The sequence below is a fragment of the Lepisosteus oculatus genome, chromosome 20 (assembly GCF_040954835.1).
Source record: "Lepisosteus oculatus isolate fLepOcu1 chromosome 20, fLepOcu1.hap2, whole genome shotgun sequence".
In the NCBI taxonomy this organism is placed as follows: Eukaryota; Metazoa; Chordata; class Actinopteri; order Semionotiformes; family Lepisosteidae; genus Lepisosteus; species Lepisosteus oculatus.
Genome location: NC_090715.1, coordinates 10,821,156 through 10,947,516, shown reverse-complemented (window position 1 = coordinate 10,947,516; position 126,361 = coordinate 10,821,156). Strand labels below are relative to the sequence as shown.

Here is a 126,361-nt window from a genome sequence, read left to right as displayed (position 1 = left end):
GGCAAATCATAGGCAAATTACATTTTTCTAAACAGCAACACGACTGTCTACAGGTGCAGTTATAATTTATAATGCTGAAAACATACATGACTCAGATTCAGCTGATTTTCTTTACTATTTTTTTTATTTCTATATTTTATTTATAAATATAATACAGAGTTTAAATGTATGAGGTGTCTAAATGTTACAAACTGGAATATGTTTGTAACATTCTCAGAAAATTGAAAAAAAATGGTTAAAATAGTTATTGAGAGAGCAAGAAAGTAAATTTCCTGCTTTTATGGTTATGGATGCATGGAGAGTATAAGAGCTCTGCAAAATGAATAATTAAAATCTTTAGCTCAAATATGATTGGTCCAAGCATGTTGACTATGAGAAACACATCTCATCATTACAGTAATGAGTTCTTAACCCCAAATAATAGACCCCTAAATGACTATGACCTCTTCTTAACGAATTGTCTATGTCTATGAATCAGCAAATACTTAGAGTATTGTTGCTTCCTTGCAAAAGAGAAGCATTAATATGTAGCGGAAAAAAAAGAGTCATTTCTGAAATGCCCTTTAAACATAAGAGATTAAGGATTTCTGTTACAGTAATGATACTGTGCTGATAATGTTTTCCTGGCTTGAATAAATATGTTCCCAGGGACAAATTAATTTTTCAAAATACTCTTGAATGTTGTTTGTTTCTTTTATCCCATGTGGCAGTGAAAATCCGCTCAGTAAATGATTAGATTATATTGTCTTGTTGGCATTTCATATGCATTATGTGCGCCTGTGAAGACAGTTCAAAGGCACTGAAAGTCAAAAATCAATGAGGAATGTCTTGTAATTCTATCTTTGGAATATTACAGCTCCAGAATTAAGAAGTGAAGCTGTAGGAAGTGTTAAAAATCAAACACATAACACAAAATTTGAAGATTTTTGTGTATGCACATTTAAAGACAGTCTTTTTAAAATTAAAAGAGATTGAAGATATTTAAAGGCAGAAAATAGTTCTTACATTTATGCAAAGATAATTAGTTAATTACTTGTCTATTAATTAGAGCAATGGCAGTTGTATTAGGCCAGCTGTGGATGTGACAGTAGGCATAAACCCAGTTCAGTAAATATGGTTATAGTGTAAGAAAGTGTATGGTACTATAGGGTAGGCTTCTACATGGATTGCTAGCTGTCAGTTTTAATTTTTTAACCATGAGTCAAATAGAAGTTCTTTTAATCAGAGACTCTGAGCTCTTCAAGAAGAAGACCAAAGTTACAAGGGACCCATGGGAGATATACTGCATCTGTTCTGGTATCGTGGTTCAAAGTGCTTCTGATTTATTCTCTCTTAATTGTGATTTATCTCACCGTCAAAAACATTTCTGTCATAGTCTACCTTCATTTGTTTTGTCGAAGCCATTACCATCATTTACCACAGTCCTCTTGATAATTTTCACAGTATTTATGGATCGTCATATTACATTCTTCCTTTCCTTGTGTTGCTGGAGGATAATGTTTCCATGTGTCCCCCGTAACTCTTCTGGAATCCTGTACACAATGTGCCCCCACACTTCTTCACTTACCCCCTGTGGCAACGGCTTCAAACGAAACAGTTGCCAAATCTGTGAAGAGGCTGCTAATTATTGGGGGGGAAAAGATGACATTTCAAATAGATTAATTTAAACTAAAATAAAAAAATCCTTTAAAAATGTACCCTCTGGGTAAACTCGTTAAAACTGTACATAAATTAAGTTTAAGAAGCTTTTTTCCTGCTATCAGCAAAAAAAAAGTAGTGAATAGTCAAAACCCTCAACTTCTTCATACGACATCTTGCACTCGAAAGATTATGGAATTGTATAATTTTGAAGCTTCACATGTAATTGTGAGAAAGAAACAAAGACCTCCTGTATTTAATTTCTTCTAATAAATACGTGATTTATTTAGAGGTGTTTTTGCCTGAAGAAGAACATAATGATTCCAAATTTAAGGAGGACATTTATGGCTATCAAGCCTTTTCTTAGTAAGAATATAAGAATCTCACCCAGCTCTTTTTTTAAAAAACGCCAGTTTTAAGTTGGGACAACATGGCTGGATAGGTTTTTCCATAATCCCACCATCAATACGCCCTAACAACGGAACATCTACATTATTAAAATAAAACTAGTGAGTGGCACTGGATGAAAAATAAATAACATGGTCATATTCTTTTTTTACAAATAAAGAAAGAAAGTTTCATTCCTTACATACAGTAGATCTTGTTTCAGAGGTTACCAACGAACAAACATACACTCATTGAAAACCCAATTCAAAGCAATAAATATTACTAGGACAAAGCATTTGTCATATGCAGTAAAGGGCTTGTAAGCAAGGTATTAATATACTTCTTCCAAACACATGTGACTCTCTTTTTGAAATCTGGAATGACAGGGTGCTGACTACAATGAAAGCCAGTGTTTGCAGTGCCAAAAATAATGAGTTAAGAAGTTTTGAGAAAGGCAATAAGATCAAATCTACATTTACACAGACTCAACCAGAAATTGCATCTCTTATCAATATCTGTGAAATATAAAATAGAGAATTTTAATTACAGCTTAAAATAATAAAAAAACATAATACTTTGTAAAGCTGCCTGATAGTGCATAAAATCCTTAAGTAACAAATAAAAAAATAAATGGACAGAGTTTAATTAAGACCTTTGGGTGCAATGTAAAACTCAGCCTAATTAACAGCAAGCATAACTGAAAATGTATTCCAGGAGACAAACGGTTTATATCAATTTTCAAGCCATTGAAGCTCCTGACAGATGCTGGTTAAATAGTAGGGGCAATTAGCAGGTTTGGTTTATCAATGAGAGAGTAATTATTCCAGTTACAATTAACAGAGGTTTCTGAATGAAAGAATTCTAAGCAGCATAAAATAAAGCAATACTTACGACAATACATAGAACATTTTAGCATTAAATACTTTAATTCACAGTTGAGGTGTGATTTTATATGTTATGGCTAAAGAGGGATCATAAAATGAAGGAATCATTAATTTTTTTTTTTAATTCAGATGGTGCTATATCAAAATAGAAGGGAGAGGGATCCCTTTTAACCAGACCAGATAATACCTCGCTAAATACTGAAGTGAACATACCTGATCTTATTTATTTATAATCACAACCAGCCTTCTCCTTCTATAGAACCAAGGTAATGCTGACTGTATCTCACCCAATGTGAAGAAGGTCTGGTATCTGTGGTGCATGTTAAACAGGCACAATTTAAATGTAACTCTATGAATACAATAGTTTATCTAATCTGAAGTATAGTCAAAGATGAAAGTTTTATACATTGTGAGTCATTTGCTCAAATTGCTTGGAAATGTTTAAGGAATAGAAACTTTAAACTACTGTAAATGCCATTGCTAAAAATTAAGCACGTTAAATAGAATGTAGATGTTGCTGTGTTCTGATACAAAAAAAGATATTTGGCGATCATTATAGCCTTTGTTTTAACGTGCATTTTCTGTTGTTAATATTTTACCAGGCTATATAACAGGGCAAGCACAGAAAATAAATGTCAGCTGAATCAATTCAGGTTTGGCAATAGTTCATTTTCAATTTAAATGGAGCATACAGGTTGGTAGGATGATAAAGCATTTCTGTAATCTGGCCATTAGTCAGAATATCACTGCCAGCCTACCTGCCTGCTTTTACCTTCCTCCCACTCTGTCCTCTTATTTTCTCACAGTGACGTCTGTGATCTCAAATGCAGCTACAAAGCATTAATTTAAATTAAAAAAGCATCACACATACTGTAGACACTGGTCAGGAACCAGGAACAGCAGGAACTCTGTTCTAATACCCTCTTGTTCTTCAGTTTTGATCATCTGGGAATTAGAAACCGAGAATGGTATTTACAGTGTCAGCCTTTATGTCATTTCTATAATAAGATAGAAAATTAGTGGCCATACCTGCCCAAGTGAAAGATAACCTAAAAGTGAAGGAAAGGCATGGAGGGAATAAAATAACTTTATTTTCACTCATTTTACATGTTGTAAAATAAACTTCTGTTGTTCTGTAAATACAGAAAACATAAAAAATAAGCAAAATACAGTACATCCACTCAAATCATGCTGCTATCCTGTTTAATATTTATACTCAGATAAGCCAATTAAGAACAAGTTTTTATTTATGATAACAACGTGAAGATCCCTGTATACAGACAGGAATTTAGCAGAAGAATTTAAATAAAATACCTTGCCCAAGGGTACAACAGCAGCATCCCACCTAGGATTTGAACCCACAACCCTTTGATAGGGAGGCAAGCACCCAGATGACTAGTTAATGTGGTTGCTTTCAGCGATGTGTTCACTATTGCTTTTTTTTTCTTGTCTGCCGAATGAGACATCTGCCAGCCTCAGGGAATAACGGTGCTGCAGAAAAAGCTTTTCTTCTGAAACCTAATGAGCGTAATAACACGTTGCATCACGCCTCAGTAGTGTTTTCTTTTTAGCCAGATTGTTGTTCCAGGCTTGACAGTTTCTTCTCCGGACGGTGACGAGGCAGCACTGCCCTCTGAGAAAATGGTATTGAGTAGTCAGTGCTCCTTATGAAAGTCATGAAAGTGACAAGCATTTAAGAGCAGGCAGCAGTGTGGAAGATGGTTTTGATACAGGATGACAAAGGCATGTGTTAAATTTATCAGCTTCAAATGTCATTCTTTCTTTCCCTCTGAAACCCTTTTCAAAGCATGCCTACCCCCACAAACTCTCAAACCTCCACCAGTTGTGTTCTATTAATATATGCATTATATAGTTACAGACAGAAATTTCCATATCCCCACATAAGCTACTCAAAATAAAAAAGTGCAGTGTTGACATAGAGGATCTGAATAAAGCAATATCAACATTTGTATGGACAGGAAAAAACAAACACAAATCAAATATAAGACTTTGCAGTTCCCCAGGGATGACGGCGGATGCCGAATCTGAAATACTATACCTGGGCAATACAAGCAAGAATCCTCCAGCAGCGGATTCATGCACCACCAGACTCCACCTGGGTGGATATGGAGGCTGAACTCAGTAAACCAGCTTCTCTTGTAAACCTCTTAGCTAAAAAGAACCCTTTAATAATAAATGTACAGAGAACATGGATCAAGATAACGAAATTCTTAAGTTATCATCCCTCTCTTTATATGCTATCTTCACTTGTGGGCAACCTGGACCTACCTGAAAAGACAGGCTCCCACTTTACTAATTGGCAAAAGCAGGTATACATAGAATTTTCTTCTTATTAGAAGGAGGGTATTTAAATCATTTGAGCGTCTTCGAGCACAATATCATATACCAACAAAAGACTTCTTTAAATATCTCCAGGTCAGGCATTGTGTGGGTACCAGGAATGGTGGTCCTGATTTGTTCAGCAGCTCGCACACACTAGAAAAAATCTGTCTAAATTTCTATCCAAGCTTTACACTTTCTTGTCTAGGCATGAGGTAGACTCCCAAAAATGTTTGCAGACAACCTGGAGCCAGGAACTGAGATGCTGTATAGATGATAAGACTTGGAAAACTATTCTTTCATTGCCTTCAACAATCTCCGTCTGTAAAGAAATAAAAAATAGAAATGCATACAGTTTGTTACATAGAGCATATATATCTCCACAGATCTATAGCACATTTAGCACAGACACATAACCTTACTGCCCTAACCTTATCCCTGTGATAGCAGGACCACAGCTACTGGGCTGTGGAGAGATCTCTCTTTAGCTCACGGGGCTAGGTCGCTGCAGAGAGACGCGGAAGTCCCGGGTTCGAGCCACCTATACTTTGGGCCGACCAGATGCGGCAAGGGCGCCCGCCTGAGCCCCCGTTGCGTTACATTGGTGTCAGAGCGGGATGGGATAGCCCTTCGCCGGGGACGGCGATTTAAGCGGGGGAGAGTGTAACGCTTACGGCCGACAAGCACTGTGTGTAAGAGCCGGCGTACCAGAGCGGGTGACGTCACCGCCCTTCCCTGTGATAGCAGGACCACAGCTACTGGGCTGTGGAGAGATCTCTCTTTAGCTCACGGGGCTAGGTCGCTGCAGAGAGACGCGGAAGTCCCGGGTTCGAGCCACTACTGGGCTGTGGAGAGATCTCTCTTTAGCTCACGGGGCTAGGTCGCTGCAGAGAGACGCGGAAGTCCCGGGTTCGAGCCACCTATACTTTGGGCCGACCAGATGCGGCAAGGGCGCCCGCCTGAGCCCCCGTTGCGTTACAGTATGTTTAGATTTTCAGAAATCATTTGGTAAATGTTACGCATTCCGCACGCTTTCCTAAACGGTCTCACATACCCACGCGCACGGTGTTAAACGCTCACGCTAAAATTAATTATCCTGTCGCAGTTCACTCCCTTCATTATATCTGTTCCCCTCTTTCTTCACTTCTCTGCTCACTATTGCAGATTCTTTTCTCGAGCTCCTTAGTGCGCGGTCTTTTCTTCAGTTTGTTCGCAGGTTTACGATTTTTGCCCTTGTGTTTCAGATTGGTGACTCACGGTTTAATCGCCCTTCTTGTCTAGCCTTTATTTTATTTTTTTACGGATCCACCTGAGGCTTTCTTTTTGAACCCTGCACAGGGCCTATATTCTCCTCACGGCTGATACTTTACAATAATAATATATAAGATTAATTTTTAAAATGCAGGCAACAGATTCATTGTTAACAGAAAGTGTAAGAGGTGAGTGCTCAGATTGGGGATATTAGTGGAGTACCACATGTTTGTGTTGGAACCGGTGTTCTTCCTAATTATGATCAATGTTCAGGATTTGGGAATAGCTATAAACTTTATCAGTTATATCTGTCTCTCATACAATGTAGACAGAACTCAGGAATGGACAAACACTTGGTAGGTGATATTCAATGTAGACAAGCACATGGCTGTGCGTGAATGGCAAAAACCTACATTCTTAATAGGACATGGACATAGAGCATTAGGCACTACTTCTTACCATCACCTACACAATATGAGGAAGCAATAAGCAGGGAAATGTGAGAATCTAGTATGTAACTTAGTATAACTCTATACAAACATAGAATTTGGCATTGAGGTGTATTATGGTAAAATGTTAAATGCATTAGTAAGATCTTTTTTTGTAGATCTTTTGGACAATTTTTATTTGAAAAGATTCAGTTATGGCTGCTCTTGAATCAGTCAAGAAGGTATCAGTGCTATAATCAGAGCTATAAGATATCTTTCAGTACTTGAGTGGATGTTCTGTTCTTAGATTTATCTACAAGAACTGAATTATTAGTTTAATATGAAAAGGAAGGACTACTAGGGGACCTGTTTCAAGTATTTAAAATTCTCAGGGGCACTGTCAAAGTGTACTGATTGCACCTCTCCAGAATCAACACTTAAACACCATCGAGGGGACATAAGTGGAAACTAAAGGAAAGTGCCTTTAAAACAGGGATGAGGTGTTTTCTGCAGAAATGGATGTGGGAGTCTGGAACATCTTGCTCTGATATTAATGGAGGTAACACCTGAAAGCTGACATTTTTCAAAAAGCGGAGAGCTCATTGGGTCAGTTCGCTACAAGCAACCAAATTAGTGAGAAGGGTTGAATGCCCACCTCTTGTTTGTATTTTATATTCTTTACTCTCTGAGGATTAACATTCAGTTTAAAATGGTGGCTAAGCTGTTAGTAGAAGATCTCCATGGGATTGTGTAAATGCAAGAAAAGAGTAAATCAATGAAAGGCTTCTGCATGGAACAGGTGTATTACCCATCATGCATGACGTTATTTGGAAGTGAAGTTCATGTGTATAGATACAAACGCATTGAGGAATATACTTTAATGGAAAATACATGGAAAAAGTGGAAATATGATGTGAGTTCTGCATTTGATTAATACCTTTTGCATCAAACTTAAATATTGCCTATATATAGTATAATACTACATTACAATTACTGCTACATTGGGCAGCCCCTCAGAAATTGCCACACCACCTCAAGCCCTACATGCGTACAGTCACTGACATTATTGTAGATACTGAAATATGTGATAAACACCGTGACTCCTGGGAAGGAAGTCCTCCAGTAAGCAACACGCTTTTCCCAGATGGAGTGCAGTGGAGGGAATCCCGACGCAGGTGGAGATCTGTGGGTAGAAAGCAGTCAGGCAGGGTTTTGCAGCAAAGCACCACCCAAGCCCATATTCGCAACAAAAACAAGGCTGAAGGTGAGAAGTGCCAACGTTTGGTTGCTGAGGCACCAAAAGGAAATCCAGAGACTAAGTAAGGAAGCAGGCAGGGTTTGAAATGCAGGCGATTGTAACCAAGAAAAGTGGTAATCTGAGGGCAAAGTCAGAGAAAAAGCAAAAAAAAAAATGGAGATGTAAAAAAAACAAGGAAATGGGACACTGAAACTCCTGACAAACACTAAGACTGACTGGATGGGTATTAAATACTGGGATGGTAACAGGTCCAGTAAGTGAGTAAGGAAGATTTAATTATGGACAGGTGGCACTGACTTCTGTCCTGACCTGGTTGTTATGGCAACTGCTTTCCCAGATGGATGAGAAAGGGCTCTGTCAGTTTTGGTGGTGTTTGAAACAGCATGGTCCCTGCTGAGGATGGTTTGGCAGTGGTAAACTGATGTTTTTCAAAACAGTCTTCTGCTCCACCTTGAAAAGGTGTTAACGTATTTTGTTTTTACGTAAAGCTCTGAATGTATAGTGCATTTATGTGCTATACCCATTATTTTTTCCATAATTATTTCTAAAACTGCATTGATCCCACCTTCTTGTCTGATGTTGTCAGATCTCATGAGCTAAGCAAAACTGGACCTGGTCAGGACTGGAATGGGAGGTTGCCATTCTAAGGACGTGACTTGGTCATTGAAAAGTTTATGGCATTGTTTGTAAAAATAAGTATGTTAACCTTCGTTTCCTAGCTAAATTGCACAATCTGTACTCTAAACTTCCCTCTTAATCTGAGTGGCAAGTCAATGTCTCACTTAACCACCTGATGTGTTGTGGAGTTGGCTTGCTGGTACACAAGTGCTGCTGTGCATTTCACAGGTGGAGGCTACATTCCAGTTGTGGATAAACTGTGCCCAATCCTGTGTGCTAAGTGCTTTAGGATGAAAAGTGAAATGTAAAAACAATTCATTATTAACAAACAGGTGGGGGTTAGTTTCATGCTGAAAGGTAGAAAGAAAAAAACGTTTTGACTGTTGAACCTCCTTTTGGTTTATATATTACATTTTTGTGTCTATACTTGTACAATATACTACAAAACAAAATGGACATTATGCAATGAACAAATATTCACACACTCTAAGTTAGCACTTTTGCCTTTGTCTTTTTATACAGTCTGGCATTTGTTCTTTAATATTTGTTTTTCCACAACTACACCTGGGACATTGAGATTGGTCGTCTTTTTGGCTCACGTGGAATCCATTAGATCCTATCAAACATTTTCATGCTGAATTTAGGACAGGGGATTGCTACCATCTGATCCCTTTCTGATAGAAGCTCTGTTGTTCATTTGGTTGCTATGTTGTGCTGAAACGTTTCACTGTGTTAGAGAGATCTAAGATCACTAGATATGCTTTTAATCACAGTCATATCTTTACCATTTTCCTCTGTTAATATTTCCTTCAATTGCAGATAGATTTCCAATTGAGAGCTACCTACAGTATAACATAGTCATCTGTAAGAGTTACAGAAAGTTCATTCTTATTATTGAATGAGCTTTCCCTTCTTTATAACCTTTCTTATGTGATCTTTGTATATCTATTCTTTCTCACATTATTGTCGTTAGTTCTAACATTGGAAGCAGTGCAATTTGTGACTCATCAGACCATAGTATGTTATGAAAAAAGTGATACATTTGTGTACATTTTTTTCAACCTTGGTTTTTACTTATTGGCTTCAATAATTCAACACACTGTATGTCGGGGAGTACTAAATGTTTTTGCCATCTTGTACATACTGTAAACATTTATACATGATCTGTCTCTATACCTTCGGCATTCTCTGTGCGTTTTGGATTAATTTATAGTTTTTTACCCAATTCTTAAAGCAATTAGAAGGCAGTTTAAATAAACTATTAATCGAAAACAGCCCGATAGTTTGTTTGTTTAAATTATTGCCCTGCATCACTGATTGCTTTCTGTTTATATATCCATTAGACCTAATTAGTTAATTACACTTTTTATTTTTTATTGCGCATTGTGTACGCTGGGCATGTGTTCTGTCTTTGACTGCAATCACATGCTATTAGCATTTGCAGTTAAACAGATATGTTTCCTTTTTTCCCTGCAGTTCAGGGCCGTCGGCGTCTTCATAAAGCGGTTGTCTACCGCGCCTGACAGTTCCCCGGCCGCTGCCTGCGCCTTGCAGAATCTCCGGCAGCTGGGAGTAACGTAGTTGTGTCTCCCTCAAGAGGCCGCTAATGGGATAGCAAATCGGCAAGCTGCTCCATACTCTTCTCTCTCTCTCTCCATCTCCCTCCCCCCGGCTCTTCGGCTCTCTCCCTCCCAGTCTTCTGTCCTGAGTTTCTGAAAACTAGGAGGTGGCGGAAGGACGGGTTTATACAACAAGTGCGAGTTCTAGGGAATGCAGCAGGTAAGGACCGCTTTGAACAATGAAAGACCAGAACAGTGAAATAGGGAAACAGGGAGAATGGATGCTATTTCTAGTTAGAATTTAGTCTAATATTAGTCAGTTTTCGCTTTGTTCAGTAGTACAAAATATGTTGCCACTTCATTATATCCTTCATTGTAAAATATCGGGAGTACATATTAATCATGGCTATATTGTTAGAGGGATTATTTTCATGCCTAGTCAAATAGATAAAGGGTATCATCTTATGTGCGAAAAGATGTTAAGTGATTTGCATTAATTTAATTGTGTGGAATCCCAAATTTGAGTTTATTGGCAGTTCATGCCAGCTGTATTGCGTTTGTACTGGCGCGTGATTTGGTTTTGCATATTGAGTCTTAATTGACTCTGATTAAAGTTTCATTTCCAGCTAAATTGGAATGTGTAGCTTGATTAGCTCGTCTCATTGTACCAGTCATGCCTGTTTACACTTCGTACATTCTTCGTGAGAACTAGGGTCATTGGAGAATAATCTAGCATAAAAAAGACTATCAACTTCACCTTAACCATACTTTTAAACAGAGCTCCTGCTGCTATTTTGACCGTGTTAGCTAATGAATATCGCACCAAAGTTCCAATTTAGTTTAAACTGTTCACTTTTACGGGTTTTACAACGTTACAAACATCCATGTCACGCCGTCGTGCGTATTTGTCGTTTTAGTCACAATTTTACTTTAGTTAGTAATGTCGTTTTAATGTTGATTGCGTGACGTATTGAAAGCAACATACAGTATGGCACTCCCAGGCTTGTTGTTTGTTATAATTAAATGTTTCAGTTTTTGTTACTAGCACTCTAATGGTGTTCGTGCGCTCCTGTGCCTTTAATGTTCATATTAGGTGAAATGGGCTGTTGTTGGCGATAGACTTGTATTTCAGGGCGATAGAAAACCGTTTTAGGTATTATGTATCATTAGGCGTACTAAATAGCATTTAAAGTTCTTATACTAAAGAAACGCTGAACTTTCATATCGCTTCACTCTGGCTCGCTCTATCAATAGACATGGAAAATTCGCAAAACCAACCCCAAGGACTTAATTAAAAGGCCATGAAGTAAAGAGATTGTGTGTATGAAACATCCCCAGACAAGGTAGGAACTTCAAAACCAGAAGAAGCAAGATCTGCATAATATCGAAACAAAAAACGTCGATCATCTGAAGCATGAAAGTGAATTTGATACTTTACTTATAAGCTTAATCATCAACCTGTTTTTATTGATTGATTAATTAGAATTGTGAATTTAACCGATAGTACGTTCACGTGGCTGTTTAGTCTCTGGCATATTTACATGATTCCCCAAACTCCTTAGTGTACCCGCAGATTTTTCGCGGCGGAAATTCAGATGCGAATGGTACTATCAAAGTTGGAAATATTTATGAGTTCTATATAAAGAGAAAAAAATAAATTACAGATATTTTTCTATCCTGGGTTTACGGCACTATCGAGAGCTGTCCTTAAAGTGCTTGGTGCTGAAATTAAATTCTGCATGGACGCTTTGCAACATTAACATACTGTATACCAAATCACTTTTCTTATAAAGAAAGGTATTGTCGTTCAATCTGAGTTTAATCGAGAAATGGCTATTTATTTTTAGACTTTAACCTATTTAGATTAAAATATAGCTACATTTAGATCCGTCTATCTACTGTTTTACACATGTACAATGGCTTGCCCTTTAGTTGTGGAAAACAATCAGAAAATGGACATCATAATATTTAAGTTTTATGCTATTTAAATAGTTGACAACAGCCAGATTATTAATTATTCAACTTGTTAAATATAAAGTGTCCAGTGATAAGCCAAAACTCTGAGGTTTGACAGAGTACTAAAATATTGGCAAATATTTGGGTCCACACCGAACAATTACAAAACAGGTTTTGTAAATATTGCATCAGGGACAATAATAATCACGTCTCCAGCTGGAATATAATACTTCTATTTTCATAGATAGCAAGCATGGTAATACCATCCATGGATTATTATATGATGGAATTGGCCTTTCTACTGTAAAACAAAATGAAATACTGGTAACAACAGATGGAGATCTCAGAATGCACAAATATATATGTATACATGATCACATTAACCAAGCCTTTACCTTGGGGATTTCTGTTCTAGCTTCGGTTAATTCTGTTAATACTAAGTGATCTATGTAAAGCTCAGCACAAGGGTATAAACATCTGGAACAAAAAAGATCCGATTGGGGTTCATGTGGCTTAATATATTTTCATAATTTGTGTGGCTGAGCTTTTGCTGTTTCAGTCTGCTCTCCTTCTCCCTCTGGTACTGTGATATATCGTTGTGTTCATTATGCTTATTTGCACTCGAAACCATATGGTATATACTGTTTCACCATAATCTAAAAATGTGCCTCCTTTGCTTTAATGTGCATGCCAGTTATTCCAAAAAAGGCTTTAATAAACAAATGACATAGGCAAATACAAAAATACTGTTTAACACCTACCACAAATATGGAAACTCACATGTTTTATTTTTGCTGTCGTACTAGTTTAAACCTTAGTCTCTCTCCAATCATGGGCCTAAATAATGTAACTCCTTCCAAATCATTTCATACCAGTTGTCAGTTTTTGGAATCTAAAAAGATTTCACCAGCTGTGGATCTTGAGAGCTGATCCTTCACTTGAATTAAAAAAAAGCGTAAATTGGAAAAATACAGGATAATGAAATGGTTTAATACGGTGAGCAAAGCTCATTTCCCTGCATGTTGTTGAAATGCTTCATGCCTGAGTGTATGATGTGTGGGAACAGTGAATGTGAATGAGTAAGGCTTTGTCTTTTGTTTGATTATATTTATATTGAACAGCCCCTTCTTATGAATATTCACATGCAAGTAAGATGTACAGTATATCCAAAGATTTACATTAGTGAATAGAAGATGCATCTATAATTGTTCAGGAATGTCTTTTAAACATGACCAGGATGTGTCAATCTTTGTTCTTTTTTTTCCTGGTTCAGGTTCTTTTCATGTGCAGCTCAGGAAGAAGTCATCTTTAAATCCTGTCTTGGACACGTTCCCTTTTTAAGTTTCTTCATATTCAGGAGCAACATTTTTCTTGGCACGGATTGTACTTCACAGGAGCCTGGAACATCACTAAGGCTCCCTGTTTTACTGATGAGCACAACATAATATCTTGACCACCCTTTTAACTATTTCCTGAATCTGGACACTTTTCTCTCAATTGTCTTCAGTAGAGCTGGTCACTGTTTGAATGGTGATATTTTTCTTTTCTCCTCTATGTAAACCAGTCAGTGAGATGATTTGGTCTTTACTATTTGAAATGACCTGTAAGCTCTGTGCTGCCATTCTTTTGGGCAAAACACCTATATTTTAGGCCAAGGAAAAACTGCCGTACATCACTGATGTTCTTTTCAGAATCTGGATTCTGAAGCCGGTTTCCTTTTTCAAAGGAGCTTGTTCTAATACTAATTTGAGAAACTGAGCATTCCATTCAGAGAGAGCATCAGCTTTGTTTTCTTATGATCCAAACTGAAGACGTTCCAGGGCCAGCGAGTACAGCAGAGTCCAGGTGCAGCAAGCATACCGATCGTCCCCTGACACTCTGGACCTCATCAGCAGGTTTTGCCATCAGTGGTAACCTAGCCTGCTCACACTGAAGACCATGATGATGAATGAGATCCAGGAGCTGTCTTCGCCAGCAGCAGCTCTTAGCGTGGTACCCACGGCTTGTGTCTCTAAAGTAGAGCTACGGGTGTCATGCAAGTCTCTTCTAGACCGGGATACCTTGAATAAGTCTGACCCTAGTGTCATCCTAATGGTGCAAGCACAGGGGCAATGGACTGAGGTGAGTATTCCCATCAAAAGTAATAGGAGTTCTTGCTCACTCTCCATAATAACCGTGTGCTCAAAAATTCATTGTACAGTAGGTGAGCTGGAGTAATACCCAATAAGATCAAGAAGGATACCTTCCTCCTTTCTCGTATTAAACAGAATTGTATTTTTTCGAAGAATTATCTTGAGCCACAGTGGTGGCTTTGAGACAGGGCTGAGATTTAGCAAATGAGCCGTTTTGTGTTAAAACGTCAGATTGAAGGATGAAATTTTAATCCTGCCTTCATTATCCGAACAGCTGTGCCGTGCTGAAGATGAGAAGGGAAGAAAAAAAGACGCCTAGTTTTAGATCTCGCAGAATGAAAATATTTGCCACACAATTTGATTTTTTTTTGTAGCTGTTTTTATGTTGTGGTTTTTATGTACTGTATTTTACGGTCTTAAAATATTGAACCCCAAAATATGAAATTAATTTTATAATAGGAAAGGCATTTAAGATACTATGTTACATTCATAGCTTTGTATTGTTATTCTTCTGTCCATATACCGTATATTAATTAACTGTAGCTGCTGGTAGGAAACGTAGGTATATAGAGATTTTATTAACTGTACGGTTCATTAACTTCCGAAGACTGCTTGAAGAGCAGTGTTCCAGAAAATTCCAAAATTTCACTTAATACTCCCTTTGTCCTGTTCGTTTAAATTCAAGGCTTCCTTAGACAGGCAGGGATTGCAATGCGTGGACATTGTTAGCAGTATTACATTCCAATTGATTTGTCCAAAAGTCCATGTAGGTGCAAAAACCATTAATGGGCATTGTAACAGATCTAGGACACTGTTGGAGAGAGAAGCTGAAACATAAGCTGTAGGTTCTGGTCAAATCTGTGTGGAATTCTTCAAAGACTGTCTCAAATAATGGTTGAATTTTTATTTTTTTTTGCTTTTCTCCACTAAAAACTAGTGTAGTATAGAACAAGTATATTTGCTTGTTTTTGTCGTATATGAACTAAGTCAGTGCCATTTGGCTAGAAATATGCTGTCTCATTGGATTCAAAACACAGTATAGAGTATATCAGACTTTGCATGCCATATAAATATTGCTGATAACATTTATTTAGAATAAGAAGCATTTGTTTGTGTTTAATTGCCTGCTTTCAGTTAAGAATGAAGCCCAGGTATGTTACTAAAGCTAAAGAGCAGTTTGTTTTAATGAGTATGATTATTGAAGTGATAAATGGTTCAGCTACAGTAGTGCTGTGGTTTGTTTTCAGGCCATGGGAACTTCATACTATTTCTGGTCAATACAGTCAAAAATAACCTGGGTTGTTTTCTAGAGAGAGAAGTGGATGCAGCACCACAGAATTAAATCCAACTCTCAGCAGCTGGATCCATTTCATGTTTTGTGAGCTACATGTTGTCATGCAGGACAGCGCCAGGTACTGCCTGTTGGAAGTTCAAAGGATTAAAGTAATATACAGTATTTTCCTCTTTTTGGCTTTGGCAGTATAATTTGCTCAAATTCAAACAGATCTGCGGCAGATCAAATTGCCTCATCTTGGGTGACTTCTCTTTTCCTTAAAACATTCATTCCCTCTCTTTGGTCTTCTCTATTAAGTGTGCAAATGAAGGCTATAAAATTGAAAAAGACACATTCAAGCTGCCTGTAGGGGATCTACAAATAAGCACTTTGAAATATTTATGTGACCCTTTACAATTTTGTTTTTGTTGTGGGGGATCATTGGAGCATAACTTGATGGTTAACAGCTGAGGTGTAGTATATAGCCTTAGAACTAAATTACATTTATTTAATGCTCTATTGTAGCTTCTCTTCTGGTTTTTGTAAAGGGTAAAAAATGTAATGAAATGGTTATTTCTCCTGTAGGAGACTAGATGAGTGAGCATATTCAAATTGTATGTTTTTAATTGCATACTTCATAGTGAAAACATGGGTATTTCTTTTTCCTCCAGAAACCCAGTTTCTAAACACTGGGTGAGAATAACTGTATCCCTTGTTGGTAAAATATTCTGCTGGTGCAATGTTTTGTGAAAGTTTCAACGGTACAATCTACAAGAAATTAAGCATTAAATATATTCAGAGTGTAGTACAGTCAGTCCAAGAGTGTGTGCCAAAGGTTTTTTTTTTTACTTTTTTCTCTTCAGTGTAAAGTGAATTACTTTTTAAAGGATGAGGTAGTAAAGAGGATGAAATTGTCGAGTTTACCCTTCTCTCATCCGGTGTTAAAGCTTTGAAAATCTTTTAAAATAAGGTCCATGAGTTTGACACAGCAGCTCTGTATTCCAGCTGGAACTCTGAAAAAATCTGAAAGCGGCATCTTTGAGAGAGACCAAAGCCTCAAGCCCTGAAATAGTATTTGCACCGCTTTGTCAGAATGAGGAGAGCTGCCATTGGCTTGGCTAATGGTTATGTCAGATTGTGAATGGAAGGAGGGATCGTGACAAACTTTCCAGGTCAGCAATTGACTCCTTGTTTCTGTAAAGCTGTCACACTGAGGAATAATAAGATTGTGTTTTTAGCTGTCATTGTTGATGTGAAAGTGCTAGTCTGCTTGAATTTTACGGTTTGACAGGTTGCCCCCTCGCTGTCCTTGCTTATAAAGCCCTACTTTGGCATAAACAGCATTTGGCTTAAGGGAATAATTGTGCGTTTTTATATTTTATGTTCAAGTTCTATTGATTAAAACGTTTTGCAGCCAAACACTTCACAGTTTGAATGCCCTCTCAAACGCGCCAAAATGAAATTGAATTGTTTATTTGCTTTTGCTTCCCAGAAAGAGGAACACTCTTTCTAATACACACTTGACCCTTTTCTCTCTGAGCTTCCATTTACATGGACTAAAGTGATTTAGTGAAATCTATCCAAAACATCCTATACAGTATATGGCATAGAAACTTATAACTTGGATGGATTAGCCCTATGATCATTTCATTTCCCATCCCAAGAAGAGCAATAGTGTCTTTCAGTTAAAACATTTTCCTCACTCTGCATTTTTGAAATTGTATGCTGTGGTAACTAACCTCACATGTGCAGTGAGAGAGTGTATACTGTGAATTAGTAGTAGTAGTAGTATTTGTACAATTAATAGTATATAATCAAATACAGTAAGTAAGGTCACAAATTGAAAGTGACCATTGGTCCCATTTTGATAATTTCTTGCTAGTAGCATGTTGATCAGAGGATCTAATCCAGCTGCTTTTTTAAGCAAAACAGAAGGAGAGGCTATAACATTATTACAGGATTAATGTACTGATTTATAGCAGCAACAATAGGCTTATCTGTTGATATCAATTCGTATTTCGATTCATTGCTCCTTCAAAGTGATCCTGTAAATGTTCCTGCAATGCGGTTTTATCTGCCCTCAGTTGCCAATGGCATCCTCTCAGTTTCAGGCTCTCCATGCATGCTTGTGCAAGAGGTGTCAGCCTAACACGTCGCTTAATGGACACAGGGCAACATAAAAGCTGAAAGAGGCCATTGTGAGTGTGAAACTACTGTGAGTTTTCAATGTGAGAGTCTTATCAGGTAGGTCTTGACAGACAAATTATGCCATAAAGGATTAGATAGTTATTCTGTCCTTTTTTTTTCCTCCGGGGTCTGAATCAGCATCTGTGAATTTGAGGTTTGCTCTGGTCTCTATGCTGAGTTTGCGGTTGTGCTCAGAGTTAGGTGGCTTTGTCAGCTTTAATTAAACCTCAGTGACAATCAGCCTTGCTTCATAAAGTCACTGGTTCTTTAATTTTCTTCTGCTTCAGTTCTTTGTCTCCCCGCGTGTGCCGGTGAGTGTAACGCTTACAAACAGATATGGAGATGCTGTAACATCATTCAAATAATTTTTATCTCATTGTAGTGTCTGTATCAGTGCTTTGTACCTGATAGCATTTCCAGAATGCCAATGGAAACACTAGTAAGTCCTGGCTTCTGTTTGTTAGGCTTAAAAGATTACAGTCCTCCTGTGATACAGTTGAGAAAGAACAATCAAAGCAGAAATTCAGTATGAACCCAGTTGCATACCTTAGGTCTTAAACATTAGAGTGGAATTTTTCTGTGGTTACAATGCCTACCTGTATTGCACATTTTGAATTGGTGGAATTGTAATGGGGAGAAAATCTATGCAAACTTAAAAATGATTACCTTTTTCTTACTCCATTGTGCTAGATGGTTGTACATATTCTATGAAGTGAAAGCAGTGTCATTGCAGGGTCCTGATGTAGGGGTTCTTGTGTTATGCTTTGTTTGCTGATTCAAGGATGCCTTCAAAGGTCATATGTCCATACATGCTTACATAACATTTTCAAATTTGGAAAATGAAATGAAATCAAAACACACTTTTTTTGGCTTTCGATTGCTAAAATGAATCGATGTTATAACAATTGGGTTATAAATGATTGTGGTATGCCTGCATCCCAGCAAAAGGAAAAACATCTTTTCTAATGTGATATACAAAACATGAGAAGCATCGGTTGGAGCTGCCATAATGCATTAAAGAAGGTGGCAACATTGGAAGAGTTATGAGAAATCTCTTTTGTTCCTCTACCAGGTTACTTACGTTGGTGATTCCATGTCAGTCTTCACATTGGTTAAGCCAGACTGCCTTGCATTTTTACTGGCTAGCTTGCGGATTGTGTGAACATGCTAGTCAGTCAATAGCTTGGAAACCGGCCTCAGTTCAAGTAGTGTGATGATAGCTGGGACACTCATGAAAGGCATTGTATCCAGGAGAACTTGCCATTATTACCATTATTATAAATCTGACAACTTTTCTGAGTGGAAACACAGCAGTTGGGAAAAGTATGTCAAAATCACCAAGTATCGCACAATGGAGCTGGTCAGTTAACCGTTACCAATGTGGCTTAAAACGAATGTAAAGATGATAGATGCGTAGATGTCTCACAGGTGTTTCACTGTGTTTAATTTTATGTTTGAGTCATAGCATGTGAAATCAATCACCAGTTGACCTCACCCCATTCGATTTTGTATTTCCCGTGAATCCTTTATTCAAGTGTGAGTTGTCTTAACCACTGTTGGGTACAACACAAAAACCTCAGGAGATAAAAGCAAGGGTCTAACCATTGGCATGTAAAGTGATGAGTTTTGAGGTTGAGGTACAAAAATGGTCTGATTAAATGATTCAATAACTTCTAGCACATTCTAAATGACCACAAATGATGAAATAATGTCATCCATGTTGTTGTCTTAACTGACTTTTTAGAACTATAGTCTATATATTACATTATAGATTTCCGTGACTGTGAATCCTAGGCCATTTTTTCTTTAGCGTGTGTTTGGCGCAGGATTTTAGATTGAGTAGACCTCCAAATAATGTCAGTTCAATTAGTAACCACCTTCTATACCGCCGTCAATTTTTTTGTACCCTTTTCCAAAACTTGTTTATCATGTGCCTTCACTGTGAAGATTGCTGTGAAAACATTTTTACACGTTATCGTTATACAGTACATCAGTTTGCAAATGAATGATGGCAATGTTAGTCCATCTGAGTATGGAGGTCACAGGAAAATGAGAAGGCATGGAAGCTAGGATCTTCTCTCCCAGTTGCCAGGTCACTTATATTAGAAGGGCTATATAAATATATAAAGGCTAAATGTTGCCGTCTAACAGGACTGGGGCCTGCTGTCAAGGGCCTGAAACCAACATGACCAATGCTATGTGTTTTCAAAGTGCCCTCAGATCTGCAGACATTTATTTGAGTCTTTTGCTCTCAGTTTTCCATCACTTCACTCCCCCCAGGGTGCCATATGAGGCTCTCTGAGCCCTGGAAAAAAGCTTGTCTGCTGATAAGGTGCTGTGCGCTGGATCTGTGGCGCTGTGCTGGCAGATCTCTCTGTCACAGCGTCGGCAGTGGGAGTGCCACTCCCGTGTCCTTTAATGCTTCGCAATGGGAAGTGACATTGTCATGTAAAACACTTTCCTAACCAGGGCTCAGGAGGCACAGAGCGAAGATCCCACATAGCTGTCGCCGGTCTGCCTTGACTCTCCGATGAAGCATGATGTCAGGGAAGGGCGAGGAACCCATGTTGATGCTCCAGCTCTCGGACTGCTGCACGAACTGACACTGAAAAACAGATGCTTGCAGAGACATTTGGCCTCTGGCATTTTCTCCTACACTGGCAAGCAAGTGAAGTGTTGTACTTTAGAAATGGGAAGGCGGTGGCGTCTGTTGTGCAGACATAAACGCACATGAATAGCCGTGTCCCTTTTTTAAGAGTTACAGTGCCAGGTGTGGGTAAAGCCATCGGCTACATTTTGCTTATATTCATTAAAAGGAAGACAATGGAAAACACTTGAATTACTTGAATACCGATTTCCCTGATGAACCTTTATGACAACAATAGTTTGTATTATGCTGGTTTAAAGATGACTATATTGGCAAGTGGGAATGTGAATGATAAACAGCCTGGACAAAAACCTAGCGACTATAATAATGTACAGTCTGTAGAAGATCTAATCTAAAAGTTGTCATTTCTTTTTAATTCTTCATTTCTAATTAGCTGTGGGATGCTTGTTTGAGTTGTGTTTTCAAAGTATTTTTTTTAGATTAGATGAAAAGCGTCCTACGCCAGTAAGATAAAAGGGTCATAGTTTCAAAATAACAACAACAAAAAATCTCCCCTAGGGATTAAGATACTCCAGTTTGGGGCTGACGCAACCAGGAAGCCGCTTTTCTGAGCAGAAGTTGAGTTCCATAATAAGGGGTTTGAGTTGTGACCAGGGTTCCCCAGGTGCTGGTGTATACCCAGCTGAGCACCTCCAAGGCTAGCACTCTCTCGTCTCTTGGAGACGTGGTGACCCTGCAGCCCCTGGGGTGCTTGTGGGGTTTGCGATGCTGCTGGTGGGGGACATGCTCAGTTGGCACTGAACCTGCAGTACGGGGGCTGTGTTGTCTGTGATGTGTTGAAACACAAGTAGCTTGCACGTAGGCAGGTGGGAGGAATTGTCCCACACTTCCTCGTTTTGCCCTGTGTGTGGTCTCGGGGTTCCTCACTGTGAGCCAAGATGTGGAAAAACGCAAGGCTGACTGTTCCAAATAGGGTGGGTATAAAAAAAAGAATTGTTGATTCTGAATTTATGCCAAAAAGATACACTAGCTTCATTGAGTAAACACATCTGTGCCAGAGTCATATTGGAGCCTGATGCTAATATTGTATACACCTGCTTAAGTAGTCGGGGAAAAAAAAACATTTGGCTTTGATTATTTTACGAATCTTGAGTCTAGTATTTTCTCAGTCTTATTTCATAGATCATTTATAATGGTTCTTCAATACAAAGAGATTTTGGGTGCCTTGTTAATGGTTGCATTATAAAAAGCAAACTGATACACCTCATGAATGAGTGTGTAACAGCAGAGCTCTTAAAGAACTGTTTCGCACTACACCATCACCGAAGGGACTTTAGAAGTCTTCTTTTTCAATAGGAGTCATTCCTCTGACAGTTTTTGAATGCTCCTCAGATTAACAGAGACGCAGCTCAGTTTGCTTTCACACTGAGCTGCTTTCATCACTGAAATAAACAAGTGACTGTTTGCACAACTGGCACAGCAGATGGCAGATCACAAAGATAATTAAATTATATTGTGCCTTTGCTGTTTTCATTAGGTACAGATGTGTCGCGTTGGACACAGCAAAGAAAGTTCGTCTGTCGATTTGGGTCAGTCATCCAATCAAAATCTGCATATAAATAACTCGCCCATCATCCATCGATCTGGAAGAAGGGCCCATTCTTGGCTCGTCTTCCAGATTGTCTACAATATTGTGACTCTTAATTGCATTATCCTTTTCCCAATTTCATATTTAGAGAGATCATATTTCCTGTGCTTTAAGAGCAATGAGTGGAGGGGGTTGAGGGGTGGAGGTAGAATTATGGTTAGCAGTGGAAAGAAGAGCTCTGGAAGCACAGTAGGATTATGAGAGGCTGAGATAGGTTTTGTTTCATTTTGTGGTGACTAGTGCAGCTACAAATATAGCAACAATAAAACCCTCAAGAAAAACATTTTGAAAATTCTGCAAATGTCTACTTCTTCTCTGCAAGTCCTGCTTTAAAGGCAGTAGTGGGTGTTCTGATGTATGCATTGACTTTGGTGCGTTTTGTCTTGGTTGCTGCTCTGTTCAGCATTGAACATGGCTTTATTATTAAAGTGAATAGAAATCACACCACTTAGCCATTACTACGGATGATGGGGGGTATATTTTCTCAGAAATCTAGCATGAAAACAACCTTGGAGCCTTGGAACTGGTGCAATGCTTACAGTGTCCTTGAGTCCAGATGTTGGACTGGGGAGAAAAGGTAAGAATCCCTGGTGTGGAATTGAACCCAGGCCCCCTGCACTGCAAGGCAGCTATAACAACTAGTGTGCCATCATGCCATCCCTTTTATTGTCAGAGATTTTACACTGGATATCTTAACATACCTGAAGTGTAAAACAATTTCTCCTATAACAGCATGGTGAGCACTGTCTGGCTTCTCATTTTGAACTCCTTGCCCAGATGAGTACTACATTTTTGTGGACTTTCTGATTACAGATATATTGTAGGATAGATTTTCTCTTAAATTATCAGTGTACAGCAGCTAGCAATGAAATGTGCTTAAACATAGGCAGAGCAGGATTAGTCGTGCATCCTGTAACCATGCAGTACGTAAACCAAGTTTCGCTTTAACTGCATTTTAGGCTGTGCATGGTCACTTTCATCTAAGTTCAAGAGGAGGAATGACCAGAATGGTCAGGTTACAGGACATATTTGTATGTGCCTGAAACAGTCAATATAGTTCCTGTGAAATGGAGAAACATATTGTAAGAGAACAATAAATTATTTTAAGAGACGCATGAGCAGCCAGTGTCAAGTAACGGTCAAGTTCCTGTTTTTTTTTATAGGGGTTTTTGACTCCTATCAATGAGGTACCTTCTTCTTAATAAATATGAAGACATCCATCAGTGGCTCTGACACCATCTCATTTGGGTGATTTCCCTGGCCACTTCATGTGTATGGTTTGTAGGTCATACTTCTTGGCAGTTCTAAATTGAGACATTTTCAGCAATGCAAGGAGAAAATCAAACCTCGGTGAGAACTGACAGTTTTCAAGAGTTTTTTTTTTCCACCAGCATAACATTAGCCTTTACCCTCAGGCAGATGGTCCTGTATGGGTCTTGAAATGAAGCTCAGGCCAAAATAAGTAACAGTTAACAGTTTTTCATCAGCCACAGTTCTTCATTGTCAGGCTCTGAATGTCAACTAGCTCTTGAATGAAGTTGGAGTGAATTATTCTACGTTTTAGACCAGGAAATGCAGTACATTCCCACAAATTGTATCTACGATTACAGCTGTAGCCTGTATTTCCATTTTACTTTTAATAATGACTGCATTTAAAATAATACATTTAAGAAAATGTTTCTGTTGGGCAGAGCAGTTTACATTTTATTATTATCCTGTGTTCTTGTTTTGTTTTCAAATTGAAGATGACTTTGAAGGTTGGAGGGGTGCATGATCACCACAGACAGAGAAAGTACTGTACCACAGCTGTGTGAGTGTTCGGCCATGAGCATTCTAGCATCTATTGCACCTGCCATTTCTGGCCAGCTGCTGCAGATATTTAATTTATCTTTCAGAACTTCTCCTGGGAGATCAAACAAATAAGTAAAACTGTGGAAGAGCATTTGGGATTTTGCTAAATGCCAGTGGCGTTACTTATCATAAAATACTTATTACAGTCCTATAGGATCTGATCTTCAGAAGATACAGAAAGCATAATCTTTCATAAGGAAATGTTCTGATTGCTTTTTGGTTAGTTCATCAGTGAATCCAAATCCCATGTGTTAGAGTCTGAATATGCAAGCTATTTTTGGTATGTGATATATGAAAGGTTATGTGCTTCAAAATCTGTATCTTCCATTGCAAAACCTCATAATATGCAACAGCCAACATAAACCACACTAGGCACAATACTCAGAAATTCTTCACCTCTGTCTTCCTTGGAAACCTTTCGCCCCTCGAGGATGTGTACCTGCAGTGTAAACCGTGGTCTGTTTCTGTTTCCTTGCTGTAGATCGACAGGACCGAGGTCATTAAGAGTAATCTGAACCCGGTGTTCTCTAAAGTCTTCACTCTGGACTATTACTTTGAGGAAGTTCAAAAACTGCGCTTCGAAGTGTACGACATCCATGGCCACTGCAGTATCGGAACTCGCGATGACGACTTCCTTGGGGGCATCGAGTGCACCCTGGGGCAGGTAGGTCAGTGCTGCCTTTCACTGGCAAGCAGGAGTACCTGACTTTCCATTCCCTGTTGATCCTAAATCGAATCACTCCTCTAATACTTCCTGGTGTTTCTGATAGTGGTGTGTCATGACGTGAAATGATTGTCGAACTTTTGTTCCCACTGTGCTGTCCATACCTGACCAGTGCTGGAGACATCTAGTCTGTGACGCGTTGTAGAGCATTATTGAATGTCGCAGCATAGATGCCTCAGGAGACCTACAGGACCAGCTGATTCTATTCTGGAATCATCAGCAGATTCTATTCTTAAATCATCCATCACTACAGGTGAACACAGGTGTTACTGGCTATTACTGAGGCGTGTATGTTCCTGTGCAACCCATTTTTGTAGGTTATTTGTAAATACTACTACTTCAGAATGTTTATTAACCATTTGTTTTTCACTTGGAGGTTGTGTGTTACAATGTGTAAAAAATGCTCAAATAAATTGATTTAATGTGTCTTAAATTTAAGACTGTAAGGCAACAAAATGTTACTGTGGAACAGGTGTGTAGCTTTTCTATAGGCACTGTAATGCACTGTAATGCTAGTTTGTCTTTGGTAGAAGGTATTCTCATTGGCACTTTTGCAAGACTCAGAAAAGTCCAGGTTTTTAGAAATTCGTGCTTTACCTTTCAAAAAAACTCAATTCAGTTTTTTTTTTAAATGAGTAGGTGTCTGCTTTGTTACAGTACTTAAAGTGCATCATGTGGTCTGAAGTGCTTATTGGAGCTAACAAAATCCATTGATTTTCCTTTTTCCCTTTGAGAATCTTATTTGAGCAGAATTCTTCAGGGTAATTTAGCAATCTTTCAGAATGAGGTACTTCAGGGTACCCACATCTTAAAAACACAAGAGCAGTAATGAAAGCTTTGTTTCAGACAAGGACTATTTTAGCAGCTGAAATTTTAAAAAATGGTGTGGAGGCGTTGGGAATTTGATGGAAGTGAAGTCCAAAGTTTAAGCAAGTTGTTTCTGAGATATGATATAACATTCTATCAGGAGCTTCAGTTGAATGGCTAAAGGATAAAGGACAACTTTGATTTGACATATCAAATATATACGAGTTCATTGGTTTTATTCTGAATGTAACCAGTATATAACAACAGACTGAACTTTCAGAACATAAATCACTCTGTCTATATTCTATACTACACACCATTCCCCAAAAAATCTGAGATAATAAAAGACAATGCACTACTAAATCATTACTGCCTGTCTGTGAAACCTAGAAGACTGAGCTGTCCAGTACTATCCTAACTTGTGACAGTGATGGAGTATGTATTCTTAAAAGCAGTAGTGCAGCTGGAATACAAAACTGTCCATAAATGCGGGTGGGACAACAGATTGAATAATGGTACTTGTGGATGCAGTTTTATCACATCGGCTTGGTTATATTGTCTGTGATAAATGTATAAAATATCACACATTGAGAAAATTAAAGTTTTTGCTGAAGGCCAATATCAAATGAAAATACAACAAAAAAGATCAGGTTGTGCTCTTCGGAAGGATTCACAAGTACAAACAACAAGTTTGTGCCTTCTTGACTTGAAACAGTAACAGCTTGTATTATACCAGTGGAAAGAAGTGCATTCCTTCTGGTTTGTCATCACTTAATGATCAGTAGCTGGCTGTCCAGGGAGAAAGCTGATAAAAACATCTAAATGTATACTACCAGAATATCAAATGTCTCAACATGCTCATCAAGCACCTTCTTGCTGTTCCTTCAGTACACTGTAGGGCAGTAGGGATTATTCATTTAGAAATATAACTACATTAAGGTTGACATAGGCCTGTTAGTATTCATTTGTGTTGGTTACCGAAAGTGACTGCAGAAAAAAGGATCAAATTCATGCATAAAACTAGGGAGAGCAAGGGGAAAAGTGTATGGGGAAGTAATTCTGTTGCAGAAATATGCAGATTTTCTCCATACATGCTTTTAGTTTCTGTTGGGGACTGCAAGTCAGTTGATCATAATTAAGACAGAAGTCTGGACCTGAGTCATCCGAGCACACATAGAGAAGCCTTTTAATTGAGCCTTGAAGATAAAGGTGAGAAAAAACGTCGGCCTACAGTGGCAGTACTCATGCTGTTTTGTCATTAATATCTTATTCAGAACACCGTGATATTCAAAAACTGACACAAAATGTGAATGCGTCTGCACAGTTACTATCATAGTGGGAATCTGTCACCTTTCAGAAGCTCTGTATGAACGACCAGCTAACAGTGTAGAGCCTTAATTAAAAGTGTGTATGTGAGTGTTTGAAGGGAGGGATGTGCAGGGTACAAGTTTAAAGATCATCAGCTTTCAGTCAGTGTAGAGCTCATGGCGCAGTCAAGTATAGTAGGATACATTTTCTTCTGTTTCTGCCTTTGAACATATTTAAAATTAGGTCACTAGTTTTTCTTCTTTTTAAAGTATTCCGTTAACAATAAGGTAATTCATAAACAGCACAACAGGTTTCTTATGTATGCAACATTTATCTAGTGAAAGACTGGTACCCATGTATATCAGCATAGACCACTGTTACAACTCTTGCAATGTAACACTGTTGGATTAAAGAATAAAAGATAAATTGGATTAAAGAATAAATAACATGAAATCTGAAAGTGACTTCACTGAACAAACATTAGTTTTTACAGATCTAATGCGGGTTTGGGTAACTGTAGTTCACTACTGTATCTGAAGATATTGCTCTTCAGAGCATTATTCCATTAGGTTTGAGATCTTCATGCAATACAAAGTGGTACATTAGGATATAAACCAGTCAGCTGCAAAAAATGCTGAATAACCTGTGGCTCTTTCAGTGCTGATTATACGAAATGTTTGAGTGTTCTGACACCAATCACTAAAAGGATATTTCAAGGTTGGTGTGAGACAGGTCAAAATGTCACTGCACAAATGAGGTCTTGAGATTTTAAATCCAGGGTTTGAGAGAGAAATGTTGAATTGATATACAGTAGAGTTCAAGAACATTTTAATTTGTCTTTTACCTTGAATTTGATTGTGACATTTTGTCAGGGCAGTGCACACTTAACACATAACTATAACCATGTAGAAATCATTCTCAAATTGCAACTGATTAATGAAGGGGTGGAGAGGACATATTTTAAAAGGTAGATATCTATAATATTCCATAAGTGAAGTGGGCGAAATGATATTTATTGATCTTACACCAGTACACAACAAATATCTACACTCTTAAGTGTTCTCTAAGAATCTACACATCAAAGGCCAAGTCTAGAGGATCAGACTGATGATGAGAACTGACTGCTGTGTTACACAGTTAGGTATCTTTAGTTAGGTTTTATCTTTAGCTCTAGGGTGGAGAGGAATCTGCTAGATCCAGAAGCTAACAGCTGAGGTTTGGTGCGTTCTTTCTTTCTGTCTTTGCACTCCTTGTTGTGTTATCTTCTATAAACTAATGAGTGATATTAAAGACTTCCATCACTGTGATGAGTCTCCTGCTTCCAACAGATTGTGGCCCAGAAGAAAATGACAAAGCCTCTCTTCTTGAAATATGGAAAATATGCTGGGAAGTCCACCATAACAGTAAGTCTTATTATTTTATTTTTTATTAAGTTAAAAATAATACATCTAGTGCAGGAATTGTATAGAAGCTCTTGCTATCAAATTGCAGATGTTTCTTTGAAAGTGGATAGAAAATCAGTTTAATGAAAACCATGATATCAAATTCTACATAGCTGGACATAAGTGTGAGTAATGATGGTTAAATGGTGTAATGGTTGTAATTAAAACCTAAGAAATGAGAATATACAGTATATATAACAGTACATTATATGTAGATTGCATAATGTTTACATTAGTTTGTCTAGAGATAGAAACCTAAAGATGTACTGCATTCAAACCTACAAATTACTGGTATCATTAAAATGAAGTGAATATTTCTTTAAATTTGTATGTAAATGTCACTTAAGCGAACAATTTAGAAAAGTAAGGTACTCCACTTCAGAAAAGTCAATGAAAATGAGGCACTTGAAAACAGTCTGTCATCCTACAGCAAAGATGAGTCATCTACATCCTACTGGTGTTTTGTGATAATTAAGAGCAGTGCTGTCTTGTTTAACACACCAATAGAATTAAAATTCAAAGAATGACAAAAAAAAATACAGAACAACATTCTGGACTTTTACGATTCAAATATAACACAACAGTGAAGTTATACTGCTCCGGGTAATTGTCAGGAAAGTACAAGGCCTATTACTGGCATTTCACTGCTCTCCGGAAGGAGTGTGAAATGGGAATAGGTGAACAAAGAGGGGCTGAGATCAGATGAGAGCAGTTATCTTGTCTAAGTGGGGTTTGTGCCTCAAATGAGATTATAACAGGATGGACCCTAGATGGACTACATGCATGAGCAGGATTGAAAGTAAGTGTGTTCAAGTAATTTCTTAGAACATGGTTCATTTCAAAGATACCTAAAGCAGACGTTCACTGCTGACATGCACATTCCTGGTGGTAATGATGAGGTATTGGTGGTAAGGGTTCAGACTCCAGACACATGCCTTCAGAGTGATTTGGATTTCGTCAGCAACTGTGCAACCTTTGCAGATTATGAAACATGAATTTTGCATTCTTCTAAAGAGCTGAATGAAATGGATTCAATGTAAAAAGCATGCACTTGCAGTCCATTAGCATTACCATACACATATTGCTAGTAAAGAGGGTGAACATTAGGCTAATGTACAGTATGTATGGGACTTTGCAGTTGAAGTATTAGTCTACTAATGTTCCAAGATTTTTTTTTTGTAAAGAAAAACTTTAAACATTTAAATCTTTTAAGTGTCAAGTCACCTAAGATGTAACTGAAATATCACAGATATTTCTCCCTCGAATTATGATATAATCCCTTGGATGATGTCTTTAAAGAAGTTGCCTTATTTTTGTTAGGCAGTGTGCAATGGGCAGTAAACTTTGTAAATGACAATCTAGCATCAAAGACCGTTCATAGAATGAGAGTTCCGGAAGATAAAAATAGTTTAAGGAATCATGATAGATTGAACTATTTGTCAGATGTGTTTGTTAGATTTTAGAGTAGTGTTTTTGAGAGATCTTGTGGAATTCGAATGATTAAGACACATCTTCTAAATTCTTTATTTTAGTGTTTGGCAACACTGCTGTGTCAATTGGGGGTGATGGGATGATTATAAATAGGGTGACAGTAGGAGAACGACATTGAACAGATACAGAATCGTTAGATCTTTCTCTGGATTTTGCACTGTGAGAGGGGGTAGTTACTGCCTTTCATCCAAATGTGTTTTATGTCCTCCTAAAAAGACATAAAAAGGAAGGATCAAGAAAAGCAGTGTGGGTTTGGGTTTTTGGCATGGAGGAGGGTGTATTTTGAGAGAAGGTGGAGTCTAATCCTAGGTTTGGCAGGTGGGATGGAGTTCGCTTCTGGGGCTACAGCAGAGAAAGGAGGAGGTGAACTAAGCTGGTGACACTGGCTCAGCAGTGACTGGGTGCTTGTCAGAATGAGTTTTGATGGGTGTGCAAAGCGTCTTGGCTGGAATCCTCATATAGTTCAATGCTAATATTTTCCAGGGGATTTGTAATAACCTTTCTGGGAGAAAATACTTGAAGTCAGTTTTATTAATATGGTAATAATGAGCCTGAATCCAATTTGGTATGCAGCTGCACATGAGCCACTCTGTGAATTTGGCAGGTTGCTCAAGGAGGCTTAAGCTAATTTGGAAGAGAACAATACTTAAAGCCCAGTAGCGTTGTGTGTGCAAAATATTGTGACAAGAACAGATTCCTGTCTCATGCGCAGTATATTAATAACACTACAAATTCCAGATTCAATCATGGTAAACCACATTCTTTGTTTTGGCTAGTCTTTCTCAGACATGATCTCCAATTTTCCGTGTAGTGAAAAGACCAAATTCTGTTAAGATCCCTGGAATCATTTCTGAGCTGAATCCAGGAGAGGTTCCAGTCGTGGTTTTACTCTAAAAACCTTCCAGTTGGTGTGCTGGCTATAATCCAGTATATTATGGTCTATACAGTTGCAAATGTATATTAATTCCCTTTTTTGCTTTATGAAAATAGTTGTGAAGTGCTGGCCCTCATTTATTATTGAACGGTAGAAGTAGAAGAGTAATCAAATTATGTGATGCTGTGTTCATTTTATACAATTAATTACACTGACTAGTGACCGTCCTGCATATATTTTCCACATCATTTATTCTTGGGCAAGGAAACAATTTCCTTTTCTTTCTTTGTAAAAATCTGGAACTATCAGTTCTTTTTCAATGATATATCCATCCAATCTGGAGCTGCTGGTTGTTTAAGGCAGCTCCAGTTCCATTGCTACACAAGGACATGTGAGGATCTGCTGATCAAATCAGCCATCAGAGCCATTCATTTCTGAACACACTTCCAGCATTGCAGGGCCTTACAGGACAGTTGGCACAGACTGGAGTGTCCCTGCAGCTTTGCAGGTGCCCAACACTTTACAGGAGTTGTTGTTTCAGTGAAAGCCAGGAAACGAAAGAAACTGCCGTTGCCTAGTGACATGGCCGAGGTTAGAGTCTAGGCTCATCTTGCACTCCAAGTTAGCATCTTCCAAGCCGAACCATAGAGGATCCCCTCTGAAACCCTCTCCTTGTGTGTTGTACTGTACAGGTGTTAGTTTCTGAAGTGAACAGTGGCACAGTTGGAGAGATCGGCTCAGTGCCCAGTGTTGTCTTTTCAGCTGCGTCAGTCAGTAGAGTCTCATGTACTTCTCATGTTGTACATCAGAGGAAGTGCGAAGACAATGTGAGCGCTAAAATAGCAGAGTGAGAAATCGCTGTCATAAATAATGCACTGGAAGTATTTCTGCTGCTGGCACAACGATTAGGAGGATGAAGGATTCCAAGCTGTCCTTCATCTCCCTCTGACCATAAATAAAAAAGCACACTTCACGTTTTTCACATTGGCTTTGTTTCTAGGTGAAGAGAATGGACAAAGAAAGAGTATCTAAACTAGTCCAATGACGCTTTCAGATTTTAAAATGACAACTAAAATGCTGTTCTGAATTACAACAGAAACAGATAGTCCCACAAGTTTGAATTTCAAAAATATTTTTCCTGGTTCTATAAATTGGAGACAATAGAACAAACGGATTGTCAAAAGCTTTCTTCAAGGGGAATGGATGACATGCATTCCCTACCTGAATCCAGTCTGGTCAGCACTGCAAGGATACCAGTTTGTCACCTGCTGATACATGCAGTATTTCAAATGCTTTCAAGCAGTAAGAAGGATTCAACTTTTGAATGCCAGGCTTGGAATTTATCGTTTGTGATGGTCATGCTAAATGAACAGTGAACATTCACATTTCTTCTCTGACTTTACATAAAAACTATGATATCAAATTGTTAAAGGAAAAAAAAATCTCTGGGGCATTGTTGTAGTAATCACACCTTCTGAACCGGTAAATAGAAATGATCTCCTCAGGTATAAATGTGCAAAATATTTAAGGAAAAGGAGTATTACTATCACAAAAAAACACTGATACTGTGCTTCTAGATAATCAGATATAATGATGCTGCTTGCTGAATGCTGCTGGGTAATAGTTATCTGAGCACTCAAAAATTCCTGAGGGGAATCCGAGAGTTTTTTCTTGCTAACATAATATGAGTGAAAAAGTCATAAAATAACTTGTTTTATTATTCTTCTGAGGTTATTGCTGAAGAGATTTCTGGAAACAATGGTTATGTGGAACTTTCCTTCTGTGCCAAGAAATTGGATGATAAGGTATGTTTTTGTATTTTTCTCTTGAAAACAAGAAGAATATAATAAACTTGGAAGTTATGAGTGTCTGCTCAACAACAAATGAATTATTTTGGGAATTTATTTTGTAAGCCTGGTTCGCAACATTTCTCATTTCCAAAAGACAAATGTTACTTTACCCTTTAGAACCATTTTTTGGGTTTATTGAACCAGATTATTATTGATTATCCGTGAGTATGATAAAACTAACGTTTTAAGGTCATTAGGTTTCAATTCTATATTTCCAGTGCAATCTGAATTTCAGATTAATGTTTCTTGCAGTATTATCCCCTACAATATCTTGAGTGTCCTTCTGCAAGTAACTGCTAAACATTTGAAGCAAATGTTTTGAATTTATTTTTTACATATCCCAATTCTATACCACTTTGCCCTTAACATTTGGAGTAAATTTAACATTTGTAGTCTGAGTAGTGAACTGAACTGCAGTGTATTATGGTAAACCTACAAGATCAATTGCTCAATACACTTTAACATTGTGACTGTTTCAAGAATCATGATCGTATACAAATAAAAATCCATTACTTTAAATGTTCCTCATAAAATAGACATTAGGGAAACGAAAGAAACTGCTGACATTTCAGAATTGTATTGTATTTTTCCCTGTATAAAAAGCCAATACAGCTCCATGGCAGGTTTTGCTTAGTTGCCAGCTTTAGTGGGAGTTAAGGGGTTAAAAATCATGCTGCTGTTTCCTGTCAAGCGGTTTTCATTGTTGCTGCAGCAGAGTTCCATCTGTCTGCTGTTTGTGATGACACAAGGACACCAAGCTTCTCCCTGCACAATACATACAGACAAACACGGCCTCCCACACAGGCGGGCACAGCGGAGAGACAGAGAAATGTACGACTGCCCCAGAGCACGTCAAGTTGCCGTTTTGTGCACCAGCTTGCAAGCACTCTCCGATGCACTGTACACAAACACCTACACAGCTCTCCACCCACACTCCCTTCCTGAGCGCGCTGCGGATGAGTGGCACACCGAGAGCTGCACTTTGCAGGTTATCAGGCTCCATTTCCACTCTGCCTTTGACAAAATTCTGCCTTGTTCTCTTGGCAAATTACCCTCTGCTGCTGTGTTATCTGCCAAATATATATGTATACGCATTTGAGAATAACCCTGAGTTTATGGGTTTCTAATTGTTCATTTCAGAAAGAAATTAACTTAATTTGCATGAGACTTTAACCTCATGGCTGAGTCAACCTTGAGTCTTGGCCCCATGGCTGAGATGCAGAACTTCAGTAATGCTTGAAAGTGATTGCTGAAAAATGGATGCACTGAAGGCTGCAGTAAGCATGGCAATAAAAAGCACACAGTGTTAAGAACACACGGAGAGGATACCCCTTAGGCTTGTACCATAAAACTCTTAGCCTCTGGTTTGTGCACATTAGTTCAGTGTCTAAACAGATGCCCGTCTGCCACTTCAAAATCTAGCTAGAGCAAGTAAAATCGATAAAAATGATACTCTGTTACTTTGCAGAGATGAATAATTAAACTAATGCACAATTATTTCAAAGAAACCACTTAATTCTCTCAGGAATGGCACTTTTAACAATTGTATGTATATACAGTGTGCATTGTTTTTTTTTAAAACCCAGTAACTGGTAATAGCAATCATATAGTAGCTACAATAGTAAGACTGCCCTTAGGAGCTATTTATTGCCCTTGTTAAAAACAACCTTTATGTATTCATTATTCAGATATTGACCAGTTATGAATTAAGACGGAAACAGTCATGTTGTAATACATTCATTTTGCTTGAAACTCATGGTGCCTGGCCAATAATAAACTGGTCAAAATTAAGTAGCTGGAATATGTAACATAACTAACTTTAAAACAAATGTATTTACAAAATAAAATATGATGCATGTTTCACTCTTTATGAAATGCACTTTAAATCACAAAGCACTATTCACATGACTTTCTGTATTTCCCAAGCTTCAGGTTGTGAACAGCCTTTTACTGTAAAGTGTGACCAATCTTATTAGAGAAAAAGGAAAGTTTGCATAGGGCAGAAGAGGAAAATACATCTGAAATGGTAACATTCCTGGAAGAACATTCTTAATCACATTCCAAGAAGGTGGCTAATGATGTTGACTTGTGCTAGTTTATGATGTACAGTACGTCCTTTATTGAAATTATTTTAAGAGAACTTGTCCTTGCTAATAGCTAGGCATAATGAAAAACAGAATATGCTGTTGATATACCTGTAGCTTGTTGATTATTCTTAATTAAGGTCCTGCCCTGTGACACAATGACAACTTTGTAATATTTGAACTTGGTCTTATAAAGTACTTTTCCCTTGAAAGTTGGTATTACTTTAATAAACAGGCACTGGATATGTCCCATTCCACTGACTGCTGAAAGTGTTCGAGTCACCTAATATTTGCAATATAATACAGCGTGTGTGAAAACATGTTGAGTCTCAGCTACCGATGAATAACATTTTTAGTTCTGTTAGTACCGCATAATGCAAACTCACATGAAGATCAGCTATGAACATTATTTTTTTTCAACAGGGGAAAATCAAGCTATCAAGAAAAACAATGAAAAAAAGAAGTGCTTTAAATTAGTTCAAATGCAGTGCACATATGCTTCGAAGGTCAGATTGTACTCAACTTTGTAACTGGCCAAAGAGTTTTAGCAGTTACTGTTTGGCTTTATGACATAAACCCAGGTATTAGTATGTGAGCGTGAAAGAGCCTTCCCTTGAGCTACAGTAACAAATAAGTTATACTAGGATGTAAGTAAGTCATGCAAAGGCTCCCATGTGTTCTGAAAGAAAACACTTTTGTGAAAGGCCAAAGTTATTCCCTCCAGTGGTAAAAGATCCAAATCTTCTGTATATGAAGCCAGTGTATGGATACCTCCATATTCCAAATGTGGGATAGGGAATAAACTGACATTTTGGGGTCTGACAAAGGGGGAAAGTCTACCTCAAGACTGGTCACAGGGCACAAATGTTATTTCAGTGGGATGTACTTATGTACCATTATGTTTGATTTCATTCCTAATCATGACTCAGAATCAGATTACTTTAGGGCATGCCCACATACTGTAAGATATGTGTGCCAAATTTAATACAGCAGCTGGGGAGATTTCGGGATCACGCTTATTTTGAGCTGGGTGTCCCACTGTGACTTGTGAGCAATCTTGGGCTGTACCCCTTTGGCCATGGTGAAGTTAACACTCCAGCTTTATTTTCCCAAGTCATGTCCATCATCTGCTTGTTATTCTTGCATAGCCATAAAAGGGGGTGAGAAATGTGTGAAACCACTTTGTTTGAAAAACTTTCCTTCAGTTTACAGTGCCTTGCACAAATATACAGATAGTTCCTATGGCGTCCCATTTTTGTGAAATTACAAAAAATGGCAAACTGTAACGTGCACATTTTATTAAACTTTGTTTTATGGCAAAACATGAATGCTCAAACTCAGGATTTCTAAGGATGAGATAGGTTAGAATAAATGTCATTGAAACCTAGAGAGAGAAAAAACCCTATTCAGATTACATAAGTATGGAGGATTTTGAACTCGATATTTGTTGGAAGCACTATGGCAGTAATTGCAGCCACAAATCTTTCAGTTCTTTCAGAAGTCAGTTCTCGAGCCTTTCCACAGATTCTCAATAGCATTCATGTCAGGACTGAGCCACTCAAGAACATTCACGTTCTTATTCTTATGATGCTCTAGTGTAGGTTAGGCCTAGTGCTTTGGATTATTGTTCTGCTGGAAGGTGAATTTTCATCCTATTTTATGGCCCTTTAGGGAAATTTTGTACATCTTAAAGGGTATGAATGTGTATGAAATCAGGGCTTTTCAGTTTTTCTTTTGTATAGTTTCCTTATTTGTTTTTTTGCTTGTGTTGTGTATAGTAGATGTATAGATGTACAGTATATGTAACAAACACTAATTGCTATTTCAAATTAGGGTAGCATAATATGACATTTGTGTAAGGAACTGAATATTTTCGCAACACACTCTTACCTCTGTTGGGCTGTATGTTTTGTAAGGTTTGAGGAATCAAAATTTAATCGTAAAACATAATTTGGAATATCAAGTTTTTGATATCGCTGGAGTTCAAATTGTATCATTAAATGCTATGTTGAAGTCTGTAAGCTCTCTGTCATACTAATCTATTGTAATATCATGGTTAGGAAGTAAAACAATCAGGATCATATACATCTGGGGGCAAACAGGAGTAGTGTCTCTCTAATCTAAAGTTTTTTATTTTTTCTCATTCTCAAGGAAGGTATTAAATAAAACTTATGTTCAGTGGGAGTGCATTCCATTGTTATTTTAACGCAACCACCCTATTCATTCCTCAACTATAGTATGCTGAGATCACTCACTCCTTGCCAGATCCATTCAGAAACATATCTGAGTTGTGTGGTTCAGTGATAACAAGTGAGGTACTGCTAATCCACCTTTTTAACAGGGAACAGAGCTGAAATCTCCATTTGCACTCTATCTGAATGTACCCTAGCAAACAAAATAAAACTATTGTGAAAATTCTTTAAATGAGAATTTGTTTTTAAGGTTCTTAATTGTGATGAGTAGTGATATACTGTCTGCATACAGTGACATTTTGTGTTCCTTGTTATTGATTTGAAAACAAGCTGCATCATTGTTAGCCTTGACAGACGCTGCTAGGACTTCAGTAAAATAGGTCAAATAAAAAGTGAAAAGGAATATGCCTATTACTCCTGTCTAATTAAAAGAGGAAAGAAGAATACAAATTGTTTACAACAGATGTGGAATGTGACTTGGGAAAAATCTAATCCATTCTGCTAACGGATGACCCATTTAAAACCTCTTATAAAAGCCTCCACAGTACATTCAATTAAAAAAACACACTGTGGGCAAACATTCTTTCAGCTTCTAAGGATTGCATTGTGATGTGTGGAAATCTGTGATGTTAAGTAAGCAGCAGATATCTGCAGGATCATCTCTGACATGTGTGAGCATGTGTGGTCTGATTTGATAATAGTAAGTAGAATAATATCTGTCAGCCAGTATTTTTGCAAGGATTCTTACAACTAAATTCAGTAATAATGAGGTCCTCTGGGTCTGTGTTATTCTTCTCAATGAGCGATGCCCTAGCTTTATACATTGAGCTCAGTTGACTCCTGCTCTCCTCAGAGCAATAGATACTCTATATCTAAGGAAGAGTCAGGCTAATTTTCAGATTCATTAAAACTCCAGCTCCATCATGTACCCATCTAGTCCAGATTATTTAAAAAGAACACATTTTTATGGGTTCCCCTACCTTAGTAAATACTTAAGTGTAAGATTAATTCACCGTCTTCTCAACAAAACTTTAATAGCAGTAAACTTCTGAGTTTAATATGTTTTTGAGCAATGAATGAAAACAATGTTTTGTTTCTGGGGAAAAAAAAGAATTGCTCTTATGAACTCTTTTTGCCTCTTGTTATTATAGTTTTTGTTGATATTGAACAACAATTTTTCTAAAGCTGAAATTTAAATATGCCTTAGGTGTTTCCCATAGGGTAGATGTGTTGGTTTTAATGTCCTTATTTATTTGAAGAAATGTGTAAAGTTGTCCAGGTAGACAGCAGAATGGCCTGGCTTGTAGAGAGAGCTAATGCTGATGGTCTCTGCCAGACCAGTGTTCCAGCAGGGATGAACAAAATTAACCATTAGGAGCAAGAAGGGAAAAGAAAAGGAGCAAGTATAACTAACAACTACTTGTTTTTATTCATTTTTAATACGTACTAAACGTATGAGTACATTTTTCAACATGCAGTCTTCCTATGAAAATTTCAAAGAAATTCCTTTTAGCAAAGACATTTCCTTTTAGAAGAAACGACTATATAATACTGTCTAAATAAAATCTTTAAAAAATATGCAAAATTGCGCTCATAGTCAATGTGAGACTTTAACAACATGATTAATTTAAAAAATCCCTTTGACACTGGTGGAGAGATTAAGTGCTGACAATCGCACATCTAAATCAGGCTGCTGTGATGTCACTGGCAAGTCGTTGCCGTGACAACAAGATAGGGACTACCTGCTCTTCCATCGTCTGAGCCCCTGTGGAGATGCATCACACTAATGCTCTGAGAAATGTAGACATTAAAAGGTTTTTTTTCCCTGAGACTGGGGGGTTATAATAACCTCTGCTATCCCCTGCAGAATTAGTTTAGCCCTTGAGTAACTGAATAACAGGGATGGATATCCAAGTTGATATTCAATGTGAGCAATTACAAAGAACCATCTTCTTATTTTTGGTTATGTCAAACATGTAATTGCTAGAGAGCAAACTGCGTCAGAGGTGAGAGTCTATTTCTTTACCACAGTGTGCAGAATAATCAAAATAGTGATATTATTGGGAAGGGGTACTACAGTGGATGGTCGGACCAATTTGTCTGTTTTATTAAGATAAGGGATTTCTAGATTCCCATATTCTTATTGGGTTCTTTTGCAGAATATTCTGGCCTATTTTATTAATTTAATTTACAGCCCCTAAAACACCTTGATTACCATGTTCAATCTTAAAGTCCCTGCCCAGGCTATTAAAATGCAATTCACATTAAAGAGTCAAGACTTTGTATTTGTCCCATGTATTATTTCCATGACTTAACAGGGTACTTGTTAAGCAGGCCTATTGCAGCTATGACCCTCAGTATCCAAAACGTTAACCTGGTGTCATTTATAACAAATCTGCTGAGATTCCTATTGAGATGTTAGGTTGAAGGGCACATTGCTTGTTAATGTCCCAGATATCTAAAGTTGTGTCATGGTTGGAAGGCTGCTGAAGCAAGCCAAGAATGTACCGACGATGCAGTGACTCTGGGTACAAACATTCAGCTCAGATCAAGGGATTTGTTTCATCAGTTGAAGAGGACATGGAAGATGCTCATTGAACAAGTGGACAAAGAAATCCAATTGTTTTTCTACAGCACTTAAAAATCCAGGACGTATTAAGAACTTCTAAATGTGAAACTTTTATCTAAATTGAGTACCATGTTATGTTAATACAGTCACTTCTTCAAATACTTTTACAGGATCTCTTCAGTAAATCGGACCCCTTTTTGGAGATCTACAGAATCAACGATGACGAAAGTGAGCAGCTTGTTTATAGAACTGAGGTGAGGGGTGTGTGTGTAATGTTTTTGAGCTATACTGTATGTTATGGCACAAGGAAGGAATCTGGATAGTGTAGGGTTAATATAAGCATACCATTCCTGTCTGCCAAATCATGACTGACTCAAAGATAGAGCCATTTCTTGTTGTCACCAATGTAAATGTAAAGTATGTTTTGGAATGCCTTTATTCAAAAGAGTAAATTGTAATTATGTAATAATACTCATCATAATTAGTGCCTATTTATTTCTTGTGCTGCCTAATTTCTTGTGGCCCTTCTTTTGGGAAATATTTAATGTTGCAGGGATTGTTTGTCATACAAAAGAATAATCCCTCACCAGTAGAGCAGAATGATTCTGGATGAATCCATTAACATTTGAGTAGTTCATCCAGAGGATTCTCAAATACTTTGTAGGCAGACTGCAGCAAACCACAGGAAGACAGATGCTTCTGATGTGACACTTACCAGCCTTTCTGTATCGGCTCGACTTTGAGGATGTAAAAGGATGTGATAGTAAAGAAAACAAACAGGACTAAATCTTTGCTTTCTTCTGAGAAATGCACTGTAATAGTGGTTAGAACACGTGCTGAGAATGTGAATTTAGTAGGGATACTGACAGCCTACCAGTCCTGCCCACTGCTATAGAAAGGGCATACACTGCATGTCTCTTATATTAATGTTGATTGTGCTTTTTTCTGCATGTTTTTTGTCACTTGTCATCTTTATTCTTAAAACTTGCATGTATGCAGAAATCACTCGAACGGCGATATCAAGAATAACCCAGCTCCTGGGTTTCCACCATGTATGATCTTCATTAAGAAAGGAGAGGTGGCAGAAAGGGCCGAGCAGTCAGGTGCTTCAGTTCCCTTGTTGCTGCTTTCCATTTGCAGGTTGTCAAGAACAACCTGAACCCTGTCTGGGAGGCCTTCAAAGTCTCGCTGAGCTCCTTGTGCAGCTGCGACGAGAGCAGGAAGCTGAAGGTAGGAAGCCTGCAGCAGGTGCTGCAGACTGCTCACAGCAGAATTCATAACCTCATACTCCAGAATTAGTCACCAAGAAGATGGGAAGCATTTCTCCCAGCGGTCTGTTCTTCCAGTATTCCTCCGTCTCTACTACTATATGTGCCTTTCCCTCATTGAGGATACAAGAGAACCTGTTTGATTGGTATAAAACCAAGGGTCTCACAATACTAACATATATAGAGGTCTTTAACATTTTAACATTCAGTTTCTACTTTTGCAATATTTTAATTTTGTAATATGTACTGTATACATACAGCACATACAGTATGCATAGGTTATAAATTGTGCCTTGGCTTAACAAGTGAGAAAATGAATATCCTTGAGTGGCCCAGTCAAAGTCCTACCTTGAAACCAATGGAAGATCTGTGACATGACTTGAAAATGCTGTCTGGTGTACATAGTTGGCAGAGACCTATCCAAAATGACTCCCTGCTGTAAGTGCTGTTAAAGTTGCATCCACCAAGTATTGACTCATGGGTTGAATATTGATGCAGTCAACAGATTTGAGTTCTATGGGACTATTTGTCCCGTGAAGGTGTTCAGTTTGAGCTTTCAAGCTTTGATTAAAAATATTAATTGAAATTTGTATTCACCTTCATTTGTAATTAATCAAATGGAACATCATTGGAAGGGGATGAATTATTCCCTATTCATTTTTTTTAAGTTATATTAAAAATGTATTGCAAAAGCATTCTTGATGCATAGTATTTTGGATTGTTGCCCAAGTCTATCTACCTCATGCTGGATAACATCAGTCCTAACAGGTTTTGTAGGTGCCATCAGTGATAGTGAGATCTCATGTTCACCTTTGAATATTTAAGACAACAGTATTGGCAGTTTAGTCATTAAGAGTTGGGCTGGTGTTAACACAAGAAGTAATTTAGTGACCCAGGAATGCGGATGGTCCAGATAGAACAGAGCACTCTAATGCTCTTGCCAGGGAGCCACCCTCAGTAAGAAAATTCACTTCTAACTGAGACATCTGTCTGCACTTTGCTGACTAGCATATTGCTCTGAAATGCTGAATGAATTGCTCATGATTCTGATATGACTGTGCACGAAGAAGATGACCTAATCAACATACGAAGTTTCTTTTGGTTTTCTGTTAGACTGATAGAAATGTACTTCAGTGTGGATTTACTATGGCTGCTACAAAGCAAATACTGATGCATTAACTGAGAAAAGAAAAACTACAAAACATAATAGGAAGCTATGAAAAATCAATAGTGTACTACAGATAGTGTATTACGTGCTCCACGATATCACTCTACTTATTGCATTATGTAACTTTGTTACAGTGCCCTGTGAAATTGAACTTAAGTATGATTATTATTTTACATAAATCACTTTGAATAATGCTGCCAGCTAAATAAATAATAAAATTGGCTAAATACCAAAGTATTATTAATGTCAAGTTTATACTCATGATCTCAGAATAAAGCCAAATGTTACCTCATTTCACCTAAGAGTCCTCTTTAAGGTTAATTCTTCAGATTAATTCTTCTTACTGACACATTTTGAAAAGTGTTAAAAGAGCCAGAATTTCAAGTAAGAAATGAAGTTAAAATATTTAGAAGAACACCTTTTTTACAAATGTAATTTTCAACACAAAACCTCGACGAGTTGGGAGAACAATTTGCACTTTTTGGTAGTAGGTGCACTGACATTTTGTTGAACAGACAGGGGAAAGATACATTCATTATGCTGATTAACATTTGTCACTTACAGGGTTGATGAGCAGGGAGTCTACCATGAAAGTCACAGGCTAGTGGTGTGTGTGTGGCCACCTCTGGAAGCCGCTGCACATGATGACTAGTGGAATGCTGTCCCACTTTTCTCATAGAGCCTATTCAAACACGTTCCAGTTCACTGGTCTTTTGAGCCATAGATGCCAAATATTCTCCCCAGCTCATCCTACCAATGTAGAAGTATGACATAACATAGCTATGACATTCTCATTTTACAGTGGCAGGATATTGCTGGAGTGTTGCCACAGGAGCTGCAAGTGAGGTCCCAGGACTTGAGCAGTGTAGAGCCATTCAGTCAGATTGACATCAGTCCCTAGATCTGGAGTCTGTAGCAACTAGACATACAGTACCTTCTCAGTCCATAACACTTGGACCTCCTCATCAATGGTGGCAAAGCATCCTGGCTCATGGTTAGCAAGCACCATGGATGTACCATGTTTGATTGCAACATCTTGCCTTGCTTATTAAATGTAAGCAGGAAATTGTTGGCTGTTAATGCCACAGACAGAATGCGGCACAGTTTAGCCTCTGGTACAGGAAAAGGCACTGTTCTCTTGATTAAAACTGCATTTTGTATTTTTCCTTCTTGATTTTGATCAGTCTTGACATTCAAAGTGATAAATCATTTCGTTCCTAGGTGTGCAGTCCGCTATGTCACTAATGAGATTAATTACTACTTATGCAACAGTCATAATCCCTGGAGTGCATTAGTCAGTCATGAAGAATCAGTTGTCAAAATCAGATGTGAAAACTTCTAATCATTAGTCAGAAGACAGATACTTTTATTTTAAAAGAAATATGATATATTGCATGTATAATAAAGTGATATTTCTTTTGATAATCCATATAAAGATAAAATTATCGTTGTGATCAATTCATTAAATGAATGGGTGCATCTTTTTCACTCAGTGTCTGGTCTGGGATTATGACTCCAGGGGGAAACACGATTTTATCGGGGAGTTTTATGCTACCTTTGGAGAGATGCAAAAAGTCATGGGAGGAAATAAGGTGAGTTAAATCTAAACGCTTCTTAAGTAACTATATTCAATGAGTCAAACCCCTTCCTTATTTTGTTTTTAAATTCCTTAATAAAGTCTCCATGCTGTGTTTGCATAGATAAGATCATGAACTTGTCCTGTTTGCTTTTCGTATTCGAAGGTCAGTTGGGATTGTGTAAATCCCAAATACAAAATGAAGAAGAGGAACTACAAGAATTCTGGTGTCGTCATCCTCAGTGATCTCAAGGTAAGGTGGCACAACAGCATCTACATACAGATCAGGTGAATAAATAGAACTCATTTCCACATTCAGATATATAATGTATGCGGTTTGCAACAGCTTAGACCCAGGGCTAAAGAATGAAATTCGGCTTCCCATGGAGCACAGCATGAAAAAAGGTATATGTGAGTTTAAGCAACAATGAAATCCAGGAAGTTATCTGTAGGGTGACCTGTGAGAAGATGGACAAGACTTAATAGGATCTTTCTTCTCTCTAATTCTTCTTATGTAAGCTTACTTTGAGGCAAAGCCAAAAATATCATCTGTCAGAGAGTCCAGAAGAATCTAGGAAACCATTAAGGAGCTCCCAAGAGCAATATTAAGGTTTAGCCATGACAGTATAGAAATAATTTGGCATTGTGATATTTCCTCTGTGCTGATGCTAAACATAATTGTCAAGGAATCTTGTAAAAGCTGTGACAGCACTGGAATATTGAATCTTGAGCCAGGTGAACCTGTGGAGATAACCAAGTTTCCTTGAGCACCTTATTATGTTATAGGACTGTTTTCAGATGTTTTTTGAAAAAACAGAGAAACTAGTCTGATTATTACTTCATGACAACTGTGGGTGGGTGTCAATTAATTTTCCCAGACAGGAGCAATGTATTCAAGCTATTTTAATATCCTCACCCCTACATTTTGAATAGTCTGAGTATGAGTGTTCAGTGAGGTTGAATTTTCTTGATGGTGTTTCATTAGTTCTTGTTGTAATAAATTGCCCTAGTTCTTTTTGTACACGTCATCCAACCCTTCTAAGATGAGCTGTCTATCTCTTAAGTGATGTCCTGAATTAGAACCCAATTATCATAGTATTGGGTGGCGTTATGGCACAGTAGTTAGCACTGCTGTCTCAGCACTGGGGCTAGGGGTTCGGTTTTGGACCTGGGGTGCTGTTTATGTGGAGTTTGTATGTGTCTGTGCTTGTGTCTGCATGCCCAGTGACAGACTGGTGTCCTGTCCACAGTGTACCCTGCCTTGCGCTCGTTGCTTGCCAGGATATACTCCAGCTCTTCCACGACCCTGAATTGGAAGAAGCGGGTGGTCATATCACTAACAATCACATTGACCTTTTTTGAATTTGTAGCTTTCTGCTAGGTGGGATAAACAGCTATGTTTTCTGTTCTTTCTCCTGCAGCTTCACAGAGTGTATTCCTTCTTGGACTACATCATGGGAGGATGCCAGATACACTTTACTGTAAGTTGAATACTTAGTATGTCAACCACACTTATCAACAGAGCTCTCAGACCACACTGCATTGTTTTTTAGGATAAGGATTAACTCCTGAATAAAACATGGAATACAGGAATGTACATTCTTGGTGGCCTAGTTTAATTTGTCACTTTAAGATGAACTACTTTGCATGTTTGGGTGTTTCTAGCTGTATAGATGTATTTAAACTGATAAGTGTAGTGTTGAAAATCGGAAAGGTTGTATTTAAGGAGGGATAATGGTTATAAGATGGACTTTGGTTGTACTGCCCATTTGTTAAAACAATGAATGTAGTCCTGGTCTCAAGCGCTTTGAGTAGCCACCTTTAAAGGCACTATATAAAAAAGTTTATTATATTATTATTATTATATCTTGTTTGTTTAATGAAAAATGTTTTTCCTTGATGTATACTCCCTTTGTTTTGCAGGCAAGTAAAAGACATAACACATTACATTTAACACAACATAAACCCATTACCACTTAAGAAACGTATGCATAAGATGAGAAAAATAAAATAGCAGCTTCAAGTAATCCTCGCAATTAAAAAGACAAATACGAATTTAGACCAAAAGTGCATTAGATACATAAATAAGATACATGAATGATAAATATCAAGGATAGCTTAGTCCTGTTGCACTTCAATTTAGGTCCTTAAATTAAATCAGCACCTGATGGAAGGAGCTCAGATTCACTGTGCAAGAGATGGCCATGACAGTCATTATTATAATATATAATAAAATATTGTATAATATGTTATTAGTCCATGCTATTTCACAGCTGCTGATATACAGTACACTGCCAAACCCAATTGCAATGCAGATCATGGATTTGCCGGAAGCAACAGTTCTAAATCAATTTAAATTCATTTTAAAGTCTACAATTTACTAGATAAACCCTAGAGGATTCCTCACTCCCTAACTAAATTGCGGAAGCAATACCGTATGCTGATCATAAGGGGTGATGTATTAGATCATGTTTTTCTGCCCTTTACAAGTTAAAAATCTGAGAACAAGTCCTTGAAGGCAGCTTGTGGCATGACATGGTGGATCAATAAGTAGGGATAAAGCAATTATTTAAATCTCACAACACAGGTGGTCTTCAAGGCACACCGTCTCTTTATTATCAGTTAAAAATGCAGCTTTGGGGAGTGTCTGAATGTGGAGTTCAACAGGAAGTTATGTCCACTTAGAGTACATGTTAGCACTGGGCTAAATCACTGGGACATCGGACAATTGACCAAATTCTTCCATGACTGGAATGGATTCAAAGGGAGTCGTTTTCCCATCTTCTATTAGACCTTAGTGTATTATCACTGAGAGGTGCATCAGTCCTGCTGCCATCACTGTGGACGCAGGTTGTGGAAAGCAGGGGGTGGTCTGAAAGTACATGTTTCTGAGAATGCACGCATGTTGTCTTCTTCTCTAGTGTGCTGGTGCAAGTATTATTACAGTGAGTTCACTAGCAGTTGGCAACTCCCAAATTTGGATACCTTAAAAACAGATATGGACTGTAGATATAGATATCTTTTTTGTTTTTATTAAAAAAATATTTTGGAAGAACTGGTTGACAAGGTAAAGGGATGCCTCCAACTCTCTGTGAAACATGAAAGTGTTTTCTGTGACTGAGGATTAGTCAGATTCTTTCAAAGCTCTCATGGTCTCATATGCATGCGCTCTGTGACAAGATGAGCTAATAGATGCTAATAGATTGTGTTCTCCCAGTTTCATCTCCCAGGGAGAAGGGCAGACTGTGACATAGCAAACTGAGAGCCTTGCACCTCTGTCAATCTGTCACTGTATTTCAGGTAGCCATTGACTTCACTGCTTCCAATGGGGATCCCCGAAACAGCTGCTCATTGCACTACATCAACCCCTACCAGCCCAATGAGTATCTAAAGGCCTTGATAGCTGTGGGGGAGATCTGCCAGGACTATGACAGGTATGTACTGTTCTCACAGTATGCTGTATGCTTCTTAATCATGCACTTGGCTGTGCTTGAAGGGATATTAAGTGTCTTTGATTTTTTTTTTTTAGATTCTTCTCACCTTCTTTGTCATTTTACAACTCTATTCCTGAGCTGTTTTGAAAACTCCCTGGTCTTTGTTGACTGTTTTATTGAGTTTCACTACCTAACCTTACAGAGACGGGTGCCTTTTTTCTGTAATCATCTGAAATAACGACGATTGCATTCGTATGGAGGCCTTTCAACTAGTTTTGTGACTTGTCAAAGTAATTTTGTGCTCCTGAACTACTTTAGTTTTGCCAAAATGTGATGAATGCTTTTGCAATCAACATTTTGGTTCCTGGATTGTCTTTAAAGTTTTTGCTGGCAGTTTTGATTAAGAATATTCAGTTTAAATGTGTACATTATTTGTGATACAGCCAGATGGGGTGTCATTGCGGGGGGTACAGTACAGTAGATGGCAGGATATTTACTTTACAGGATTTTGTTCTTTTTTATCCTATGACTTCCCTTAAAATTGTATTATTTTTTCCAAGTCTGTTCCAGTCAAACCACACTCTGTTTACCAAAAAAAGGCCAGAGCTGCATTAAATGTAATATCCCTAAGACTGTTTAGCTTTCTCAGTCCCTCGAGTACAGTTTACAGGTGATGCATATTCCAGAGCCCAGTTACCTTTCAGTTTTGCAGCATACCAACTAATATATATACAGTATGCATATGGCTTCACATTTATTTTTGCCAGTTGCTAAATGAGACATCGCAAAAGTTATTTCAATAGAACGGATATGTATGCAGTGTACATGAATCATAACTACTTTATAATGTCTAACATAAATCTTGTTAATAATAAAACATCCTATATCCAGAAGTCAGGTGAACACGCAATATATGCTATTTGCCTTTAAAAGGGAGGTATAACATAGAACAAATATGGAAAATGCAAATGACAACTCCATCGTGTCTATAATTAACACTAATATTTTCACAAGTATGCTGTACCAGAAAAGCATTTTGCAAAACATAAAGTTCTTCTGAAGCAAACTACTTACCCTATGCAATTGAGTGTGGTCTTGGCTGTCCGCTTTTATTTGAGCCTGGTGTGAAGATGGATATAGAGACCTTAGCATCTGCTGGGTGTTTTTGCTGCTTTGGGAAGAACTTACTCGGGTGGAACAGTAAGTGAGTCTGCTACAAATATGTTATCAGGAGTCACATATGCTTTCCGTTTCTGCCTTGTTACATTTAAAGCCTTGTTGCATTGAAAGCAAATATGGTCATATTAGCACATGGAGTGGAAAGTGATTAGTAGGCCCGCAGGAAGTGTCCAGTGGAACCAAGAAGGTTTGAGCCTGGATGAGCTCAACTGTTATGAAGCAAGAGTCGGTTCTTGTTACAGTAATAGGCTGAAAGAGCAAAGATGAGACACTGAGGAAGCCTGTGTATCTATACCTGGCAAGAATCTGCTTCTCTTCTCACGTGCAGCAACCCTATAATATATTCTCCCCCTCTCAGCCTGGCGAAGAAAGCATCAAGCTGATACCCCTGTATCTGGCAAGGCTTCTGTCGGTGGTGCCAATATAGCACTGGGTGGAAATTCAGCTCAGTGCTGCATCCAGACTGGCACTACATTTCAGCTTTTAACTTGCATTTACCCAGGAGTTGAAACTAACTCTGAAGATGATTTTTTAAAATTATGATTGCAGTGTATTTTCTTTTTCCACAGAGTGGCTGGTTGAATGACTGAGATTCCTGTGCTTTCCCAAGTGCTGCTTTACCTTCCTCCATGCGGGAGTTTCTCATTATTGCCCCCTATCACCTCAGTCATATCAAGACTCCTGGTGTGTTCTTGTGTTGAGTGAGTGTGTATGTTGTGTCCTTATTTTTACACATTTAAGAACTCTGGATTTTCAGGAAGATTGCTAGATGGCTGTTTACATGTCGTCTGTCTTACTGAGCTGTGTAAAGGCAGTGTGTTGTACTTGTAGACTTTTTTCTTTTGTAATTATTACAGTTTTCTTAGTTTAACCATTATTGTTCTGTATTAGAATTTAGTTTTTTGGGATACTTCAGGCAAAAGGAATGGATGTGGTGATTTCCCGACTAATTATTTTATTTTAATATTTTTAAAGAAATCTCCTTTCTGAAGGCAACCTTGCTTGGCTCTTGTACAACATGAGGTTGGGGGCTTCCACATGCAGTCTGGTCACATGGGCTTTTGTCCATTAAATACACAGCAAATGCATTTTGCCTTCATTAAATATGCATGAGACAAGATAACGATTATGGAATTGTAGATTCTCAACCCTCTAGTCAATCTGATTAATAACAGTTCACAATCATTTATTAATATTTTATTTTTTGAGGCCAGTAATCTCTACTGGGAGGGCAGGAACAAATACTGTAGAAACAGAGAATAACACTTTGATTAATCAAATTTGATTTTTTGCAGTTCTATGTATACAGCATATGTATTTTAATACAGTTTTGGCACAATTAGACATGCAAGATATGATTGTTCATCCAGTTGAAGGCTACCTTGGAAAGTCCCAGCCCATTGGCTAGGCATGGTGTTGTCACTTACCCAACCAAGGGAAGTCAGACCCAGTCCCTAGGAGGATATTTACCAGAAGCAGTGACCCAGCTGATGTGAATGTATGAAGCTGCAGGGTTATTTTGGAGCCCCTGTGGTGCTCGGAGTAACAGAACCATCTGTTCACCCAGTCGCAGGAAGTGAGAAGCAGAAAGCTGCCAATGTCTCCAAAGCCTATCTTGGCTCTTTCATTGACTGTTCCTGCATTAACAATTCTAAGAACACTGACATCGCTGGGGAGGGCATCCAGAAATTCACACGTTTGCGTTTTCCCATTTTTGCACGTCTGTGACTAAAAATAAATTGGCAGACCCAAAAGAGTGACAAAGGACTCTCTTCTGAGGAAGGAAAAATAACCAAATAAAGAGATGAATAATTTCCATCTGGGCAGTGCAGGAAAGTACATGATTTGTATTAGAAGCAGATAAAAAATTAAGTTCATAATCCACTTTCCTTATAGTGACTAAAATAATTATTTAATATGAATATGACAAGTAGATATATTTATATGAGAGATAATATAATATACTCAGCTCATATAATTAGAGATATATGGCATATTTCTTCCTTAAATGTTTTTTCTAATGCTAAGTAATATGCAAAAAGAGAATGAAAATCTTGCAATTAACACTGTTGAATGGTATTAAGCATATGAATATACATCTCATACACACATGCAATTTGGGAGTCGAAGTTAATGTTCTGCGATTTAACACAAACTTCTCTACCCCTCCTTTAATATGTTTAGGAATTGAAACAGGGTTAAGAGAACTAGATGCAAGCTTTGTTTTATGTAGGTAAAAAATTTAATGAAACTACAAGATATCCATAAAGACATAAAGAAAATATTCTAGTACTGCATATTCTTGTTTTTATTCTGTTTTTCTGTTGGTGTCAAGTAATTGGTTTGCTATATTTATCCTTTCCAGTGCAGAAAACAACAATATGGTAAATGTTAACAGTGGATCTTATTGATCTTGATATTTTCCTTTTTATGTGTCCTGCAGACTTGGAATTGTAAACAGAAAGCTTTTTGCAAAATTTGCTCTGATTTTTGCTTCAACACTGTCTCTTACTAGATTTCCTCTGATACATTTTACATTTACTCTCAAATGGAACATTCCACATCACAAGAACATATATAATTACTATTTTATTTTACATTCTGGATATGGTTTTTTTTTTAAATATTTACAATTTAAACACCTTTTTCTTTAAACTTAAAATTGATATAATAAGTCCTTCCGTGCAAAAAATACGTCTGTTTCACAAAATATATATATAAAGTAGCACATTGGATTTCTACATTAAGAGGCTGATGTAAACCTTGGTCCTTTCAAAAAGAGCAAATGTGAAATGACATGTGCCAGTTTACATTTATGTGCTGTATGAAATTGCCATATGGAATATAAGAGTTTAGAAAATGACCAGAGCCTATTCTGACAAGCAGAAGGCACCAAGGGTACACAGAGACACAAAACTACACGCATTCACACCTAAGAAGTCAATTTACATACCAGTATGTTTTTGGACTGTCGGAGGAAACTGGAACACCTGGACCAAATCCACATGAACATGGGAGAACATACTGTACTGTACAAACTCCACACAGATAGCACCCTGGGAACTGAACCTATGGCCCCAGCCCGGGAAGGCATCAGTGCTAACAACTGTGCCACCTATTTCTATTATCTCTCTGTATGTTTGCAAAAAGATTGTACGGTGTAGAATTTGTCAAATTTGGCTACTAAAAAACAGATTAAACATTTTTATTCATTTTCATTTCACACATTTAATTCTGGGGGAAATACTTTTTTTTTTAATCTGTGAGTTTATTACTATTGAACGTTGCATTTTCGATGGGAATATTTAATGGTGTTGTGCTAACTGTAGATAGCAATTTTCTTAGATGGCAAATACTGTATAATAACACTTGCTGATATAAATCTGTGGCATAAGAAAATTGTTTGTAAAACTGTCAGGTACAAACGGGCATTGTCAAAAATTGACGTTTCCCCACTCTAGGGTATTATTTGAATCATCACCAGTTAACATCTTTAATTTAGAAGCTTCTAGTAATGGGGTTAGAAAATGTCAGCAGTTTTCTCTAATGGAGTGTTTGTTCAGTGAAAACTGATCTTGTATTAATAAGGGTGGGGAGTTGCATGGTAAAATGGAAATGAGTTTGTAATGTGCTTCCTATTAACTTAAGTTACTATTAATAAAAATCATCCTATCAGACACTCTGTTTACATTGGTCACAGAGATACATGTGAGTGTACCCAGGAGAGTATTTCAGGTGTTTCTAGTTATTAGTACTTAAATCCCTGCTAGATCACATAAATCATAAAGCTGATTGGAAAAATCAACAAGTCACATATCAGGGATGTGGTTAAGACGTTTACTGAGATCTCTATGGCAGTGCAGTTGGTGTGCTATGGTCATCAACAAAAGCTGCTCCTGACTGAAAAGAACAGCTAATGTGCCAGGTAAGACTTGTCGTGATGGTAGATACTTTACAACAGATACATTGCTGTCCGGAAAATGGAGACAATCCTGGCACACTTCTTTCACAGCCAAACCAATGAATCTAAAGAGAAAAAAAGGCTGGGTGCCACAGTGCTGTAGTGGTTGATATTGCTGCCTTTTAGTGCTGGGGCCCTGGGTTCAAAATCCTGGGATGCTATCTGCAGGGAGTTTACATTTTCGAATGGATTTCCTCCAGGCGCTCTGGGTTCCCCCCCACAGTCCAAAGACATACTGGAATGTCCATTTGGCTTCTGGAAAACTGGCCCTGGTGTGGATGCGTGTGTGTCTGTCTGTCTGTGCCCTGCAATGTACTAACACCCCTTCCAAAGGGGATCCTGCCTTGTGCCCGTTGATTGCTGGGATAGGCTCTGGCTCCCCTGTGACCCTGTACTGGATAAAGCAGTATGAGAATGAAAGGACAAATAAAAGGCTGTACTAATTACTCTGTTCATCTTTAATTATTTACTGCTTTGCTGCTTCTTCATCAGCACTATGAACATTATTAAAAGCTTATTTATGTGGTTACATATTTGCTTAATTTCAGATCAATTTAAAATTGAGTTTCTGTCCTGCTATCAAGTGGACGGACACATAACCCGTCAGCCACGAGAATGCCTTGTTTACCTCGGCTCATCCTGTTTTAAATGAGAACAGATGAGGCGACCAGACACACATCGCTTTATCTCTTGATTTGATCATCGTGTAGTTTCAGCCGCTCTTTCCCCACGTCTCAGAGCTCTTTCAAATCCCATTAGTGGTACAATTTTCCTGTACTGTCAGCTACCTTGAGTGCGATTTTTTTTTTTATCTTCTCATGCTGTATCTCCTCCATCACTCTACTCAGAGATGAAGTCCCTGCTGGAATCCCAGCTTCCCATTGACAAACTTTTCTTGCTCTAAGTTGTTTGTTGCTAGTGCTGGTCTTTGTGTGCCTGTGCCTCAGGATTTAGTTTTAATTTGTCCAAGTAAGAACATACAGATTTAGAAGAATATACTTTCATTTTTAGGCATATAGATACTACAGCCTATGGTTAATGTTTACAGAAGAGATTACAATCTGCTAAAGAAGGGTAACTGAATCAACCTGACTTGAGTTGGAAAGGAAGACAAACTTGTCCTGACCTCTTGTCCAGCATTGCTCCTTGTAATGTGATTGTAATGTCAAATTGAATATTAAACATGGAAGATTTGCCTTCCTTTTGTTTATTAAATTCTGAATGACCTTTATTAAAAAAAATAGGGATTTTAGGGAAGTTAGAAAGGTCAACACTTTTGCTGCAGTGCAACTTCATTTTATTTGGTATAGCGCCCTTTGCAGCATTTTGCCAAAGAGTGCTTAAGAGATTTCTATAGCATTTAAGAATATAACGGTATGTCACAACAGTTAAACACTAGATACAGTGGAGAGGAAAACACATTCCCAAAGGGAGAAAATAAAATTCTGGGGGTCCCAGCCCAACTGTTGCCCCCAACTACAGCAAATGCGTTTCTGAAGCTGCCTAGACTCTTGCCTAGAGAGTATCTTGCAATGTAGAGTTGGAAGGATATATCTGCAGCAGTGGAATGGGTAACGGTTATTACATTCATTGTGCCATGCATTCATGTAAAAAATAAATGCAATACAAAGTGTTATGTTCAGAGATTTTGCTTTGTGTGGTAATGGTATGTAAATGCAGGATACTCTATGCAATCTTCAAGAAAAGAATAAGAAAATGTGAGAAATCCATATTAGTAGTCAAATTACAAAAAATAGCTCTTCAATTTACAAAAGCTCTGTAAACTCTTGAACACTGAAACCAAAAGCGGAAAGTTGTGTATGTGCTAAGCTTTCTTAGTCTGTTTAATCTTTTCAAGTTTTCTTTTCTGGTTCTTCCTGGAGTAGCTTTTTTCCCCCACTCGTTTCAATATTATTCCTTATTTGTCTCATTTTAGTGACAAAAGGTTCTCTGCTTTGGGCTTTGGTGCACGGATTCCTCCAAATTATGAGGTAAGCAAAATAGATCATTATTTTATTTTTCCAAGTGTCTTCCAGAAGGATTACATTTGGAATAATTCAAGGTTCTCACAGTTTCCCAATGTTTTTTGTCTATTATTCTTCATCAGTTGCTTTCTGTGACTTTTCTATTGTAGTTTTTAGGTTGGTAGTCTAGCTATCTTTCTTGATCCTTGAGCTATTTAAACTATCTTTTCTATTTGCCCACCACTAACCCATTCAATTGAGTATTTTATATTATTTATTTTAATTGATTCCACCCTGACCAGAAGAATGAGTTTTCATGTGAAGTTTAAGCAAATAGGGCCTGGGCGGAAAGTATGAGTATTATAACATGATCCTTAAGTGCAGGTCCACACCTTACTCAGGTAAATCCAGCACAAAGAGGCCTCAGTCTTTGTCCCATTTATTTGAATGGGTCCTTGTGATGGATCAAGACAGGGTTTTTACATAGAGAGCAGAAGTTTTTGTGTTTAGGTCCTATATAAATATGTAAATGCAGCTAAAAATATTTTTTTCTATTCATATCAAAATAAATGTATTACTTTCTATGTTGTGAAAATGAGCTGATATGATTGTATGCACATCAGTCTTTTTGCTAAAAATAAACCTTTTCGCAAAAGGTGACACTCCATTTCCTACAGCCAAAATGTTTAGGAGCGAAGAACTACAGCTGCTTAAAGTACTGGTGCAGCAGGCATGGACTAGTATAGATTCTTAAAACCTGAAAGCAGTAAGTCCTCTAAAATCCCCATCTCCAGTCGATGAATTAGTTTCTCATGAGTAGCTCAACTGGTATTGGACGAAGTGGTTAGAAAGTAGATGGATGGTTGGGAAGCTGCATGTGCAAGCAGAGATGCGAGAGTTGTACGAGTCTCCATGTGTGACAGAAGTCATTTGTCTGCTGGCAGGGAGACCTACAGTTTTCCTGTAATTGTTTTTGATTGCTTCTCATCCAGGTTTCTCATGACTTTGCCATTAATTTCAACCCAGACGATGATGAATGTGAGGGTAAGAGCACAGTTTTTTTGTTTTCAGTGGTGGTGGTGATGGGAGGTGGGTAATTCAGCTTGAGCAAGAACCTTCTGGCTTGAAAAAAAGACAAATATCCCCCAGCTCCTTACATCACCAGTGTTAAATTCTAGTTCCCTGAATTACACTCTTAGACTTTACGCAGAAGTGATTTTTTTAAACTATGCTTGGATTTGAGCTTTGCAGGATTCTAATCTCGGTCTTATTTCCCATGTAAAGGTATCCAGGGGGTAGTGGAGGCTTACCAGAACTGCCTTCCCAAAATCCAGCTGTATGGCCCAACGAACGTAGCCCCTATCATCACCAGGGTGGCCAAGCTAGCTGCTGGGGAGGAAAAGTCCAAAGACGCTTCAGTGAGTCTCACCCCCAATACTAGAAATAGGCTTTCCACTGGTGGAAAAGTATATTGACCAAGCGAGCCATAATAAGTCATTTAATGAACTAATCTACACCCAGAGAGAAGGATGACTGATGAAAAAGTAAAACCCCTAGAGTATATAAAAGTATTTTCGAGCACATTTGCTATTTCTTGATGTACAAGGTCTTACCATGTGTTAAAGAGAAATGAGAATGATAAATTAGCCCAATGAGCCTTTGAATGATCCTAATGTATTATTAGACTTCTATATTTGTGCAGTCTCAAAGGCTTGTGTTGGTTGTCAGAATAGACATTAAGATATGTACCGAAGCGGAAACGGATAATTCAATTGTAAATTAATCGATGATGTTATATTACGGTTTAAAAACAAAGGGGATCTTCAAAATACTTCCCAGTTTGGACTGACTGTAGAAAAAAAAGTTGATGTTGTTCCTAGTACTTTTGTAACAAAAAAATCAAACTTGACTTAGATATTAAATCTAAAACCTCCATGATTTGTAAATGAAGTTTTACTTGCAGTATGTGTTGCAACCACTGTAACATCCATGTAGGTAGAAATTTAAGATACTTTAATAGCACAAAAAGGGTAATTTTCAGCTTGTATAACAAGAAGCAGTACCCCATTTGATGTGGTGTGCATGACTGTCGAGCAATCTTCCCGATTCCAGCAATATCACATTCTGCTGATCCTCACGGATGGAGTGGTCACAGACATGGCTGACACTCGCGAGTCCATCGTCAGAGCCTCCTACCAGCCCATGTCCATCATCATCGTGGGAGTGGGCAATGCGGACTTCACCGACATGCAGATCCTGGATGGGGACGATGGGGTCCTCCGCTCGCCGAAGGGAGAGCCAGTCCTCAGGGACATCGTGCAGTTTGTGCCCTTCAGGGACTTCAAAACGGTCAGTTCCTGGACACATGCCAATTCAGCAAAACCAGATTGTTTCAAATATGGCTCATTTCGTCATTTGAGCCCACTACATGATCTCATTACACTCCAGGTTTAACATGCCAACGCCTAAATAATGGCTGTAATGTGACTAGTGCCAAAAAAGTGACTCTAGATTCAATATTTAAAGTAATATTAAAATGAATAAAAAACTAGGAAAAAATGCATCTCTCAGGGAGTGGTCATGCTCTGTTGAAATTTTAATTTCATCCTACAATATGAATACTTAGGAATAACTTTAGAAATAACATAAACCAACCAATATTAAAATCACTAGAAGAAATCTCTGTGTTACGTGGAACATCGTCATATCCCTAAAGTACACTTTTCCACTCATAAAACTCTCTTAATGGATTTTTGGGTGACAGGTACACACTGCATTGGTTTAAATATCATCAGGATAGGAAAAATGATTGCCTTCATAATCCTTCTCTGAAGTACATAGACTAATTTAAATCTGGCCACATCTTCCTGTGCCATAGTGGATAAATATAATTTGAAATTGCACACATCAGAGAGTTCAAAAGGCACCCCTCCCTGGCTTCGTAATTCTAATATCCATTGCTGACGCCTTTTGCAATGTGACATTTCATGTCCGACAAATTTTCCAAGCTGGGCTCCGATGGAGCTGCCTGGCAACAGACACAAATGTTTTATTAGCAGGAGCTGCAGGGCTACACAATAGACATAACTTCTTTGGAAGCATTTCTTTCAAAGCAGAGTTAAACCAATTAACTCGGATTTACTGTTAATTAAGAGGCCATAGTTCATGAACAGCGTGGAGGTGCTTCAACGGAACAAATCACTTAACAAGTGATTAATTGACAATGGTTAAGATGTTTTTTGTCTTTGTTTACCCAAATGTGGCCTAGTACCTTCTTTCTGCTCTGTGACTAACTACCAAAATAAAATGTATCAATTGTTAGAAGAACTCAGGGTTAACATATCTCTAGGGTCTGATGATATTGTAAGAAATATCTACTAGCAGTCTCTAGAGACAGATGTAAAATCGGTAATACCTATCCTTAAAATGGAGAAAACTGAACCAAATAATTATAAGCCTATAAGTCATCTATTGCATGCAAGGTCATGCAGTAGAAACATTAATGAGCACTAAATCTGATTCATATAGAAATCTGTCTCTATTCTAAAAACACAACACCAAAATGGGAGAGAATGACTTTAGCCTGAGGATTCTGCAACAAAGGATATAAGAATTTCCTAAAATAAACAGGACAACAACCTTTCTGTAACAAAGTTTAAATTATGAGCCAGAATCTGATCTCTAAGACGTATCAGAACAAGATCCTTTTGCATGACAAGCTTAGAGGGTGATGGTTTTCCTACTTCTTGGTTTCTCTTTCTTTCGATCTTATGCTTTGTTTCTGTTTTGGAACTTTTAATGATTTATCAAGGAATTAGCTAGAGTAAACCATAAAATCCCCTTCAGTCATCTGTTTACCTGTCTCCCTGCTCATATACAACTAGACATACACCTCAAATGACAACCATTATCTGAATAAAGCCTTGGGCAGTGCAATACAATGTGAAGAGCAAATGTTAAAAAATGTATGATCCCACCTGCTGGCACATCACCCTTGAGCAGCTCTCTGGATCGTTCCTCATAAGCACAGGTTGCTTGGGCCCTGCTTTAATGTCCTCAGCGAGGCAAGTGAACACTAAACACTAGAGTATTAAATACACTATACCTTTATCTTCATTGACTCATTATATCGTCATCAGACTGTGATTGAACTATTAAAATATAAAGTCTAAAATGCTGAGCTTGAACATGTGACTTCAGCAAATCATTTTAATCTTCTATCTAGACACTAGAGAGAAGCAATAAAAAGGGCTAACAGGATGTTAAGCATTCTGACAGTTACGAGTTCCTAACATCCTAACAGTTAGCTTTCAATTATCTTCAAGAAGGAATACTAAAAAAAAAAGTTTGTCACATTAACAATGCTTTAATGGGACAAAGGTACAGTGCTTTCCATTGTTCCTTCATCACTTTAATGCTTTAATGACACTGATTAACATGGTATCTGGCTGTAAATGTTGTTCTAGATAGGCCTAATGTGTGGTGACCTGGCCTGTTCTGGGTCTCTGTGTGTTGTGTTCCGCAGGCCTCTCCTGCTGCCTTGGCGAAGTGTGTTTTGGCTGAGGTTCCGAAGCAAGTGGTGGAGTATTACAGCTACAAGGCCTTTGCGCCGAAGATCCCGATAGTGGATTCACCCAACTCCATTGCCAACACCCCCGAATAGGAGAGCAAAGATGTAAAAAGAAACTTCTGTTTGGATGGCTGAGGTTTGGGCTGGGAATTGCACAAGAATGAGAAAGGGGAAAAAAACCTGTTTTGAACTGTTTACATCATGGGGGAAAAAAAAGTATACTTCAAGTCTGCTGCTTTAAAACTAGGATTTAGAGTCAGATCATCTCCTACGACTTGGCCTCCCTGTACAGTGTGAAAAAACTGTGATTCTTTGCTGCGGTCTTCATGTTGGCTGGGGAAAGCACAATGAAAACATTCAGAACGATGTGGTTCCAGGCCCGGGGTTTCATACAACTGCATTGCTACAGTTGTGCTTCTTATCTGTTGCACAGCAGTGCTCCTGACTACAGGCTGCACTTGCCCTGCCTTTCTCTGCTTCTTTTCAGTTCTGTGGTTTATCCCTGGCCCAGTTGGAAGAACCCATTAAAAGAGGTAATGGCACTTAGTCTCTAGGACAGAACTGAGCTTGTACGGAAACTGATTCTTCTGCCCTATATCATTTCAAAGTAAAAGTCTTAAAATGTTCCTGCTAGGGTCGGCTTCATAAATTGAATGTGTTTATGAAATATATTAAAGCTCCTAAAAACTAGATCTCCGGCATAAAATAGAACTTTGAAAGTTGTCATTAACTAAAATTTTCTGACACACCAGGAACCATTTGTTTCCAGTACTCTTTAGAACCATATACCACTGTATATTAGATTGCTTGAACACAGAACAGTGAACCTTCAAGACGAAAGATGAGTATTATATTTTTATGTCCAAAAAAGAAAACATAGTGGTGAATTTTAAGCAGGTATTCATAATACTCTTGAGTGATCTATATAGCCATGCTAAAGCAAGTACAGGATCAAATTTTTATTTTATTTTTAGGAGTGTATTATAGCTGACTGTTATTATAGTATATGTCTGGTACTTTAAACAGTACAGTGTACATTGTACAGTGGTTTAAGCGAATACAGTGTGAATACACTTGCATAGCCCAGAACTTTGTGTACTTGGTTCTTTTTAGTCAACGAGTCAGCAGCAGAACAGAAGTAATTATAGAAATTATGGTCTTTCTTTAGAGTTGAGCAGTGGTTGGAGGGTATAATTGTAAAGACAGCATTATTACTGTTAGACCGCATCCTAGTGAGGTTTATACAGTAGCTGCAGGATTTTTAAATACATTGCAGGTTTTCATTGCCCTCTGTAGGGAAAATCAGTTCTTTCACATTTCTTAAAGATAGGTACTGCATTTTCAGTCTTCTGATTAAATATTAGATTGCTTTTCAAAGGATAAACCACATCTTTATGGCCATTTAGTAGAGTAAGTTGATATAATATATTTAATTATTTATTGTTTGCTTCCAAGCAGACAAATCCATGTCAGTGGTTCCCTTGCAAACAATTTAAAGAATCTGGAGATTCCTGTACCTCAGTTAAGCTTCTGAAAAAGCTGCTGTTGTTTTGGGGGAAAAAAAAGAAAGGTAGACTGATTTATAGAGTTATTTGCTAAAATTTAAATTAAGGTTTGTGTTAATTTAGGATACAGTAAATTCTAAAAAAAATCATTTCTTCAATGTTGTTAAAATTTAACATAACAGTGACATCACCTAGTAAGAAAATGCAGTTAGGAATGTTTGTTGAGGTGTGAGGTAAAGTTTGTCTGAGGGCCAAACACCAGGCTGAAGTCAGGACCCCCTTACAGACTGAATTAAGTATAGACGGGTATTAACCAAGAGGTAGATGTCAGGACCCCCTTACAGAGAGAGGCGTTAACCAAGGGGTAGCTGCAAAGGTGGTGATGGGGTGTAGGAGAGAAAGACGCATGTCAGCAAGAGCAAGAGGCCTACTTGTCATGTTTCTACTTTTACAGGAAGTGATATCATGGAGGATTATTGAAGACATAGTGAAGAGGGAGACCGTAGTTGCCACTACCCTTCAAGAACCTTTGTTAAAAACACCATTTAGGTAGCATTTATCCATAATTATTTGTGACATGTATATTTCAGTGTCTATTATGTCTACATTCCTCAGATTTACACAAAATGTGCAGAATTTCCTATGATATGGAGCAATGTACAATAGTACTGCAGAAATGTCTGTGCACTAGAGGAGAGCATTGCGGTGAAAGCCAGGTGTTTAAATAATCAGCCTTGACAGTAGTAAGATGTAACATGAGCACAGAACACTGTCCGCATGAATGTGAAGGTTGCTAACATTTTTTCTCCAAACTTGTAATTAACACTTCAGCAGCAGTCTGCAGGCTGGTGTTATATTCCTGTTTTAGCACAAAGTGGGGAAAAAAAAAACAGATTAAGATTTACAAGCCTGTAGACAGGTTTTTTGTTGGTGTTGTTCTCTTTGCATTTGTAAGAGGAGGTAGCTGTAATTGCCGTATGAGTTCCTGCTAGTTGACGTCAATGCTTTCAAAGTAGGGCGCTTGTGGGAGCTTTCCAGCTGAACCCTGAAGAAGCCAGTGCAGTAGTCAGCTGTGAGTCACTCAGTCTCTCCTGTCCCTGCACCCTCAGCAGTGTGACTGTTGGGACCTCCAATTTTTAATACAAAAGTGCTACATTTCCCAAGAGAGATTTTCTGATCCACTTAGCTTTGGGTGGTTTTTCATCTTTTGAAGCCTTATCTTTTCATGATCTCTTCTGGTGCCCAGGGAGAGCACAGATTATGCTCTGTTGTCTTTGCTCTTTTCACTGTGGAATGGCTTGACAATATGATGTATAGCACAATTTGTATCAGCAAGTCTGCTGTTGAAAGAATTTTCAGGAAGTAAATGTTCATGAAGAACAAAAAGCTGTTCTTCATGGTATGATAAAAATCTAAATACAATGCAAAATGTATAAAATGAGGAAAGTAGTGTCTTGCAAGCGTCTCTTGCAAGTAAGCCTCTTGTCCAAGTCTGTTATGTATGTATGTATTCCTGTTATTGTTCTTCAAAAGAATTTTGAAAGTTAGGAGTGAGGTCTGTGGCATGAATGTTATGATATCTCAAGATGCTACTTCTCATAATGTTGGAGTTTTCACATTGATTTCTGCCAGGTGCTCTGGTTTACTCCCATAGTCCACAGACAGGAGATGATTGGGCCCTGATGTGGGTGCATGCCTGTCTGTGTCTGTTTGTACCCTGGCATCCCATCTAGGATGTGTCATGCATTACACCTTTTAGTTGGCAGGATAGGCTCCAGTTCCCCCACAGCCCTATATTGGATACAGCAATTAGAAAAAAAATGGATGGATATACAATTGCTGATTAAACTGGATACCCTGTAGTTAGTAGTTTACAACTTCAGGGATACATTTTTTCTAATTTTTAGAAATATATATATATAATATAAAGACATGAAGTAGACAGCAAGGTGGGTTTCAGAAGATAATGTACCGAAGGTACATGTCTATACACTCAGCTGCTGGTTTCTGTGGTCTTTCTCAGCTATATGTTCTATACTGTTTATATAAGTAAGAGTTGATTCAACATGGGTGAAGTTTAATATAATTCTCACTACTGTGCAATTAAATGAGCTGGTAGCATCCGTAGTGTTGAATATACAGTATCTTGTAAAATTATTCAGGCCATTCCCAAGTTGGCCCATTGTAATTATGAAATTACAAAATGATGCATACACCTCTTTTATTTAAAACCCGAGTTCTCTCAACTGAAGACATCTAAGGCCAACATAAGTTACAATAAATGTCAGCAAAAGCAGAAAAGAAAAACTGAAATTGTGCATGTTGCATAAGCATTCATATGAGTGATCTCAATATTTAGTGGCATCTCTTTTGGCAGCAGTTACATCTGCATGTCTTTTTGGGTAAGGCTCTACCAACTTTTCACACCGACTTGGTATCAAGTTTTTTTTGCCGTTTTCCTCTAAGATTTGCCTGTACTTTGCCCTATCTACTGTATGTTCCTGTCAGTCTTGACAAGCTTTGTCAATGGTAATAAGAAACATGAATATTCCATAATGCTGCCACTATCATAGTTGACAGTATGGATGGTCATGACTAAGTGATGGACCGTGTTGGATTTGCATCAGTTTTGCATTTAGGCCAAAATATTTCCAGTTTTATCTTGTATGACTACAAAACCTTTTACCATGTGTTTACAGTATCACTTAGGAGCTTTGCAGGATTTGAGATTGATCTTGTTCAGTTCCTCCTCTTCTTTGAGGAGATAACAGGGTATTGTTGACCCATTTACATTTTCTCCCATCTTAACCACTGAGCTCTGTAACTCTTTCAAAATTGCCATAGGCCTCACAGTGACTTCCCTCTTCTCACAGTTTCCTCCTTGCCTGTACAGTATGTTCTGTTTGGAGAGACATCTGGTTCTAGGCAGGTTCTGTGTGTCTTATACTTCTTAATGAGATACTGCATTAAACTTCAAAATGTTTTTATATTCTACTCCCAATTTGTGCCTTTATGTAATATATCACCAAGTTGATTTGAAAGCTCCTTGGTGTTTATGGTTGAGTTTTGCTTGAAATGCATGACCTGCATTACAAGAGACCAGGTTGTATTCATTCTGAAATCACGTGAACCACTAGTACTGTACACAGACATAGGTTTATTAATGTAATTTTCTGCACCTAATTTTATTTAAGCAATTCATTTAATTTATGCAATCATGACTTTTCCATGTTTATTTCAAATGATGTATTTGCGTCTTTCTGCTTTTTGCTTTGAATGTCTGGACTAGTATGTATATTTAACAAATATTAACTGCTACTTCAAAGTGTCATGGCTAAAAGCTTTAAAACAAAAAGTGAAAACTTTGCAAGGGTCTGAATACTTTTGCAAGGCACTGTTCAAGAACACCCCAGTGAGCTGCAAGGCTCACTGGGGTGTATTGCGACACAAAAATTGCGACACAAAAATGAAACCCATTCAGGTCACAGAAATGTTATCTTTAGCATGAGCATTTTTGGGAACCTCAGTTCCCATTCTACTCCAATACCAATAATAAAACGTACCTGTAAAGGTGTGTGTAAGTTTTATGTGCAAAATCACGTCTCTGCTTCATGCAGGGAATGAGGGATCGCTCTCTCTGATTGCATTGAAAAGGCATGAAAAAGAACCTTACTAGCAAGTACATGTACATGTAGGTAACATAATTCGTAGCTGATAGATTTGTGGTTAAACATGAAAGTTAATACTAGGGATTCATAGTCCCTTTTTTAGCAGCACTGCCTTACTAGTGCTTTGTTGAATTCAGGTCACCCCTCAGGGAAAGTGAAGTTCTTATAGATGAAACTATAGTGGTAGAAAGCTCTTATACTTTACATTCTAAGCTTTAACGTACAGTGCAGCTAAGATAAGTCAGAGAGCACTGTAGAACTGAAGAACCCGCTCCTTCTGATAAAATTGAGGTGAAGACTTACTTGCTCATTGAAATGGATGGTTTATTTGAAAATTTATAAGAATGCAAATGTAGTTAGGATATGAATATCACTAAATGCATACCTCCAGTCCCCTTATTTGTATTCATCAACTGTTTTGGCACATTAGCAATTGAATGATACAGAAATGAATGCTGGGGTCACGTGTTCCCATGTTCAGGGTAAAGGTCTAGCCGTGGGTATTTGCAGTGAAATTCTGAAATGAAAATTAAATGGAATGAAGATGGAAAACAATTTTATTGCATGCTTACTTATCTGTGATTTAAATGTGTTGTCCATTCTTTTTCAGTATAATATGCTGAGGATACGAGCCCGCTGTGCACAAGCCCTGCTCTTTTAATGCATTCCTTTCTTGGCATTTAGGTAAAATGTTTATACAAACCAAGTGCATGACAGTGTTTGCATTGTTGTATTTGTCTGTGAAAAAGAAAAAAAAACAATTCTGTATATTTTCTGTGTTTTTAACAGAAAAAAACTAAATAAAGATTTAGTATTTATTGCCATTTGATTTTGATTTTTGCATCAGTGCTTCCTACATAACACGTGAGTTTGCATGTATAACCTGATACACCCATTCACTATCTCAATGAATGAAAATCAATTATGAAAAAACACCCTTTTTTCATGACTGTGTGGTGAAGCTGCCTTGAGAAGACAGAACTGATTAAAATGTAATTTTCTTTAATGATAGACGAGAAGGTGTCATTCTGGTACACAGAAGTTATTTTTTATTTCTATAATTTAATTTCTTGCAGACATAACATTAATATAGTGAAAGACTACATACTGTAGATTCATTATAAGAAAACAATTTAGTCAAAGGATAGCCTCTGTAACATATTCACAGACAGACATTGATGACTAAACTAGAAGAAAATAATTCATACTCACATTATAGAAAACCTGCTCAACAATTAAAACTACTATATAGAATGAGTATCACAATAAACCACTTTGTTTTTAAAAATAAAAATAAAGGATGCTTGTCAAGAAAGCTAACTGCTCATTGAAAGAAGCTGTGGAATGAGTCACAGCTGCACTGATTGGCTACACTAAGCTGAGCTGCAGATCTGTGAGACTTGGTGAGTACAGAGTACTAATACACCTTAAATCCTGAGGTGCTTCTCAGCTGCTGGACAGGAGGAGGTTGGTTAGTTTGTATGCCAGGTTCAATGGATTTTGGTGTACTGCAGAATATTGGGTGGTTTCCTGAGCCGGAGTTGTTGGAGTTGAGTATCACTAGTGGGTGGTGCAGTAGTGTGCTCTCCCCTTGTCCAGATAATGCTGGCTGAATCTTGAGTACTCCTTGGCTTTAACATCAGCAGCCATGCTAGTGGTCATGGATTATGTAATTAATGGGAAAAATGCAAACTGGCTGCTGCTGTCAGGGGTTCAGCTTTTTAAGAGTATTGTCTCTGGCCAAACAGGGTCAGCCAGTTGAGCTAAAGTTGAGATAATGTACTGGATGCTAATAGTCCTTAGTGAGAATGAGGTGACAGAGTAGGGTTTTTAATGCGAATGTCCCACCCACTACAACTTGTGTGAAAGTCTCAGTTAAGAGAATGTAGCAAATGGGAGACCTGTAGTAACTGAGTGGGATTCTCCTGGTCCTGTTGACTTAAGATTGTCACATTACTGAAGAGAAACTACAGTGACTTGAGTGAATACCACCTATTGAAGCGCCATTGACTTGAGGAGTCTTGTGCAGTCTTCCCTGAGAAATGAGCACCTTTAGATCTAGGATCCTGCAAGACAAGGACAGACCGCTCAAACACAGACTCAAACCCAAGAGTGATACTGGCAGTGCTGGTTGGTTGTGATGACACTGTCATTGAAAGTCTTAGGTGTCTTTTTTATTCTTAATTAAGACACTCAAGTGAACTTGGCTGTTGCATTCATACTAGGTTACCTTATTAGTGAGACGGTCAGGTGCAGATAATGTGATTAACTGTTAAATGGTTAAATTAATGAACCTTTGTGCCATCAGTATGCCGCAGAAATTGGAACCCTCCACGATGATCACTCAAGTTAACTTGCCTAAAAAATTTCCCATGCTTCAGTATGTCTGTTACATAAAATGTCAATGCAACAGCTATGAAGGATTTTGATTTTGTAACAGATTTTCTTTATCACTTTGTAATTCAGCTGTTGATGAGTTCTGTTTGAGGATGAGTACACAAACTATTTCATGATTTAAATAGCTCCATGCACCATGACCAAATTATAATATTACAATTATATATCAAATGTTAGTTATGATGTTATGTACAGTATACCACTTCAGTATTGCCCAATAAGGTTTCATTTACAATGCCTGTTTCCAATAATGCACCCTTTCGCTAGTACAGGGGTCTCCAGCCTTGTTTCCAAAGAGCCCCAATCCAACAGGCTTTTTTACAACACTATCACGTTACAAATTTCTAAAGCCTTCTAATAATTTGAATCTAATTTATTATTTATTTATTAGTTACATTAAATAATTTAGAGATTATGCAGGATCAGTCTCTGGTTACTGTTAAAAGGGCTCTCTTAATTAAGGCATATTACATGCCTAATAACTTGCAGATGCTACCAATCTTTAGAAGCAGGTGACGTACAAGTCATATATTAACTGACTGTGAGATTTGCCCTATCCACTCTAACTTGAACTAGTGACCTCCTGACCATTAGGTGTCTTTTTTTTTACAGTAACCCCAACAGCCACTTGCTTTGTCACTGTACCTCAGATGGCCAAGAACTTTGGTATCAGACTGTGACTCCATCATGTCGGTGCTGTACTCAACAACATGCTCAAAGTTAATAGCTGAGCTTGGGAATGAATTAACAAGAGTTGGATTTTTCATTTGAATGGGAAACAGGATAACACTGCAACATTGGACACAGTATATATAATTATAATATTATACAGGGAGTTAGAGCCCAGAGTCTGGGGGTGGATTAAGTAGGAGGAGATGATTAGCAATGGAATCTGGGAAGACAATTTATAGTTTATGGGGTCTTGTAAGGGAACCCAGAAGCATTGATTTGATATTTCAGCAAATAAAGAAGGTGGAATTGAATTTTTCCAAAATATATGAGGTGATCAAAGAACAAAAACTCATTTTGTTCCTGTATCATGCTTACCAAAGCCCCTTGCTACCATTTTTTCTTTTCTTAATAGCACAAATGTATACCACTCGACATGCATGGTTTAGGTGGCAATACATGAAAATAGGAATAGTAAAAAAAAAGTAAATTTGTGTTTTGTAAATATTTTTCAGGCAGGAGGGGTGCAAACCTTTAACTTAATTTCTTTGAACATTCATATTTTAAACTTTAATGCAATTCTTTTGGCCTACATTTTATGTTGTAATTTTCCAAATGTACATTATTTTTTATAGTTTTTGAAGGGAGGGAGTGGACAACTTTGGGCAAATGAGGGATACCATTTTATTGGAATATTGTTCCCATTTTGACCTGGACTTCTATTCACCACAGACTGCAGTATCCCTATTTATGCTCCCTACATGCACAGACTCTTGTGAAAAAGTGAGATCTAATATAATTATTTAATGTAACTTAAATATGATGTCAACATAATTAGCTTTGGTCCCCTTAACGCGACGGTCTCGTCTCAACATTATGGACTATGCAGATGAATGCAGCTGAATGCAGCTCAGCTGTGCTAATTTTCTAGTAGAAGTTACAATATACAGTATCACACATCCATTAGATGTGATATATTAGAGATGCCTGTCTCCAGTTTATTTCTTTCATTCATGATTTTTTCAATAAGGATATAGATAGAAAAATATCTGTAACTATATACAGTTACTTGTATATAGATACTATATAGTCTATAAAAAAGTTAAATTTCCCAGACTGTGCTACATTAGATTTAATACAAAGTGTATCATTATTTATCTATATATATATACTGTAGTAACACATACTTGGTTTTGTGATACCTTTTGTGTTGTAGGGATCAAAAACCTGTTTTTGAACAAAAGGTACTTTTTTGTGAAAGCAGTGGAAGAGGAGTCAGGTGCAATAGTTACTGGGAGAGAGGAGTGCTCCACATTACCAGTCTACTGTTTCAACCTTCCTGGCTGAACAGATAAAACAAATCTGCTATAAGCTGTTAGAACTAAGAGGAGGGTCTGAATTTAAAAAGCAATACATTGTCCTCCAAATGTATTGTGACAGCAAAGTGTTTTAGGTCAAGAAATTTGTATGCGTAACCATGAGAGTTACAATATAATATGTACTAAACTTATACTCTAGTGTATGATTTTGTTGTAATCAAATGATCAAATCCATGCATGCGATTGGAACTCAACATTACAATGAATATTCTATTGATTTTGCAGTTCTGATGCTTTTGGAAGACACTAGTTTGGAAGACACTATAAAAATATAAACATTATTTAAAAAAGGCATTATATGTTGATCACTATATGTTGAGCACTTACAGCACTTGTGTATTTGGCATTAAATTCAATTTTATTTAGCTTTGAGGAGATATTTGATTATTTCGCTCCTCATTTAGAGCTTGTTAAGAGAGGAAGAATGTATTTGAGACTGACAAAGCAAATAAAATCTGCTCATATGATTATTTTCTGTATTCTGGTGTGTATCATCTTTGACAAAGGAAATATCCTAAAGCATAATGTAATTTTAGTAGTCTGGGATTGATCCTAGTATAAATAACTATGACAGGATCATTTTTATAAATTGAAGAATTTCCCAATAATATTGTTAGTTTCATTATAATGGGGAACTGGCACCAAACAACCAAATTGAGATAAAAATTGGAAAGCTGTAAATATACATTAGTTTTCATTATTGATAATACAAAACAAGCACAAAACTATATGAAGATGAGTTGAGCTGTATTAAATAATGGTTCAAATTTGTGCTAACAAAATCCATAGAAACACGAGTTGTTTATGTAACTCCAATTAAACAAGGAATTGAAAACATTTTGAGAATTTAGAATGGCCTTGAAAAATCTCAAGATGTGCACCTGTAAAAAATAAGTTTTAACGGTCTTTGATTTTCCATGAATAATTCAATAGGCCACAAGACTGCCTAACACAGAAAAGATCACTTGCAGAGGCACGTCACACATCCAGATCTGTAAAATCAAAACACTCGGCATCTACAGGATATTAATGACAAGCAACTTAGAGATAATGTGAAGCAGTTAGGGGTCAAATACTGTGAATTAATATTTCAAAGGCCTTAAAGATGACTGCAAACTTTAAGGTAAAATTAAACACCATTAGTCACGTATGTTTCACCTACGCCCTTTGATGTTTTAATTTAAACTCAATTTGAGCTGATACAATGATTTGCGTCACGTAGCTATCTCTACAAGCAGTGTATGTGAGGCTCACCGAGTGCATGTTTGTAGATTTCAGTAAGAATGAATTACACTTTCCCCAAAGCCAGGATTTTAATTAACCTAACTTGCCTGATACAGCATGAAATGTCAAAGTCTGTTTAGTAATTACGCATTTCAATAAGACTGAAAGACTGCTCAGTTTATGGCACTTTATAGTCACTGTGTCTACCATGTACAGTAAGTCAATAAACTGAAATAATTTCCCCTAATTTCTATCCTGCCATGTATTACCTTATCAATCCACAGACATGGGGTTCAAAATAGAAGGTAAGGAATTTCACAAAGAGTTCTATCCTGTAGGTGAATGTGAGAACCGTTCAAGTTATTTAGTACGTTTTACTTTTCCCCTGCATATGGGTATTCTCATTTTAACTCATCTAAGAGCCAGTAGTTAACTGAGCCAATTAGTAAAAACAAATCACAAAAAACAAATACTGAGGCCTGGTTGATTAAATGAAAGTTTAAATATATACTAAGCATCAAAGGAAACTATCACTCATAAATGCAACAAATTGAAAAGAAGTTTTAAAAATGAAAATGTCAGTGGCCGCCACTAATCTTCACCAAGGACCTGTTAGAGATTCCTTCCTACATTGTCACCCTTCCACAGTTCAACTGGTTTGTCTTGGAAAAACACAACAGCCAGTATTTTGCTCACCATGACGTCTCCACACTATTTGTCTTCCATCAGATCTGTCAAGAAAGAAACGGCATTTATCAGTAAATTAAATATTTGACCCCTTTCTGCTGCCACCTCAGCAGTATCCTTTATCTTCTTTACAGAAGATGGCAATTACATGTTTGCCAGTATATAGCTGACAATATGTTATCCTGGGTCAGACAATGAACATCAGACAAGATTATTTTCCTACAGCCAAAAAAGCTACAGGAATTCTGTTAATGTATAGGTTATTTCACCGTTACTGCCTGAAAACAATTTTGCTGACAGATCAATCTGATGAACAGTTGGGCCAGTGTGGCATCCTTCTTCCAACCTCCCAGAACAGGCTTGTCCCTCACAGAGAGAGTCTCTCTGGAGTAGTCTGCTGACTGCTGACGCAGAGCATCTTCTCTCTGCAACGTCTCCAACAGGCAGGCCTCCTTCAATTCCGCTGATAGATAGAGGGAGTCTTTATTATTACACAGTTATGTCTTCTACTCTTCTTGCACTAATTAAAATGACGATTTCTCAATGGGTATTTATACCATAGAGAATTCGGGTTCTCGGGCTTGTGCCCTTGCCGCTCCTGCCCCAGTCAATGGTGTGGCTTAGAAGGGGTATTGCCAGCTGAGCTAAAGAAGACCTTCCTCAGTCCGGGTGGCCAAGCTCGCAGGGGAGTGGAGGGCGGCGCCGTCACTGCACTGCAACCGGCTCGTACAACCTGTGTGTTGGCCGTATTCGTTCCAACACAATTTCTTAATCAAACCATTTTTGTAGTTTTAAGGCAACACAAATACCAGTTTGCACCAAGTGTTTATATGAAATGACCTCTGAATTTTGTTATCCAAGGGGACAATACTACTAAAACAATTAACAGACCTACGTTGTCATTATTTAAAATATAAATAACTAAAATAGAGTTACTAAAAAAGAAATAATTTATTTTTAAATAAATATAAATGAATTTAAAATATAAATAACAGTATTGTCACCGGCCGAGTGACCAGGTTTGGCTCAAAAGAAAAGAAACTCCCACGCAGCAGCCTTCAAATGCAAACAAAACTGGATTTATTGCCATTAAAATAGGGATAACAAAAAAAAAACCCTCACAGGAGAACTCTCCACACCTTTCCTCCAAGACACCCTCCTCCCTACTGAGCCCTCCCAGTCCCTTTTATAGCCCCTCCTATCCCAGGGCCCTTCTCTCTTAAAGGGACTCACACATATCTGGTGGACAATTTTTAAACAAATAAAGTACTTAATACAAATCCAGAGTAGCCTGTAAAGTTTAACAAAGTCATGCAACAGCTTTTATACATTTAAACCAAACAAATAAACATACATTAGTTATTTATAGATGGCCTACTAGTAACCTTTAAGATCAGCAGTGTTTTTAGTACTGCTGATGTGGCAGTGTGGGAAACTACAAACTACAAACAGAAGACTTGTGGCTGGTGGCCATGTTGTCCAACACAACACAATACTCCAATGGAGAACAACAAAAAGGGTAAGTATCATTCACACTTCATTCGTATCACATACACACTCTCAAACATACCAGAAGGGTAGAGGGAAATATTGGAGCATTTCTCATTGTAAGAGAAAGAAAAATAACAAGCACTCTGTCACAACTATGCATGTGCTCATATGTACTTTCTCTTGCCTAAAACCTATGTACTGTATATAGTTCATTATTCATGGAACTCTTTCTACTATAAAAAATGAATTTTTATATTTGTTTTGTTATTGTTAGGCAAAGATCCAGACAGCCAGATCTAGATATTGTTTTTGGCATAAATAATAAAAATATACAAGAGTTTGGATCCTTTTAGCTTCCTACAAATATGGTTGAATATCACCTCAGCTAAGAAACATCTCCTAAGGGTATCTTCTGTAACCACATAAATATATTAGGCAACAGAAAACAGTTTTGCATTTTGACTTTAGCTTTGCATAACTTGTTTCTCCTGTGTATGAAAGCTGAAGTCAATACTTCATGTATGTCTCTTTGTTCTTCAGGGAAAAATTGTATTATGACGCACTGAAGTGTCAATAATTTTAAGCTTGTTTTTACAATACACTACGGAGGAGAAGTAATAAGGTCAGAACAGTTGATCCTTCAAGCCCCAGAGGGCAGAAAAATTCAATGTGGATTTGTATACACCAGAATCCGTTAGTTTTAGGTTTTTCTTGCTAATTGCTATCTTCCAATGAATTCATTAGGGATGGGTAAATTAATAAAACATCTCCTAAAGTAATATGGATGAAGTTAAAATTGCCTGAAAACTGTTATTATTTAATGTGCTCAGTGATGATCTCTGATTATCTGGTGGCAGACAAAGGTGCAATGAAATCGAATAGCACAGCCCTTCAAAATTACAGATTCTACACAGATTTCAGGAGACAAGTTACAGCACACAACAGATACAGGAACATCCATCCATTTTCTGATCATTTTATCCAATAAAGGGTCACAGGGGAGCCACAGCATATCCCAGCAAGCAATTGGCAGAAGGCAGGATATACTCTAGATGGGTTATGAGTCATTCACAAGACACAAAGAGAAAACACGCATACACTCACAATAGGACCGATTTTCCCAGAAACCAATTATCCTACTGCTATGTCTGTGGACTCTGGCAGGAAACCAGAGCACCTGGAGGAAACCCACACAAACAAGATGGAAACAGACAATTTCTATGCAGAAATCACACCAGGAATTGAACTCGGGACCCCAGCGTTGTGAAACAGCCATGCTAACCACTGCGCCAACATGATGCGGAAAACATCCATCCACTTCTTAACCTTCCAATTTAAGGTCATGGGGGAGCTGGAGCCCATCCCAGCAAGCAATGGGTGTGATGCAGGGTACACCATGGATGGGACGTCAGTCCATTATCAGGCAGACAAACACAGAAATGCACACTCACATCCAGGGCCAATTTTTCCAGAAGCCACTTAACCTACAAGTGTGTTTTTGAAAACCGGAGCATCTGGGGGAAACTCATGCGAACACAGGAGAACATACAGTACAAAGTCCACACAGATAAAACCCCACGTGGAGAATTGAGCCCTGGGGTTCAGTGCTGCAAAGCAGTAATGCAAACCACTGCACCACTGTGCCACCCCCCTACAGGAATATAGCTAGCAAAAATATACAAAAATAAGTCTGAAATGAATTTTTAACCATTTCAAAGATCAAAATGGTTTTCCAGTACTCTAATTAGGCCAATGGGTAAACCCTTCAGTATTATACAGTGATATTAAGATATAACTTGACAACATTCAGATAAAATGGATGAAAATCTAAAAATAGACTTTTAGCTATTCAATAATTTTATTTGTATATATTCATACATATTTCATTTTTAAAAACTTTTTTATTTAAAAAAGTGTTTGAAACAAATGGTCCTGGTGTACATACCTCTAGTATATTAACTTTTCAATGGTGTATGACAAGAAGTAAAGAATTAGACCCTAATTACTTGGGTGGCTGCTCTGCAAGCGACTGTATAGAATACTTAAATGTATTGATCTATTTTCAATGATTTATAATTTGTAAAGATGTGCTGCAAACAGCCACATCACACAAACATAGCACATACAAAACTCCCACCCTGTTGGTCTTTTGTACATTAGGAACACAATTTGCAGGACAGTGTTTGAAACTCTTTTCCTTTGCAAAAAAATGCTCCAACTTACCTATAAATGAATAAAATCTTGATTCAGTCTCTAAATTAGGCTAAAGCCCAAAAATTACTGCTTCACTACTTTTCAAAACAACTGGATCTTCTCAGGTGTGCAACATAAGTTACATAAATTATTTTCAGAATAAAATCAGGGGCATACATGAGTGAAAATATCTGTTATGGTTTTGAGAGGAGGCTAAAGAATTATTTCTTCAGTTTGTTCTGAATATTGATCAGTGCTTCAGGAAAATGATACAGGATGCTGAGAGGTCTCAAAATTAGTAATAAGGAGGAGAAAATGGGACACACAGACAGGTAAAGATTTATTCTACAGTTTTATCATGACTGTTAAAGTAGACTGATTGTCATTATATGCTTCCATGATTATAGTAATTGTTTCACTACGAATAACAGAAACCAAGGGTTAAGTGTACTGAAAGAATTATGGAGGATTTTAGTCAAAATCTGGTTTAACACACTTGGCTGAGGACTGACCCCCTGGACACAGGATGAAGAGGCTGGGACCCCCATGAGTGAGGAGTGACCAAAGGGCAGCTGCAGAGGTGCAGATGGGGTGGAGGTATGATGCAAAAAAACATGCGTGACATGAAGAAGGGCATTACATGTATTATTGATAATGTTTTAGGTGAGGAAATGACAGGAGTGATTGTGAATTGCTGAGAGCTGAGTCAGATTGAACTTGGCTGTTGTCATCCCTCCCACACTTTTTATTGTAAACTCCATTTAGATCTTCCTTTTGCTGAGTACTTCCTAACTTTTACCCTTTTAGTGGTAAGGGTATAGTTAATTGGTGAATCTCGGGCTCAAAACTGCACTGAGACTCATTTTTGACTCTGTGCCTAAAAGACAATAAAATTGACACCCTTTTATGGTTATGGGTCCATAGCTGATAAAGGGAAAAGATACTGTACAGTAAGTGCATTGCACAATGTCTTTTTCGTGGTCAGCAAAGTGAGCAAATCTCTCTGGAGGTCACCTGACAAAGGAGATCTTTCAGAATTTTCTGTTATTCAGCAAGTACCATGGCCATTTGATTTTTAACATAAAGCAACATTGGTTTATTCTTACTGCTTGAGATAAATTTAAAATAAAAGTGTAAAAAATCTGAACTCGCTGATTCTCTTTGCACATCTTTGTGAGTATTACATAGTGATGATGTTTGACTAGCTGTCAAAATCCTGCTGCCTTCAGAAGGGTGGAAACTACCACACAATCATTTCAATGACTGAGAAGCTTTACTTAGAATAGCTTTTAGACTCTAGCTGTTCTATGTGAGTTAAGGAAAAAAGAAAAGTGTCAAGTGGAATGCTTTCCATTCTTTGTGTAATTCCATTTGATTGGTGTTGACGTTTCCTCATAGTATCTGGCAACATTTGCTGGTTGGAAGTGATATTCAGATTTTTCACGTATGTGTTAGCTCTTGGCGCCCCAATGAGTTCATAGAGATAACATGATCAGGACTGGAAGCACATTGTGGGATTTTCCTGTTCCTATAGCAACACTGGCAGCTCTAGGAAAAGTGGTTTGTTGGAAAAATACAGAAGACCACCTGAATGGAATGAACTTCTGGAGTTTTACTTGTGGGGAAAAAAAGCATTGATTACTTCTCTGGCTCGCACAACAGGTCCAGAAGAATGCAGTCTTTTATTTCATTTTTTATTTCAGTCTCACTTCTGCTACATGCCTGAATTGAACTGGTGCGATGGCTCAAAATGAAATGACACGGTGGTATAAAATAAGAAATATGAATGAGCATGGGGAAGCACTTTTAAAAAAATATTGTAAGGGTTTTCACTAAAGGGACCTAGTGAAAATTGAAGACCCCTTGCAATATCTGAAACATACAGTTCTACTACACGCACGTGACATCTCCAGGACAGCTTTTGTATTATTGTATTACATACTAAAACTTAATTCTCAGCATTATTATCTACAAATGTAATCTAATCATGGCTAAATCCTCACCAAAACAAATGGAAAAAACACTTAAATGTGTCATTATTTTTTGTACTCACCGTTAAGGGTCTTTGATTGTGGATTCAATGAGTGAACTTATAGTCTCGTCCAAGTTTGTCTCTGTGAGGCTATTTTCTTGATCATCATCTGCATTCAAACATACAGACAAATTCGAGAGAGAACTCAATGAGCTGTGAAGGGATAAACACAGTATTATGCATTTTGGTCAGGTTCCATAAGGATGAATGTCACATAGCAAGAACAGATCTAATTCAAATACAGTGCAGAATATGCACTAATTATTGTCACCCAAAGGCATTGTTCTGTGATTTATTAAAACAATTACAGTACATTAGATTGGACTAAAACTGCTGCTTGGTAGTTTTTAAATATTTATTACCAGTAAATGTTTACAAGTTTTATCCAATGTGTGTTAGACTGGAGAAAATATTACAAAAATTATATACAATTATTTTGTTTTTATTGCAGCACAGATGAGGCGATGTTGTTTTTATCTGCATAGTCACTGATCATTTTATTTTGAATCTGAAGGAAAAAGAAATGAAGTAAATGAGAAAAGTGTTGCCTAAACTCTGCAATGAGGTGAATCATAAGTGTCATAATTTGCAGGAGGAATTCTCCCTTCTTCTGAGAATAAAGATCTTTTTTGCATTTGAATTTACTCAGAGCTAATTTTCTGTCTTGGGAGAAATTAGCTGCAAAGCACATATCAGCTAACATTATGTGAACACACAGCTGAGGGAATGTGATTTTTTTCTGGCAGATCTTGACAAGGAAGAGTTCTGCAGTGGTAAAAACTGGAATTAGTCTTCTTGGCCAGTTTACACACTGAGGAGGGAGAATGTGAGGCTCAGTTCTTTTCTAGTGTCAGCATTACAGCAGGGCGTATTACGTTTCTGAGACACCTGTGTATCAAAGGGATAGACTCTATGACTTTTGTAAAGGAAATCTCAATGGATGGACAAAATTATATTGTATTTGGATCAGCAATCTTGTGTTTCATTTGACTCAAATCCTCAGTGTTTTAAAGGAAACTAGCTGTACACCCTTGATTCAGGCACAGGGAGTGAAAGGAGGGAGGAAAGGAGGGCACTAATTGCATCCTTTCTGTAGTGTTCTTCAGGGAATTGTGGCACATTGGCTATTAGGTGAGATAAATGAATCCTACTCAGAAAGAGGCAACTGTGGGGTCTTTAGAGTAATTCCTTTCACGAGTAAAGGTCTGAGCCTGCAATGCTATCTATTGTGTTTCATTGGGGCAATAATCAGTGAACCCTGAGTAATACTTGTGTCAAAAGTAATATCTGTTTGGTACATAGCTATTGCTATCTAAAGTGTAGAAGACATTATTGCAGTTCCTTCGAGCAGCATCCCAGTGAATGAAGTGCATATTAAGTATGCATTTTTGAGATTTGGTCAGCTGTAATGGAATAAATAAAAAATTTGCACCTGCTTAGCCCTACTAGAATTTTGCCCTGCTGAAATTGCCTCGTCAAGTTCAGCTCCTGTTCTCTTGATCTCAAACTGACTAGCATATTACTGTATTTAGGCTGGCTCAAACAATTTGCTTCTAATACGTTTCTAATTCAAAGGTACTCTGTTATTTCTTTGTCAAAGAAGAGAACATTACATTAAGATTTGCTTTTAAACACAGACACAGCCAGATGTTTCTCAGTATTATTACTCAGACATCCCCCTCATCCAAGGGCTGCTAAAACTAATCTCATATCTCAGTGATTGAACTATAGAGCCTGCATTGCAAGTGCTGAGAAACAAAAAGCCACACTGTCTGCATTGCTTCCTTTCACCATAATAGATTTCTGCTTTAGTAAATGGCTTTATATGTGAACATAGTTTATATTATGGTAAAAGCTGGAAAAGCGGAGCTACTGTACCAATTGTTCTACAGTATGTCTCATTTACCTTTGCAGCCCTACATTTAAACTGCAAAGTGGCCCAATATAACATTGAAACATGGATAAAGCCCTATATAATGGTATTTCACACAGCAGGTTTCGTGTTCTCATCTCAAAACACAAGCGTTTTGGGTCTGATCCCATAAAGCACCTCTTACTTCATGATAACCACTTCCACTTGTACGTTGAAAGTGTTTTTATCACCCTGGAATTTGCATATATTTTCCTTGCTGCTTGCTTCTGTAGATTGAACCATGGAAATTGTTTTTTTTCTTGAGAAGATGAAGGGCAGACATAAAAAAAAAACATGCTTACTTGGACACTGTAGAAAATAAACTTAGTTTGGATCCTTTTTTCTTTTATTTTCATGTACCTCAGTTATAAACAATCAGTTTATAGGTAGCCTTACATTTAGCAACTTCACAGAGCATAGTTTCAAACCATGACAAAACATAACTGGGACATGTTGAAGGAATCCTACAGTAGAACAGAGGGGAGCATCTTAACAGTATATTCATACATAATCTGGCGTGATGAATTATATCAAACCATTATGCACTATAGCAGAGAGAAGCACAGTTATGAAGAATTTATCAGAAGAAATCAACATGGACTTGCCTAGGGAAGAAAAGGTTTGCAGGTTTTCCAGTATTTCCAAACATTAATCATTACCAACAATTAATGCAATTTCCCATATTTTTCTTTCTGTACCTACCTTATAAGAGTCTTAAAGTGTAACTCAGTGGATACCTGAGGACTGACCTGTGGTGCTGGATTCCAGGAATTTTAATAAACAGCTCTGATAGGCACGGAGAGTGCTGCTCTGCAATCAGAGAAAAAAACAACATTCACCTGCTATCAGCTGTAGAGGAGATGGGGAGATGGGCATCCCTGCACAGGAACATTAGCTGCTGGTAGAAGATTTCCTGTTGCTCAGTGCTTCATTAAATCTATTCATTTTGTTAGTGTGCAGTACGTCAAATTTAGCCATTTGGGGATCTCTCCCGTAAATACTGCAAAAATATTTTATGAAATTACTGAAAAAATGTGTTCCGATTTTTTACAGGCCTGGTGTGGTGCACAGTATCTGAAGCATAACCACACACGCTTAATAATGTCCACCTACCGTACTGTCCCATTATTGTACTTCTCTTCGTTAGGAAAAGCATGAAATTTCAGGGAGAAATGCAAACTATTACATTAGCCTAAGCTAACCCTGAGTGATTGCACCTGCAGCATAAAAGCCAGTGGTTGCAAAAGAATAAGAGGTAGGACAAAGGAAATGTGGAGCAGCTGTGTGGGAGGGGGGCTTTTGAAAATGAGTCTTTCCTGGTGTGCTCTGGGGCTTTCACCTCCTAGAGCTTTTATACATTCTGATTTTCCAAGCACTGTAGTATATAATTATAGAAACGTGGAATCCATTACATTACATTATTGCTCTGTTTCTCTGCTATCTGGATACTTATTATTTCATTATGTTTACACAGCATTTGTATAGCTTTTCCAGTTTTTGCTAGCCTTATTGTTGTCTTATAGATTTAATTTCTGTTTGCCCTATCATGAATTGTAACAGTGTGATTGCTCCATGTACTTATACAATGTAAAGTTATACAAAAATAATAATGAGACACAAGTCTGTTCCAGTGGGTTTTCAAGATGTTTTAGAACACAAAAGAACTGGCATCATTTCCCTATTTTGAGACACAGTGTTGAATGAGAGAGAAAACTGAGCACTAACAGATGTGCAATGATAACGAATATCCCTGATATGAATACAACAGCAGGAGAAGCCCACATAAGGAGAGCCCCAATTTAAAAACCATCCTGTGGGTGTTGGCAAAAGATGATGTGGAAGATGTCTCCTGGTGGAGATGGATATCAGGATTCCTAGCCACCAGAGACACACCATCTGGTGTAAATCTCAACCCATACAGTTCCCTGGATCCAGCCTCTGTATCCCAGGGGTCCTGGCATGGATAATGACCCTGCTATAACAGTGTGAGATAAGGGCAAGGCCCTTACCCATAAAGCCATACAGCTCACTCTGATTTCAGTAGCATTAAGTGCACTAGTAAGCATGTGACTCCACATGCCAGTCCATCTCCGAGCTTAACCCCAACCATGCTGATGCCCACTTATACAGCTGGGTGGACTGGAGCAAGTGGGGTAAAGTATTGTGCTCAAAGGTGCAGCTGTCACGGATGTCTGAAAAACGGGACGAACCGTGGAGAGGCAGGAGAGCGGAAAAAGACCCATATGCGTAGCGGCGGAATGGGTTAAAGGCCCTGGCTCGTTAGTGCAAAGAGTTCAGGAATGCCGTATAGAAACCTATGCCCTCAGGGAGCGGACGTGGGGCGCCCTGGTGCTAGGCGGGTCTCAGGACATCCGAACGTCAATGCTGAGCGAGGGGCGGAGTGCAAGACCCGGAAATATATAGTCCCAGAGGGAGAGAGCAACACCGGAAGGACAGCAAAGAACCGGAAATGAAAGACAGGACAGAGAAGGAGCGCCCTCTGGCTGCAGAGGGCGTGACAGCAGCAGTAGGGACTTCAACCCATGACCCACCCATTGGAGCCTAGAGGCTTACCCGCTATAATAATAATAATTAATAATAATTGCTTACACTTATATAGCGCTTTTCTGGACACTCCACTCAAAGCGCTTTACAGGTAATGGGGACTCCCCTCCACCACCACCAATGTGTAGCATCCACCTGGATGATGCGACGGCAGCCATAGTGCACCAGAACGCTCACCACACATCAGCTATCAGTGGGGAGGAGAGCAGAGTAATGTAGCCAATTCATAGAGGGGGATTTATTAGGAGGCCATGATTGGTAAGGGCCAATTGGAAATTTGGCCAGGACACCGGGGTTACACCCCTACTCTTTTCGAGAAGCGCCCTGGGATTTTTAATGACCACAGAGAGTCAGGACCTCGGTTTTACGTCTCATCCGAAGGACGGCGCCTGTTTACAGTATAGTGTCCCCATCACTATACTGGGGCATTAGGACCCACATGGACCACAGGGTGAGCACCCCCTGCTGGCCCCACTAACACCTCTTCCAGCAGCAACCTTAGTTTTTCCCAGGAGGTCTCCCACCCAGGTACTGACCAGGCTCACACCTGCTTAGCTTCAGTGGGTTGCCAGTTGTGAGTTGCAGGGTGATATGGCTGCTGGCTATGCCATGAAACTCCCATTTATAAAATGTCATACAAGAATTAAAACTGCTGTTTATAATTGGTGATAAAGTTTGGATGTACAGTATATGAAAAAATCAGTATGTGGTTAAAGGTAGCCTTCAGTCTCAATTGATAGGGTTGGAGATAAACGCTGCAGATTGGGTTATTACTGGTGACTTAGATTTTTCCCAAGATTTTAGTTGAAAACCCATGGAAAAAAACTCATAAAAAGATAGGATCCACTTATTAGCTTTTGTTCCTCAATTATTTTTCTGCAGGCCCCTATCTCACACGCATCCTTTCTGTTTTAAACTCCATCCTTAAAAAAGTGAATAGCTATTGGAATCTTCCATTCCCAATTTAACCAGAAAGCAGCATGTATTCAATTTTAAAAAAGGAAATTACACTGTAGTTAGAGGCAATTCAGCTCTATAAATGCTGATTATTTAATAGCACATTATTTAAACAACTTCAGAAGGGGTCATTGCGGATACGTTTTTCTGAATTTTGATGTCCAAGGTTTTTAGTTTTAATTGAAGATACTCCCAGGAAATGCAATTAGTCATATCTATATAGCAGACAAACCCTGGCCCCAAAATTATTCAGTCTCTCATCTTTGGAAGAGGGTTATTAAAGAAATGACAGATAGGAAGGCTTTAGAGAGTGATTAAGTTCAGCCATGATTACCATTGTCTGGATAAGCGGATTTTTTTTTTACCTAAAGAATCTGGAGAAATGGCATGTTTGATTCATGTCTTTATAGTTTTACGTGCATGGTAATGACTCCACAGATATTGTGATTGAGAGGTTTGTGTTTCTGTCCAAGCAGAAAGCTGTCATTTATGGCCCAGGGAATGCTATGACTGATATTTTCACTTTTTTCCAAACTTTTAAAATTCATACCCTTTTGGTATAAGGATACTGAAATCCCCTGTCAGCTCCTTTGAGCACAAAACTATATGAAAGGTGCTAATGGCACAGATCTCCATGAAAAGACAAATCTTTACTTCCTGACAACAAATGAATAATCGGTGTTACATCATAGTAAGCGCCAATAGATTTACTTAAATAAATAAAGGCAATGAACTGTATGAACTGCCAACTGCAATGTTTTAGGTATCAACCTTTTGATCTCTGAGGATTGAGTATAAATATTCAAAAGGCAAGCAGAAGTAAAACCTCGCAGAAGCACTGCCTTCTACATGGATCATCTAACAGAGTCATTCACTCAAGATAACATGGCTTACTCCGTCTTCTACAGAAGATGTATTAGCTTGACACCCTGCTGTTTATAAATCAGTTCTGTAATCTAATCAGGGTACGTTTTTCTCCCAGTTTGCTCTAACTACAAGTGATTAATGTTCTTTATATTTTCAAGACTAGATTCCCCCTCCTACCAAATAGATCCATGGAGGTAAATTGTCCATCACATCTTTAATATTTTATTTCTGTGATGCATCCATAGTTGTAGAAGTATTGTATTTATTCTAATTATTTCCCAGCTGTACTGACAATGCATTCTGCTGCTCTCCTGAGACCAAACTAAAAAAACAAAGAAACAGTCAAACCATTAGCATGGAACCTTCAGCAAAACGAAGTACTGTGTAATAAAGGGATCATTTCCTACTCCCAGAACAACAGTCATGGACTGTAAGGAACTGCAAAGATAATAGGGAGAAAGAAAGAGGAGTAACAGAGTTGGGAGCTGGAGATATTAAGCAAAAAAGACATGTTACCTGTGGAATTATACAAAAGAAAGCCTATTAGCGCAAAGGAGAAAACGATGATTGAATTTAGACAAGATAACACTGCATTTAAAAAAGAAACATTGGATTTAAAAACAATTATTATTTTGTTCTCCATTACATTAATGCTCTTCCATAGTATTACATTTTGATTTAATTTCCTTTGTTTTCATTCACTTTCTTTCTTCTTTAGCTCTCTGGTTTTAGTAAGAAAGTCTTACCATTTTCATTGATGAAGCAGCAGAAGAGATCTTTTACAAAACACAAAAAAGCCCTTTTCTGAATGTGGTGCACAATGCACATTATATATCTTAATGGAACTGTAACTCTTGCACAGTATTAATGTATGTGACTTTTCTGACCTGCTCCTCTGAGAGTGCAGAGAGCGAACCAACCAGGGTCTTCTCGAGCTCATCATCCATGATAAACTCCTCCTCACCTCCTTCCAAATCCCCTCTGTCAGCTGTGGTTCACACACAACAGTATAAAGCATTGATGAGAACAAGCCCAGTTGTATATAGCAATCTGCATGCCTACCTTAGCTGTAGCTTTGGTATTCCAAGAGGAATGAAAAACCTTACACAAGTGAGTTTAGACCAAACCAACTGCTTGTAAGTGTAAGGTTTAGTTTTAATTCAACAATCTTCTGTAGTAAACTTTGTTGGCAGTGTAAACTGGAACTCTGGTTTATTATATTCATATTGCTTTTAATTCAATTGTATGTGCACATCTACAAACATGCACCTATGATGAATATAGTTGTTTCATTATATCTGATCACACAAGAGTTTGTGATGAATACTGTTGCAGTCTCTGTCATCAGGGCTTGTGCTCATTGTTTCAAAGAAAGCAGTGCAAAAACATGAAGGCATGAGGAAAAGCAAAGCAAAGCAATCTTTCAAAAATAATTGCTTCTCACAATTGCTTGCTTTTTGCATTTTCCAGTACTAAACAGAATCCAGTTCACAGCACCATGTAATGGAAAATTCAAGACAAGGCAGTGCAATCAGGATTTTTATTTTTGGTCCTGAAATATCAAGAACTGCCTGAACAGCTGGAATTGGACAAATGAAATGTGAAGGGATTATTTGCAGTAGCAGCTTGTTACTAATGTATAGACCACAGGGATGCCTGACACAGCTAGGCTCTGGCAATCAAAGTGACCTGCCAATGCATCCTGTGAAAGGCAAGCTGTAGCTTTCAAGGCCCATTTAACCTTAATTTATTTCTTCCATTAGGTGAGCTGCAGTGTACAGAGCAGGAGTAAGAGCTCTGGGGCCTAGGCAGTCAGTTTTGACATCTGTCCACCTTAGTTCCTCCACCTTCTCCACTGAACACTTGGGAGAATAACTTCTTTTTGTTCTGTCAAGATATTAGGAAAGCTATAAAGGTATCTGTAAGAGAAGTCCTCAACTGGTGTGAACTGGAATGGAAGACTGCTGGACACAAGGACAACTATTTATTTCTATGCTATGTCATATAGGAACGCTTGCTCCGAAACTAGGTCAGCAATTGTGTTAAAAGATATTATGTTTGGCAAATAGGGAAGAGGAAGCCAATCTGGTCAGCACAGGGAAGCATGATAGATAACAGAAAAATATTTAAGGACTGTTCTAATTTAATAAGTTTGACAAAAATACAGTGAGCATCTCTGTGTGTTTTACTCCCATACGCATGAAATAAAAACTTATTTTAACTTCTGAGATGGACTCCTGACTGTCTTTAAGGGGAAGCAGGAACATTTCACAAATAAAGGATATAGTCCTTCCAATGTGACCTGTGTAAACCAAGGTTTCCAATAGTCTGCCAGGGCATGCCCTGTATGGCTCCAGTGTGAGCCCTAGGGGGGCATTCCTACTAGATGCCTACAACCTGGTGAAGAATCCTCATTCCTGCCAATTGCACCTGTGATCTTGTCCTTTCGGCCACTGCCCAGCTTTGCCAGACTCTTCAGTGTTAATTGTAATTATCTCAGGCTATGAAGCAGATCATTGACCTTTTTTCCAGGATGGGATAAAGGTCATTTCAATCCCGTTCTGCCTTGTGAATTAGCTACTATGCAGCCTGCCTGTACTAACCCTGTGATTCCACTCGCTCTCTGTTTGTAATTGTTTGTATTGAAGTGAAAAATGTTGCCGTCCTGTATAGGTTATATTTTCCCTTGTTTTGTTTGGACCTTTAGATAAGTAATGTTTGAGTCTGCAATGAAGTTTTTTGGGGAGAAAAAGGCAATGGTCATTGAAGTGGAGATCTTTCACAATACAAAAACCCTCTCTTATATGTGGTGCTTAAAAGATATTTCAAAACATTTAATCTTTTAAACTTTGTTTTCTGGTTAGAGACGGGGATTATGCGAAAGGAATTTTTTTGTTAAAATGAGTGATTTTGATGCTTTTATTTCAGATTCAAATCTAAAACTCAGCTTTTTTTGTCTGACGATTTGCCATGTCTTTAGACAATGTGAGAGCAAACTGAGTGTTTTCTGAGACTGTCTGAAAGAGCTCTGTTCCTAACAGTGAGATTCTGTCAGAGCTGCAATATTATTGGTAAAAGAGGAGAAAAAAATGACAATAACCTGAATTTTCTGGGCCTCCTTGATCTTTTTCATCCCGTGTTCCATCTTCTGTCTCTCTATAGCTGACCTGTCACATGAAAAAAATGTAGTAAGAAAATTAAAACGTGAGAGTCCAGAACATGCAGAACAGTTGTTGAAACTTATTTAAAAAGTCTCTTACTTCTGAGTCCTGTTCAGGTCCTGATTTTAAAGCTCTCTTCTGGTTCTGTTTATAAAGCTGATTCACGGCATTCCTACAAAGCATATAGGGGTTAATGTACATACAGCATGAGGGAAGACTTTAGTTCTCCCTAAAAAACTTCTCTTCTCCTGACAATGCCAGCCCTATGAAGACTGCAACCTCATCTCATGTTACTCATGCCAGTCTTGTCACATGATGTTTTAGGTTTCTGAGGGGCCACAACCCTCTCTAAACTCTCTCCAATATCCATTAGTTCTCAATTCGACTTTCGCTTTAGAGCACAGCTCTCTTTCTTTCATTTTCTTCGCTAGGCATTATAGTGCAAGGCTATGAGTGTGTATCAGATTCAGTATTTAGAAAGATTATAATAATAAAATAATATTCTGGCACTGCTTAATAGTTCCTAGGAATGCTGCTGAAACGGGATTTAATGGGGCTTTAGAAATAAATTTGAAACTGTTTTCTTGTAATTTTTTTCCTATGAAAAAATGTTAATGTATATTAATTATATGATCAAATATTAATCTTTTAATTCGATTTTTAATTAAAAAGCAGACTCAATACAAACACCAATTCAAACAACAGGTCTAATTATTACAGAGCAAGGCTTTTTGTTCTTGATTAGTTTGCTAATAGTATAAAGGAATGGCAGATGTAAGAAGGAATGCAGTTGTACAGGACAGCTATAGAAGGAAAACAAGCCAGCTAAAAGATTTTGCCTGAAGTTTCTGTACTTTCAGAACAATTCTGGTCCAGAATTCATGTGATACCAATGAAACTAGATTAATCTTCTATACATTACAGTGCTATCAGTGCTGAAGGATTTGTATTTGCTATCATCACAACCCAGGTGGGCTTACTGATCGCTGGTTAATTGAACTTCACTTGCAATGGCTGTTCTCCTGGAACCCAAAACCATTTTATCCTTTAATGTAATAAAGATTGTTTGCATTAATTGTTTACAGCAGGAGTGCTTTGCATAAAAGCAATTAGAAGCCTATTTTGTACAGTTGCAAAACCAGTAATGTAGAAAGCTGTGATGATAATCAGCTTAAAAACAATTGTCTATCTTAAAACTGGCTATGCTTGCTGCTACGGTTGAGTGTGCTGGCTAGGTAATGGATTAAATTAGTTATTAGATGTCTTGTGTATCTCAAACCTATTTCTCAAAATTATAGAAGGGAGAAAAGATCTACATACATATACTGTATGCAGTAAAATATCCTATTGTGACTTGACCTGTTGGCTGAACCTCTATGGTCCACAGAAAGTACAATCATTCAAAATGGGAGTGCTTAGAACATTATAAGCAGAAATCCTTTTATATCTGCTTCATTCATATGCATGCACCATACTGTATGTGATGTATTTGTAAGAGAAAATGACAGCATTAATCCTGCATACATGCAAACCATCTTTTAGATTTATGAATGTGTTATTCAGTAAGCAGATGGAATAGCAACACCAAACAAACTGGAACATATACAATATTTTGTTTAAGAAAATGGCCTATAGCCTTTTTTTCTAATCTTGTAAACCCTGTGTGGAAGTACAGACGATTTATGCTTTAAAAGTATTTTAAAAGGAATTTGTTTTCTGCACCTCAGGGGCAGCTCTGTCCACCAGATGCTGGCACTGTTGCTGTCAGCTGGGATTCAGATGAATGGAAGATTAAGTGCAGGCTTTTGGCCATGTGAACATGGAGATACAGTATATGAAATGTATTTAATGGGATATAAACTTTTAAAACATTATGTTAGCTGTTATAAAACAATTGATAAACATTGGCCGAGTTGTGGTTTTCTATCATTTTAGTAAGCCTTTATTGTGCTTTACAAACAGTTTCTAAGAAATTTCTTAGACACATGTTGCCACAAAAACACACCCTAATTCTGGCACTGCCAGGATGTCACCTTAAATGTTCACTTTTTAAGTGAAAAAAAAAAACTTTTAACAACTTAAAGCATTATAGGACACAAAATGGAGAACGCACATAGTAGTCTTAAATGATATAGAAAGCATATCGGGTTGAATAAAGTATGTTACACTATACAGTATGTAAGAATGTGAAACTAATGCATGAATGTGTGCACAATACTGAAATAAATAATAAATAATCTGACATAAGAAAATACGTTTTTTGTTTAAAGACTGTAATAATGGTACAGATCCAGTTGCAGGCAATCAAGAACTGTTGATTATGGTGATCTCATAATCTCTAGGGCTAATACAGGGGAGTTTATCACTTCCCATGCACAAGTTCTTATAGACGAGGGAGGGTGATTAATTTCTTTTATTTTTTTTCATTAAAAATGTTTTTGCTTCAGCTCTAGAGCTTTCTATAAGAAAACTGTCATTATACACTAAAATCTGTCCTTCACACCCAGGGTAGTGGATTTTAGTTCTAACACACAGGAAGTCTGACAGTACTCCAATACTCCAATTTAGGACTGAGTCTGTCAGTCATTGTAACAAGCAGCAGAGTCAGGTCTCGTTAGAGGAAATGCCTGTACACTTGGGTGCCTTCGACATGATATAAAACAGATATAAAAATGGACTTTACAGATTGCTTTAAAAGGCACTATAAAAACACTTCAGTTCTAGCATCCATGCAAAAATGTGATGCAAAAGAGTTGAGTTGTATCAGTCTTGTTGAATTTTTACATACATTTTGTGTAACTTATTGCAATTGCTTTTTAATCATACTTGCTGCCTTAAATGCCAAATGCGGCCTGGGTTCAATTCCAGACCCGGGGTTTCCTTCCACGGTCCAAAGGCATACTGGTAGGTGAAGTGGCTACTGGGAAAATCGGCCCTGGTGCGAGGGTGTGTGTTCGTGTGTCTGCCCTGTGATGGACTGGCGTCCTGCCCAGGATGTGCCCTGCCCTGTGCCCGTTACTTGCCAGGATAGGCTCTGGCTCAGCCCTGAATTGGAGGAAGGGGTGAGGAGATGGATGGGTGAAATAAGAAAAAGGAACAGCTGTGAAAGGGATACGAGAGAAGAGGGCCTCGACCTGCTGTGGAGGCCTACTCACTGCACTTTGCTGAAGTGAGGGTCTCCTCCTTGCCGCAGCCTGCGCCTCTCGCGAGGATCCAGCCCCTGTGCCTGGGCCACAGCTTGCAGGCTGTCCAAATGCACCTGCTTCTCCCTACAACACACACAAGCGCAGTTTGCCGGACCTACAGTGTGATATTATCTTCAGAGCAGCCCGTTCTTTTTCAGCACTGTAACTCGACCGTGATACAGGGTGGTGTGGAGACTCCACTGGGCTCACAGCACTGTAACTCGACCGTGATACAGGGTGGTGTGGAGACTCCACTGGGCTCACAGCACTGTAACTCGACCGTGATACAGGGTGGTGTAGAGACTCCACTGGGCTCACAGCACTGTAACTCGACCGTGATACAGGGTGGTGTGGAGACTCCACTGGGCTCACAGCACTGTAACTCGACCGTGATACAGGGTGGTGTGGAGACTCCACTGGGCTCACAGCACTGTAACTCGACCGTGATACAGGGTGGTGTGGAGACTCCACTGGGCTCACAGCACTGTAACTCGACCGTGATACAGGGTGGTGTGGAGACTCCACTGGGCTCACAGCACTGTAACTCGACCGTGATACAGGGTGGTGTGGAGACTCCACTGGGCTCACAGCACTGTAACTAGACCGTGATACAGGGTGGTGTGGAGACTCCACTGGGCTCACAGCACTGTAACTCGACCGTGATACAGGGTGGTGTGGAGACTCCACTGGGCTCACAGCACTGTAACTCGACCATGATACAGGGTGGTGTGGAGACTCCACTGGGCTCACAGCACTGTAACTCGACCGTGATACAGGGTGGTGTGGAGACTCCACTGGGCTCACAGCACTGTAACTCGACCGTGATACAGGGTGGTGTGGAGACTCCACTGGGCTCACAGCACTGTAACTCGACCGTGATACAGGGTGGTGTGGAGACTCCACTGGGCTCACAGCACTGTAACTCGACCGTGATACAGGGTGGTGTGGAGACTCCACTGGGCTCACTGCAGTGTACAGTAGGTCCACTCCAATCAAATTTTGGATCCAACAGGTAGCAGATTATTTTCTGTAACCTTTCTATATTCTGCTTTAATTGGGACATCTGGCAGGAATCTAACGTTAAACAACAAGTCCAAACAAAATTAAATCATTGAATTCAAATGAGGTCAATCCTTTTTGTACACACTTTTCATTAGATCAAAAATACTAATGTGATGTAGTGATTATGCTTCTGGTACTAATTGTTTTAATACAGATTAGAGTCTCAAACTATATGCTTAATATTTGTCTTTGAAAAAGTCAAGCTTTTCTAGCACTTTTTTTTCCAAATAAATAATTGGCAAAACAACATTTCTAGTCATGGCATTGCAATTATGATAAGAAATGTTCGATAAGCACAAATGCTCCCATGTTCTGTCAGGGATGAATAGCAAATACAGATGAATTAAAGATCAAAGGAAGGTTTTTGAGTTATTTCTGCAATGGCAGTGGAATAGTCTTATCATAAAGTCATCCTTCTAATTTGAAACGGCTGACTGTACGAAGGGGTGCTTGTGTGTCTGGTTAATTATTAGGAAATTAAAATGCTAAGGAATTAATTAGAATAATTTACTGGACAAATAATGGTCAGTGCTGCTACTATAGAACATGTAAAATTCATTTTATGAATAAACAGATCACTTATAAAATTAGAACTTTATCTTCCACATTTCTCAAGTGTACAAAGTGTAATTACTGTCCCTTTTTCAGCATGTTTCATCAAGCATATGCATTGGCTATCACTATGCTTCTCTCTCTCACTCCCTTTCCTCGTGTTTTCTTTTTTTAAACTGTTTTTCCCCAGTTGTCTCCCAGTGGAGGTGTTTGAGGGAGGATCTGTGTCGCCAGTTAAATGGGCCATGTGAGTCAGTGCGATTTCATTAAGTGGAAAATCAATGCCTAGCAGATCCTCTTTAGCCTGTAAAAATGGGAAATCTTGTTCTCGTAAATAAGCATCAGTCCCTTTTTTCATACGCTGAAATTACTGATCTATTGAAGCTGCATCTAAAAAATAATAAAAATAATACTCAATATATGAGCTCATAAACGCCCAGCAAGAACACAAATGATTGTGGAAGGCAGTCCATTTGGTAGACGTATTTGGATAAAGAGTCATCAAGGAATCAAGGATTTTTAATGACCACAGAGAGTCAGGACCTCGGTTTTACTCATCCAAAGGATGGTTGATGCTTTTATACAGTATAGTGTCCCCATCACTATGCTGGGGCATTAGGACCCACACAGACCCCAGGGTGAGCGCCCCCTACTGGCCCCACTAACACCTCTTCCAGCAGCAACTTTAGCTTTCCCAGGAGTCTCCCATCCAGGTACTGGCCAGGCTCACACCTGCTTGTGAGTTGCAGGGTGATATAGCTCTTGCTAGACAAGGGGGTCTCCAAATCACTAGCTTATTTGTAGTCATTTGGAATATGACTGAAATAATGTAATGTGCAAGTCTGCAATTTCCAAAGTCTTATTAGAATGGTAATAGCAATTCAGAAAGAAAATCATAATGATCTTGAATTGCTTTTGATTTAAGTACGGGTGACAGCTATTTCTATTGAATAGATGTTAGGAATGCCAAGCACTTCATCCTCGAGTTCCTATGCTGCCCATTAATTCTCACTCTATTTATATTAAGTATTCTTTATTCCACTGGAAACAAACAGGTGAAAATGAATCTGAAACATCTTTTGATACTTTCAGATTTAAAAGAAAAAGCTGCTGGGTTCATAGAAAGAGTCATTTACAGTACATCATGGGTACGTTGCCACAATGTCTGTAAGGAGTTTGTGGGCTCATTTTCTCAAATAATCCACCAATGGTACATTGATAGTAATTCATGTACACCTACACTTCTTGTAGGTAATTAGGTACATTAGATATGGAAATCAGCCGTTTTGTAATGTGTGCACACAGTGTAAATACAGTTCATCTCATTAGGAAGTTCTCATTAACCAACCACGTTTCTTTTCTATCTACTCAGTTATAATAATTGTTTTCTCCTAAGCAGTGCACACACAAAAGGAATGACATATGAATTCATGTGGGGATCTGCTTACTTGAAAATTAAAATTAAATAAGGATGCTCCACATCTCCTCGTTTTGATCACTATTGCACAGAATTATAGTATAAAAACGAAGTCAGTGACAAAGTTAGATCACCTCTTCAGCTGATAAAGAGAAGTTCTGTATTTTTTACATCTGTTGGGCGCCATTTTCTATACACCTCCACTTTAATTGTTAAATCAAATTGATTTTATTGTACCTGCTTTGCATCAGCATGCAGTAGAGGAGATATTGAACAGTTCTCTGAAACACGCACTTTTCACAGCAATTTGGCAATTTTAATCTTGTGAGGAGTATAAAAATGTCTTTAGGAGAATTAGCATCAAGGTGTGATTTTTGAGTCATTAATGAGGTCTAACCAGGCTAGAAAAGTCACGTGTAATAGGAACTCAGCACAGGGGATGTGCAGGGTCCAATACAAGCTTTTTAAGTAATTGTGATGCAGTTTTTTGTTTCCTCATGTCTATCTTATTTCTACTTTGCCCACTCACAGTGCGGCTGCAATACGGGCAGATTCCAAAGAAACACTGGACTCCTCTGTCTCCCTGTGGAGAACATCTCCCAGCATGTCTGCCAGACTCTGGGAAACAAAGCAAAGAGAGTACAATCATGTGAATGTCAGGTTGCAAGTAAGATGAAGTCATTTGGTTCACCTTGCTGGTATGGTCATGCAACCATTTCTTGGAGGATCACAGGGAATTAATCTGGCACTCTGTCCTTCTTTCAGGAAATTGTCTCTTGGGTTGACACATTGAACTTGTTTTGCTCCTTTAATCTATCTGTAAAAGAACAGACTAGGAATCATTTTGTTGCTCCTCTTTTAACTCTTTGACTCTGAGGCTTTAATATCCTTTTATGTGGTATGATGGCCATAACTGAACACAATTGTCTCAATCAGAGATCACTGTTACAACCCCTCATTTTAAAGTCCAAACGTTTTGCTACGTACTTAAGCATTCTGTTTATATCTTTACAGAATACAGCTTATTCCCCGTGTAGTTTTGAAAGCTCCTTGCACAGACGTGGGTGAATTTTATTTTTGAAATAATGAGAATTACCATTATTGCACATAAAGGTCCCTCAAATTATTGCCTACAGTACCTCATTAAGGTAATTTGGTGTGGTTTGTCATGGCTGTAACCTTTAACACAACTAAATGTGAAGACTGCACAAGTTTCTGGATACTTTTGTAAGGTGCTGTATTCCTATAATGTCACAGTTTATTCTTTGTATTTCTAGCGGTATAAGAGTTTAAAAATTGATGTATTATTTATTTTAAAGTCTAGAAAATCCAGAATACATGGTGCTATATTAAATCTTGTATACTGTATATGAGACCTCTTCCACACAGTTGTCTGTGAATGGGAAATATTTATTGAATACTAATGTGAAATTATTATTTAGGATTTTTTTTTACATGTATCATTCTAGAATGGATTCATTAACTTACAGGACTGCTATACAGTATGTTATATGTTACTGTAAAATTCAAAATGGTGTTTATCCTCGTTTCTCCACAGACTATAATTACTGAAACTGTAGATAAGCAATGTACCTGAACAGTAATCCTAAATCATTATACCTAATTTCATTAGTTCATACTGAAAAAAACTGTTACAGTCTAACTACCCTGCTTTCCAACTGAATAATGACACTGTTGTAAAACAGCTGTTGCAATAGCAAAAAGCCACTAATGAATGGCAAATGATAAACCACGGGTTTGTTGAGGTTACCTTCAAAGAAATGGAAACCGCAAATCTGTAGAAATGAAATGAGTCACTGTCCAATTTACTGTAATTACTCGTTCCACTAATTATTAAGATAACACTATTTATCTTTTTCAAAACTTTATTTTCAGAAATAAAAGACAGGCAATGAAAAAAATAAAAATGAGAGCCTTCATCTAAAATATATCCTTTACAAACGGTCTGATTTTTGCTTTAGTGGATATTTTATTTTCTGAAAGAAATATTTTTCTGTAATACAATAGTATATTTATATATAGAGAGAGATTTTTAAAGAAGGTGGAAAATGTATTTAACTTTATTCATCATAATTTTAGGGCACATTGTGAATATTTTGCAGGCATTTTAATTTTGTGACATGGAAAAACCTTGAAAATTCCATCAGTAAGAAAAATACATGACTTAAAAGTTCTCAATTAGATTTCTGCTCTAAAACCTTGAACTGTCTAGCAGCCTTCTTGGTAATGCAGAACAGGCTTCTCAAGATGTTAACACCATGACTATTTCACTGTATAGACACACTGACTGCAGCATAAAGGTTAATCAATTGCCATAAAAATCAGCTAGTGCAAACCTAAATGAATGTGTTTTTTTTTTATAAAGGTCACCCTTATAATGAGATTCTGTTACCCTGCCTCATGATATAATTGTTTTGAGCAGGTTCTGACTGCTAATTTCAATTCACTGAGATCTCCAATGACATTTTGCTCTTTATATTCAAGTTGGGAAAGTCTTCATCTCTCCCTCAGGCACAACGTAAAATGGCACTACCACTGAAGCCCTCATTTGTGCCACTGAGAGTCTGAAACATGTCTGCTACAGTGCCTATAGGCAGACCTGCCTGTCACAACCAGTGCAGACGGGCTGGTAACTTTCCTGTTTTCTTTGGATGTGTCCTAGCAGAATCTCCATCAGAAAAAAAACAAAACAAATAATGGTTCAAAACAAATTTAGTAAAGGGGAGTAGAAGAAGAAAGGATTTCAAAGTGTAAACTGCTAGTTGGTGTCGCTTGGGATGTATATACCAGTCGCAATCTCTGGACTGGGACTCTTGTGCTGTGGTAATATTGTTCTGGTAATAATATTCTGTGGTCATAGAGCTAATCAGTTAGAAATCATGTTAATTGCTTTGAGGAAGACTGGCAGTGTAAGTGTATATGTTGCTTTCAAAATCACCAAATGGTGAAAAGTACTGTAGGAAGAGCCTGTAACTTTGTTTCTAGACATATTGAAAAAGCCACACTATTGGTTCCAATACTCATTTGTTGTGTTTTTAGTTCCCCCAGTACAAGCATAATCAGGAAAGTCCTACACGCATACTGTACAAGTATTGTACTGTAATAATAGATGTGTTCAAAAAGGCAATGTGAAATGAGTTATCCTGCAGGGAGGGGGACGTGCTGCCTGCTCACAACAGTAAATCATTTTCTTTCAGAAACATAATTTAGCATGGGAAGCTTCTGCATTATTAATATGTTTTTAATGAATTTCTCACAATTGAGATTAGCTGCAATATTTCTCGTTATTGCCAATTCGGTGGAGGCCAAATGCCAAATACTCTGAGATGCTTTTCTAGAGAGGTGCAGAAGGATTTAAAAAAAACACACAACTTAAGGAAACAAATTTAAAAAAAATCACCAGTAGTCATTCATGACAGGTGTAAGAGCAGCAAAACCGAGAAACATAACTAGTGGAAAATGCTGTAGTAGTTCAGGTGAAAAATGCATCTTAAGCCTGTTACACATGATGTAAAGGAAACAACAATTAGAACAAAACTGGGGGATCATCTGTATGGCAATAAAATAGCAGGGGATAGAAAACATGGATTTAGGAAAGGTGCAGGTTGTTGTTCAATGTACTTCTTGCCCATCTGCGGCCTACCTGTACAGTACCGCATGCTTATCTCACTTACTTTCACGTGCTGCTCAAGAAATGGGATTCTGAGTATTTCAGTGGCACTGGGTCTCTTCTTGGGGTTCTTCTCCAGCAAGCTGCAAATAAAGGAAGAGCACAACCTGCTTATTCGCTGCTCTGCAGGAGGTGTCCATTCAAGCCAGAGGAAATCTGGATGAGCTGAAAGCAGTTCTCTATAGTTCACTTGCTGGAAGTTACCTGCTTAGTCTTACTTTATTTTTTAGATTTAAAAAAAAAAACGCCTTTATTCCCATTCAATTCAATAATTACATAGAGCTAATCAACTCATCAAAGTCCCACCCTCCTGTCACCCTCCCCAACACATAATATGTAACAGCAACCCCCAGTAATTCAAAAAAGTCATATTTTATTAAGCTAGCAGGCATACCATTGAATTGGAAGGTTTAAAATTTGATAATATCCCAGACTGAAGACGCATGTTACATATAGTGACATTGATCTTCAGGATCTAGCAGTTTCTGTTGCACAATGAAGTGCCAAATACAAATGTGAGCAATATAGTAAATTAAAGTATAAGGAAGCCTTTTGAGAAATACATGTTCTGTTATTGTTGCCTTTTGGAAATATAAGGAAATTATTTCAAATGTATTGTGTTTTTTTAACGCAAGAGATCATGTGGCAGAAATATGAAAATTATGTTTACCAAGCTTAATGGCCAGTGTTTGGCAAATGGAATTTAGATTTAGAAGTTTGCATTTATTGAAAAATCAAAAAAGAAAACCATGCTAAAATACAGAGGCATCCTGAATGACTGCAAAGACAGTGCAGCCCGTTTGACTTGTATCACTTGTAAGCAGTGATAATGGGGAACCACATGGGTTTTCCTCAAACCAGGAAAAGGAGATAGCCTTAGATAGTCCCAAGTTAATGGGACTTTTATTTGGTCTCTCTCAGCCATACTGAATGTATTCATCTTTTTAATCAGAAGGCAAGTGACACGATCATTAGTTTGACAGAGCCTGTTTTGTAGTACTTATAAGAGACATTTATGAGATAATAGGGTCATAGGTACTGTATGTTTCTTTGATGGTTCATAAGATGCACTACAGTATATTAACATCAGTTCCGCTTACAGAACTGCTGTTTCACTTTTGCCTTAAAAACTTTTAAGGGCAAGCAGAGGAGCCTTTGAATATGTTCATAAAAATGAACGTATTCACAAAATATATAGGTTGTATTTCTCCAAGTCAAAAGCGGAAGGTTTTGTACATTGGTTTGACAGAAAAGAACATCTTAAAATGGATACATAGTGTCCAGGCTATATCTGTCCCATCCCTCTACAACACCTGCTGTAACTACAAACTATTTTTCTAATATTTTGTCCCAACATGAAAAATATGGTCAGTTCCCTAGGGGTTAGTTCCTGGCAGACTAAAATAGAAGCAATATCTCAGAGAACAAGGTTACTGTCTAAAAGGACATCCAATGCCACACTGAGCACCATTCTACAGTAACTCAATCATAAAGCAGCACTGGCTGTCCTGCAGGTCCTCCCAAAGTTTAAGGTGGAACCTGAATTATATATCATTGCCAGTTACAGCCATCATTATAGTTGTGAGGACATGGTGAATGAGTGCCTTCAGTCAGGGAAACATAATTAGGCATCACAGTTGCTTGTCTGTAGCTGACCCCAGGATAACACCATCCACAGTAATGATTTTCTTTTACCACAAACAGCAGTCATTATTGCACCAGAAGAAACCCTTTCCTTTCTTCAAATTCTGGGTCTGTTAGGGGCCTATAAATCATTAGTGATTATCTGACTGATGTTCGCTGTTAGATAATGGTGTCACAGGAGTGGAAGAACAGTATCTGGAAAAATTGGGTTTGTTTGCAGAAGACACTCACAGCTTTGAGAACTGCTGGGTCCCTCTAACAAAAGCCCTTGCCTAATTAGGGTTTGCACATGAGGTTACACATCAGTTAACAATTAAGGTATAAAAAAGCACAGTATTAAGCAAAAACAAACACAAAATACAACAAAAACAACAAAGCAAAGAATTTAATGAATTGTGAGTTCAGACTTTTTTTTACATTTACATGTATAACAATTAAGCTTAATTTAAATTTATCTTTTCACTAATTAACATCTTTCTAGTTAAACAACACGGATAAAGAAGTTACCACTTTAATATTCAAAAGCGCATAAAAAGATGTTAGAACAAAGGAATAAAAAAAGTGAGCATTGTGATTAGGAGGTATGGAGCAAATTGGGGAACAATACTCCAGTGCCAAATTAGATGGGTGAATGATAATTAGTGAAGATAAGGAGTGAAGGAAACATCTGAGTGGGTGAAACCCAAACATTCAAAGATGACTGTGCAGATGTCCCAAAAGGAGACCAATTAAATAAATAAATGACAGATTACTTGAAATGTGGAAAGTTCAAATAACATGACAGTGCACTTTTTTAATATGTTGTGTGTGCAGTTATGTTACAGTATAATATAAAAAGTGGAGAGGAAAGTTTAAAAATAAAATACCTGTCCACTTTTCCTGTGTGAATGATATTACTAACAGGGAGCCATGTTGATAGGATTATCATCTAAACACTTTTGGATTTAAGAGCAATGGCTATGAAGGTTATGCTTACAAACGTATGTATGTTCACTGTCCTAGTAATTACATTTGGTTCATATTTTCATTTGCTGAGTTATTGCTGTGTGAAACAGTCTGCTTTAAAATCAAAAACCTTTGGTTAAAATGTCCATTTAATCAGATCCTTAGACTGCAAACTGCAGAGAACACAGCAGCAAGGAAAGTGACTGTGAGACAGCATCCAAATGCATTCTACCTTTTTCAAAATGCAGGGGCACTAAAAGGTTACATTAACATGTCTCTTGCTATCCTGAAACAGGTTTTCAACAAATTAGAGAGGTCATCCTTACCCATCTGTCCTGTGGCAGAAAAAAAACAACACAGATTATACTGTGGCAATACAGGAGCAAGCAGACGAATGCCACTCATTTCCCCTTTATGGACTTTTCCTCTAACTTGTCAGTTCACCAAACCAAGAGTAGTTGAAAACAAGTAGATCAATTTTCATTTAAAAAATTACCTGGTGGAAACACCAAGCTTGAAGAAAATGGACAAGACAGCGTTCAGATGCCTTAGGACTCTTAGCTTTTGCAAATTTTGGGGGTGATTAAAATGATTTCTTTACAGCAATGTACAATGTACTGCACTTTTATACAATAACTGCTATTGCAAAGAGGTTATATTTGTCTGTCTACACCGTCTATAACATTATTTCTGATAAGTGCGCTGTGGGTCAATATTTTTCCTCAGTGCAATTGTGGGCTAACAATGGGACATCCTTCTAGAACTTGATTAGAATTGACTCCAATTCAAGAAAACAGGGCTGCCAAGGGCTGCCCCAACCAATCAATGTAACACTGCTCTCTCACAGGAGAGGAGGGAATGATTTTATACAGTAGATTAAATGTCATCAGTCATAGCAAAATGGCTTCTCTTAACAACACAAAAAGGTGCTTGTGTAAGGTGTATAATACTTGTTTTATAACTGTTTAACCTACAGGGTGGGTTAGAGCTAGCATATGTCAGAAAAGTCCTTTTACTTTGAAGCCTAAAAGGATTACATGGAGGTCCCTTAAATTATATTTCTCTAACAGAATTGTGCTGTTAGAATAGTGTAATACAGTACAATACAACATCATTTTGTATTGCTCAGCATCTTATTTACAGCACTCATTCAATGAACATGAATTGGCTAAATGCATCATACGTGAGCCATATTGAACAGTAACAGGTGCCAGTGTAAAGAATTGAAGTCTTGTCACATTCTTATACCTAGACAAATAAATTCTGAGTCTTTCACAAAATATTCACCCAGTGTTTAGAAACATGTAAATATCTAAGAATTTGCATAAATAAAGGAGGCAAGGGATTAAAAGCACTTCATGTTATTGCATTTTCTTCTTTGTTATACAACATGTAGCACAGAAGCCACAGGATGTATTTGTAAAAGAAAGTAACAAAGTGAAACTGTTTATAAACGTCTGTAAAATAAATCTGACCAAACCTCAGTTTCAGCACTTTGACTGGCCAGCCAATAAGCATTCATCTGTAAATCTGATACATTCAAAAGCTCAACTAATTCTTCTAACTTCATAAGGGCATGACATGTTACACATCCTACCTTTGCAGGACATCATTCAGTTCAGTGGAAAAGCAGTCAGGCAGCGCAGGAGAGGGACCCTGACAGATCTTGTAAACTAGCTTCATCCAGTTGTTGGCCTCAAAGGCTCTGGTAAGAGTGGCTATCTCATATAGCACACAGCCCACAGACCTGCAACAGGGAAGCAGCCTCATTATTTAATAGCTTTTGGCTTTTGCAACCTTAAGTCCTTATGTTAATGCATATTGACATCCACCCATATTGCACAGTAAGATGATATTGTCCTCCATGAACCCAGTCAACGATAACCTTGAAAAGCAGTTTGTTAATGTGAAAATAAACAGCACATACTGTACTTTAGGACCTATACACACACCAGGCCAATGGGCATGCTAAATGTCTGATTTAGTTACACTTTCCTTCATATTAATCAGTTATCTGCCGCTCTTCATGATTAATGAGGCTACAAGATTCTTCCATAATTTATTATGTATTTATTACCGCTAAATGTGTTAAATCATATATATTATGATGGAATATAGTGTAAGGCGTTGGGGCTTAGGAAGTGATCTTCCCTAAGAGTAAGAAAGTGAGTTGAATGCATAATAGGAAAATTCACAAAGCCATTTATCACAGCAACGATAGATTTCACAATCATGATGATTCATTGTATTAACTCTTCTTGATTACTTGTTGAAATCCTAATTGTAAATTGCTTTAATTCTGTTTTCCTTAGTGGGAAAAACAGGTATAGCTGATGTTTTGATTTGGGTGGTTTTTATAAATCCCTAGGGTGATTCTGGGTTTGGATGCAACCTTCTTGTAACCATGAGAAACCTGAGTAATGTCTAAGGAAGCCTGCAGACTGGAAGGACATTAAGAAGGTGACATCCGTTTTGCTTCCCATCCAATGAACAAAAGGCAGACGCTGAAGGCAAGAGCATGTTTCCTCCTTCACAGGAACTGTACCACACAGGTGACTCTCACACTGCAGTTATACGAGACCTAGATTAACTTATTCACAGGAGACATGCTGATAAGTAATGCTCCTCTCCCACAACTCCCAGAGCCCCTAAAAACAGTATTTTTAGGAAGCGCTTGTCCCCTGAGCCTGGGGATGTTATGACGTGTTGAACTTGTCAGCTGCGTATTTGGGAAAGAAAACCTTGTGTCTTACAATATTACACCCTCTTGTACCTTTTCCCCTTATTCTTTCTGTTCCATTTGCTCTGATTATTTTTCACTACAATATATCATTCACATAGAAGAACACTTAAAGACATTTTTAATGATTCACATACTGCATTTCTTGGGCTTCGATATTTCACCTGCATTTCAGTCCAGTTATCAGCTTTAAAGCTGCTTCTTCTGCAGCTTTAGATGCATATTGTTGATGCAGCAGTTTTGTTTTTCAAAAGGATGTCCTAGATATTCCATCTGGCACATCATGATATTCAAAGCCCAAACAGTATCTCCACTGTGATGTAATTCAGTGAAAAACATAAAAAGAATCTGAATATCCTTTCTCTTGCAGGTTCATCCAGAGTGTACGAAATGTGATTATTAGAAATCCAGTGTTTGCAAGAAACAACACAAGATGCATGTGCTGCACACAAATTAAATAACATGTTTGAAAACTCTGCAGATTGGTAAGAGAACAAGAGCCCTATCTCTGTAACAACAGTCTCAACCACACATCTTCACACAACAACAAAAATGTTGTATTACATATCTTGAAGGATTTTGCAAAACTAACTCAAAAGTGGAGATGGCTTTCTTGGCATTGCATGTATATATTCCAAAACATGCAGTTTGTAGTGTGCTTTCTTTCTGCTCTCCCTGCTGTGTCTGCAACAGAGATGCCCCTGTCTCTGAAAGTCAGCGGCATCCAAGAGTTGAAAATGTATTTTGAAGTGCTGCTGTTTGTACCATAGTTTTGAATTCTCTGGTTGTCACATCCCTAGAACTGTTTCAGGTACAGTACAGAATTAGCTGTCTCTTTTGCTTTAATGCTGAGTTAATTCTATGCAGCTCTGCATGTGGCAGATCTTTTATGCACACTCCGTTATGTGTGCTCAGAACTGCAGTGAATTTCACATGCTAACAAGGCACTTTGGCATGTCTCCCTTGTACAGTTGTGAGCCCCTCCTAGGAGGATGGTTACAATTTCTTGATTCCTGGCCTAGATATTATACTTTCCTTAGATTTATCTATGTAGATTTTTGGTTTTAACCAGAGCTGACTTCGTTCTTACATCCTGGATTGGGCTCTTCCTTGAATTATCTATGAATATTTTTAAAATAATAACTTCTCAGGACTCCAAGTTCCTCTTTGTGACATCATCTTTATCAATAATTTGATGTACACAAACACAGATCTACATTCTGTTTAACTGCACCATTCATCTTAAATTTGAGATACTGCTATAGTAGAACATACACATACTTGTTAACACAAAACAAAAAGCAAAGCCGCAAGACAGAAGTGGATTATGGGGTAATATTATGTACAATAACAGTATCAAGGATCAAACAGAAAAAATCTTTGGCAGAAACATTTTTTCAAGATAATAACAATAATATCTGTGTTTATAAAAAAAAAGCAGAAGAACCACCAAATTCCTTTGAACAGACTTTGAAAATCCCATAATGAGTGCAGTAAGCTGATATGCTGTAGTTCAGGTAACAGAATGAGAAACTGTGTGAATAGATATTTATAGTCTTCTACAGAACTTCTAAATTAAACCTCCAGACTGTGTCAGTATCAAATGAAATTGAATATATTATACAGATTACCACTAATTCTCAAAAAGTAAGGTATTCATTCTCCTGATCAGAAACAAATATTGAATGTTTAGAGGAATAAAACTAGTTATATAAAATGACATGCCTCAGTTATTAATAGCAAATGTTCTATTTTTCAGAATAGAACACTATAGAACAGAATAGAACACTTACCAGCAGCCATATCACCCTGAAACTCACAACTGGCAACCCACTGAAGCTCAGCAGGTGTGAGCCTGGTCAGTACCTGGATGGGAGACCTCCTGGGAAAAACTAAGGTTGCTGCTGGAAGAGGTGTAAGTAGGGCCAACAGGGGGCGCTCACCCTGCGGTCTGTGTGGGTCCTAATGCCCCAGTATAGTGACGGGGATACTATACTGTAAACAGGCGCCGTCCTTCGGATGAGACGTAAAACCGAGGTCCTGACTCTCTGTGGTCATTAAAAATCCCAGGGCATTTCTCGAAAAGAGTAGGGGTGTAACCCTGGCGTCCTGGCCAAAATTTCCAATTGGCCCTTACCAATCATGGCCTCCTAATAATCCCCATCTATGAATTGGCTACATTACTCTGCTCTCCTCCCCACTGATAGCTGATGTGTGGGGAGCGTTCTGGCGCACTATGGCTGCCGTTGCATCATCCAGGTGGATGCTGCACACTGGTGGTGGTGGAGGGAAGTCCCCATTACCTCTAAAGCACTTTGAGTGGAGTGTCCAGAAAAGCGCTATATAAGTGTAAGCAATTATTATTATTATTACTATATGCAATTGCAATATATGCAGAATTTTATTTTCACTTTGTCAGTTGATTCCACTCTAAGTGTAATCTGAGAAATACTGTATATGCAACATGTGAGGCCTTCCATATTAATGATGTGCATTAAAGATCCAGTACACATCAGTTTTCTGGTGGATGGCATGGACTCATAGAAAGTGAATCGTCAGAATTAAAGGATGTGCGCTATTCCTATCAGCACATGGTGTTTCTGCAACTCAACGGGAAGTGGCCTGTGTTCTGGCATGCAGCAAATGCATCAAAAGAATGCGCGTTTAATTATTGTGTTCTACTCCTTGTACAGAAAAAGTTTGCTGTCCAAATACATCAAAGGATATTATGAAACAGACCGTGAGCCACCACTTGAAAAGCTCTCTGCATTTCAATAGTTCCTACACCCACATGGAGTGCTGAAAAGCAAATTAACAAAAACACAGCACAATGATCCTATTGCCATTGTCCATGTACTAACATACTCCAATACAGCTGTGTCTCAGTCTTATTGCATGTATTCCCATCCATAGGAGAGATTTGGACTGTTTATGATTTATACATACTGTACAGTACGTGTTTCTCACGTATTATCTCTATGCATAAATGCACATTGATACAGTCTAGTTCACAAACATAAATACAATTGAAAAGGCATTTGAAAGAAAATAGTAATTCTGCATGGAAACACTCTGACAATGATATCTGCATATAATAACACATTTTTATATGTATTTTACAGAACAAACGTAGTTTCCAAAGATAAGGTACTTCTTTTTGATTTCCCTTTTGATCACTGTTTGTATAGTCTAAGTAATTGCAACAGTGCTCCGTGATAATTTGTTGTGAACAACACTAAATAAAAATAAATTGGACTGAAATTCAATAATGTCATGCAAAAAAGTATATTGCTTTGCAAATGCAACATTGAGTCTAAAGGTTAACAGCTGTAGATATTTCAGATTAGAATCAAGATTTAATTGAAAACCCACAGATACTGGTATAAGATTTCAGTTTTATTGACACTATTTATATATAAAAAAAAACTTCTCTACATTCAATCACAAGAACTTAGTGTGGGCTTGAGTAAACAGACACACAAAGACCATACATTGAAGGACACGCTTTATACAGTACATGCTTTTTTAATCCACTTGTTATGTAATTAGAATTTATTCTGAAAAGAATAACTCTCTCCCCTGACCTCCGTAGCCACCTCAATCTGTTTCTTTTTTAATTTTCCAAGTACGGGCTTCTTCATTCCTCAATTCTCTTTTCGTCTAACAGCAGAACACATTTGCCTTTTAAGGAAATAAAACAAGGAGATGTAACAATGACTGATCTGGTGACTGCATAGCTACTGTACCTAAAATGTGGTTGCCTCTGAGAACAGCCCATTTGTGACCACACATCTATAGCCGCTGATGAAAATCCCCTCTAATACAGTAGTATTACAAATTATCACTGCAAAGTATCAACATAGTCACAGACTCGTCCATTATTCACATGACAACACTGGGCACAACAGGGAAATGGAGAGGGTAACTGGAAGTACTGTAGGTTGGGAAAAAAAGCAACTGGGAATACCTTTTTTATTCTAAAATAGCCAAACCTGCTAAACCTACCAAGACAGCCATTCTGTAACTTGACTAAACATTTATTTTGAGTAGCCTTTAATTACTTTTCATAAAATATTTAATGTTACTTTTATGTTTTTCACTAAAACACTTTTTTATCTTTAAATGTTAGTGGATCTGTTTACTTTGAGATTATTGTTACTTTCTATGCCTTGCCACAAAGGTATTTGTGCCAGTGGTAATAATTGAGTTATTTTGTTATTATGCCTAGGGTATGGAACATTGCAAATTACTTCCAATCTATTTCTGCCTCAGACAAAAGATAACGTGAGTACACAAAAGCTTTAAAATGTCATAATTCTCTGTGTTATGTAGTTTTAATTATGTAGCCATTTATCACTAATTATTACAAAACTGAAATAACCAATTCAAAGCACCTCAATTAAAAAAAAAATGGGTCCAAAAGCAAATAGTTAAAAGAGGCAGAAAATCCTATTATTTACACGTTTAAGTGTAAGTGAAATTGTTTATTTTCAGTGTGTATTATTAAACAGGCTTGCTGTAACACTGGATTACACATAACAGCTTTCACAAAGATTGCATCCACTGCCTTTGAGCTATAATTTCCTGTTGCTCGTGAAGCCACTGAAACATTTATTTCCACAATTCTCCATAGGTATAGGCGACATTTAATATCTCATTATCACCCTCGCAGCAATCTCGGTCCAGCTGATCAAAACTAGAAGCTGGAAAGCTGATGCTTGTCTGCTTTGATCTTGCTTCACGGCCTTTTGCTTGAACATCAGATAAGACACGAGAAAGAATAGAACTGTTTCTCTTCTATCACAAAGTTTAGTGAACTAAGGAGGCGTCCATCTGTGATATTTAATAATCTATGCAGTTCACCGGGGAATGGGGAGTTAGTCAACAGTGGTATAGTATGTCCAACACCATTGTGTTTAATGTTTTAAAAAGTGTCAGTTCACAAACATCAGTGAAAACCTGTTTTCTGTTGCTCAAAGACATGAAACAATACGGTGAAAACTAATTATATTCAGTGTATAAGCATTTAATTAAGCAATTAAGTCTGTTCGCAATTTAAAGAGAGCCTATAATGTAGTACAGTAACAAAAAACTAATTGATACTTCAAATGCAGAATCTTTCCATCTGCAGGCTCTTTCCTCAAGACTTTACAAACATGTTCTAAAACAGTTATTCACAATAACATTGTCTTGTTTTTACATGTTTTGGGAGACCACAAGCAAGAACTGCTTATGGAATACAAGGAAAAAATAGTATTTAGCTTATCTCAGTTGATGAAGCTTTAAACTGCATTGAACATTTTGGGAGTGTCTAATAATTTCTATCAATACAGGACTCAATTATCCATACCTAAATTCCCATGTTAAACATGCATCTGTTAAAAAAATAAAATAATGGTCAACCCTATCATTGTAGATTTGCTGTCTAGTTAAATTTCACACACCTGACACAAATAAATTAGGTTTCAAATGATACAATGGAACAATGAAAACCAACATGGGGTGCCTGCGCATTAGATTAAATAAACTTCAGAGAGTTGAATGTTTCAGATTCAATACTTTGTTGCCAAGTCACCAAAGTGATTGGAATTCACCCCACTGCAGCCCAAATAAAAACAGAAACAACGCTTTTACATACACAGTACACATTATTTAATCAGTCAATCTTAGGCTCAAGTTTAGAATTAAAAACGATTGTGTGAGAAGCATTCTTTCAATTTGAATAATTGTTCCAATTCCTTTATGATATCCCCTTTTACTTTTGACCCAGGGAATTCCCTTTATTTCCCAAATTAAAAAAAACTTGACAATTTATATTTATTGTTTTCCTAATTAATCCCATCCAGTTCCTTCAAATGTCTTTCTAAATGTCTTTTTGCACCCATAGTTTTAACTCCCTGAGATGACCATGAATTAAAGAATTACCATCAATTGTCTATCAGAGCTGAGAGAGGGTGCGGAGATATTCACCTTAAAAAACCCATCAGACGTCATAAATTGGTTACTTTCTTACTTTCATGGAAAGAAAATGAAATATTGGTTTGCACTGGTTTCTGATCATAGATATTTCTGTCTAAAATGGCTACATTTAAGCATATCTTGACAGCTGAAACACAGATAGGGGAACAGGTGGCCTTGTAAAGATGGCTGATCAAGTAGTGCATTCATGCATATTAAATTGGTTCAACATCTTGTAAAAGCCAGGCTGTACTGCAATGGGAAAAAAAGACGTATTGTAAAGATATGCTTGTGTAGATGGAATTTTTTTAATCATATAAAGCAGCAGTAGTGTTAGCAGACAAACTGATGATGTGACTTGACGCATCGGAGCCCATTTTCCTTTCTGCCTCTCGTAGCATTGATATGGTGTTAGAACCACAAGTCACGCTATTCTCACCCAGAACAAGAGAGCACTGGCATTCCGTCTTGCCTTGTCACTTTAATGAGCTGAGCTGGACTTGAATAAATTACAATCATAATATAAATGAAATTAAGCCTCATTTGAATTTATGACTTTCTAATCTCATGTCTCCTCATACAACTATCACGCACATAGGAAATTACATTCTGGCACCATGTTTCTAATACAAGGATGGGGCTTGAGGCTTACTTTTGTAAATATTTTTTCCATCTAATTATCATTTTCATTTCTAAAGAGGACTTTCTGAGACTGTGTTCATATATCATGTCTCAGAAAAAAATCTGCTTTTATATATTTTTATTTCCACTTAATTTTATTATCTTTCTATACTTTCTTTTTACCTACTGTACGCTAACACCAAGATAACTTAATACACTGGGATTTATGCAGACACCTTTCCAATAAAAAATAGAAAACATAATAAGTTACACAAAAACTCTTGAGTTTGACAGAAGAGGCCCGTTTAAGTTGTATCATTAGTCTGGGACTATTATTTCACTCAGACGTCAGATTTTTCACAGTGTTGTTGAATTAATGGGCAGGGTTTCCTTCTCTGTTTCTGTTTCTGTTTCAAAGAAACTTAGTAATGTGTACTGTAGGTGGTCAGTTTTGGTCCTGAAAAACTGTTATCCAAGTTAAGTTGGTAAAAAGAAGTACATGTGTTCTAACTCTTTGTGTATAATGCTAATTAAGGACTACCTCTAAAACCTGCTTAAGATATAATTATAAAGAAGTTACAGTTGGTAGTTGCATCGGCATTCATAGGCTGCAATGGAACAGGTAAGTTAATTCCAGGCTGAAAAGAAAAGAGACACAATGTTTCAGCTGTGGAGCCTTCTTCAGGTGTGTGCATAAAACTACATAGGACTTAGACTGATCACTTCTAAAAAATGATACACATGGACTCTTTTAATAATGCAGGAACAAAAACAAAGAATGTGTCTCACCACATATCGGACTTGGCGTCATAGCCAGAGGAGGTGAAGATCTCTGGACTCATATAATGGGGTGTGCCAGTGAAGGTGGTGGCGCAGTCCAGTGAACCAGACAGAATACGGGACACACCGAAATCACCTGGGGGAGGCGGAATGGATATACTTACACGCGAACTGCAGAATCTACATTAGCAACTAGGTGATAACAACAACTTCAGTAATTCATTCATCATAACAGAAACCCCATAATTTAAAGATCTTTATCACATTTCCAGCTCTGTAACAAATGATTGCAAGTCAGCATGGCTTCAGTTAAAAACTCACTGTTATTTGTAGATCTCACAAGCATGGTAGACACTACAGTTTAACACACATACTGTACAGTATGAATTCCAAGGCTGTTCAGAAGCATTAATGGTGTGACTCTCAGTCAGGCCTCAAGTCTGACAATGGCCACTGCAGACCCGACCTGCTTGTGGAGCAGGAAACAGTACAGAATTCAGCTCTTTAACTGACCCCTATTCTCAGATTTGTCTGGAGTACATACAGTATATATTGTATGTAAGGGCTTTGAATGCAAAACAAAATGCCAAATATTTAGTAAAAGTTACAAACAAGAGGAGTCAATTCAGTCTGTTGCTTGTTTGGCTGCTGACTAGTTTCTACAATTTTCATTGACTAGAGCATCTCATCCAGCTGTTTCTTAAACTTAAAAACATTCATTTCAGTGTGTCACACACAGAGTACTTCCTTTTAGCTGCAACATTGCTTCAACACTTTTCTTTAAATTGTTCTTAATACAGTACTAGGTAGTCTTACTAAAGTGTCAGGACACATAAAGCTGTCAGAGGGAAAAGTATGCTGTATATATTCAGTAGCATTTGCAAGGATACAAAAAAATCTATTCTTACTTGTAATGCTTATGATCGCACTTGACAGCTAAACTTTTATGTAAACGTTACGAAAGACACCTGTGCATGCATTCATATTCTCCCATGTATTTCACCACTTACCAATCTTGATCATAAAATTCTTTAAAAAGATATTCTTAGTTTTCAGATCTCTGTGGAGGATGAGCCTGAAACATAAAGGTTTGAAATAAAAATGTGGAATATTAATAATGAAAATGCATTTATCAGGAGCCAGTAATGATGAATTCATACCGTATTATGCAGTATCTGATTCACTGGTGGGGCCATGGTGGGGAGACAGAGCTTGGGACAGAGCCTGCCTGAATGCTCAGGGCCCCTCACCTCTGCGATCCTTCCATGCCCACTACCCAGGCAAGCCCCATCCAGTGCCCGGAGCTCGCCCTCTGAGGAGGGGGGTACTGTATTGCTCGTACCCGGGTCAATCCGGCTGCAGCCAGTGGTCAATCAGCAGATCAATCATCCAATCTGCCTGCCCGCATTTCAGCACGGTATGGCAGATTGTCAATTCCACCGAGTCATAACTAAACAGCACTCACCTCATTAACACCAGGGTACTTGTTCACTGTCCTCTAACTTTGCAGCGCTTATTTTGAAATTATTCTTATTATGAGTCTTGGCTTAGCCGTGCTGCTACAGGCTTCCCCTGCTTCATCTGCCTCCCCTGGATCACCTGTGCTGCCCACCTGCTCTATTCAGCACACGCCACTACAGCCTGACAGTTTGCGTTCTTTAGCTTTCTCTATTCTTCTCTTCCTTGAAGATCCCTCATTCAACCGGGACTGCTGCCCCCACTCCCCCCACGTGTGTACAATGGTCCATGATAATCCAAAATTCAGATGCAGAAAAATTCCTCTGGATTACAAATAAAGATCCTGAGATGAAAAAGATAAAACCTGCTATATGGTATGTAGTTACTGGGCTGTGGTGTTGACCAGTGAAACAGAAGGATTGCTATTACCTTTCATGTAGGTACTGTACTCCCATCAGTGTCTGTATCAACCACTCCAGAACCTGCCCCTCTGGAAAAAGTCTCCCTGTCTCCCAGCGGCTCTTAATTCTGCTGTCCAGATCTCCACACTGATAAAAGGCAAAAACGACATGATGGGAAGTTCTACAACCTAATAATGATAAAAATGTGTTCGGGCTGAACTTAAGATCAGGCTTTTATGAGTCAATGCACTGTTATCTGTTCGGTAGGTGTTTCATAAAATGAGCTGAATTTCTCACTGAACACAAGCTTTCACATTTTCACATTTGCTAAAGAAACGACTGATGATCCTTGAATAAACATTTGGTTGTGCAGAAGCTAGGTTTTTGCTGCCTGATACTGAACATATCCTATTTCCTTTCTCTGCTTCTCACACATCTGGATGCTGAATATGGTCACAAGACCTCATGGATTACAGGATTTCTGAGATGTTGAAAAAAACTGCACATACTGTATATGTCTATGAGAAATGTGTCATCAGTGGAGTGTTAAGGAGTAGAGGGGCTTAAGCAAAGCATTCAAAATTACAACATGGGACATAGTAAAAAAAAAAGTATATGATTATCCTTGGACCCTAGTGTGAAATCAACCTTTACTTGTTTCCCCAGTATAGGGATATTGATTGCCTAATTCATTTAAGGCACTACCAGGAAGAAAATGGTTCATATTTGTTCCACCCATTGCTTGTTTTAAAGGATTAGGATACGTTTTTATCAGTGCCCTTTATCACAGTCATGCTCCGATCCACCGGTGCGGGAGAGATTTTTTTCAGCAGACCTTTATTCCTGGCTTGGGGTTAGGGGTGGGGAGCTGGTGGTTGGGTTTTGATCACCCGACAATGTCATGAGCACAGCCATAATGAAGATGTACAGTGATAATGGAGATAATCTGACAGGAAAAGACCAAGGGTTAGCTGTGCTCCACAAATGTATCCTCGTTTTAAGTATATGTAGCACGTTGGTGAAGCACAGTGAGGGTGTGTGTGTGTCCTTGCACATGTTCATCGCTCCACGTACTGTATTTATAGCTCTTGACTGCCTGCAGCATCAGCTTAGCATTACGATCAGAGTCACTACGGTTTATTCGTGATTGCCGCTGTGCAAAGGCCATCACCTCTTCCCATTTCCACAGCCCACCAAAGATCATTTGCTAGAGGCTTCAGCTGAGTTTTATTTTCTTTCACCATATTATCAAGTAAGCAGAGGTTAATGCATTATTCATGTTTAATAGCATGAGGAGGTAAAAATAACCTACTAGTGTGTCTTGTTTTTAGTATTTATCTCTTAAAAATGTGTATAGTCTATATAATTCTTTTAATGAATGGTTATGAAGTAGCAGTAATATCACTGTACACGTCTCACATGCACGGTAAAACACCTCTTATTAGGCAGGATCATGCACACAGAGTTGAAACACCAGCACAGAAAACAACAAGCATTTACACAGGGGCATCCTCCTCCGCACAGAGACTGTTTAGACAGTGAGCTTGACCCCACCATGTGTCTTTTCCATACATGAATAAAGCCAGAAATAAATCACCCTGAAAGTGTTGGATTGTAGCATGCTGACTACCTTACAGCACAGGCTTTGAATTCTCAAGTTTGTGGGCTCCAAAAAAAAGAATAAAAAAGGCCCGCAAGGTTATGGCTTTAATAACAATAAGAATAAGAAGGCAAATATACTAAATCACACTTAATATTTAAAAAAAAGAAATAATATGTCTTGTATGCTAGCATTAGTGGCTGTTTTTTATTGTCTTATGAGCTGTCATGAGTCTGCAAGTCTTCATGTGTGGGTAAGTGCATGCATATACTGTATGTGATGCACTGTTTCTGACAAGATCAAGCGTCTCAGAAAGATTGAGGCAATAACATTTTCCTCAGCCTGTTCAAAAAGAATGATGAGAATCAATTCAGATCATGTCTAGCATTGTGGGAGACACAGAAAAACTCAATATTGCAGACGTGGAAAGAGTTTATAGATATTTTGGCTTTAACTCTATTGGCTTGAGGGATGACCACCTGTACAGATGAAGAAGTGTTAGACAATAATGCAAGTGGTTTCTACATTGATGGTAGCACTGGGAATGGTAGACATTTTGGTCTACAGGCCTGCATTTATATCCTAGAACCAGTGACTGGCAGGAGTTTGGATTGGTTCACCTGACAAGCTTTCATGATAAACTCCATCATAAAAATGTTTAGCCTACAGGTGACGTGCCAATGGGTTGTTGCGTATTGATTCTGGTAGAAAGAGCAGTCATTCTTTCAGATGATGAAAAACAGGGCAGGTTCTCTGTCATCCGCTTGGGTTTTATTAGTGAATTTTCACCACTGGGTGAAGCAAAGGATTTCAAAATAGTATAAGAAACCTGAATGTGTTGTAAGCCTTTCACAGGGATGACTAGAGGAATTTGTATACAAACTCAGCTGGACACTTAACTGTGTACCCAAACCAACCATGCATCATGAAAACACGTTTTGAAAAGTCTGCTGTTCCTTCCCAACATATTTAGCATATTAGCCAGGCCTGAACAGTAGAGGCCAAGGGAAATGTGACTATTCTAAAGTACATACTGTAAAGTACATTTTAAACTGTTGCTAAATAAAAGTTACCTCTAACCTTTGTAGAACTAGAACCCCTAGAGGAGTCAGTCAATCATCCTTCAGACTAAATCCAGGAAATGTCAGGCCACTCTAAAGAATATGTCAGACCTTTTAAATTAGGTTTTTGAGGCTGTACAGGGGTCATTGATGTATGAATGAGGCAGCTAGTGATGGCCTCCCCATAGACACCCCTCTCCCACAATTAGTTAAGCAATGAACAAATCTATAGTGCATGAGACATCAGATAGCCAGTCTATCCATTTCACAGCTCTCCAGCAATAACAGAATATAACCTCTGAAGCCCGTGGAAACTTAAATCTCTTTCAGGGCAAGCATTAGTATAGGTTTGCCATTTGGGCCAACACTATGGTCAGGGTTAAGCTTCCAGAGTGTAGGTGTTCCATACCTGGAGCATTTCTGTGCAAGATAAGCCTGAGACTGTGTCTTTGCATGTGTGGGCACATCTGAAACACCTTTGCTTGCAGTTTTGGTTGTAGGAGGGAAGCAGGCTCACTGTACCTCGCAGTACTCTGTGATGATGCAGAAGGACTGGAGCTCCACAAAGCTGCAGTAGAAATGGACTATGGCTGGATGGTCCAGACAAGACAGCAGCTGGGCTTCTTTAGCAGACCATACCGTGTCATCTCCCTTCAAGTTCCCCACTGAGATCTGCTTCAAGACTTTCCTGGATGATGGCGTAGAAGGGAAAGAGAGCACAGGCTTACTGAAATTAGCTGTTTGCATTGGAGGACCCAGGCAAAGGATTCTCCTTCTCCAAAAGATTCTCCGATTCCCTTAATCGTAGTTACTGATTGAATTAGTCATTGTAATGGATTTTTTTTTAAAGCATCAGCAAGAAGCAGAGAGAGGAGAACCAGGCAAAGGTTAGGACCTCAGAGGTTAAGGATGGGCAAAAAGAAAGTAAAGGTGCTTTCAGCTTTCAAGGTAGCCTTCCAAATGACAAATAATATAAGTAATAATAGACAAAACATTTTCTATTGTAAACGTACATAAAAGTAAAAAGACTCCTGTGATCATTCAGTCTCCAGCTATTTGGTGGCAATAGAACCACACTGGTTTTCTGACATTTGATCTTCCTAAGAGAAAAATCCACAAGAAGTCTTATTGACTCAACAAGTACAAATAACATTCAGCATTCATGAATCAGAACTGAAAAGCACTTGTTTATCCTATTTCCGCATTCAGATTACTTTAAACAGGTTATTAAACCAACAACCTCTCATTAACTGCATGGATTTTCCAATGGAAAGGCTCTCATTACATTACTGGCTTTCACACAGAGTGGTGCTTTGAAAATTAATGTTGTGTACCAGACTAAAAACCAACCTCGAGTGCTTTGGCAAATTAAGATCTTTTGCTCCTGTCAAACCACTTTCTGTGGGGACACAATAATCACATTAGCAGCTCTTAATGCCCAAATTAAGTAATCAATGCAAAAATTAAAATGCATTATAAAAAGCAACTTTGTAACCTCTTTACTTTTTTGATTAAAAGATAAAACAAATACACTTCAAAATAATACACAGGTATATTAATTATTACATTAGTTATTTTGTTATTATGTGACATTCACACTTGTATTTACTTTTAAATAATTTGACCAGTACTGTAACTGCATTACGTAAATACTGATATGCAAATATAAGATAAGTACAAGATTCACACCTTACAACAATAACATGGCAGGCTATGGAAAAGAACATTAAAAGTGTAATTAACTTAAAATGTAAGTACACCTCTAAATTTCAAGTATTACGCACTGCTAAAGCAATAATTGCAATTTAAGTCAAGTGGTTTATGTGTAAATACATTATTTCAAAGTGTAAATACCACACATTTCCAAGGTAATTACATTGTTAATATATTGTGGTCAAGGTACCTGTATTTATAAGATTATCTGATAAAATGGAGACAATAAATTGTTACAAGAACAAGAGATATTGTATCTAATTACATTTTTCTTGTAATTTAATAATATAAATTTTAGTAAAATACAGTATATATTGTAATGCAACGGGGGTTCAAGGTTTTACACTATTTCAGTCCCAATGTATACAGTAGGTAATGTTCTTGAGCACTTGAACTACTACAGTAACAATGACACACTGTAACACATTTTCCTCTGGCCTTTACCAATCATGGCCTCCTCATATTTCTCATCTCTGAACTGGCTTCATCACTCTGTTCTCCTCCCCACTAAGAGCTGGTGTGTGGGGAGAGAACTGGTGCACTATGGCTGCCATCGCATCATCCAGGTGTGGGCTACACATTGGTGGCAGTGAAAGGGAATCCCATTGTCCATGCTTGTATATTTTTAGAACAATGTTTGTTAACTGATCATTCATAACTCAAGACACACTCAAGAAACTGTAACTTTTCCATCATTCCTAAATCAGCTCTTTAGAGCTGATTGGGCACAGGTGATGTAACATGATAAATATCAAGTACGGTCAAAGTCAGAAAAGAAAAACTCTGAAATAATCCTTTATAATCAAGAGAAAAACAGTTCACTGATGAAGTCACATGCCAAACCATTCAAACACTTACAATTTTATTCTGAAATCCACAGAGAGGCAATGCACACAATAGAAAATAGGTGATACTGTATATGCTCATGCGTTTTTTTGTTTTGGTCAAAAATTGAACAGTTGAATTATGAATATGCAGCAAATTATGAAACTAACAACATGTTGGGATACACCAGTAATCAGTGCATTAAAACAATCAGGCCAGAAATAGAACAAGTCCAAACTGACTGCAATATTCCTCACCTGAGTACTTAGAGTGATTGGAGGACCAGCAATAGTCAAGCTACTATAAGATTGACACATAGGCAGCACTGATAAAGAGATCCAATTAACATCACAGGACTTGTAAGTGCTTGATTAAAGTCATATTTTATGCAAGCATACATTCGGGTGTCATCAGCATAGCAGTGAAAGCTGATGTCATACCTGAGAAGAATCTGACCCAATGGTAACACAGAGATACTGAAAGGAATAGGTGAGAGTCTTGGGGACACCAGATGTATCCAGCTTTGTAGAGGAGAACAGTGACCTTTCTGAACAAGGTTTCAATCACAACAAAGCATTTTCAGTAACAATAACCTTCTTAATTTATTGAGCACTGTCAAAGTCAGTAATAAGGTACAAAAAGGACAAGAGTGGGTATAAATTCAGTGTGGAGTTTATAGAATACATCTGAGTGAAATACCTTGTAGCACAGCAGTGTCTCTCGCTGGGAACTGAGCCAGTTACCCCATCATCTGCAGTCCAGAGCCCTAACCATTACTCTGCACTGCTGCAGGAACCACCACTTTAAATAAAACCCAATATCACCCTTTCAAAATAATATCTCTGTGACTGGCCAGTTCCTCTCACTATCGCCCAATAACTTTTTTAATGCAGACAATTAAAATGAAGGACATTTACCAGAATAATTGAATGGTAGTTCCAAGTCCCCGAGTTGTCTTTTTTCCTTTTTGTTATTTGCAGCTTTCTGCACAATTTTATGTTCTAAAATCTCATTTGCATGACAAAGCAGATAGCACGCTCAATGTTTTTTTTTTCCATACTTCACATTCACTGCACAATATGCTGTTCTGGTGCTTAGAAAAAATCAACACTGTCTTTGAAAAGCTATTTTAGTTCAGGTCATTAGCAGAACAGAACAGGTTCACAGAATCTAATCGTACTTTGTCTCTTAATTACATGGCCAAGAACTGTGCTGTTGCAGGCTATTCAGTGCTGTTATTGTATTTTTAACAATATTAATGGCAAATGTTTGCAGATCTACAGAACTCATATAAAATATGCAGGATGAGCACACGAACAATTTCTCCCGAATGAGCAGCCCACTGAACGGGAATGCCGTCAAGATGTATCATGTTATCATCCTGTTTAATATATTTTGGGGTGAAGTTTTGATAGACATAAGTTAGATTAATTCCAACATGCTTCACTGATGCCAGAGACATGGCAAATGGAATTACAAACTACTTTTTAAGAAAAACAAAATTTCTTAGCCCTCCCATGTTGTCAAGTCACTGCTAAATTCCCTTGTATCATATCTGAAAATAAATGCTTTGTGGTTTTCTTATCAAGGCTTTGAGAAAGAAATGATCCAAGGATTAATTTACACTTTTTGTTAGGCATATACTCTTTTGCATTTAGCATGACAATAGTCTTGGAGAAAAATAACTTTCTTTTTGCAATTTACTTCAGAATGCAAGGGTTGTCTATTAAAAAGACAGTTGGTGTGTGATGTTAATAAAACAAAATCCCTGAAACACTGTATTTTTGGGCTTGAGTGAAGGTCCTTCCAGGGCTAAAGGGTATGTCACACTGACAGTCTGGAGGAAAAGAACAGTTTTAGTCTTGAAGAGAGAAAAGTGCGAGGCAACATGATATTCAAAATCCTCGAGGATACCAACAGAGTGAAACCAGGATGAACAGTGAAACACAAACCAAAGGACACAAGTGGCAACTATAAAGAAGTGTGTTTATAACTGAAAAGAGGGGACGCTTTTGCCAAGGTATTGTGGGAGTGGAATAGGGAACAAGCAACTCAGGAATATTGTCTTTCAAGAAAAGACTGGATGAGATCCTTTCATCAATTAGTAATTAAATACCAAACAGGATAGATGGATGAACTGGCCTTCTCTCGTATATAATTGTTCTTATATGTGAAAATGCATGCAAATAAAATTCCTCATTAACTGTATTGTTCAAATGCACCCACACCCATAGTCCATGGGTACCAAAGATGTTAGGGTGTTAACAGAAAATACATAGCTGGCAATTATAAACAACAGTACTGCATGGGTTCCAACTCTGTGGAAAAGTTTCATTGTTTCTGACAAAGTATTGTAGAGTGGAAGTGGTAATATGGGCAAGGCTCTTAAAACTTCAACTCTGCTCTAGCACACTAAATCTAACAAACAAACACAGCAATTTGTGTAATTGCACAAAAAGGTGGAACAATAAGGCACCTCTTCTCACCTCTCCTATGAAGAGGGTACTCCACTATAAATACACAGGTCACAATTATATAAGCACCTGTCATCTGTGTGTTGTCCATTCTGACAGGTTCTTGTTATTAGGTGGAGTGCCTGTCAGTTTGAATACACATAGCTGATTGTTATGACATAAACCGTCATGATAAAAAAAAGTGTCAATGAGTCACACAAGTTTCAGAAATTTCATCTGCCTACCATCAGTTCTTAACATCAGGCGTGAGTCACTATCCACTCATGAAAGAAAGAGGTAAACAAGAAACGCAGAAAATAAATGACCAGGAAATGAGAAACCTTTCTATGAACATCAATAGCTACTGAGCTTTTACAATCAACAGGCCCAGGCAACCTTTATCATCGATAATAAAACACATATTTTCACAGCCATGATTCTACCATTCTATCATTCTACAACTCACGTTCAGTAAAAAAGTAAACTGAAAAAAGTAAACTGCTGATATTACGAAAATCAAATATGAACAACCTAATGGCTTTAATAGTTTTTAATTGTGAGGAAAAAAAGCTTGTTGATTTTGTCTCTTCAAAATCAATGAGCAGGCCAAGATCCTAAAACCCACAGTCATATTTATGGATCAGAAGTGTGTGCGAGAGAATCCAAACAAAGGAATGGGATCCTGAAAGGCGACAATATTTTCAATAAGAATGTAACCACCTTGAAGCACAGGGTGTTTTAAAATGAATAACTAATGCAGGTTGTACGACAACATTACAAAGAGTTGTTAACATCATTTCTCTTGCGCTAAGAACTGGCATGGGCAACTGCCAGGGTCAGGGTACTGCTGCTTGCTTGCATTGTGCCAAGGATTGGAGTCTTTGACATTATTAGAAAGAGGAACAGTCTAATCTTCAGGTAATTTGTGTACCTTGGTGTCGAGATCAAGATGGAGTCTAAAAAAAAGTTTCTAGGATTAATGAGGCCATGTTCAACAGCACAGCAAATCACCATGCGGGGACAAGAGATAAGCCAAGGGTTTTTTTTTTCATGTGGCTCATAAAATAAAAAATGTATGTTTTGTGATAATTACAGAACACCAGCAAATATAATCTCCTTTATTCTCATGTCAGGCACAAATGATGTATCCTTTTTTTGTCCAAGAAATATTAATCTGAGGCAACTCAGATGTGCTCTTTTTTCATTTTAAAGATAAATGTAATGTATCATAAAATAAGATTAAAAATCAGACAAACTCAAGGTGATATTTCATCTTTAAAAAAACACATTAAAATGTGCTGCATTTTTTATCTTATCCTGGTATGTGTTTAACTGCCTTTTAAGTTCTAGTTGATATCACCAATTTTAAGTTAATGTCATTTTCCATATGGATTAAAACATACAGCTTCACCGGAATTGTAAAATAAAGATGAAATCATCTCATATTTATATATCGGGAATCTTATTTTGTGCTGATAAAATACAGCCAGTTGATATTTTTAGGTATGGAGGTGTTTCCATCTGAAAACAATAGCTTAGTAAATCTGTTAAAAAGATAACATATGTATTCATATATAGATTAGGGTGTGATTGTGCCCTGATATGTGTAACAATTTCTCTTTCCCAGCAGAGAACAACCCCTTCCATTAACACATTAGAAAGCTATTTGTCAGTTCTAAGGTAACAATTAACACATTACTTTAAGATTACCAAACCTAAATATTGGCAGAACTGTCTGTTTTCTTAGTAGAAGTGTAGATATATACATACAAAGTAAATGATGAGTTCATAATGTATATATAAACGAGAGTAATTTAATTCTGTCAGTAGGCCCTAATATAATAATTTTTAACTCCCTTGTTGTGCTGGCCATAGGTCATAATAATCTTGGTCATTACAGAATATAGATTGCTTACTTTTACACTACAGTCTTAAAGTTTTATTAGTGTTTAGATGGTATGTTTTGCTTCTTCAATAATTTTCCAATAATTCATGAAACTGGTTTTCACTGTTCATTAACCTTCTAATGCAGTGCAATGATAAATGAAAAAGATAATAATGGATATTAATAAAAAAAAGAAAAACAAGAAGAGATCATCTAAGAAACTCCAATTATTTATCCCTTCCCATAAAAAACTGCTGATTCCTGCCTGGTCTGTGTCCCTAAAATAGTTTTTTAATGTTTATAATCACTATTTCCTGAACTCAGAAATGGACAGCGCAGTGGTCAACACTGCTTCAACAAGACTAAGCCTTCTGTGAAGCTCTATCTTAAAGTCATTTTCCCAGCAGGAAGGGGTATGTTTATAACGATTTGTTCAGACACCTCACAGCACGGCTCAGCCAGTCAAAATGAGGAATTACTGTAGCTCAATATGAGGTTCATGCTGGAATGTCGTGTTTGATGCATGCAGTTCTCACAATTCTAATGAATAACCAGAACAGAATGTCAGGACTGGAATAATAGAGACACTATTGGATAATCTGTCATGCATTAATGGGGATGTCCTGAAAAATCAGTTGTCTTTCTTGATTCCACCTTCAAAAATGTTATCACTGTTTAGGTGTATTTCACCATGTTTTTGTCATGATTAAAAGAAATCAGCATTCAAGGCAGGCACTACTAGACAGTCTCGTATTCTGTACCAATCCCCACTTTAAGTGGATACTACTGCAGTTAAATGAGGTTGTAACATATCTGGCTGAAGAAATTTGAAAGACTTCCAGGTAGCAGTGGTTGAAATCAAGATCGTCGAATTCTGGCCCTCAACAGTCATGATCTATAAGGTCATTAAATTGTCATCATCTTAAGATATCTTATTTGACACAGTTTAGCTACCTTTCCTCAGGCATTAAGTTGTCAATGATATAGTGAGCATTAAAAGAAATGAATCAATTAGAACTCCAACAAATTCACAGCTGTTATCAGGAAAACAGCAATCTTTTCATAGAAAGTGTACTGTTTTACAGGATTAAAAACTGCTGACTGCAAACACCCCAGACTGTAAGAGACTGCACTGACTTACTCCAGTTTCCAACATTTCAATTTCACATTGGTTGTTTTATGCAAAGGCTAAATGATAAGGAATATTGTGTGAAATACATTCGATGTTTTTCTTTCCTGGTTTTTCACTGGTCTTAACATTCAACAGGTTAAGTAATCTTAAACATTGCACAATGCACAATTCACCTGTGAAAATCAGCTCTCCTACAAATTAGGTGATTTAGTCTTGCTTACGCAAAGGGTGTACTCAACTGTATCACGGTCAGTTATGAATAGCAGATTAAGCAAAACGGTGACAATTTTATCAATAAGTAAAATCAAAATACTTGATTTTTCTAAAATCACAGATACATAACAGAGTAAAAGCTTTCTATAAGCTATATAAGGACAGAAAACCTCTGGCCCTCAGCCCCAGAAAACTAAGTATTTGCTTTTTTTTCCACAAGAATCTAATAGCTGCTTTACTACTCTGCTGCTTCAAATAAATCTCAGAATAGGAGAAAATGCCATTTTATATTGTTGGTGAATGAGAACACCATAGCTAGCAATAAAAAACTAAAGGAGCACTCACTGCCAGGCCTCTGCAACAAATTAGAAGGGTTCTTGTTTCTACCCATTACCATACTGACTTTGTTATGTGCACTTGTTTAGCACTGAAGTTCAAAGGTAAATCTGGAATCATAAATCTGTTGTGCCAGTGAGTGATACAGTATGTGGCAATAATCTGTGAGCTGCAAGTTAAAGTTATTTTTTTAATTCTTAGTCATCACCAGCCCAATTGAAATAATTTTAATTTACACTATTTAAACTAAACAACCTTCTAGCAACCCCCTGGGTACAGACAATATATTCATCATTCTCACAGTTGTTACCTGTCATTATGGTGCTTTCTGAGAGTGACACTTAGCCTTAGCAAAAATCCTTCAGCGTCCTCCAAATCTCAAATTACCTGATGACAAGCTTGGAGAACATGACAGAACAAATGCCAACAGTTCAGAAGGGGCTTGTGAATCACACAGTAGGAGAGATTTCACAATCACTAGACAAAGCCTACTGGAATCTCTGCCTAGCTACATTGTGCTGTTTCTGTGCTTAATGATACAGTACCTATTAGTAACTAAGAGACAGACACTTAAAATTTTAAGAGTATTTTTAGTCAGATCAAAAAACCCACAAGCTTGACAATGCTCATTATTTTTCAATAGTAGATTTTGATTTGGATTTTTCTTTCATGTAAAAGGCAGAATGCTTTGAAAGATATGTAAACATTTCCATACATTGTTTTTCATGTCTTACTAGCAGGAAGCACCGAAGAAAGGAAGAACAATAAACACTTATTAACAATAAATGTTATACCCGGTAGAGAAACGTGCATACACACGGAGATGCTCTATACACACCCTGATATCTGCACATATTTGATCACATTTTCAATTAATAACATTAACATTTGTAAACATTAAACAAAGCAACTCTGTTTATGGCAAAGCAGTTAAGAGTACCAAAAAAAAAATAATTCACTGTCAAGTTACGGTCTTTGCTTCAGACACAGTTGAAGGCGACCGTTTTTAACTTGTTCTTGCTTAAGCAAAGGCTGCTTAAGGCTTGCTCTTGCTTAAGGCTGTTTCCATATCTCACTTGTGTTGATGATCGATAGTGGCAGGTTTTAAACATTTTGACCGTTGAGCCAATATTACTTTTAAGGGAAAAGCACTCCGCAGCTGTCTGCCAATGCATTGTGTGGTTCAAACAAAGCTGAAGAACAATTCTTACTTTTGCTCTTCAGTCTTGGATTTGGAGTCCAGTACCAGGTAGACTGTGGCAAAGCTCCCACTTCCCAGCTTCCTCTGAAGAGTGTACCTCCCTGCCACAATCATCCCTAGACTGAAAGAGTCTGAGGGGTGCAGGTCTGCTTCCATGTCTCACAAGCAGCTGTTTCGCCTCTGTTGCTGCACACAAAAAAACAAGACCAAAGGACGTCACACACAGCCATTTTGATCATGTTGACAGAATGTAAACATTCGTCATATATTAGGGTGACCATATTTTGGTTTGCAAAACAAGACTACGGGGGGGGGAGGATAATCGACACTCGACACATGCCTCCAAAGTAATGAATCTTCATTACCTTTTCTAATTAAAAAATCAATTTAAACTCTCTTGTTTTTTTATTAAACTTCTTAGTAAACTTTTAAACTGTTGCAGGGTTTGCTGTTTCTCTTTCATAATGGCAAACAAGGAAAAAAAATATAGCACTATTTTAAACAAAGCTTTTGTTTTACATTTTAACACAACAAAAGTCTCAACATCTGAGGAAAAAATGAAGACAACGCAACTTAGGAGGACTATAAGTCCTCATTGGTTGCAAAAATGATAGATTTTAACGAAACATTTTGAAATATAATGAAACAAGTTAAACATTGTTATTTCTCATGGCCATAAACCCCCCCACACACAAAACCCTTTCAAGCTACGCTGCGCGCAAGTTCAAAACATCTACCGGTAATACATGGAACGAGCCTGTGTTTGTTTACAGTCTGAGCAACGAGCAAAACAGAACCCCGGACAGTTTTTGGAACTTTATAAATCCCGGTCGGACCGATATTTTAGGTCTCAATAAGAGGACAAGTCCGGGAAAAATACGGCGTCTGGTCACCATATTAATATTCTAACGCATACGGCCGTCGCACAACCTGTAATGTCGGCCGAGTGCGTTACAATATATTCATTTAACATGTGCTGCGTATGAACTGCACGTTTTAATTATTGAACTGAAATCTTCGTGCAATAATAGAATTGCAACAAAGCCTGATGTTTATGTTTTTTAAGGATAAATTGCTTTGGGGACACAGGTCTGAATCAGGAAGCTCACGAAGTGTGAGACAATTTTATTTACAGAGAACGTAACAGAAAACTCACAGGCGCACTCTGGGGGATACAAGACTTCCCAGGGGCAAAAGGACTCCTACTGCAATGGGGCCAGATGATCATGCACAGAACAGTAACAAAATCAATATAACATAGATGATTTACATACAAAATCCGCCAGTATATCTACAGAGCCCAGTATCCGTTACATGACGATATTGCTAAATCCCCAGATTCCGTATTAAATTACAACGAGTCAGTATTTTTTTATGTCATCTGTGGTTTTATATTTTTTCATTAGGATTTTCTTAGACTGCATTACAGGCTGTACGAAACGTGCTTTATCTTCATGTAGAATACGACCAGAGACAACCCTGTTAACTCAATATACAACATGACTTCATTTAATGTGAAATAAAACGACATTTTATTTTTAAATCAGAACTCTACATGGTTTTAGGGGGCGGATAAAGAATGGGAGCACAAGAAGAAAATTACTGCAGAAAATGAGGTGGCGGAAGAAAATGATTTGGTCAGAAACTTTCTTATTCTTAACACAAACACAAATTCCAACATACCATACAGAGTGTGTGCGGAGGGCATTATTATTATTATTATTATTATTATTATTATTATTATTATTATTATTATTATTATTATTGTTATTGTGTTCTCTTCCACAAACGTGCTTTGAGAGGAATGTCTAAAACAGCTACAGTATGTACTGTACGTGAAATGACTTTTTTAAGGAATTATTATCACTGCTACTGACAATGCTACGACTGCTACTGAATTCCATTAGCTCAAAATGATCTGGGGTAAAACGTGATAATTACTTGAATGTTTCCTTAGTAAGACAGCTGACCCTCAATGTCTGGCTCGGATCCACTCTTCAGTTCGCTTGCTCGTCCGTTACAGTGTGTTGGCCTAAAGGTGTTGCGACTCAGGTGCAGTACTACACGTACTGTAGCTTCTCTAAGTACGCATCTAGTAAGGGCGAGTCAGCGAAAGAGGAGGTGTAGTTAGTTACACGTCACGTTAACGTTTTGTTTATTATTTTTATTATGAAGTGCGCAGTAGGCTATGTAGGCTACCTGTCACTATTTATTGCGGAACGGTCATATTCGAGGCTTGATGATGACCCGTTTAAATAAAAGGCGGAGACGCTGGAGGTTCACATACCCTGTACTGAATGGTTTAGTTTAAATTACTGTACTTACCGAAAACGAGACTCCTGGAGTTTGCAAAAATACTTTTGAGCTCTGTTGTGCACTTCTGAATATAAATTGGCGACCATATAATATATAAATTAGATATAAAACACTATATAGTTTTTAAATGTAAAAAAATCTTCAAAACAAAGTTTAACTAACAAAACACGTTCAATAATTTAGAATGTGTTTAAATCTGATTCCAAATATAAAATATAATTGGAATATGCGACAAAAGAATTAAAATATTTACGAGTCGTATTTCAGCAGGGTAAAAGAGCAGAGATTAACCCGTATGTTTTACCTGGACTACCGGCGTGGTCAGTACAATAAAAATAAAAATCTTGCCGGAGCGTTAATTTTCAATATTCTTCGTGGATGGTTCGTTTGTAGATAGTTTACGGTTAATCATTAATGCTGTTTTATTTTAGTGTACCGGTAGTTTCGCAGACCTATGCATATGATTAAGGTGATGCTCTATGTGAACCTACTGTAGAACCCTGAAGGCTCTCTATTCGCATCCCAGAGAATGTTTTGTTGAGGTTGCCTTGGTAACGTAGGTGCCATATACTACACCTTGCATATCATGAATAATTTATGCCGCAATACAGATCACCTTTGTCACACTAAACGTTCATGCTGTGTGCATTTCAGAATTAATTGTTCGGCATTTTCGTACTCTTTTTGCGTTTTACGTTCTCTCTGGCCGCACGAAATCACACCATCATTATCCCACGTGTCTCTTAAACCAAGCGATAATACACATCAGGAAAATATAGTTACTGTAAATAGTAACTATATCAGTAAATATAGTAGCTTTCAGAATCCGAAAAATTACTCTTCGTTTAACAATATTCCAGTTGGAAAAAAAGAGGCTACAGTGTTTTAAATAGTTTGTATTCATGAACATGTTCAATTATGCTACCTGCACAGACTGGGAAATGAATACTGTGCTTGTAATTGAACAAAATAAATGACCTGCAATAATAATTCCCATTATTAAAATGTTTTTGGTAATTACCTTACTTTTAGAATCCAAAGTCATGCACACCACAAAAATAAAGTAACTGGTTGAGTGAAGAAACCTACAGTATATAGTGCACAATATTCATTTAAAAGAATGATTGGGACGTCTGTGCTATTTAATACCTTAACCATGTATAACATCATCAACAGTAAAACCTTCGTAATGACGTGCTTATGTTTTTCCCTGGAGCTGTAACGTACTAAACAGTGGTCTACAATGCCTTATTTACTTTCTGCAGTTAATAAGAGATAATATAGGGTGGGAGACTAAAAGCAATTTTATTATCTAAATGGTTAAAACTAATGCTGAGTTACAAAATGTTTCTGACTTAGTTTTTTTTCACTTGCTTGTAGCTTTATTCAAAGGACTCATCGAAATGTTTTATCCAATACAAGGTTGCGTAAGAACTGGCTCCTATCTCAGGACGCAACAGCTGGATGGCAGGACACAGCTTGGATGTATGTGATTATTATATAGTTATTATATAATAATATAATAACTATATAGTTATAGTTACTATTATAACTAAATAAATCAGTCCATCAGGGCAGACAGACATAGACACACACACACACTCCCAACAGGGTCAGTTAACCTATCTGTATGTGTTTTGGACCGCGGGAGGAAATCGGAGCACTCAGAGGAACCTCACGTGAATGCAGGCAGAACACACAAACTCCACACAGACAGCACCCCTGGTCCAGAATTGAACCCAGGGCCTCAGCTGGGTGAGGCTACGACACACACACATTTGGGTGTCAAATTAGACATGCCAGTTAAGCTGGGCAGCATGTCATAGGACTGCTAGAGGAAATCCGAGTTTCTCTGAACAAAACTGCAACATCAACAACATGCAAATTCCACACTAGGCAGAGTCTGTGAGGCACAAGGGTAAACCACCACTGTGCACCACTGTGTCTCCCTCTTCAGATGTGGGTCTTATAATTTTGTATTGTGGT

At 37.8% G+C, this 126,361-nt stretch overlaps 2 protein-coding genes across 13 annotated transcripts; one reads left to right on the top strand and one right to left on the bottom strand.

Annotated features, from left to right (window-relative positions):
• The first annotated feature begins 10,351 nt into the window (after window positions 1-10,351).
• On the top strand, window positions 10,352-64,481 carry cpne7 (copine VII). Its single transcript, XM_006641204.3, has 16 exons — window positions 10,352-10,583; window positions 13,593-14,440; window positions 24,500-24,682; window positions 28,186-28,260; window positions 32,395-32,469; window positions 39,530-39,613; window positions 40,500-40,589; window positions 43,289-43,387; window positions 43,538-43,624; window positions 44,793-44,852; window positions 46,672-46,805; window positions 53,882-53,936; window positions 54,902-54,953; window positions 55,194-55,327; window positions 56,022-56,258; window positions 58,435-64,481. Exons 2-16 carry the CDS (start codon window positions 14,258-14,260, stop codon window positions 58,570-58,572), a joined length of 1,686 nt encoding a protein of 561 aa, XP_006641267.2. The 5' UTR covers window positions 10,352-10,583; window positions 13,593-14,257; the 3' UTR covers window positions 58,573-64,481.
• Window positions 64,482-64,693: 212 nt separating this feature from the next.
• LOC102690035 (serine/threonine-protein kinase Nek11-like) lies at window positions 64,694-124,879 on the bottom strand. Of its 12 annotated transcripts, XR_001480915.2 has the most exons (18): window positions 124,001-124,154; window positions 122,070-122,245; window positions 112,824-112,989; window positions 109,669-109,787; window positions 108,792-108,856; window positions 107,791-107,917; window positions 99,280-99,429; window positions 95,098-95,176; window positions 91,932-92,020; window positions 88,342-88,455; window positions 85,286-85,358; window positions 85,126-85,192; window positions 82,913-83,013; window positions 78,386-78,446; window positions 75,746-75,833; window positions 70,278-70,471; window positions 70,018-70,052; window positions 64,694-65,718 (listed from the first exon to the last, which is right to left on the bottom strand). XR_001480915.2 is itself a non-coding variant. In XM_015368329.2 (17 exons), exons 3-16 carry the CDS (start codon window positions 122,213-122,215, stop codon window positions 75,748-75,750), a joined length of 1,443 nt encoding a protein of 480 aa, XP_015223815.1. In that variant the 5' UTR covers window positions 122,216-122,245; window positions 124,385-124,439; window positions 124,680-124,879; the 3' UTR covers window positions 64,694-70,471; window positions 75,746-75,747. The 12 variants fall into 12 exon arrangements, 7 of the variants coding, with proteins under 7 accessions (XP_015223815.1, XP_015223817.1, XP_015223819.1 ...); XR_001480913.2 differs by having other exon boundaries at window positions 70,018-70,471; XR_001480912.2 differs by having other exon boundaries at window positions 64,694-70,052.
• Between the last annotated feature and the right edge of the window lie 1,482 nt (window positions 124,880-126,361).

Excerpts from the sequence above, each read along its gene's own strand:
- cpne7 (XM_006641204.3), top strand. The coding sequence starts at position 14,258 with ATGATGATGAATGAGATCCAGGAGCTGTCTTCGCCAGCAGCAGCTCTT. Across the intron at positions 28,261-32,394 it reads CTGGGAAGTCCACCATAACA|GTTATTGCTGAAGAGATTTC; the intron begins GTAAGTCTTATT and ends TATTCTTCTGAG. Across the intron at positions 32,470-39,529 it reads CCAAGAAATTGGATGATAAG|GATCTCTTCAGTAAATCGGA; the intron begins GTATGTTTTTGT and ends ATACTTTTACAG.
- LOC102690035 (XM_015368329.2), bottom strand. The coding sequence starts at position 122,215 with ATGGAAGCAGACCTGCACCCCTCAGACTCTTTCAGTCTAGGGATGATT. Across the intron at positions 109,788-112,823 it reads TCATCACAGAGTACTGCGAG|TGTGGAGATCTGGACAGCAG; the intron begins GTACAGTGAGCC and ends GCCTTTTATCAG. Across the intron at positions 107,918-108,791 it reads GAATTTTATGATCAAGATTG|GTGATTTCGGTGTGTCCCGT; the intron begins GTAAGTGGTGAA and ends CGCCTCCCCCAG.